This window comes from Ostrinia furnacalis, unplaced genomic scaffold, assembly GCF_004193835.3.
Source record: "Ostrinia furnacalis isolate ACB-3 unplaced genomic scaffold, ASM419383v2 OfSCF6699, whole genome shotgun sequence".
Classification (NCBI taxonomy): Eukaryota; Metazoa; Arthropoda; class Insecta; order Lepidoptera; family Crambidae; genus Ostrinia; species Ostrinia furnacalis.
Genome location: NW_021136938.1, coordinates 256,822 through 358,192, shown reverse-complemented (window position 1 = coordinate 358,192; position 101,371 = coordinate 256,822). Strand labels below are relative to the sequence as shown.

General features: G+C 43.0%; 8 protein-coding genes and 1 non-coding gene across 10 annotated transcripts; 6 read left to right on the top strand and 3 right to left on the bottom strand.

Annotated features, from left to right (window-relative positions):
* Positions 1-3,278: 3,278 nt before the first annotated feature.
* On the top strand, positions 3,279-10,225 carry LOC114362722 (O-acyltransferase like protein). The gene is made up of 8 exons (XM_028318235.1): positions 3,279-3,482; positions 4,080-4,252; positions 4,767-4,952; positions 5,542-5,721; positions 6,010-6,160; positions 7,251-7,434; positions 8,370-8,512; positions 9,966-10,225. The coding sequence occupies exons 1-8, from the start codon at positions 3,279-3,281 to the stop codon at positions 10,131-10,133; spliced, it is 1,389 nt and encodes a 462-aa protein (XP_028174036.1). The 3' UTR covers positions 10,134-10,225.
* A 2,083-nt stretch (positions 10,226-12,308) lies between these two features.
* SmD3 (small ribonucleoprotein particle protein SmD3) lies at positions 12,309-16,705 on the bottom strand. 2 transcript variants are annotated; one of them, XM_028318259.1, is made up of 2 exons: positions 16,251-16,705; positions 12,309-12,805 (listed from the first exon to the last, which is right to left on the bottom strand). In XM_028318259.1, the coding sequence occupies exons 1-2, from the start codon at positions 16,558-16,560 to the stop codon at positions 12,723-12,725; spliced, it is 393 nt and encodes a 130-aa protein (XP_028174060.1). In that variant the 5' UTR covers positions 16,561-16,705; the 3' UTR covers positions 12,309-12,722. The 2 variants fall into 2 exon arrangements, with proteins under 2 accessions (XP_028174060.1, XP_028174059.1); XM_028318258.1 differs by lacking the exon at positions 12,309-12,805 and adding an exon at positions 15,165-15,666.
* Positions 16,706-18,502: 1,797 nt separating this feature from the next.
* On the top strand, positions 18,503-26,969 carry LOC114362738 (zinc finger protein 771). The gene is made up of 7 exons (XM_028318257.1): positions 18,503-18,777; positions 18,888-19,229; positions 19,735-19,899; positions 20,686-20,939; positions 23,274-23,366; positions 25,010-25,079; positions 26,079-26,969. The coding sequence occupies exons 1-7, from the start codon at positions 18,622-18,624 to the stop codon at positions 26,196-26,198; spliced, it is 1,200 nt and encodes a 399-aa protein (XP_028174058.1). The 5' UTR covers positions 18,503-18,621; the 3' UTR covers positions 26,199-26,969.
* A 1,208-nt stretch (positions 26,970-28,177) lies between these two features.
* Positions 28,178-33,145, bottom strand: LOC114362721 (alpha-ketoglutarate-dependent dioxygenase alkB homolog 7, mitochondrial-like; the record flags this gene model as incomplete). Its single annotated transcript, XM_028318234.1, has 4 exons — positions 28,178-28,468; positions 31,049-31,173; positions 31,794-31,967; positions 32,948-33,145. Coding segments are annotated over 4 exons (654 nt in total), but the record flags the coding sequence as incomplete, so codon positions are not given.
* TRNAC-GCA (transfer RNA cysteine (anticodon GCA)) lies at positions 30,344-30,415 on the top strand. The gene has a single exon. It is a non-coding gene; the product is annotated as a tRNA-Cys (tRNA).
* Positions 33,146-34,210: 1,065 nt separating the features above from the next.
* Positions 34,211-51,907, top strand: Tkz (tyrosine kinase-like protein). Its single transcript, XM_028318233.1, has 11 exons — positions 34,211-34,358; positions 34,646-34,822; positions 39,474-39,766; positions 41,883-42,090; positions 42,914-43,193; positions 43,390-43,547; positions 44,007-44,197; positions 45,651-45,773; positions 46,619-46,728; positions 47,978-48,229; positions 51,466-51,907. Exons 1-11 carry the CDS (start codon positions 34,211-34,213, stop codon positions 51,887-51,889), a joined length of 2,364 nt encoding a protein of 787 aa, XP_028174034.1. The 3' UTR covers positions 51,890-51,907.
* A 48-nt stretch (positions 51,908-51,955) lies between these two features.
* On the top strand, positions 51,956-57,327 carry LOC114362731 (uncharacterized). Its single transcript, XM_028318251.1, has 4 exons — positions 51,956-55,853; positions 56,115-56,246; positions 56,331-56,486; positions 56,859-57,327. The coding sequence occupies exons 1-4, from the start codon at positions 55,461-55,463 to the stop codon at positions 57,162-57,164; spliced, it is 987 nt and encodes a 328-aa protein (XP_028174052.1). The 5' UTR covers positions 51,956-55,460; the 3' UTR covers positions 57,165-57,327.
* Positions 57,328-58,812: 1,485 nt separating this feature from the next.
* LOC114362718 (brain acid soluble protein 1 homolog) lies at positions 58,813-62,454 on the bottom strand. Its single transcript, XM_028318232.1, has 6 exons — positions 62,445-62,454; positions 61,503-61,635; positions 60,856-60,952; positions 60,013-60,090; positions 59,629-59,856; positions 58,813-59,076 (listed from the first exon to the last, which is right to left on the bottom strand). The coding sequence occupies exons 1-6, from the start codon at positions 62,452-62,454 to the stop codon at positions 58,867-58,869; spliced, it is 756 nt and encodes a 251-aa protein (XP_028174033.1). The 3' UTR covers positions 58,813-58,866.
* A 16,144-nt stretch (positions 62,455-78,598) lies between these two features.
* Dgk (diacyl glycerol kinase 1) lies at positions 78,599-99,848 on the top strand. Its single transcript, XM_028318231.1, has 22 exons — positions 78,599-78,616; positions 80,537-80,610; positions 81,444-81,555; positions 81,916-82,030; positions 82,474-82,641; positions 84,717-84,839; positions 85,546-85,670; positions 86,032-86,108; positions 86,600-86,760; positions 88,126-88,239; positions 88,745-88,836; positions 90,309-90,449; positions 90,956-91,208; positions 92,273-92,359; positions 95,451-95,541; positions 96,010-96,112; positions 96,545-96,631; positions 97,204-97,359; positions 97,753-97,897; positions 98,448-98,516; positions 99,120-99,232; positions 99,679-99,848. The coding sequence occupies exons 1-22, from the start codon at positions 78,599-78,601 to the stop codon at positions 99,769-99,771; spliced, it is 2,517 nt and encodes an 838-aa protein (XP_028174032.1). The 3' UTR covers positions 99,772-99,848.
* The last annotated feature ends 1,523 nt before the right edge of the window (positions 99,849-101,371 follow it).

The following is a 101,371-nucleotide window of genomic DNA, read 5'->3' as shown; positions in this document are numbered from 1 at the left end:
GACTGGGTAATTTCAAAACTGTAAGCTAGGTAAGTAAGTCGACCGCTTCACTCGTCAAGTATTAAATTAAGTAATTATTATTGCACTAATTCCGCGTAATTTTAGATCACAGGTTAGACGCTAGTTGCCCAATCCATTGTCCAAGACGTTCACTGTTTCAAAACGCAGCGAAGGTGCATACAAGGAGATAGCCGCATAGTTTTCATAGTGATTGTTACATGCCCCGGTTTTACCTGGATGAGGCTATCACACTAATTTTATAAAGGAGAAAGTTTGTGAGTTTGTATGTTTGTTACTTCTTCACTTCATGAGTTAGCTGACTAACTAATCCAGGGATTAACACGGGTTACCTACACCATATCGAATTACAAATGATCGAAAATCAAAATATCGAACACGTTTTATCGAACGATCAAAATATCGAACGATCAAAATATCGAACGATCAAAATATCGAATGCTCAAAATATCGAACGTTCAGAATATCGAATTTACAAATGATCGAACGATCAAAATATCGAATGATTAAAATATCGAAAAATCAATATAGAGGTTTTAATTAAATGTCATACGATTAATGTAAATAAAACAGAAATTCTTAAACACATTTTTTTTATTTCTCACTTTTGGGTACCATAGTGTCCATAGTCAACAAGGAACCCTTACCTCCATCTTTCTACTATACTATGCAACGTAAGATTTTACTGCGGGTAACACCGTTTGGCACAGCTAGTGCTAGATAAAGGCCCGGTTTCTGAATTGAGACTTTCAGCTTGAGCGTGCTCATTCTTTACTTAACAACTATGAATTTTGAAAATTTCAAACTTGAGTAGAAACTGAGCATGCTCAAACTATAAATATCAATTCAGAATCCGGGACAAACACGAATATTAATCTCTTGTAAGAAATTGGGGTTAGCGTTAGACAGATGCCATTCAAAAGGCCGTGAATTTTAAGATAAGACGAAGAGCAGCAGTGCGTGACGGTTCTAATAACGTTAACTGATCGTTAATAAGATGGTATCTTGATGGGCCTTTTAAATTAACTAAATTAAGTTATCACGCTCGTTATAAGTATTTTATAACGTTAATAATTTAGACATTTGTAAGTTACGAAGTTGCTTCAATGGTAATGATGTCCTATCATTTAGTATCACTGAGCTGATGCAAAAATAAATTTCATCAAACAAGAAAAGGGCCTCAGTTACTGAAATGGAAAGTTTAACTTGAGAAACACAATATTATATTGTAACTGTCATTTTTCTTGTAAATATTTTAATTGCGGATATACAAGCCGTGGCAGCCTTTAATTAAGACAACACTTAGTTCTAAGCAGTTTTAGTTATAGTAATTCCATATGTACGAGTATGCCGTGTTTGTCTTGTTGGTTGTCCTAATAAATAAAATAAAATCTATATAAATAAAAATGAATTGATGTTCGTTAGTCTGAATAAAACTCGAGAACGGCTGGGCCGGTTGAGCTGATTTTGGTTTTAAAATGTTTGTCGTGGTCCAGGGTAGGTCTAAAAGCAAATACTAATATAATATTGTTTTTTTGTGACAGACAAAATACAACGCGGGCGATAGATAAAAAATAAAATGAAGTCTGTCACAACAAAAGGGTTTAAAGGAATCGAGTAGAAAATAAACTTTGCAGTTACGTCAACTTATTTGGTATAACCACGTGACCCGACACGTGCGGTCTATGAAACCCGAGGTTTTATTGATTTAGCTTGCATAACAGCGACCGCATCTCGTGAGGAAAGGCTTTGGAGAAGCGAGAAACTGGTTACCTACTGTACAACAGCTTGTCCGGCTATCACTAAGTATATCTATTACTAGCTTTTGCCCGCGGCTTCACCCGCGTGAAATCAGTCAATTTGTCACAGACCGTCATAAATTATAGCCTATAATGTTATTCTGGGTTATAAATAATAATACTGTAAAGTTTCATCAAAATCCGTTCAGAAGTTTTGCGTGAAAAAGTAACAAACATGTCAAAATCTAGATCCATACAAACTTTCGCATTAATAATAGTATAGACTAAGAGCTGGCGAACGCCAGACCTGCTACGTCATTTTATAAAAGCTGAAAGTTTGTCAGCGTATGCTCCCAATACATATAGGATATAATTTTGGTGAATTATGAAGTTTGGGTCATGGTGGCTTTGGGAGCTACCCTATAAAAACTGTCTGGCAAGGAGTTGGAACAAGGAAAACTGTCTGGCTGTTGGGGAAAATACTTCTAATTATTGCCCATCAAATATGAGCAGACTGAACTGACCACGCATCCTTGTCAATATAGTCATCAATATAGTCTATAATATCAGATGCGGACTGCCAGCCCACTTACACTGAACACTCCGCAATATCAAAATCTATTAATACTTGTAGACATACCTTATAGTTAAGAAGCTTATTGCTAAAGGCTGCATAGCATAAAATGAGCTATGAATGGAATCTAGGATAAAAGCGACCAAGGCCTTAAACTGTTGATGGATGACGATCCTTCTTGCAACCATTAGTCATTTGTATACCATTAGGCATCTTTAGTAACGCTTGTTACAAACGTGTTGCACTGGACATAGAACATTTATCATTAATCCTGCAACGAATGTCGCGGACGTTATGTTTGAAAGCTTTAGGAGCTTTGAAATATACTCGTATTTCTTTGTGTTGTATGCAAATTAAGTACATTACCTACCTTAAAAGTTTGCAAGTCGTAACAGCTTTTTATACTAGCTGTGCTTTGTGAAAGGTCATTATTAATTTAGAAACATCTGTCAACTTTGGTCCCTTTTCTTATGTTTTCTAGTCAATGATGTTCTTGTATGTTTTTGGGGACTGCATGGCACTCCATCCATACCATAGACACTATAATAGTTTTATAATTTTAATGTTTAGTTAATTTAATTTTAGTTTGACAAATAATTATCTATTTTAATGTTATTTTAAGTTTTTGCAACGCCTTCACTGGGCGTCACATGTACAATATTATGTTCATGTCAACCCTTACCCATGTGACATGCAATCAATAATTTGAATTTGAATACCACTCCAAGTCCAAACTAATTGAACTTAATTGAAGTTTGTTTATAAGTGTAATATGCGGTATCTCTCAAAAGAGTTCGTATTAAGTTTCTCCTTTCCGTGTCGTCCTTTATTACATAGTCCTGTCCCCCACGTTCATCTTACGAAGTACGTAAGACTTACGTATTTCTTCGTAATGTAGCTCTTTGTATAGCATTGCATCATCTACCAAATACAGTGATATAACAGCTATGTTTTCCCAAGGTATGAGCTGGGCGCTGTCGTGGTCTTTACGCGGGAGCTGGCGGGCACTGTGCGCAGCGCCGCCGTCAACCGGCGTGGACCTGCAAGCGCTGGACGGTCTGAGAGTCCTCGGGTTGCTCTGCTTCGTCATCGAGCACGTGTGCTGGCTGAATACGCTGACCTACATCGTAAATACGCGGCACGTGGAGAAGGTGAGGCGAGCTTGTATCTTGAAAGCGCCGTATGGCTAGTCGATGCTGCTGTCCACAAAGCGTGGAGCTACCGTCAGCAAGGGTGGACTTGCAAGCGCTTGATGGGCTGCGCGTGCTCGGGCTGCTGTGCTTCGTCATCAAGCACGTGTGCTGGCTGAATACGCTGACCTACATCGTCAACACGCACCACGTGAAGCAGGTGAGGCGAGCTTACCCTTTATTTTCTTTTAAAAACACTTTTCTTATCCCCGTCATGTTTAGACTCCTCTTCCGTCCATAAAACTGTCAACTGGCGTCGATTTAGTTGCTATGGTCGGGTTAGAAACGTCGTGCCTGCATAGCTTGGTAATTAAGCACTTTGTGTAACAGGCACACGTCTACATGCAGGGATAACAGGCATATCACTGCGTATAATATGTCTCGAGAAATGTGCAGGTCCACAACAATATTCCAGGCCACCAGAAGCGAGGTTTACTGCAGGTTTTCTTTGAGAGCTACCATAGGTAACTGTATCTACCCAATAGTCTGGTACGCGAACCCCAAAATTGAATGATCGTAGTGTATTTATAACGCCCATCTCAATTTTATTGTTTCCAGATGCGTTCGGAAACAGACGTGATGCTGGTGTCGAACAGCACGCTGATGGTGCAGGCGTTCTTCCTGATGTCGGCCTTCCTGCTGGCCAACAAGCTGCTGCAGCAGCGCCGCCGCCAGCAGCGCCTGGCCGTCTGCTCCACCATCCTCGACACCATGCTCAACAGGATCGTCAGGTCAGTAGCACCATTAGGGAGAAATGTAGCGCGATATTTAACGAAAATTGCAATGTCCTTGCAGGGCATATTATGTTTACCTTACATATTTTATAAGACCTTACTGTACATACATACATATGTGATGCAATAAATAAATGAATATGAATATTGAGAATCATCATCTTCTATCGCGACCCATCTTTTCGTCACGATATTCGTCTACTTAATGTTCGTGTTAAGGTTCGGCAAAACCAACGCGATCAGCCGGCGTGCAGCGATGACGATCAATGCTAAATGCAGTCTGATATCTGATGAGTCTTTACAAAGTTCCGCAAGTATAATGTGTTCAAATTCTTGATTGGTATGTAGATCCTTTTCAGGGCAATTTTATACGCCCCAGACTAACTAACCCTACCACCACTTCAGAACAACACAATGGGCTGGTGGTGTGTTATAGTCACTTCAGTCGACAGTGTAAGAGTGTGACATTGTTCTAGCGTCCATAATAGTCCGTAATTGCGTTTGATTGCAGGATGAGCCCGACGTACTTCATGGTGGTGTGGTTCGCGTCGAGCTGGTGGGTGCGCGGCGGCGCCGGCCCGCTGTGGGCGCCGCTGGTGGCAGGCGAGGCCGCCGTGTGCCGCCGCAAGTGGTGGACGCACCTGCTGTACCTCAACAACCTGCTGCTGGCCGACGACAAGTGCCTCATCCAGACGTGGTGAGTCTTCATAGCGGCGTGGTCGCGGCCCGCTTGGGCGCCGCTGGTGGCCGGCGAGGCCGCCGTGTGCCGCCGCAAGTGGTGGACGCACCTGCTGTACCTCAACAACCTGCTGCTGGCCGACGACAAGTGCCTCATACAGACGTGGTGAGCCATTATCATTAGCTCATAATTATAGTCTCTATTGCAGGAAGGAATGGTGACATTCACCAATTCACCAGAGACAAATAGAAAATTTAGAATACACTCCCTACGCTGGCCAGATCTTCATATTCTTCATTTCTTCTGGGAAACGGTGCAGATGCGATTTATGATGAAAACCTCTTTCCATCTCTTTCTCCTCTTTCCGTCTGGATGAGATTGACATCGATGAGGGATCGATGTTAGTCGGAAGTACGAGGAGGACTCAGATAATTTTGTGAACATTGTATGATCAATTGTAATGTGACACTGTAACTCCCGGATATTACAAAACACCACCGATTTATCACTAACAGCAGCTAAAGAAAAGTCCCAATCCCGATCTTTTCTAATCCATTGGTTCTTTGTACAATATGCCTACTGTAAGCCATGTCACCTTCCTCGGCAGGTACCTGGCCGCAGACATGCAGCTGTACCTATGCGCGCTGCTGCTGACGCTAGCGCTGTGGCGGCTGCGGCGCGCGGCGCTGCTGGTGCTGGGCGCCTTGCTGGTGGCGGTGGTACTGGCTGCGGGCGCCGCCGCCTACGCCTGGCATCTCGTGCCCACCTTCGTGCTGCACAGGCCTGAGTGAGTTCCATCCACCAATATTGCTTGATGCCAGACAGTGTCCTCCTGATAGTTGAATATCACCACCAATCGTCAATATGAATTTTTTTTTAGTTTTGGTCTCACGGAAGATTGACCTCGTGGCCAAATCTTAGGACACAAGGAACCTAATTCCTCGTAATCTAAGTATTTGACGAGTTGTCCATTCATCGTCTGCGATAGCTTTCTTAGCGTTTTGAATGAGATACATCAGTAGCCCGGTGAAAGATCGTCACGGATATTTTCATGAGCATTTTTTTCATGTTGCAGGGCCGTACGCGCTCTCTACAGCGGGGACTTGTCCTTCAACCTGCTCTACCAGTCGCCGCTGGGCAACGCGCCCGGCGCGCTGGTGGGGCTGCTGCTGGCGCACCTGCACCACGCGCTGCTGGACGCCAACGTGCGCCTCAGTGACTACAGGGTACGGCAGTATGTCTTAGTCTGTGCGCGCTCGCTACAGCGGGGACCTGCCTTCAACCTGCTGCACCAGTCGCCGCGGTAACGTGCGACTACAGGGTACGGCAGTATGGCTTGCTCGGTGCGCGCTCGCTACAGCGGGGACCTGCCTTCAACCTGCTGCACCAGTCGCCGCGGTAACGTGCGGCTGAGCGACTACAGGGTACGGCAGTATGGCTTGCTCGGTGCGCGCTCGCTACAGCGGGGACCTGCCTTCAATCTGCTGCACCAGTCGCCGCGGCAGCGTGCGACTACAGGGTACGGCAGTATGTCTTGCTCGGTGCCGTCTCGCTACAGCGGGGACCTGCCTTCAACCTGCTGCACCAGTCGCCGCTGTCGCAATATACAGAGGATGGAAGCGATTTTGGAGTGCAGCAAGTGCGGATCCACTACAGAGGGCACGGTGGGCAATGGGCATGCCGTAAACCTTATCATATCGGCCATAGGACGTCCACTGCTGAACATCGGCCTCCTTCAATGATTTCTATAATGATCGGTGGGTAGCGGCCTGTATCGAGTGCCTTCCTGCTGCCTATGAAGTCGCTACGCTGCGCTTGCCGGTACGTGGCCTCCACTCCAGAAACTTGCTGCTCCATCGGCGGTCAGTTCTGCGTATTATGCGCCCAGCCCATTGCCACTTCAGTTTCATATTAGACTTATGACATGGTCTATTGGGATTGTCAAGCTGATGTATGTTCACCGCTTGGTGTATGTCTATATGCAACTATAACGTCACGCTCTGGTCTATTGGGATTGTCAAGCTGATGTATGTCCACCGCTTGGTGTATGTCTATATGCAACTATAACGTCACGCTCTGGTCTATTGGGATTGTCAAGCTGATGTATGTCCACCGCTTGGTGTATGTCTATTATATGCAACTATAACGTCACGCTCTCAACGCGTCATGTCTCAACTAATCAATTTGTCCCCGAGCACGCAGGAGGACTTAATGAATGCTGCAGACAACGCCACTCTTTTGTGGCGGAGTTTTGGGCTGACACTGTATAGGTTTTGTTGTCGACCCGATAAGAAGAAGAATTTGTCCCCTGTGCAGTGGTTCCGCTGGGCGGCGTGGTGGGCGCCGTGGCTGGCGCTGTGGTGGGTGGCGCTGTCGCCCAAGCTGCTGGGCGCCGGGCCGCCCGCGCGCGCCGCCGCCGCCGCGTTAGCTGCGGGCGAGCGCGCCGTCTTTGCGATCTTCGTGGCCACCGCGCTTTTGGGCGCCATGCATGGTGTCAAATGTAAGTCCCGACCATGGTAGATATACTGCCCATTTTCAACCGACTTCAAAAAAAGGAGGAGGTTCTCAATTCGACCCGTATGTTTTTTTTTTTTTTCTATGTTTGTTACGCGATAACTCCGCCAATTATGAACCNTAATAACCGATTAAAAACCGAAAACCGGTTTTTTTTCTTGGAAACCGAAAAAAAAATCGGTTTTCGATAAACTTTCGGTTTTGCATACCCTAGTCACGCTCTCAATGCGTCATGTCTCAACGAATCAATGTGTCCCCGAGCACGCAGGAGGACTTAATGAATGCTGCTGACAACGCCACTCTTTTGTAGCGGAGTTTTGGGCTGACACTGTATAGGTTTTGTTGTCGACACGATAAGAAGAAGAATTTGTCCCCTGTGCAGTGGTTCCGCTGGGCGGCGTGGTGGGCGCCGTGGCTGGCGCTGTGGTGGGTGGCACTGTCGCCCAAGCTGCTGGGCGCCGGGCCGCCCGCGCGCGCCGCCGCCGCCGCGTTAGCTGCGGGCGAGCGAGCCGTCTTTGCTATCTTCGTGGCTACTGCGCTCTTGGGCGCCATGCATGGTGTCAAATGTAAGTCACGACCACGAGCATCTGCTCTATAGATATCTTTCTACCTTTTCTGCTTGATCCATTGTCTAATATTAGAAGCGTATATCGCGCGCTGGGACAAGATAATACCATGTTCAACGCATTTACGGATGGTGAAATCAACAAAACCGAGGCAGTGAAGCACCTTAATTTGTCTATTTTAAAAATTTCAAGACACGACGAAGTTGATCGCTGTTGATGATATTATTACATCGCATTGTAGTCCAGTGTGCAAACCATAGTACCTTCCGATCATCGAGGTTTTTAATACTTTTCATGTCGAGTTATAAGCAGTCATGAGACCGATAACAAACTGTTTTGCCTTTTCTGTCTAAAGCTCCGGTGCGCACGGTGCTGTCGTGGCGCGGCTGGGCGGTGCTGGCGCGGCTGTCGTTCGGCGCGCTGCTGCTGCACATGATCATCAACAAGTCGCTGCTGGCCGCGCAACTGGCGCCCACGCACCTCGACCGCACCACCGCGGTGAGTGCACCCACCGGCCTGGGGTATACAGAGGGATGCAGTCCTGTTGTGTTGTCCCCGCTGGGGGAGCCAACAGGATTTCGAAATCCTTCTTAAATGTTTTAAAAATAAATGGCTTTTAAATAATGTTTGCCAGGGGGGACAACAGTCCCCAAATCATTGAATAAAAATCCAGTCCCTAGCCAGGGGGGACAACAGGACTGCACCTTATAGGGGGTGGACAAAATGTCTCCTAACCGTGAGAGGTAGCGTTCAATCTGTGCCGCTGAAATGTTGCTGTCGTTCTTATCTTGCTCCGCGAGAGTGCATACATCTAATACGCGCTTACGCACCTCGACTGCACCACCGTGGTGAGTGCACCCACCGGCCCAGGGTATACAGGGGACGAAATGTCCCCTAACCGTGAGGAGTATTGCTCAATCTATGTTCCGTTGAAACGTTGCTCTTCTTCGTCGCTACACTCTTGCCTGAGTGGTCGTGGTCGTCACACCCGCTCCGGTGGCAAGCCTCACAATTCGTCGCCATTCCTCCTACACTGCAGCCTTTCTTGTGCACTTGTGGAGTGGACCATTGAGTGCGGTTTTGACCTGGTCAGTCCAGCGCATGGGAGGCCTGCCGCGCGCTCTTGTGCCCTCTACCTTCTCCTGCACAACAAGTCGTTCAACAGAAACGTTGCTCACTTGTTCTCATCTTGCCACGCGAGAGAGCATTATCCAATACGCGCCCACACACCTCGACCGCACCACCGTGGTGGTGAGTGCATCCATCGGCCCAGGGTACACAGGGGACCAAATGTCCCCCAACCGTGAGGGAGGAGTAGCGCTCAATTTATGTGCCGCTGAAATGTTGCTCAGTTGTTCTCATCTTGCCACGTGAGAGAGCATACACCTAGTATGCGCCCATGCACCTCGACCGCACCACTCCGTGGTGAGTGCACCCACCTCGGTCGAATATGCAAGGAGCAAAATGTCTAACAACCGTGAGCTGTAACGCTCAATATATGTGACGCTCAAACGTTGGTCAGTTGCTCTCATCTTGCCACGCAAGACGCGAGCGAGCATACGTCTAATATTGTTTTTCGGTCATTTCAAGTTAGCGCCAAGGTCAATTCCTGAAAGCACACAATCCTTTTGTGCCAGATGAAACCAAAGTAGGCTCTGTAGATTCAAACAAGAAAGGCAGCGGAAAAGCGAACAATTTATTCAGCGGTCCATTCCACATATCCCAGAGAAGACCGTCCCTAACCAGCCCTTCTTAAATAGTGTAGTCAGAGTCCATGTTCATTCACCCTGTAGAACCGAAATGAACAGAAATATCTCCGCTAGCACGAGACAGTTTGCCGTCCAGCACTAGCTGTATGAATTTTTTTGTAACTTGGCAACTGATTGCAGATACTGCAATGGTTCATCTCTGCTGTAGATGAAGTATTGTAACTTTTCAACTCTGATGGCAGATCCTGCAATGGTTCGGCGTGGCCGCAGCGTCTTACATGGCGGCACTGCCCCTGGCGCTGCTGGTGGAGATCCCTGTGCAGCGCCTGTACAAGGAGCTCCGCGCTCCCCGCACCCCGCCAGAACCCGAGCGCGTGCCCAAGCCGGAGAAGACCAGAGTCGCGAGCTGAACACGCCCTAGCCTACTGAACTTGATTGGTGATATTATAGCTCAAACTAAAGTTAGTGTATGAGCGGAAAAATGGGGGGTTAGCTATAAATTATGTAAGGCCTCAGCCTCGAACTTAGCGGGCAGCGGGGCGGGAGCGGCGGCGGCGCGGGAGCGGCAGGATCTTATGCGTAAAATCAAATAGACTGGTTCTCGAAAACAGCGGCGCGGCAGCGGGCAACGAGCGGGCAGCGGCGAGGGAGCGGGCAACGAGCGGGCAGAGCGCACTCCTTCTTTTGCCCACAATAAATCGAGCGATAGGAATAAATTTGAATCGAAATAAAATTGTCGCCGTTGTTCAGACATTTCGTTTGCGAATAAAAACAAATATCTCGACAACACAACCCAGAACACAAACTTCGCCGCTAAAGCGCCGCGCGAGCTGCCCGCTTGTTTCGAGAACGGGTCTGCGTTGCCCGCCCCGCTCCAGCGCCGCCGCCGCTCCCGCCCCGCTGCCCGCTAAGCTCGAGGCTGAGGCCTAATGTACGAAGCGCGCCTCCGGGTTAGGTGGCTTCGAACTTCGTAGCGCTGGCTTAAAAGGTATATCTAAATAAGTAGGTATGCGTTATTTGAATCTCTCTTTAAAATTTTAAAGACTTGCTAGGAATGCTAAAATCCTGAGCACCCAATGGCAGTAACTTGTGGTGTTACAGGCAGTATATGTACTTGTAGATACTTTAACTTACGTATTTTATTTTATATCTAAATAGTCTTTGCTTTAATAATTTAGGTGAAGGATGGTGATAGTAGTGTCATTGAATGTTGTTGAAGAATTTCCTAATGTATATTACATACATACATTGATATGAAATTACTTTTTAAACTTGGCCTAAGTATGTTTCTCCTAAATAATTTATTACAAGTTTACTTATCTTTTCAAAATTCTTATAATGACAGATTGACAAAACCATAATTTGATTTTGTAACATTTAGCTGAAACTAAATGTTGTGCAAAATTATAGACTAGTATTATATTATCTGTGCTGAAACGAAGTAGAAGTTACAGGCAGTCTAACTTGAAATATTACAATTTTGAAATATCAATGTTTAAGAAAACTGTTTTTAGATTTTGGTAATCAATGACTACCTACTACGATGCAGAATCTAATTAATTTTTAATTTAGAGTTTCTGGGTTTGTTTCCCAGTTACATTAGTTTTAAGATTCGACAGTTACAAAATAGGTGAATTACTATAGTTTGTAGATTTAAAATCGTTGATTGAGATAAAGCTTTAAAATCACAAGTGTAAAAAGAGTTTCGTAAGAAAAATAAACATTGGTTGTTATGTATTAGTGTATAGACTGTGTTGTAAATAGATAAAATCCTTGCCACTATTCTGTGTAAAATAACAACTAAGTTAGGTATATCGCACATGAAAAGAGAAATTTTGAGCAAGATATTAATCAAACGGATATTTAACCCAATAGATGTAGAACTGTACTAAACTAGGTTATTAAATACATAGCAACTATGTATTGTGATGTGATAGTTTACTTACAAGTATAGCGGTGTAAGGCATTGGGATTGTGTGCCGGATTGAAATACATTTTATAAAAAAATTATTTGTGTTTCATTATGTTACTTGAGTACCTAAGTTATAGTAACAAACTTCAGTTACAGTTACTGCAGTAATTTCTGTACGAGTTCTTTTTATTATAGTCGAGTAGGAATGTAAAAATGGAATGCAAATTAATTCTGACTGACATACAACTAAATGAGTAAAATGACTTACCCATATGATCTTGTATCTTCTCTCTAATGGTAGAGGTGCACGCACTTCCAATCTCTTTCCACAAACGCTTGCCCTTCGTCTCACACCGTCCTCCTGCCATAGGAAGTAAGCTATATTTTACAGGATTAAGTAACTGTGATAGTTAAACCTGAATACTTGGGATTTTTGGGGAGATTAGTAATCTAATGCAGGGGTCTCCAAACTTTTGAAGTCTTGGGGCCATAATAATTTTTTCGGTATATTGCAAGGGCCATAACAATTTTAATTTTTCTGTCCACCTATGAAAACACAGGCAAGTCTTAAGCTGTCGCGGGCCGGATTGATGGCAGTGGCGGGCCGGATATGGCCCGCGGGCCATAGTTTGGAGACCCCTGATCTAATGCATTAGCAAATAAAATCCAATAATGGTCTTCACCTGACTTTTATTTAGTCTGCACACACATTCATTATCACAAGATCCTTAGTTTAATGCTAGTGAATAGTTAAAACTGTACACATTAGAGACACAGTCAGTTTTGTCTATGCATTCAAATACAAACTAAACCTATTCCACAACAACACCCTTGCACACACACTAGTAATAATACGAATTTTATTGTACATTATCCCTCATTATCTGACTTCATTTGATACCCTCTGACAATGATAACTTATATTATAACAGTACAAAAACTATGCTCGGGCTTGAAGGTAGAATAAAATAAATGTTTCATTTCCTTAAACGTTGGATACAGAAGAGTTTTGGCCGTATGCATGTTTGAATACATGGTAAGGTAGTTATTGAGTGGGAGGATACTTAAAGCTATGGACGGCCGCGGGCTAGCGCCGCGAGGGGCCCGAGCCGCCCTGCCAGCCGCCGCGGTGCCCGCCGCCGCGTCCGCCCGCGCGGCCTCGGCCTGCCGCTGAAACAAATACAAATTCAAGTAAGTTTTGATCTAGTACGGATTATTTGGTGGTGACTTAATGCTGGAGCATGAATACTAAGGAATAGGAAAACATGTAGCCTCAGACTATTCCCAGTGCTCACTGTTTATCAACCATTTAGGATACATAAAACACTATTATGCAGAGGGTAGGCGAAGTGAGTCTCTCAGTGTAATTATTCTTTGATAAAAAACTACAACAAATCACTTTTATTTCAAGAGGTTCGAGTCCTAAATAACACAAAAGTTTGAACACAATCACTTTGTTAGTGGTTTGGGGTTAGATGTTTTGTTTTGTAAACACACAAATACAAATAACTGATGATAAATGAAGANCAACCCTACATTAATGCACGTCAAAACAAAATATTTACTTTAGGGCTGCGCTTAGTAGTTTTTTTTTAAATCGAAATTAAATGATGCGATTTGGGTATTTTGGTGAAATTACTAAAAAAATTAATTTAAAAGTAGCCGCCTGGCATGGAACGTGTTATGTGGGCTGAAAATATAGGAAATGACCCATTCTATCCGCCAAATCATTTTGGCACACGATGCGCCAAACACCCTGTATATTATTTGTGATTGTTACTTGTTGTGTATGCCTAATCCCAACTAATATTATAATAAATGCGAAAGTAACTCTGTCTGTCTGTCTGTTACGCTTTCCCGCTTAAACCTCGCAACCGATTTTGATGAAATTTGGCATAGAGATAGTTTGAGTCCCGGGAAAGAACATAGGATAGTTTTTATCCCGGTTTTTGAAACAGGGACGCGCGCGATAAAGTTTTTCTGTGACAGACAAAATTCCACGCGGGCGAAGCCGCGGGCGGAAAGCTAGTAATAAATAAATACTAAAAGCCTGATCACCCACTGGCAGTAACTTGTGGTGTTACAGGCAGTAGATACTTTAACTTACGTATTTTATATCTAAATAGTCTTTGCTTTAATAATTTAGGTGAAGGATGGTGATAGTAGTGTCATTGAATGTTGTTGAAGAATTTCCTAATGTATATTACATACATTGATATGAAATTACTTTTAAAACTTGGCCTAAGTATGTTTCTCCTAAATAATTTATTACAAGTTTACTTATCTTTTCAAAATTCTTATAATGACAGATTGACAAAACCATAATTTGATTTTGTAACATTTAGCTGAAACTAAATGTTGTGCAAAATTCTAGTCTGAAACGAAGTAGAAATTGCAGGCAGTTCATCTTGAAATATTACAATTTTGAAATATCAATGTTTACGAAAACTGTTTTTAGATTTTGGTTAATCAATGACTACTACAGTGATGCAGAATGTAATTAATTTTTAATTTAGAGTTTCTGGGTTTATTTCCCAAGTTACATTAGTTAAAATTCGACAGTTACAAAATAGGTGAATAGTTTGTAGATATAAAATTATTGATTGAGATAAAGCTTTAAAATCACAAGTGTAAAAAGAGTTTCGTAAGAAAAATAAACATTGGTTGTTATGTATTAGAGTATAAGACTGTGTTGTAAATAGATAAAATCCTTGCCACTATTCTGTGTAAAATAACAACTAAGTTAGGTATATCGCACATGAAAAGAGAAATTTTGAGCAAGATTTTAATCAAACGGATATTTAACCCAGTAGCTTAACTATGTTATTAAATACATAGCAACTATGTATTGTGATGTGATAGTTTACTTACAAGTATAGCGGTGTAAGGCATTGGGATTGTGTGCCGGATTGAAATATATTTTGTAAAAAAATATTTGTGTTTCATTATGTTGCTTGGGTAAGTTAAAGTAACAAACTTCAGTTACAGTTACTATAGTAATTTCTGCACGAGTTTTTTTTTATTGTAGTCCGAGTAGGAATGAAACTGGCCACACTGAGGTTCTTTTGTAAAACTTTCCAATAATAAATTAATTCTGACTGACATACTAACTAAATGAGTAAAATGACTTACCCATATGATCTTGTATCTTCTTTCTAATGGCAGGTGTCCCTTCCAATCTCTTTCCATAAACGCTTGCCCTTCGTCTCACACCGTCCTCCTGCCATAGGAAGTAAGCTATACTTTACAGGATTAAGTAACTGTGATAGTTAAACCTGAATACTTGGGATTTTTGGGGAGATTAGTAATCTAATGCAGGGGTCTCCAAACTTTGAAGTCTTGGGGCCAGTAATTTTTTGGGTATATTGCAAGGGCCATAACAATTTTAATTTTTCTGTCCACCTATGAAAACACAGGCTTAGTCTTAAGCTGTCGCGGGCAGGATTGATGGCAGTGGCGGGCCGTATATGGCCCACGGGCCATAGTTTGGAGACCCCTGATCTTATGCATTAGCAAATAAAATCCAATAAAGGTCTTCACCTGACTTTTATTTAGTCTGCACACACATTCATTATCACAAGATCCTTAGTTTAATGCTAGTGAATAGTTAAAACTGTACACATTAGAGACAGTCAGTTTTGTCTATGCATTCAAATACAAACTAAACCTATTCCACAACAACACCCTTGCACACACACTATTAATAATACGAATTTTATTGTACATTATCCCGCATTTTTTTACTTCATTCGATACCCCCTCTGACAATGATAACTTATATTATAAAAACAGTACAAATACTATGCTCGGGCTTGAAGGTAGAATAAAATAAATGTTTCATTTCCTTAAACGTTGGATACAGAGGAGTTTTGGCCGTATGCATGTTTGAATACATGGTAAGGTAGTTATTGAGTGGGAGGATACTTAAAAGCTATGCAGGGCCGCGGGCTAGCGCCGCGAGGGGCCCGAGCCGCCCTGCCAGCCGCCGCGGTGCCCGCCGCCGCGTCCGCCCGCTCGGCCTCGGCCTGCCGCTGAAACCAATACAAATTCAAGTAAGTTTTGATCTAAAGCCTGTTCCGTGAGCACGTAGAATTTTGTCCAATGACCCCAAGCTACCCATCCTTATCGCTCGCGCGTAATTATATTGCTGTCGCGACTGTGCGACGGGCGCCCGCAGTGAGTGTGCGAGCGCGACGGTCATTGGACAAAATTCTACGTGCTCACGGACCAGGCTTTAGTACGGATTATTTGGTGGTGACTTAATGTTGAAGTATGAATTGACTATACAAAGGAAAAGGAAAACATGTAGCCCAGACCTATTCTCAGTGCTCACTGTTTATCAACCAAAACCTCTATTTAGGATACATAAAACACTATTTTGAAGAGGGTAGGCGAAGTGAGTTTCTCAGTGTAATTATTCTTTGATAAAAAATTACAGCAAATCACTTTTATTTAAAGAGGTGAGTCCTAAATAACACAAAAGTTTGAACACAATCACTTTGTTAGTGGTTTGGGGTTGGGTGTTTTGTTTTGTAAACACACAAATACAAATAACTGGTGATAGATGAAGGAAGTAGTGGATTTGGCAGAAAGTCAAGATATGCTTTAAGATTACCTTGAGCTCGTAATATAGCACTTTTACCGCGTCCTGCGGTTGGTTTGTTCCCTTGCCGTTTGAACATAGGCGCGTTCTTTAGCATGTCCGGTAGTATCAGGAACCTTATTTTGGAGCCCCGAATGTAAACATTCTCAAGCTGAGCGACACGTCCATCGCGATAGGTCACTGTGACCCCCGTCATTTGGCAATTCATATTATCCTCGGCTTCGATTAGTTTTCCCCGGTAAACTTCACCGGTGTTCGTTTCGCAAGTCACCAAATGGCCTTCGGCCTCATGAAGTACTTTAATAGGCACACCGATAGACATGGTGGATTGCGTAGAAATAAAATCTGTCTAGAAATTATCAGAATAAACTAAAAAACTTGGGATGTTTTCGGATTTCGTAGCTTGGGAAAATAAATCACAACAACAATGGCCGATTTGTCAACTTTTGTTGACAGTTGACACTACTTTGACAGTGACGTAAAAAAAATATTTTGCTTTGGACCGACACTATTTGGCCCATTCCCCCTATTTAACGCTATGATTTAATGCGATAACCCATCGATGACCCGAAGATTATTAGTTCCCGACCGCTTGATTGAGTGTATGTAACCAAGTATTTACGTATGCTGCAGTTTTGAACTGATGAAATAAGAGTGCGGTAATGCGAAGAAGCAACTTGATGCAACAATTATAAACTGATTGAATAAAATGCAGTTTAAATGCACCTTTAAAACTAGAACCTCTTCCGGGTTGAGTTGAGGAGGACAGGTAAAAACAATTCTAAACCAAGTTATAAAAGCTCAAGATGAAAAGTTTCGTTTCCCCCAACCCCAACTGTTTATGGTCCCCAACTGTGGCGAATTGGCAAAGCACAAACCAAACAAGCCCGAAGACATTTTTAAAAAACTAAAAGACATCATGCATCAATGACGTTTTTGACAGATGATCGAATTCCACCACAGATATAGATGACCCACGCTGAACTGTCCCACCCATGAAGCTACAGATAAAAATGGAGGGCAAAGTTGGGAACAAAACTTGAGTCAAATACCTACTTATATCTATCTCGCTCTCTGTGGCCCTACCTCTCTTTTTAGTGTGAACTGTAGTATTGCTATCTTCTTATTTAAATCTCCTTGTAAATTCTTCGAAATAGCCAATTCACTAACAAATAAGAAGTTAAATAAATAAATAATTAATATTTGAAACTTAGATTACCTAGTTAAATAAAAAATCACAAAATTGTCGGCCATTTAGGCTTAATGTGTTGGCGAATCAGGGAATTACAATCCCAATTTCTGAGGTATCGGTAATGTGGCAACATCGGCCGAATCCGGCCCATCATGGCGGTTGTTTACTATGCAGTTGATTTCGTTTGAGATTTTTCAAGGGACCTTATCATTGTTTTGTCTGAAGAAATGGTGCAAAATTGTATAGTGCGTGGTTGCGGTAGTTCGTGTTGTCCTGGAAGTGATATAAAATTCCACGCGTAAGTGTTTATTTCGTGATTTCTGACAGTGGATCATTGTTAACATATTTCTTTGTATTTTCACAGTAATTACTTCCTAAAACGTTTTACCAGTATTTAAACTTATTATTAAATGTTACATATGTCAAGAAAAAGAAGATTTTACATTGAGTTTCATTGACTTTGAGCAAATTTAAAATTTTTGTTTCTATAAGACATTTTGAAGTAGTATGACCATATTGAGGATATATCTGGGACTTTCTGTGGGACCTTACTTATCTAATTTTGCATAATGTTTTCTACGGCCGTTTACTGTAATCAATCCATATCCAAATCCGTCTGTCAACTGCCAAATTAAAATCTGTTTTCTATCAAATATCCACAGTTTTCGATGCCTTTACACTTTCTTAATGTTGTAATTCATCTTAAAACAAAAACATCGAAAACCTTTTTTCATAATCATATTAAGTGCACTTTATCAAGACACACTGTTTAAACGTAAATCAGTCTTTGTCGTCCTGAGAAAAATAAATAAAAGGTTACCCTACTTAGAAAGAGAGAGCCTGCCCACAGAAAGCGAGATAGTGATACATAGGTTGTGCTTCAAGTAGGTATTCTAAGTCTGGCCTCCATTTTTATCTTTAGCTTCATGGTCCCACCAAACTCAATGACAGGGGGGCGCTACCATCGTTCAACTATATGGTTTCCAACATGGCAAAAATCTAAACCAGCGATCCGGTATTGACGGTGGCGCCCCACTGTCAATGTCATCGACAGGACAGTCCAGTATTTTGGAACTATATGGATTAGAGAATTCCACCGAAGCTTGTTGTTCCTTTCTCAGAACATTTCATTATCGCTTTCTTCAGGGTATAATATTCTAAACTATTCTGCGTAATTAAGTTACTTTCATTATGGCGGCATCAGTAATGAAGGTTGAGATGGAAATAGAGGCGTGTTGCATTTGCGGCGGCGGCGGCGAGCTGATGAGCCCGGAGGAGCACGACGCCAGCACCACGGTGATGCTCGCGCCGCTGCGGACGATGCTCATGCACCTCAACAACAATAAGGTTTGTGTTCCCCTCGTCGATAGCGGTTTTAATCATCATTGTTTTGTTTTACAAACTAGGTTATGTGTGGTATTTTGTGCTAGCATCACTGGATAAACAACTTATTTCAGGTGGTCCCCGACGGCCGATTGTGCGCAGACTGCATCAGGCGAACCATAGATTCATATGAGTTCAGTACTACATTGTCAACAAAATCGGTGCCTCCTCTCAGCGAGAAGATCCGCGCTCTTCGTCGCAGATTACACGAGTTGACTCAGAAGATTGACGTATTCATCGTCGTCGGAGGTCCCGGAGTCAACGCCGGGGGCACGTATAGCGAGGAGGACATCATCATGGTGGAAAAGGATGCATTGGCAGCAGCATCGGCGGCCGATGATGAGGATTTGGAGAGGGCAAGAAACGCTCGAGGTGACACCGTTTATCAATGCTCCGTGTGCCCTCATTCATTCCACGTGAGTTGCTTCGGTACAATGGTTTTTTTTTATGTCATTTTCATACAAGAGATATTATGCTGTAGAAAATTGATCTTTTTGTTTGAAGAATTTGATTTGCTTTTTATTCTCTAAATTTCAAACAGATCATCAGGATGAATTCTGGAAATTTAATCATCTGAGTATACAATGTATGTTGAATAAATTAGCCCAAACTGCTGGGTGTCTGTCTACTATGCACGCCCCTTGGAGAGACATTGAACTTTCACTGTTATTATAGTTACGGTTACATTATTTTTAGTCGGTGTCTTCTCCAAGGGATGCGCAATAAGCAAGGGCGTCCGCGGAAGACCAGCTTCGTGACTTGCCCTTTTGAGCATGTCAATGCTGAGCGGGTGCCTTTTGGCACAGTTTGTACCTCTTTGTTTAATAGCCTACATTGTGTTTTTTGTTGTTTTTTTACTGACAATAAACCTATTCTATTCTACTATCAAAACATAAGTTCCAATCATGCACTTGCCTCTAGCGCGTGTCGGAGTACCGCGCGCACTGCGCGTCGCACCCGGCGGACGCGCTGCACTCGTGCTGGACGTGCGGCGCGCAGTTCGCGGCGCGCGACGCGCTGCGCGACCACGCGCGCGACCACGCCCACGCCGCGCTCGTCTGCCACCTCTGTAACACCACCTTCCAGGTACAAGATCTGTGTTAACTCACCTATTATGTCAGTAATTTGTTTAATCTGCGGTGTTTCCGGACGGATACGACCTGCAAGCTTTCAAGAAGAGAGCGTATCTTCACCTTAAAGGCCGGCAACGCACCTGTAACGCCTCTGGGTTTGCGGGTGTCTATGGGCGACGGTAATCACTTACCATCAGGTTATCCGTCTGCTTGTTTGCCTTCTGTCACATAAAAAAAAATACAGGTTACTGACATATTAATATATCACTAAGTTACTGAATGGTGTTGAGGATTCAACACAATATTCTAGCGGTGGTCAGGGATCAGTACCAACGTTCCTCAGATCTCGAATCGGCAATCCATCACTGTTGTGCTGTTGCTGTTTATTACAATACCTTTGTCAATCTCTGGAAACTGAATAAATTAACCGATTAGGTATTACATGGATCTTACAACTGTTTATGGCAGAATAACTAAGTTGTAAAACTAGATTTTTTATAAGTTATGGGATTGAAGCTATAGAGGCACATTGATAGACTGGCGTTGTAGCCTGTACACACGGCCACACTGTTAACCATCCACTTCCGTTTTTGCTCTCGCTCTCATCAAATGCGATAGAACGAGACGATATTTCAGGCAATAGATAGTTAACACTGTTGCCGATGGTGCATGACCTGACATGCCTCAGAGCCTCCTATTCCTTATTGTTTTTCCTGGGTGTCACTGTTTCTTCTTCCTTCATGTTTCTCGTGCCGCTATGTATTTTATGTACCTATTTAACTAACTTGCGTCCCCACAGAGCCAAGTGGAGCTGCGCCGTCACGAGGGCGGGTGCGCGGGCGCGTGCCCCGCGTGCGGCGAGTGGGCGGGCGCGCGCACAGCGCTGGCCGCGCACGCGCTGGCGAGACACGCGCGCTCGTCGCCCGCGCTGTGCGCCGCCTGCTTCCAGACGCTGCCCGGGCCCGCCGCGCTCGCCGCCCACATGCTGCGCCACAGGCAGGCCAAGCAGTACGTGTGTGGATACGACGGGTGCATCCTGCGGTTTGGCACCAGGTAAGCAGTGTCTAGGAGAGTTGTATCCGCCTCTACAACCGATGANACCGATGTGAACAACGCCTCAACGTGAACACGACCGCTCTGCCAAGAGCGTAACGAATCAGAAGAAGAAGCGGTGTCTGTTGCAATCTTCTTGTAGGACTATGAATTTACATGAGGCATGCTCAAGCTGTGGGTCACTTTCACCACTATCAAACCTGCTGGGTTAGGATGTGCGCCGTAACATACTCTTATCGACGTCAAAACATACAGGCAAATTAGATAAAATAGCGTAATAATAACCGCTTATCGCGGCGCGCATCCTAGGTCTACTGATCTGCCTAGCTAGGTTGCGTGATGCGTAAGCTTTTATCGCTTTTTTTACACGATAAGCCCATACGTTAGTCATCGATGAGATTTTATCACAGCGCGTAATCTTAGCTCGGTTGATGTCTTTCAAAACACCTCTTAAATAACGTTATCCCAGACAAAACCTGTGGGAACCTATAAGTCGTTTGTTTGTTGCCTAACTTGTCATTATTATACACTGTAAAACTAATAAATAAAAGTGACCATATGTGGATGTTCCACAATCATGATGGTTATTTTGTTCCTGGTGTAACACTTTTTTTTCTTGGCGAGATTAAATTCTTACCGATTTCCACAAACAAACATTCCAACTGACCGTAAGGTCACATATTATAAAGTGTTCAGTATTTCCTTTGTCACTTGATTGTGTCGTTGTTAGTGATCATTTTCTTTATTTTACGTTCTTGCATGTACATTAGGGTGGAGCGAAAATTTTTTTTTCAGATATCTGTAATGTAATAGTCAAAATTTTGTGCCTTTAGGGCTTAAATGAAGTCATGCAAAATATTAATCAATTCGGTTTAGAGTAACTGCCTCCGCATCGACACTGAATTTATAAAAAAAGTTGGTTTTAGACCTCACTTAGGCGCCACATATCTGTGCAATATTTAAATAAAAATACTATTTTTTTATCACAAATCGTTTACTGATATGCTATATTTTCAATGTAAAATACACAAAAAAGCCAGGCTTTGGGTTTATAATTTTAATAAGGGCGTAAGAGAGCGCGAGAAGAGAATTTTTCTGGCCCTTTTCGCGATTCGCGTCTTTGTCAGATAGTCTACTGGAAAAGCTCTGGAAACATGTGAGAAACTGCCTATCTATAAATTTGAACAAATTGAAGGACAAATGTGATCAGAAATGGCCAAATATCTGAGTACTGATCAGCAGAACTTGCATAAAATTGCTTCGGCGGTAATTAGGCGTATTCTCACAAAATCTCGCAATAATTTCTCCTGGTGAATTGTAACATGCCCGTTAGATCACACGAGCGTACCGAATACTACGTTTGTATTGTAGAAACTTAAAATCTAATAGAAATTTTGATACCTCTGGCTACTATTGTGGTTAAAGTCTATGCTTCTTCCTGGTTTTTGATTAAGACAAAACCATCATGCAAAGATGGCACCCGTCATCTGTTTAAAATTATTATGGCCTCGAGAGGCCTGCCAGATACCCTATGAAAGATTAAAGAACTAGTTACCCGGAGAAAAAGCTATTACGAGTATCCTGATAGCAGTCTTCTTACGATGTCAGAGAGCTGGCCGCTCGTCGCATACTAAAGTCATACAGTACGAGTCACGCTTCAATACCTAGAATTTTTTAAGTACTAGTGATACACTTTAATGCTATTTTATATATTTATTTAATTTACTTAACAAAACAGCCGCTTTTGAGATATTTATTTGACTAAGAAATTCGGCACATTGTCAAATCTGGTGGTGAGAGCAACCCTTTGTTTTAAGGCTTCTCTACCTCACTCAAGCTGTTGAGGGACCTGTGAAGATTACGATCAAAGATTCTATTTCTCACTGCATCCAGAAACTCACTAATAAGGTGCAATAAAAGTCAAGCTGGAATCGCGAAACGTGATGCCTAAATTTTGATCAAAAAAGGATTTTTAAGCATAATAATTAAAGTAATTTATCTAATTGTTGTATGTATTTCTTGTTATATTACCTTAGTAAATATCTAATCTATAAATTATCTGTCATTTAATACCTTCTTACTAATAAATAGAGCGTAATATTTCACCTTAGACGACTTTCAACTTTAAATAAAATTTTAAAATTTTGAAGTCACTGCGGAGGCAGAAGATATTCATTAAATGGGATAAAAAATTACAGTTATTTATACTTTCATATAAGGCACAAATCCCCCCCTATTAGAACTTCGAAACTAAAAAAAAATTTTTTCCCATACAACCGTGCTCCACCCTAATGTACATGTACAAAATTGTTAAAGTTCTTGTTCTGCCTGCAGGGCCAACCTGATGTCGCACATCCGCAAGTGCCACGCGGGCGCGGCCGAGGCGCCCGAGCCTGCCTCCACCACCTGCTCCGTCTGCCAGCGCACGTGCGTACATCCTACATGACAAGTTTATTCATCATCATCATCATCTCAGCCATAGGACGTCCACTGCTGAACACAGGCCTCCCCCAATGCTTTCCACGAAGACCGATCCTGCGCCGCTGCCATCCAGGCACCTCCCGCGACCTTCACCAGATCGTCGCTCCACCTAGTGGGAGGCCTGCCCACGCTACGTCTTCCGGCTCGTGGTCGCCACTCAAGAACTTTCCTGCCCCAGCGGCCATCAGCTCTACGAGCTATGTGCTCCGCCCACTGCCACTTTATTTTAGCGATTCTGCGAGCTATGTCAGTCACTCTGGTTCACTTACGGATCTCCTCGTTTCTGATTCGATCACGCAGGGAAACTCCGAGCATAGCACGCTCCCTTGCCCTTTGGGTGACCTTGAGCCTTCTTATGAGGCCCATAGTAAGCGACCCTCTACATGACAACTTTATTCATCATCATCATCATCTCAGCCATAGGACGTCCACTGCTGAACAAAGGCCTCCCCCAAGGATTTCCACGAGGACCGTTCCTGCGCCGCTCGCATCCAGGCACCTCCCGCGACCTTCACCAGATCGTCGCTCCACCTAGTGGGAGGCCTGCCCACGCTACGTCTTCCGGCTCGTGGTCGCCACTCAAGAACTTTCCTGCCCCAGCGGCCATCAGCTCTTCGAGCTTTGTGCCCCGCCCACTGCCACTTTATTTTAGCGATTCTGCGGGCTATGTCAGTCACTCTGGTTCTCCTACGGATCTCCTCGTTTCTGATTCGATCACGCAGGGAAACTCCGAGCATAGCACGCTCCATCGTCCTTTGGGTGACCTTGAGCCTTCTTATGAGGCCCATAGTAAGCGACCCTCTACATGCCAAATTTAATCATCATCATCATCATCATTTCAGCCGTAGGACGTCCACTGCCGAACATAGGCCTCCCCCAATGCTTTCCATGTTGATCGATTGGTAGCGGCCTGCGTCCAGCGCTTCCCTGCTACCTTTAGGGCTATATTTCACCGGGACACCATGGCGGCGCAACAAGTCGCCGGCTACCAACAAAATGTATACAGCTCTATAGACAGTTACTCACCTGGTGTCCGTTTGGTTGCGCAAAGCTGTATACATTTTGTTGGTAGCGGCGACTGGTTGCGCCGCCATGGTGTCCCGGTGAAATATAGCCCTTACGATATCGTCGGTCCATCTTGTTGGTGGACGTCCCACGCTGCGTTTTCCGGTATGCGGTCTCCATTCCAGAACCTTGCTGCCCCATCAGCCGTCAGTTCTGCGTACTATGTGGACTCATCTATAAGGACTTGCCATTGCCTAGAGAGAGTCAGAGAGGAAATAAAAAGCCACATACTCCACCGACACAGGCGTGGATTATTGTAGTTTCCTACAGCCGCTGGTTTCAGTTGGGAGCTCAATTCTCGAGATTGTTGACAAGTATGTCTACCTCGGACAAACGATCCAGCTAGGTAGGTCCAATTTCGAGAAGGAAGAAAGAATTAGGGGAGGCCTATGTTCAGCAGTGGACGTCCTATGGCTGAAATGATGATGATGATGACAGCCGCTGGGACCACGGATATTAGGGAGAAAAAAACTTAACTATTTGTTGTCGACGATTATTTTTGACCTTTGTTCTTCATTTGCTAGGTTCGGATCGGTAGCGGCCATGAAGAGGCACGCGAGGGTGCACCGCGTCCGCAACGAGGTGGCGTCACAGGTGCGTGTCTTCAACTTCTCTTATAACATCATGACTTTATTTAACCGCCTCTGTGGTCTAGTTGTAAGACCACCTGCTTCAGACGCAGAGGTCCCGGGTTCGATTCCCAGTGGGGACAGATTTTTCTGTTCGGTTTGGTTGGTGGTAGGGCTTGTTCTAAGTCCGCTTGGCTAGCTACCACCATCTTACCTAAGTCTCTCGCCATAACAACAATGTTAACACCATTGTTGTGTTCCGACAGAGGTAAGATAGCCAGTTCTTGAGGATTCTGGGTGAAGCTCGCTTCCACCTCCGGCCTGATCGTCACTTACCATCAGGTGAGTCATAGGCCAAGAGCTTCCTCGTTGTGAATAAAAAAAAAAGACAGCCATCGTTTTCGAAGTTAACCAATTGATTTTGATTTATTCATACCTGTGGAACTACTCCACATACATCGCATGCTTGGACCAAGATCTTTTGCCACGTGTACCTTCGGACTTCTTAATCGGGTACTCTTGTCAAATTGGTCGTGGTTCTGACGAGGTACACGGTGGGGTGTTCGATGTCATCTCCGAGGGTAGCTCTCCTGGTGATTTTATTTCTGACGGTTAGAGGCGTCGCGAGTACACTGGACCATGCATGGTGGACTCACACTCGTTTTCACCATCAATTCCTAATTTTTAAGTGACCCCTATTAGAACAAAATTCCTGTTAAGTGTTACCATAGGGGTCACTTAAAAATTAGGGGTTAATGGTGAAAACGGGCATCAGTATCCTTTGTTATGGCGTCTATCCAGCGGGTAGACGATTGACCTTACCTTCCTTCGCTAAAGTCCAGTCGCTGAGCACGTAGAATTTCGTCCAACGACCCCAAGCTACCGCGACTGTGCGACGGGCGGCCGCAGTTAGTGTGCGAGTGCGACAGCAATACAAATTACGCGCGAGCGATAAGGATCGACTTGCTCGACGACCGGACTTTAACCTTAAGACTAACTTCAAAATTGTATGCTTTCCTTCCAGGAGGAGGGCACGGAGAACGAGGGCTCTGTGGAGGGAATGGAGCTGGTGCCGGCGATGGACGGAGACGTGGAGTACCTCGAGGTGGAGACCCTTGAAGACGTCGACTACCACGCCGACTAGTGCCACTGCTGGTACCAGTGGCGTAACTATACCATCCGTGGCAAATTCTGTGTTCCTTGGCGCATCTAGCACTTATTTTCCAGGGGGACCCCTGAACCGATTAGGATCTTGAGCCGGGGACTCCTCGGGGCCTGTGGCATTTTTCCAGCTCTGCCAGCCTATTGTTACGCCACTGACTGGTACTTTAAAAAGCCTGTGCCACCTGAAGACGTTTGGTAGCTCTACTGCCAGAAGACCCTTCTTTCCCACTGGGCACAGGGCTCTGCAATCGAGAGGCTTTAGATGAAAAGGGCCCCTTGATCCTTAGTTTCCAGGGTCCCCAGAAGTTTAAAGACCGGCAGAGCTAAACATTTAGCATGAAGAACATATTTTAGCAACCAACAGAAATAATTGAATGGACCAGACCAGAAATATTGGTGACGAAGAACATATAAATACATAGTGGTTATTTATGAAGTCTCCCGAAGACCACAGCATATTGATTGAAATTTTTTAGACAGACTTCATTTACAATAACTATTTTAGTTGAAATGAAATGTGAATGTTTAAAATCTTAAATAACTAATTAAATTATAAAGAGTGATGAAGTGATGTGATGACGTAAAGTGGAGTGCCCTGTACAGGAAGTTGTATGTTAAAATGAAATAGATGATGAATGAAGAAAAGACTTTAAAGTAATTTAATGTAAGTGGGAGACAAGTGTGGCCAAACATTATAATTATATTAGTTTAGTTGTATTGCAAATATATTTGCATAAAATTGTATTAAAGATTTCCAATAAGCATAAAACATTTGTTGTTATTTTGTCTCAAATAAAACTACATGATGGTCAAATTCAACAATTTAATATAAATAAATTCTATATTTACAAAATCACTAAATTAAATCTATTTAGATACAAAAATACTGACTTCTGTATCACATAATCTTGGTAGAGAAATCAAGAAATAATACATCTAACTAAAGGAACAACAACAACATATAAATTCTATAGGCATTGACACTTGACTTGGTGTAGGATATTCCAACGTGTCTTTAGCCCAAGTCAAGACACGTAACTATGGGAGTTTTCGTGTCCGCTGCATTCAGGCCAAGTTTCAATGACTTGACGCTAATCGGCTGTTGCTGCTTTATCGCCCACTCCTCTATTTTATTTCAAAATAGGTACGATACATTTTGCCTGTATTATATGACTTTGACAATGACTGGTACTTGCGGAAATCATAAATATTCGCAGGAAAAAGTAATCGTGTAAAGTCCGTTTACACCATTAATCCCTAAATTTTGACCCCTTTGAAAACAAAATTCCTGTTATGTGTTACCATTACCACAGGTCACTTGATTAAAATTAGGGATTGATGGTGAAAACTGCTTGTTCCCAACGAGTCACACCCAAACGAGTAACCCTGTTACTCGTTGGGAAAAAAAAATCCCATCCAGTCACACCGTTGCTTGATGGGACATCTCTTTAAAAGGTTTTGTCCCACCGAGTAACGGTTACTCGTTTGGGTGTGACTCGTTGAGAGCAAGCGGTGAAAACGGGCATAAGGCTGGTTTTAGTCACGCTGACGCACGCTGACCGTCAGCGCTGACATCCGAAATGTATGAAGCGTCGGCGCCGAGCGATCAGCGTCACTTAGGAACGTTCCCTTCAATTACATACATATTGATCCGTCTGCGCCGACGATCAGCGAGCGGTCAGCGCGATTCTAAGGCTTGATTTCCTCCTACGCTGACGTCGGTCGCGTACATCGGTCGAGCGTACGAATAAATAAACACATCTATGAAGCACCGCACTGCAACGCCGTCGTCAGCGGCAGATGATTACATAGAACTAAAGCCTGGTCCGTGAGCACGTAGAATTTTGTCCAATGACCCCTAGCTACCCATCCTTATCGCTCGCGCGTAATTATGTTGCTGTCGCGCTCGCACACTCACTGCGGGCGCGCGTCGCACAGTCGCGACAGCAATATAATTACGCGCGAGCGATAAGGATGGGTAGCTTGGGATCATTGGACAAAATTCTACGTGCTCACGGACCAGGCTTTAGTGTGTATTCGTGCGCGCCAGGAAATCAAGCCACCCGCCTAAGTAACATGAAGTAGGCGTACGTTTAACTGTCGGCGGGCGGCGGTGCCGGCGGGCCGGCGGGCGGCGGGCGGCTGCGCGTGATGACGGCCACGCGGCGGCGGCGCGGCAGGCGCTCGCCGCGCCACACGCTCTCCTCGCCGCCCAGCACCGCGTGGGTAAAGTCGTAGCGCGCGCAGCCCCTGGAACAATGAGTAGAGATGGGTAGTGGGTAAAAACCCATTTCACCCGGTTGGGTTAAAACTGGGTGATTTGGGTAAAAACCGGTTTTTACCCATTATCACCCATTCTGGTGGGTGAAAACAAAAATAGCGTTTTTTTAAAGTGAGAAGTGGTATTTGTTGCTAGTGTTACGTAATGCAATCTGGGGGGAGAGGAGGTCTTGAAAAACGTTACAATGCGTTACAGTGGCGGAAGGGGTTTGATTTCAAGTTTTTAAGCACAAGTACTTTGTAGTTGGTGTTGTTATTTGTAACTTTATACCGTAATGTCATCAAAGAGAGAGTTTAGCATCTTTGGCATTCCCCCCCCTCCATGTCCTTACCATGATCACAAATTATTGTGTTCCTACTAAATTTCTTCTAAATCGGTTCAACGATTCATGAAATAACACCATTTTATAAAATAATTGGTCACATCATCATAACGTGATCAATTTTACGATTTGGCCACGATATAAATGCATATTAGTGTTAAATTTGACTTATTACTTATTAATCAATAAACTTAAATGAGAAAAATCCAATAAAAATAAAGAAAAGATACCAATTGAAATAATTATAAAATTATTTGTTTTCACCCGGTGTAAACACCCACGGGTGGAATGAAACGGGTTTTTATTGGGTTTTTACCCTCGGGTGGAAACCCATCTCTAACAATGAGGGCTATCGTTTTAGCGCTCACCAGTTAGCGCCACTGTAGAGTAAGGTCCTGTCACTTGCTAGTAGCGAAGACAGTGGCACCAACTGGTGAGCGCTAAAGTGGTAGGAGGACTATCGCATTTGCACTCATCAAGATGGCGCGACTGTAGAGTAAGGTCCTGTCAATCGCCAGGGGTGCCAACTGTTAAGTATAAAAACGATAGCCCTCATTAAAGAAAGAACGTGTACCAAACGCCTACCAAAATGGTCCACAAATGTGCAAGTATTTTAAGCTGTATACTGTATTAATTTAATGTTATGTCGGGCCTCTTCATGGCGAGAGTGAATAGGCACTTATAGGGCAGATATGTACCATCCTAGACTGCATCCCACTTAACATCAGGTGCGATTGTGGTCAAATACCTGCCTTGTTGTGCATAAAAAAAAATTCTTTCTTTCAAAATCGTTCGTTTCAGCCAAATGACGTCCACTGCTGGACAAGGGCCTCCCCCAAGGTTTTCCACAATGAACGGTCCTGCGCTGCCCGCATTCAGGCTCTTCCCGCGACCTTTACCAGACCGTCGGTTCACCTAGTCTTCCAGCCCATGGTCGCCACTCAAGAACTTTTCTGCCCCAAAGGCCATCGTCTCTACGAGCTATGTGCCCCGCCCACTGTCACTTGATTTTAGCAATTCTGCGAGCTATGTCCAACTAAATATGAGCTACCAAATAATAACAGCAATAAAAAACATTCTTTGAACCTTAACTTGGAATTTCAAAAGGAGATTCAATCTTGCATAGTTTTTTCATGCAGAAAAAGGCAGGTATTTGACCGCAATCGCACCTACTGTTCGCATTATAAAAGAGTTATCGAATCGTTATTTCACACAAAAACTACTGAACGGATTTTGATGAAACTTTATAGTATTATTGTTTATAACCCAGATTAACATATAGGCTATAATTTATGACGATCTGTGACAAACTAAATTTCACGCGGGTGAAGCCGCGGGCAAAAGCTAGTCTAAAATAATTTACACATGTAAAATAATCGTATATTGATTACTATGTATCTTTTATGGAAAATTATAATAATTTTCCAATTAATGTTCGCGCGAAGCCAGGATGAGTCACTCGTTAGTTTATCGTGACTAATCGCACGAGAATCTGGCGAACAATTTCACCGGCCACGGATAAGGGGATATAGCTCAGTGGTAGAGCATTCGACTGCAGATCGAGAGGTCCCCGGTTCAAACCCGGGTGTCCCCTGATAAAACTCTTTTTGTAATTTTTTATTTTTTTATGAAGTACCATACTACGTACTTCAGCTGCTTGGCTATCATCTTTTTTTTTTGTGGTCACAGCAATATCAACATAATCTTTTTATGGTTTAGACGACGATTTATGTACTGTGAATAAGTACATGATATGGGTAATGATAGTACGCAGAACTGACGGCCAATAGGGCAGCAAGGTTTTGGAATGGAGGCCGCGTACCGGGAAACGCAGCGTGGGACGTCCACCCACAAGGTAGACCGACAACATCATAAAGGTAGCAGGGAAGCGCTGGACGCAGGCCGCCATACCAATCGATTATTGATCAACATGGAAAGCATGGGAGGCATGTTCTGTTCAGCAGTGGACGTCCTATGGCTGAAATGATGATGATGAAGGGTAATGAGTAAAGCCCGGTCTGTGAGCACGTAGATTTATGTCCAATGACCCCAAGCTACCCACCCTTTTTGCTCGCGCGTAATTATATTGCTGTCGCGACTGTGCGACGGGCGCCCGCAGTAAGTGTGCGAGCGCGACAGCAACATAATTACGCGCGTGCGATAAGGATGGGTAGCTTGGGGTCATTGGACAAAATTCTACGTGCTCGCAGAGCAGACTATAGTATACCTCATGACGTAGAGGCAGCGGCGCGCGATGAGCGCGTCGAGCGCGAGGTGGTCGCGCGCCGCGTGCCGCAGCCGCATGACGGCGTCCGACGCCAGGCACAGCCCTGCGATCACGCCGCCGCAGAACTACGAGCAACGGTATAAGAATCATTCACTAACACCAACTGTATTGACTTCATCACCCAGCCCACGCCAAATAAAGCAAATTGTCTCCCAATGTTTAGAGAGCCGCTAGCAGTAACTAGGGTGCTGCGAGTGGTGTCCAGGCATAGAGCACAGAAAAGATTGACTGACTGAAGACCAGGGTGCAAATCTAAAAGCTAACACCATGAGTAAAAATGAATTAATAATATTTAAGTGATCTATCTTAAAAATTAGGGATTGATGGTGAAAGCGGGCATAATTATAGCAGTGTCGATGGATGTCGCACATTTTTAGGGACACCTGTAGCAGGATCAGTCCATAGTGGTCAGTTAATAGAGGGTTTTCACCAAAGCGGAGCAGAGCGGAGAGGTGTTTTGAATAACTAATCAGATTTAATTATTTCCAATTCTCTCAATTACGCGCCGCGCTGTCAAATTCTATAGAATTTGACGGCCCGACTTCTCCACTCTACTCCGCTTCGCTCCGCCTTGGTGGAAATTAATTAGGCCAGGCCAGGCCAGGCCTTAATTGTGCCAGTACAGCAAGAAGACATTCACTGACGGGATGGGGCGATATTGCTAGTTGCCTGAGAGAAATCTGACCCGGACGGCGTCGACGTGCGGGCGGATGAAGCCGGCGGCGGCGAGGTCCAGCACGTGCGCGTGCGGCAGCGGCTCCTCACCGGGCCCGAAGGCTAATTGTCGCACGCGCGCCAGCACCAGCGAGTTGGGCTCGCTCCACGTGCTGCGCTCCGTCTCGCGGTACCCTTGTATTGCCTGAAACGATATAATATTAATAAAAATTATGTTAATGAAAATGACGTCCGTTTGGTATAGTGGTTCGGAAAATACTAATATTCCAGAGGTTGCGGGTTCGATTCCCGTACAGTACAAACATGTGTGCATGAACATATTTGTTTGTATTGGACTGGGTGTTTTCTATGTATAATATGTATGTATTTACATATGTTTATATCCGTTGTCTAGTACCCATAGTACAAGCTTTGCTTAGTTTGGGACTAATAGCGTAGTGTAAAATGTCCAATGATATTTTTTATTATTATTTATTAAATAATTTACATGGTTATAAGGCTAAAAAGAAACCACGTGAGTTAAGAGGACAGCTTGGCATACACAGCTGCTTTTTAATGATAAAAAGACACTCAACAAATCTGATTATAGTCTGATAACTGATTGCAGAAAATATTGTGTGATCAGTCAGAAGACTATGAACAGATTTGTTCTGTGATTAGGCGATGAGAGCAGAATCCCCACTGGGACTCCCCCTCTATGGTTAATTTTGGATCTTCATGTCCAGAATGTGCTGTTGTTTGTCATCATATTATTATAGTTTCCCTAGTAAGTTGGACAGTTGTTAGTGGTTTTATTTAATTAATTATTCTTCAAATATCTCTGCTCAATATTAGATCTACTCGCTCTGAATCTGGATGTACTTGCATCCAATAAATATTTTTTTCTTTTTACCTTTCAAACATAATAAAAAATTGAGAGAAAGTTTAAGTTATAATAAATTGAACTTTATGATTTTATTTTCCTGTAAGTTATTAAAAATTAGAAACTTATTATAAAATTTTTGAAATAACTAATTTGGAACAAAACTAAAAACAAAAACCAATTTTGTTAATTTGATTATTATTTCGAGCTTATACCTAAACTGTTATGAAAACTTTTTAATACAAACGACTCAGTCATTTCCTAGGTATCTAATCAATAAATAAATTAAAAAAACAACGTACATTGTCCCAGTGATCGAACTCATATCTCATGCGTTTCAACGCGGGCTCCAGCTCGGCCAGCAGCGCGGCCTCCTCGGCTTCCGACACGAAGTCGGGCAGCACCTGCATGTCGCGAAGCACCGCCGCGCGAAGCTCGGGCTCCTCGTCAGCCTTCCATGACGGCAGTATCTCTATCAGGCTCGGATCTCCTGCAAGTATTTTTTATCTTAACACTTTTCTAACGGGCGACGCAGTGGACATCCTTGGGGGAGGCTTTTGTCCAGCAGTGGACGTCAACGAACGAACTTTTCTGACAGCTACTGTTGTGATACGTAGTTAACCGCCTCTGTGGTCTAGTGGTTAGACCACCTGCTTCAGACGCAGAGGTCCCGGGTTCGATTCCCAGTGGGGGCAGATTTTTCTGTTCGGTTTGGTTGGTGGTAGGGCTTGTTCTAAGTCCGCCTGGCTAGCTACCACCATCTTACCTAAGTCTGTCGCCATAACAACAATGTTAACAGCATTGTTGTGTTCCGGCAGTTAGAGGTAAGATAGCCAGTTCCTCCGTGGTTGAGGATTCCGGGTGAAGCCCGCTTCCCCCTTCGGCCTGTTCTCCCCTCCCAAAGGGGGAGAAAAAGGCAAAAAGCTTCCCTTTGTGGAAAAAAAAAAAAAAAAAAAAAAAAANTTTTGCTCGCGAGTGTATTTTTCCCTTTTTTTATTGATCCACCTGTATAGCGTCCACTAATTCCTTTAGTCTATCGAAAGCAACGCACTTAACTTCGTGTACACTGCGGAGAGCTTTTTGCGTCAAAGGGTACCTAAATGACATTGCGAGACACGAAATAATACAATGAAAAGTTCAACGGGAGCTTTTAAAAACCCACAGGCAAATATTGTCAAAGACTTTATAATCATAAACGAACTATGCGCGATTTCTAGTGTGGTGTCAAACAGACGTTAGATAGGCCGGCACGCGCTCCGGAAGTCCACAACGAGGATGTTTCCTGTTTTCGAATTCCTTGCTTAAAACATTTTTGTGATGTTTGCTAACAAGGCATTGGATTATCTGTTTGATTTTATTATGAATAATGTAGGCCGGCCGTAACATCGGGTCTAGAGCAAAGATAGATCCGTAAACTAAGTCAAGGCCGAGCCGATGTTGACAGGCGGTCGGTGGGCCAGACCCTGGGCCTAGTACTGGGGGTTGCTGGTTGCGACCATTAGCAATTTAAATTAATATCCCAATATTCCTCCAAGTCAGCTTAAAATAAGAAAGAGGGATCAATAATGCAGCGCGGCCGGCGGCGACGAGCGGCATGGCTTATTCAGCAGCGCGACGCCCCGGCCGCGGCGCCGCTATGCTCCATACTTAATGTTTTGTTTGCGCATATTATCGGCCCGCTTATTCCCGGAGGCCCTGCGCCTCATTCTGGATGTAAATTACATTAGCTCCGTAATACTATTACGGCTGTTACATATTTTATTTCGGTAAAGCGCACGCTCGGCCGCACCAAGCGGGTCCGCCTCTCGCGGGCGCTGGCGACTCTTGCAGCGACAACCTTTCAATTTTCGGTGGACTCTGGCTCGGTGAAAAAATTCAACTGCGTGAATATAGCCCATGTTATGTCAATCACGAAATTTCACCAAATGACTTTGTAGAAAAGAGTTTTTATGTAAGTGTTAAACACGACTTACTACTAACTGCGAACCGTGACCATGTAGCTAACTCCCTTTCGCAACCGGGCCCCCAGATCCTGCCGGGCAACACGAACACGTACCTGGAGAAGAAGAACCGCCTGGAGCCGGCCATCTGGGCGTCGCGCCTGCGCCTGCTGCCCTACAGCTCGCACCGCCGCACCGTCTGCATGCGCGCCGAGCTCTACGGCTGCCCCTGGAGCGGTGAGTCCCAGCCCGCTCACTTGCAGCTTCCCTTCCATGATTGTCATGGACGTCATGCTTGCTTGGACGAATAAATATTCCAAGTCGTCATGATGTGGTTTCTGCTACAGTTCAAATAATACTAAAAGCAAATAACAAAGAGGTCACATACCATCGGAGTATAAAGGTTTGTTTCTTTTTTATTCGTAACTTCATCCACTACATTCGCTTTGTAAAAAACATGCAATGTTTCTAACGAGTTGCATAAAACGTTTCGCGACATCAAACATTCAACATCAAACTTTTAGCTTTCCGCTGGCAAAGTTACGAGGAAATAAAAGTTTGCCCGAGCCATCCACAAACGCATAGCGTCAACAAGTGTCCATAGCAAAAAACGTTTTACCTTTCAGTCGCATATGTCAAAGTAAATGCAACGAGCTCCGTGTTTGCTCTGAAGTGATATAAAGTACGGCGGACAGTTGTGTGTGCGTACTCGACGAGCGCAATTAGATTAGACCGCAATGTCATTATCAAATTGTGATAAATGCAAGGCCGATCACGCGTGAATCACGCCGGCTTCCGAGAACCGCTGCAGCCGGCGAGTTGTCTTGCCTGGCTCGCCCGACAACGCATCCTCAATTGATACACTCATCATGCTACCTATTAGCGGTCGGTCATGACTAGTGATTTGACCCTTTCATGCCAAGCAATAAATAAAAGCTGGTCAGGTAGTTGTGCCACTCTTTCATTTCGACTTCAAAAGTACAAGTTGTTATTATTCTTTTCATTTAACTAACAGCCACGAATGACAAAGTTCGTAACATATTATTATTTAGAATTTCTGAATACAACAACCACCTTTAAGGTAGGTATCCAACTGTCACGTACTTCCAGATCGAGCCGGGAGCAGCTCCAACTGTTGGGAGTGAGCGCGAGAGCAAACAATTAGTGTGTATTTGTATAATGGCCATTATCGCCGCCGAGGTCTGCCGGGATTCGAACCCGGCGGGGAATGTTGTTGAGCGCATTACATGTAGGGCGCGAGGGCCCGCCAGCTTCAGGGGGGTATCATAATATAATATGTCCATTAGCTTTTCTTGCTGCTCCTGACGATGCAATGCGGGAACGTCTTGGTCGACACTCACACAGATATGTAGGTTGTGCAAAAACGCATACAAGATTACTGGTGCACAGATTATGGGTGCTTATAATAATATGTGTATGGAGCTTTCTTTAAAATTTTAAATATAAATACTGCGGTGTGAGAACTGTCCTAATCAATATTTTTGCAACGAAATAGGTAACAAGACTTGCAACCGCCTAACCCCAACACTAGGACAGTGGGCCTCGGGCTCGACCTAGTGAATCCGTGAATTGTTTGCCGCGGGGGTAGTGACACAATGTTGAACAAATACAGTTCATTCAGACTATTCAGACAATAATTCTGTTATCACAATTGATACCAAGTATGAATCTATCCTATGTGCGACTGTGCATGTGGTAACATTATTCAAGATTTATATTAGTTTCGAAACAAGTAGTATCATCAGAATACGCGCGTATGCGTTTATTCCAGCGATGCCTCGGCAAACTTTAAAAATGAATGTATATTTTTGCCGCCTCGCGCTTCGCGGCGCACCGAGTGGCGTGCCGCCGCATGCATTAGCTGCACCGGCTCCGCTCGCGAGCCGCTTCCCCGAACCGTTATCGCCGCCCGCCGCCGCCGCCGCCGCCGCCGCACACTGCGCGCCCGCCCAGACCTCACAGACCTCTTCCAACATGTGTGACCGATAAGAATTTACTGTGCAAGTTTTAACAATCGTAATCGATACACTTTTCAAATACCTGCTTTTTGATTATGAAAAAACTTGGAGCAATTAATATCTCCAATATTTTTAAGTTTATATCAATTGCACAGTAAAACATCCAAAGTATCCAAACGCATTGCCTGCATTTGAGCATGATATTATGGTTCTTAAACATTTATTACCTACTGCGGAAGATAGGCCCAACATTAGCAGCCCAGTGTGCGGCGCGCGCGGGCGGCAAATTGCCGCGGCTAATCACACGTCTGCGTTCTTTAAACGCTCTGATTTATTCGCCGGCCGTCACGTGACCGCGGGCGACGCCGGTTCCATGTCATGACAAATTCCTAGCGATTAAGCTACACGAATTGTGCCGTTTTTAAACCGATGTTTTGACTGATACCGAAACATATAATACATGAAAATTGCCGGCGGTATACATTTTTTCTATTTTTTTTTAGGAGCCCATATTTCTCAGAAAGCACAACATTAAAATAAAATTGCCATTTATTTATATTGCGTAAATGGAATATAAAATTCGAGATATTGCAAAATTCATCCATCGTGTGAGAACGTATGAGTCACACGCAGTCACCATTTCATAGAGCTATTTTGGCAATCTGTCATAAGCGGTTACTTTATCCAACACTCGTCAAGTGTATGTGCACGAGCACGACTAAGGCCGGGCCCGACGCGGCAGCCGCCCGCGAGGGTTGGCTGTTCGTCTAGACGGTTTAAAAATTCACCAGCGCGGCTTTGTGCCTCGCGAACGGAAGAAACAGTCTCCGACAGCCTCGCGCTAATGAAGCCGCGACTCGCAGAGCTCCACGAGGGGCTGCCGAGGGCCCGACGAGAGCCCGCGAGTGGCCGCATTGTGCCCGCGGCTCCGTCTGTGCCGCGGCGCTCGCTGCCTCCGGCGGTCGCTGATTGCAGTGGGCTAATCAATGGCCAGCCTCGCGGTCTGTGCGCTAATGCCATTCGAGATGGTAATTGCTAACTTGAATTGCCTAGTTTGAGCCCCAAACTACCGCGATTAGTCGATTCTAGAATCCGTTATTATTACAACTTTAATTAAAAATGTAGACGCACTCCAGATAACCCCGTGATATTGATTTGAGGCATTCATTATGACCGTGAAGTTTCAACTTCACCTGGCGGCAGGCGCAACGGCCGCGGCGAGGTGCGTCACCGGCGATCGAATGTTGCCGCGAGTGGCCGCTGCATGCCCGCAGGTGGCGCGGTATAAATAGAACGCATTGTTCGCCGCACGCACCAGCACCGTGCTCCAAACATTGAGCTGAATCCATAACCATTTAGAATGCTATTATAATATAACCACATATTTAGCTAAAGTTGGTTAAAAAAAAATAAGTTTTGTACTTAAAAGGCCCGTTAAATCCTCGTGGTTGTGTTACGAGTGGGTTAATCACAATATTCACAATAGTCCAGCGGAGATCGAAGCGAACACGCGTTTCTCGTATCGACCCCGACACCATTGGGCTATTGTTTAGACTCTCAGGTCTTCTATGATCTCAGCTTAGGTTTTTCAGTCCTAGTTTAATTAAAAAAACCTGTTCTACTACTGATATCAAAGTTATACGAGTTTAAGCATTGTACATTTCGTTCGAGATTTCACCCAAGTTTAAATTCGGCCGCATCACTAGTCCGACCGCGGCTGAGCGATTGTGGCGTCTCCTACTTGCGCAGTGCGCACACGCCGGCTGCATAGCAAGTGACCCTTTCCAGGAGTTGTAGCCGTGCAATTCGCTGCAAATGAAATGTAGTCACATGATTCATACCTACATCTATAGGTTTTACCATTTTTCATACTTGTTACGCTTGATAGGCCGCCGCGACCCGCACGCCGGGTCAGCTAGTATTACATAATTAAATAAAAATTGAATTCATGCAACAGTTGAAGTAGTGGATATTCTGTGAATCTTTCTTGAGAGTTCAGAACTCATCGTTCGTGTTGTGACTAACGATCATAACTCTGCGCTTGTTTACTTTCTTGATCCGCGCAATGAGCGCGCGTTAATGGGCTGCCGCGGAACAAAGGCGGCGTTGTAAAATATGAACGCGACGCGGGCCCGCGCCGGCCCGGCCTGCCCTGCATTGTACACAATACGTTATTAATGAAAAGCGTTCCACTCCAATACAACATTTCGCTTTCGATTGAAACCAAGTAAATTTTATTTATTTTAGCGCTGATTGCTCAGCGAAATTATTTCAGTCGCTTTTGGCTATTGGTTGGGTGTGCCCTCGTACAGAATCTTTGCCATAGAATTACCCAGTTTGAATTTTGGCAGAAGATGTAAAATTATTCAGTTTTACATCTTCTACCAAAATTCAAAGGCACAACTTCTAAAGATACGCAATAGTTTTCCCTGAAGTATAAAACATTTTACCAATACTTTTATACAGAAACCAAAAAGTAAAAGTATTATTAAGTAATCTGGCACTGTTAGGTAACCTGTGCTGAAAAAATAATAAATGTTTTTAAAAGATCTATAAGTATTATGTTTTGTAATTTAAGCTTGCATTTCTTAAAATGTAGAACTTGTGCCCCGTCTACAAACCACTTTAAAGCTACAACAGTGAAACATTTTTGACGTGCTTTTCTCCGCACTTAAGATGTGTCACATTCCAGGAGGGATGAAGCCAGCACTTTAATTTGTATTCCATTATTTCTTTTTATCTTGTTGTTACAAGCTTTTATTTGTTTCACACCTGTCCGGTGTCAGGCAATGAAATCTTGCAAGTCAAATTAATGTTTGAGTCCATTGAATTCGACTTACTTAGATGTTGCAAAATAATTGTGAAGTTTCATGCAAACTGTGTAACGTGACGATGCTTTTGTCCCGCAGCCGGCATCGTGTCGTACTCGATGCCTAAGGGCAACAAGCGCAGCAACGGCGTGGAGCTGACGGACACGACGTACGACGGGCAGTGGGGCGCCGAGCTGCGCGGCGGGCTGGGCCAGCTGGTGGACGGCGTGTTCGGCGGCGACGACATCCGCGAGGCCGCGCGCCCGTCCGCCTGGGTCGGCTGGCGCAACGACTCGCGCGCGCCGCCCGCCGTCACCTTCGAGTTCGACCGCGTGCGCGAGTTCAGCGCCGTGCACATCTACTGCAACAACCGCTTCATGCGCGACGTGCAGGTCGGTCACTACTCACTAACCACTGTCCACTGTCTCTGCGGCTGGCGAATGTATTATGCATGCTTGTACCTGTAAGAAGCCCACCGAATGCTAGCGACACTGTATCAAAACATTTGACTGGCAAAACCATGCGCACAAGCATACAAATGCAGATAGCGAATGTTTTCATTTCTTACAGTACTGCTCGGCTTATGTTTTATTTTTTATATCTCGATGTCGTATTATGTTATATTATGTTTGTACGTACGCATTAGTTTTTCATAAATCTAAGTTAACCTTACCTGCATGCGATGCACTTACCTACTTACCTACCTCTAATTCCCAACACCAAAATTATATGTAGACTTTGATAATGAAATAATAAATTTGACGTATCACTGATGCTAAGAATGTACTCTAACGAAGAGTCCTCGAGGAAGGGTTACCAAATTCCATGGGAAAATAAAAAGATTCGGAAAATACTTCGTAGATCCCAAATTAAGGGCAAGAAACTAATATTAATATCACACAACTCTGTATATTTTCCAATTTCTATTCTATTAAGGGGATCGCTGTCAGGTAGCTCTCAAATTTCTATATAACCTAAGTGGTTTGAAATTGGCTACAAGATAATTTAATATCGCAAACGTCATCGACTATAACAGGGCTCCCGATCGAGGCGCATTCACTTGCCGGTGAATCCGAAAATAAATACCTGGATCCCACTTAGACGATTGGCGCATCATATTCTATTCTCAAAGCTAGTTCTCCTCAGTGCCGGCTGACCCATTTAAAAGTGGCTTTGTTGTATAAAGTATCAAGACCCAGTTTCTAATTTTAACTGGCACATGTTAATGTCAAGTTGGCCGCAACCGAGACCTAAAATACCTCCTGCGGCGCCGGAGGCTTATTAAATATTCAACATTATTGGGTTCACTTCGATTTCGCCATCTTTGCCTAGCAGTGTTTCTGCAAACAAGGCGGCACTCCGTCGTTGTTATAGTACGGCACGTGCCGCGCTGAGTAACCCGCAGGTGCGGGTTACTTACGCCAGCTTATGTTCATTGAAATTATTACCATCACAATACATTATAGTGGCCATATTTTGCTGTTAATGTATGATTGTCGTTTTTATGGAGAACTGGAGAGTAAAATATGTAACTTTAAATCAAGCTTCATCACATCATTCAATTTATCAATAAATATGACAGCAAAAACATCAAGGGATACTTTTGGTGGCAGAATATATTATTGGTTTAAAAAGATGCAGAGTTAATTAAACTTCATGATGAATTGCGGCTGGCTAGCGAGTTTATTGCGTCATGTCGCTTTACCCGCGAATGACTGGTGTGTGCTGTTTTGTTACAATTTATTTGTTGATTTTAACTAGCGTAGATTTGCCTATTGCTAGGTAAATATTGTCTGGAGAATAGCCTTTACTTGTGTACACCTTGTTTTGTTTTGACAAGTCGTTTTGTATGCAGGCAGCTACCAACCGGTCAATCTGGATATCATCGGAGAATGCCTATGTGCAGCGGTGGACGTCCTGTGGCTGAAATGATGATGATAATGATGATGATAATAATAAGTCGTTTTATAATACACTAGCGGTCGCCCGCGACTTCGTACGCGTGGATCCCGTTTTACCCCCTTAGGGGTGAAGTTTCGTAAAATCCTTTCTTAGCGAATGCCTACGTTATAATATCTACCTGCATGCCAAACAGCCCGATCCGTCCAGTGGTTTGGGGTGTGCGTTGATACACTATGTCAGTCAGTCAGTCACATTTGTCACACCTGCGGTCAGGTCAATGTGACCGCAGCCCGCATGTATGATTACTTTGATATGTGGCATGTCCCCAGTCTCGCTGCGTGAATGAGCCAGTGTTTAGTCTGGTCTGCGAGCACGTACAATTTTGTCCAATGACCCCAAGCTACCCATCCGTATCGCTCGCGCGTAATTATGTTGCTGTCGCTCTCGCACACTCACTGCGGGCGCCCGTCGCACAGTCGCGACAGCAATATAATTACGCGCGAGAAATAAGGATGGGTAGCTTGGAGTCATTGGACAAAATTGTACGTGCACACAGTCCGGGCTTTAGTTTCCATGGGATGGAGCGATGATGTGTGGCGTGCGCAGGTGTTCTCGGAGGCGGTGGTGTCGTTCTCGGTGGGCGGCGCGCGCTTCCAGGAGGAGGCGGTGCGGTTCGCGCCCGAGCCCGACCTCATCTTCGAGGCGTCGCGCAACGTGTCCATCAAGCTGCACCACCGCATCGCCAAGTGGGTGCGCATCGAGCTGCACTTCGCCGCGCGCTGGATCCTCATCAGCGAGGTCGTCTTCGACAGCGGTGAGTGCGAGCGACCGCGACCCGTGCTTCCGACCAGAACACTCCAGGTTTTTAGTGGGTTCGAGCCCCACATGATAAGCGGGCAATCGTCATGGAAATCGTGACTAGAAATTTTATTAACATCGATAGTTTGATGTTATGAGTACAAATATCAAGATGAGTGGACTTCACAGTAATTTTATTATATTACAATATCTAATGCCTCCAAGTTCATACACTTGGCACAATGAAACTCTCACTTTTGTGACTTTTTTAANCAGTTATTATCTTGTTACGAGAACAACATGTTTCATCGACATAGCGATATGCAAACATTTAGTCGTCATGCAGTATTATTATTAAATTATTAATAGTCATTATTAATATTACATGATCTACCTCCAATAGAATTCAAATGTCAAAAATATTTATTACAATGCAATTACAATATCAATTAAAACAATTAGGTAATTCAGGTAATTAAAATTTCAGATGTCACAAAGATTAATGTGTTTCATTTTATTATAGGAATTTTCGTAGTTTTTTTAATATCCGGTATCCGGCCGGATAGTGAGCTACTATCCGGTATCCGGCCGGATAGTAAATTTAGGCCGGATATCCGGCCTACCGGATAGTTGCCGGATATCCGTTTCATCTCTAGTGTGAAGTGGGGATGCATACGTTTGAAAGTGCTTGTCGCGGGTGGTGCGATTTATTTGCTGTCGAGTGTATTTTGGAAGATGAAGTGACTTCGTAAACTACAAGTCGCGCGCACGTAAGCTCTCTACTCTCTAGCTTCTCAAACAGAATGGAACTAAACAAACGCATGTGTGTGTGATTGCAGACGTGGCGCAAGGCAACTACTCCATGGAGGTGGGCAAGGCGGCGGGCGCGCCAGCGGCTCCGGCGCCGGCCGCGGAGGCGCCGGTGTCGACGGCGCGCGCGCAGGACCCGCTGTACCTGGCGCTGGTGGTGGGCGTGCTGACGGCGCTGGCGGTGCTGCTGGGCGTGGCCGTGCTGCTGCTGGTGCACCGCCACCGCCACCGCAAGTGCTTCGCCTCGCCGCTGGCCAAGGCCGCCGCCGCGCCCGCCGCGCACGCCGCGCAGCCCATGGCCTTGGACGGGTGAGTCTCAGTCTCTGAGCACCGGTGACACTATGCACTGAGGTGCCAATATAGCGCAGTTGTGCAGTTCTGTTGTCCTCCCTGGAAAGCATGATTAAACTGCCGATTAAGGCGGGACAACAGGTCTGCACCACCAATATGACCACCGATCTACTTGCTCATTACACTGCTACAATAAACCCATTTGTTCCGGCAGCTACTCGGTGTGCTCGCCGCCGGACTCGAAGCTGCACATGGAGTGCGCCATGGAGATGAAGGCGGACGAGTACCAGGAGCCCTACCAGCCGCTCAAGTGCGCGCCCTACTGCGGCTACAGCTCCGTGCTGCTGGAGATGCACCCGCTCGCGCCCTCCGGTACCCCGCCCCCCCTAGCGAGTGCCAGGAGCCCCCCCAGCCGCTCCGGTACCCCGCCCCCCCTAGCGAGTGCCAGGAGCCCACCTGATTCCCAGAGAAATGACTTCAATGCTCAAATACAAATTCTTTATTAGTAATTAGTATACGAATCCTTTCAGGGCATTTATACGAATCCTCGAAATATTGCCCTACCTCCATTTCGCGACAACATATTGGCTGGCGCTGAGAAAATTTGTGGGAAGAAAAACATCAATCCCCTATTGCCAATAGATATTATTATAAGAGTAAGGGAGATATCATATAAGGGTGAGCTAGGCAGGTTAAGTCCCTTCCCTTCAATATAAATTATTTATCCTTTTGTAATAAAGACTTAATAATCTGCGAGTTTATGAATCTAAATCATAAGTATGTAGTTGTAAGTGTACGTATAATAACCTGTGTGTGTGTTTGTGTGCGCAGACAGCTCCAACTACGAGTACGCGGTGCCGGAGCTGAGCTCGGCGCCGCTGCTGGGCCGGCGCCGCGGCGACTCGGGCTCCGAGCGCGGCGCCGCCGAGACGCTGCGCCTGGCACGCCGCTCGCCCACGCTCAGCGCGCGCGACGCACGGGTCAGTGCCGGGACTAGTGTAGCTAGCATCATACAGCTGGGCGCCGCTGCCGGGCCGGCGCCGCGGCGACTCGGGCTCCGAGCGCGGCGCCGCCGAGACGCTGCGCCTGGCACGCCGCTCGCCCACGCTCAGCGCGCGCGACGCACGGGTCAGTGCCGGGACTAGTGTAGCTAGCATCATACAGCTGGGCGCCGCTGCCGGGCCGGCGCCGCGGCGACTCGGGCTCCGAGCGCGGCGCCGCCGAGACGCTGCGCCTGGCACGCCGCTCGCCCACGCTCAGCGCGCGCGACGCACGGGTCAGTGCCGGGACTAGTGTAGCTAGCATCATACAGCTGGGCGCCGCTGCCGGGCCGGCGCCGCGGCGACTCGGGCTCCGAGCGCGGCGCCGCCGAGACGCTGCGCCTGGCACGCCGCTCGCCCACGCTCAGCGCGCGCGACGCACGGGTCAGTGCCGGGACTAGTGTAGCTAGCATCATACAGCTGGGCGCCGCTGCCGGGCCGGCGCCGCGGCGACTCGGGCTCCGAGCGCGGCGCCGCCGAGACGCTGCGCCTGGCACGCCGCTCGCCCACGCTCAGCGCGCGCGACGCACGGGTCAGTGCCGGGACTAGTGTAGCTAGCATCATACAGCNCCTCCTCCCACAGGCGCACCTCGTGCTTGTGAGTCCGAGCGCTTGCCTTGGAGACGGAGCGTGTTCTCACCTGAACTCCAGGTTGTCCCGGGCGACTTCAAACTTGCTCTCGTAGTAGCGCTCCTTGAAGCCTCCTCCCACAGGCGCACCTCGTGCTTGTGAGTCCGAGCGCTTGCCTTGGAGACGGAGCGTGTTCTCACCTGAACTCCAGGTTGTCCCGGGCGACTTCAAACTTGCTCTCGTAGTAGCGCTCCTTGAAGCCCTCCTCCCACAGGCGCACCTCGTCGTGCTTGTCGTCGTCGTCCGAGTCCATGCCTGCCTCCGCCGCCGAGCGCTTGCGTCCGCGCTTGTGGGAATCCTCTTGCTGAGAATTGCATTACACATAGAAAGATATTTAAGGATTTGCCTCACGTAGTCCAGTCATTATAGTAAGTTCACCTCGGAATTCCNCGATCCGATCAGTGAACGCCACAACCGTGCTAGGAGTGGTAATCGACAGCGGTCTCCTGTTTACGATGCATGCGCAAGGGATCGTAGATCGCGCGGCCAAATGCTTCGGGAAGATGTCGCGCGTGTCGGCGTCTTCCTGGGGCATTCGATATCATGGCCTACGTATCTTGTACCAGGGCACTTTCGTTGCAACCCTTACGTATGCATCGGCTTGCTGGCACGAGCGCCTTCGGGTGCAATCCGTATGCGGCACCCNTGTCCATTGCGATACACGTGCCTATAACTATCAATCAATCGACATAAAAGCTTGTTTACAATCATTCAAACTATCTGAAATTGTTGAAAAGACATTAGCATTGTTGATGTATCCTTAATGGTGGTACAACAGGAGGAGGAGTGCATGGTGCGCCTGGAGTCGCCGAGCCCGCGCGCGGCGGCGTCGGAGCTGGCGCGGCGGCTGGCGGGCGCGGCCGTGCCCGAGGTGCCGCGTCACCGCCTGCGCATGATCTCCAAGCTGGCCGAGGGCGCCTTCGGCACGGTCAGTTCAGTACACTTCTTTGTTGTCTTGTTTTTGTTTTTTATTACTAACACTAGATTAAGATTATCATGTTACTAACACCTATAGATCTATGTCTGAAATAAACGTTTTATTATTATTATTAATTGTACGCTTTGGAGCTCACGGGTCAAAAGTGGCCCGGTCCTTTATAAGGCTTGCGTGGGGATACAGATCTAACACGTAGAGGCCGTTTTAAGCGCAAAATAATCGACAAAAGTGAAAGTGGTGCACATGCTGGATCTAGTCTCTGACTACATCATGAGATGTACCATCCCCAGCCTGTGCACAGGAGCTATTGCAGTTATTGGAGAATGGACTAGGGTTATGGATGAAGGATGGAGGGACTGGTTACTGGGCTATGGATGGAGACTACGGGTCATTATTATTAGCACTGCAAGGACTTTTTTTAATCCATAATGAGGAAGCTCTTGGCCTCTATTTCACCTGATGGTAAGTGACGATCAGACCGAAGATGGAAGCGAGCTTCACCCGGAATACTCAACCACGGAGGAACTGGCTATCTTACCTCTTAATTGCCAGAACACAACAATGCTGTTAACATTGTTGTTATGGCGACAGACTTAGGTAAGATGGTGGTAGCTAGCCAGGCGGACTTAGAACAAGCCCTACTACCAACCAAACCGAACAGAAAAATCTGCCCCCACTGGGAATCGAACCCGGGACCTTTGCGTCTGAAGCAGGTGGCCTTACCGTTAAATTAAAGAATTTCTTGGTCAATCGTAAAGTGGTAAAGACATGAGTTATTTGCTCAGTCGAACGGTAAGAATATGGATTGATTAAAGTGTGGTGATTGTTGTCCTCAGGTGTACGTGGCGGAGGCGGACGGCGTGCCGGACTACGACGGCGCCGTGACGCCCGAGGCGCGCCTCGTCGCCGTCAAGTTCCTGTGCCCCGACGCCAACGAGCGCGAGAGGTGAGACTTGTTCTTGATTGCCTCTTTGGGGGTTGTCTGACTTACATTAAATACATTTATTAATGTACTAGCGGCCGCCCGCGACTTCGTACGCGTGGATCCCGTTTTACCCCCTTATTCGTAAAATCCTTTCTTAGCGGGTGCCTATGCATCATAACATCTACCTGCATGCCAACTTTCAGCCCGATCCGTCCAGTGGTTTGAGCTGTGCGTTGATAGATCACTATGTCAGTCAGTCAGTTACCTTTGAGTTATATTATGTTTAGATTATTTAAAGTTATGCTTGCGACTTCGTACACATGAAAACAGTTTGAATAATATTTTACGTTTATGCAACATTTTTCTTTACTGCTCCGCTTCGATTGGCCGTAGGGTGATTTTATATAGTCTAAAACTTTCCTCGGTAAATGACTTTATTGACAATTTTATTGTCATGAATCCTTTGACTAAGAACAAATTGTTTTTTACTATACAGGGTGGAAACGTTAAGTGACCTCACTTGATTAGAAACTATACAAGATATCTAAAAACTGATTACTGATTCTGAAGGTGCATCACAAGCTCTTTCAAACGGTACCAATAATATGTTACAGAATGAACTGGATCATCTATCTGAAAATTCAATGTTTTCAGCCTCCATACTAAATGTATGTCAGCCAAACAATAATAGAAGTTTTTTTTTAATTAAATAATAAACATTTAAAATAGTCTCGTAAATTACATTCTTATTTAAAATTATTCTTGGAAAACATTGGTTTTAGGCTTTACTTGCTATAATATTATCAAGACATGAGTGCCATGAGTGTGGCAGTATTAAATGTATGGAAGCTGGAAACTGAATTTTTGGATAGGTTTAGTTTATTTTGTAACGTATTATTGGTACTATTGGATAGAGCTCGTGAAGCACTTTCAGGATCAGTAACCAGTTTTTGAATATCTTGTATAGTTTTTAATATTATGTGGTTTTACTAAATGTATGAAAGCTGAAAACATTGAATTTTCGGATAGATCCAGTTTATAATGTAACCTATTATTGGTGCCGTTTGAAAGAGCTTGTGAAGCACTTTCGGAATCAGTAATAAGTTTTTCGATATCTTGTATAGTTTAGAAATAATCGAATGAGATCAGTTAACGTTTACACCCTCTGTATAGTTGAGAAATAATCGAGTGAGATCACTTATGGTTTCCACCCTGTATTAGCATATAAGTTGTAGTTGGGACAGTGTGGAATGAATCGTGTGCGTTGCAGACAAGAGTTCGAGCGCGACGTGCGCATCCTGGCGGCGCTGGCGTGCCCGCAGCTGGCGCGCGTGGTGGGCGTGTGCCGCGCGGCGCCGCTGGCCGTGGTGCTGGAGTACCTGCAGCACGAGCTGGGCGCCTTCCTGCGCGCCGCCGCGCCGCCGCCGCCGCCCGCCGCGCTGCTGCTGGTGGCGCAGCAAGTGGCCGCCGGCATGCGCTACCTGCAGGCGCTCGGCTTCGTGCACCGCGACCTCGCCGCACGGTCAGTCAATTTGCATGCGCTGGGTCGAACCAGATTATGTGACTTCCAGGTTCTTACGGGGCACGGCTGCTTTAACAAGCGGTTGTGCAATATGGGGTTGAGGGACAACCCGCCACCACCCATGGCCATGCCAACCTTGCGGTTATACTGGCCGAATCGCGGGATGTGTGCGCGGAATTGCGTCTGCCGTAGCAGGTTGCACTCTACCGCGCGCAACGCTTGACTCCCTACAAATTCTTTCATCTATTTCCTTGTCCCTATATATGCGACGGTCCTCCTCGAGCTCACCGCAATCGCAGCTCGCACTGTCCCTCAACCCCATGTTGAGGGACAGTGCGAGCTGCGAGTGCGGTGAGCTCGAGGAGGACCGTCACCACATACTGTGGGATTGTCCCCTATATAGGGACACACGCGAGGAGCTGCTGCAGGGAGTCGTGCTGGAGACGCACGGCCCCGCTTGGTACCCCGATCTCGTTGCGTCAGAGGCGAACTTCAAACGGCACAAGGCGTTCGCGTACAAGTGGCATGCGAGGAGGACAGCACCGAACAGTCCGGCGCCATAGGGTGCCCGTCGTTCGTGATAGTCGCAGCCCCAGAACGGGGAGAGTAGCGCATAGGGACAAGGATATAGATCAAAGAATTTGTAGGGAGTCAAGCGTTGCGCGCGGCAGAGTGCAACCTGCTACGGCAGACGCAGTTCCGCGCGCATCTCCCGCGATTCGGCCAATTATAACCGCAAGGTTGGCATGGCCATGGGTGGTGGTGGGTTGTTCATTGTTTTTCTAATATCATCAGGTCATTGGTTAGTTACTTTACAGACCGGCGTGTGGGCCTCTATGTAGGAGCTCAAACGTCGTAGATGCGCATTACCATGGGATGTCCTCAGGGATCAGTTTTGGGCCCAACGCTCTGGAACCTCCTGCTCAACGACCTCCTGCTGCTGCCGTGTCCTGAGGGGGTGCACGTAATAGCGTACGCAGACGATGTCACGATCGCAATCGAGGCTACGTCGCGTTCTGAGATCGAGCGCAAGGCCGCGTCCGTTTTGGAAGCTATGTCCGATTGGGGGACCCGCAACAATCTTGGTTTCTCCCCTGGAAAGTCTCTCACTATGACGTATAAGGGTGAGATTCAAGCGGTCTCCCGTAATTAAACTCGGCGGCGTCTCCATTGCGAAAGTCACACGGGCGACAGTGCTTGGTGTGACCCTCGACGAGGCTAGGTCCTATGTGCCGCATGCGAGATTGATTGGTTTACGAGCTGCCAATGGTTTTGACAAGGTTTCGTCATGGGGCATGAGATACCCCGCCCTAAGTGTGCTGTACGCAGGCATTTATGTGGCCACATTGACATACGCTGCGGCCGTATGCGACGCTCGTCGATTTTTGTGATGAGAAAGGTGTTGAGCACTCAGCGACCGGCGCTCATTTTACTCACGAAGGCTTACAGGTCGTGCAGCACGGCAGCGTTACCTGTGCTTGCCGGCGTGTTGTCTCTCGTGCAGGACGACTTGCGGAGGAGGGAATCCAACTGGCCCCCAGGGAGCGCCGGGAATTGAAGCGCACCATTAGAAGGGATGCCGTGGCCCTTTGGCAGGAGCGGTGGGATGCCAGCAGCGACGGACGTGAGCTGTACCAGTTCTTTCCCATCGTGGCGGTGAGGCGCTCACTCGGCTGGGTTGAACCTGATTACGTGATTTCCCAATGGACAGTTTGACACCATTCTCCAATAATTCGAAATCACAACTTTTCTAAAAATACACTTTATTCTGGTCTTAATAACTTAATTAATTTTAAATTACCTGTAAATTACGATTTTTGATCGCATTGTAATTGAGAAAAGTAGTTTATTTGAGTTGACAAAATAGTGACGTCACTTGCTTGTAGTGCCATACAAAATCTATGGGAGATTTTCGTTTTAACAGTTTTAAAAAGTACGTCAATTGATTGGTGGTGTCAACATGTCTATTGTTAACTGGGCACGGGTGCTTCAGGCGGCGCCTACACAGGATGACGCTGTGCGAGTCTGCACTATGCCCATGCGGCCAGGGAGTCGAAGAGAGCCGCGAACACGCACTTTGGGAATATAACCTCTGTGACGAAGCTCGACAGAAGAATGATGCTGGATGCGATACGGAGAGCCGAGCAAGGACCTGTTTATCACCAGAACCTCGCGAGTAGTCGCAGTAACTGGATCGCGCTGCGCGAGTTCGCGCACTCCTGGCACACAATCAGGCGAAGTTATGAGAAGAAGTGATGACATTTATCAACGATAGCAGCCCGCGAAGTACCGTATTTGTAGTGTCAAGCCCCAGAAGGGGGAGAATTGACTATGAGAAGGGACATGGATCAGATAAATTTGTAGGGAGTCAAGCAAAGCGCCCGGGGAAAAGAGCCCAGAGCACCCCCGCGCTCCCCCGAGATTCTGTTCGTACGCCGTGAGACAGGAAGAACCATGGGTGGTGGTGGGTTAGTTCTTTCTTAAACTAGTTTATCCGTTGGCAGCGGAACAAGGCCCAAGCTACCGGTGGTCAGGGTCGCAGGCTGAGGAACCTCCAGACAATGCGTGCCGTGCTGAGAACACATTTAGAGACAATAACTGAAAAGAACATTTTTTTATCCACAACGAGGAAGCTCTTGTAACGTAACGTAAACTTAGGGGATTGCAAACATTAGTTAGTCCTAAGAAAGTCAAAAACATGTAACGGATTCTCTGACTTACCACTTTAGTGGAGCGATTACAGAAAATAATGGCCTATTAAGTACCATGTTTTTTGTGTCATTATGAAAGTTCAGAAAACTGCGCAGTTTTTAAAATTATTTTGGACCTATGGAAGTTCTTTTTTTTTTCAAACTTTTAAGTTGAAAATTTTAGAATGTTCTGCTAAAAGCATATTTTTTATGTGTCTTGCAAAAATTTTGTATTTTGCATTAAAGATAGGAAGGTGATTATTTTTTTCAAACATCTGCAATTAATAGGGAATCTGAAAAGAAATCTGAGAAAAGTCAACCCAAAAAAAAGAAAAAATTTAAAGCCTACTAGGGCATACAATTTGAAAAAATCACAAAATTAACGATAACTTTTAAACTATGAAAAATCGTAGAACATACATAGGGGTGAAATCGATAGGTCTAGTCCTCACCTTTCACCTGCCTTCGGCTTGACATCTTACAAGAAACACCCTGTATGTAATTGATTTCCTGAATATATTAGTAATGAATAATGTACGATTGCAGAAACATCCTGATCGGCAAGGGCTACCAGGTGAAGATCAGCGACTTCGGCACCGATAACGAGGCGTACGCGGGCGACTACTACAAGGTGGCGGGGCGCATCCCGCTGCCGCTGCGCTGGGCCGCCTGGGAGGTGGCGCTGGCCGGCCGCCATTCCGCCAGCAGCGACGCCTGGGCCTTCGCCGTCACGCTGTACGAGGTGTACACGCTGTGCCGCGTGCGGCCCTACGCGCACCTGGCCGACGCCGGCGTGCTGGACAACCTGGCGCACCTGCAGGCCGACGACGGGCTGTTCGAGAGCCTGCCGCGCCCGCCCGCCTGCCCGCGCGAGCTCTACGACGCCATGCGGGCGTGCTGGCGCCGCGACGCCGCGCGCCGGCCGTCCTTCGCCGAGCTGCACGAGCTGCTGCGCCGCCTGGCCGCGTGACGCGCGCCCCGCACGACCCGCGCGCGCTCCGCCTGCTGCGGCCCCGCCCCGCGCGCGCCGCCCCCGCCCCGCGCCCGCAGCGCGCTCGCCGCCGTGTGCGACCGCTGTCGCCCGTCGCACCACCCCCACCAACACCCGCGACCGGCCCGCAGATAAGCGACGAACACTGTTGCCCGTGTAACACGATATCTTAACCGTTAAACCGCAGTCACGTGATTAAGTTTAGAACATATACCGCATAGAATAATTTTCTTGTATTCACGACTAAGTATTGGTGTCTATAATAATTGAAAAATCACTGGCAAATTGATAAGCGAGTCCCTTGTATTTGTTATTCGATCACTCCAGGAACAGTGTGTAGTCCTTATGAAACTGCGTTACGGACGTCGCCGGAATAATCACATTGTAAACGTACTCGAAATACCTCGGTTCCGTCGCCCTGAGCGGCTGGGCCGAACAATAAAAGTACTTAGTCATATGGGTATTGCAACACAAAAGCAATGTTAAACACTATCAACATATGATTGACCTTAATTTAGGATGTATATTCTTGAAAAAATGAAGTTTGAGTTATTTAAATTATTTATGTAAGAGGCTATGTCGTAGAGCAGGCTCGGCACGCACAAAGACACATTGGCCCGCAGAGGCTCGTGAACTCGGCGCGCTCGTGGTCGGTCTTCGCCCCGACATAAGTAACCAATTGTACGCCTAGTGTAACCTCTCTATTGTAAGTGTAAGTGTGGCTGTGCACCCGCAACCTTCATGTCTTCCGCTCCTACAAGTTAATTACTCACCGCCGCTGAACAATTCATCTGATACGGGTTGAAGATCGACGCCTCGCAATGCGGGCAATGTGTGTACGACATAACGGAGGGCTCCACGAGCAACCTGCTGAGACAAATTTTTCAGAAAATACTTAGAATAAAACCAAAAGAATCGATTAAACGGTTTCCATATTTCACAGGCTACTAAGATTTGTATAAGGTAGAAAAATGTTCCGTATCGCGTGAGGTCGCCCTCGGAGCCCCCCGCCCGCGTCCCGCGTCACCCACAGTTGATCGGATTAAGTTTTTGAATCTTGGCTTTTTGTTCATCTGTGATATTTTATTTCTGATTTTACATTCGTGAGTTACGTTTATGATTCGAAACGTCACAAAAAGACTGACTTTTTATACACAATTTTACACAATTCAGTTTGATATTTTTTAGAGTAGGTAATTGTGGAATGCGCGCGACGACAGCCGCGAGCGGCGCCCGCGCAGCGCCGGTAGCAGGCGCCTCCTGACGCGTGTAAATGTACGAACTACGAACGAAGCCGGATACCTCGTTTTCCCCTAAAATTAGAACCATTTTTACATCATAAATATACTCAAAAAATACTACTAAGTCATATAATGTTCAACGTTTTACGTTCGATACATAATTTCTTGGTTAGTATCTCTGAAGTAACACAATTTATATAAGTGTATAGCATATATATTTTGATCGGCATTTTCATTCAATGCATTCTGTAAATCCAAACTAAATAGAGATTGTACGAATTATACATGCTCGTATAATTATGAACTTTGTTGTGTTTATCAAAATGGTTTCTGAATCAACTAAACATTTTATGGATTTTTCAATAATAATTTCCCACCGATAATAGGTAATTCTCGTTAGTAAAAATTGGTTTCACGAACGAACAGGATACGTCGTTCCAGGCTTCATCAAGGGCACATTTACACTCTGTACTAAAGCTGTAAACCATAAACTAATAGATAGTCAATCATGTATTTTGTGTAATTTACAAGTTACCGCCTGCGTGAGCGCCCTCTGGCGAACTTACCGATCTTAATAGTCATTTATTTTCATAAACACATTTCATGAGTCTAATAAATTAAGGATTTATGAGTAAGTTGTTAGGGATAGTTGCGTCTGGATCGAATAAATTCTATTAGAAGTATATCGTAGTTGAGAAGTTATCTATTTTCCGCAGCGAGAGTGCGCACCGCGCCCCGGCGCCGGTACTTAACGCTGCCTCGGCGATCTGTTGCTGCAGCTGTCTGTCTCGTTCTGTCGTGCTCTTTAGAGATAGGCTATGTATTTCTGACCAAATTGAAAACTTGTATTTTGTAGCTTTATCTTAATTAACGTGTAGTTAATCGAAAATTTGTTATGTGTGCGCGTTGACGGAGCAACACTCTTCATGCGTAGACTGGCCGCTTCTTCGGCACGACTGCTGCTTTCCATGACCCGTAGAGCTACTTCTGTCCCAATCGGTGATTAGCGTACCCTCTACCTCGACGCGCCGCGACGACCGCGCGTCGGGCGGCGCGCTCGTGCGACGCCTCAGCACCGCACCGTTTCACTCCCCACAAAAGATTGAAATTCGACTGAGTTATGAATAAACATATCATACTAGAGCCCACTCTCGAGAGCAATGTGATTCCGATGATGCTGAGGCGTCGGACGAGTGACCCCTATTGTTTCAACGAATTAGTTCTTACTGTTTACAAAGCTTATATTTTGTAGGGCCCGCGGCGGAGTGCGCCCACGCGACAATACAGAACCAATGTATAGATATGTTTATGGCGGCGCCCCTCCGTCGCGGCCGTATTGACTCTTGAAGATTTATACTGTTATGTGTTGACGAATATATTTTTATCGCCGGGAGCGACGCGCGCCCGGGACAGTCGCGCACCAGGCCCAGGGCGCGCGCCGCCGCCGCTGTATTTATTTGTTCTGTAGGATACGTCTGGATGAAAGCTTGTAGCGTAGGCTCCGGTCGGGCGGAGCCGGTAATGTAAGCACAGTAGGTGTAAGCGCGCGTTTAGTTGCAAGAGGGCGCGCGCCCGCCGCCGCCGCCGGCCCGCCGCCCGCCGGCCCGCCGCCGCCGGCCCGCCGCCGGAGCGCAGCGGCCGCGCCCTGAGGAACCAATGTCCTAGGCTAATCGAATATACAGAGGTCTAATTACTTGTAAGTAGGCGAACCTGCGGGCTCCCCTTAGTGATAATATTAGGCACTAACGTAATGTACAATAAAACACCCTCTCTGCCTTAGTGATGCTATTCTTACCCTTAATGCTACGACGAAATCACTCTAGAAGGAAATTTATGATTGTAAATATGAATTCTTACGGCTGATGTATCATATATTGAGCACTATGGAAAACTTAAATTCCTAACAATGGTCCAAACTTCACTCGCTTTTTTATTTGTACTATACGATTATACAATTTCTATATAGAATTATAGATAAAGAATAATAATTAGTCTAGAGTTAAAACCTTATGCTTTAATTTTATTTTAATAGATGTAAATCATGTATTTGTCGAAATGCTTAATTTTCATAATCAAAGTTCTACGGAAAGGTCGATACCAAATGCAGTATTTTTATTTTGTACTCTACATCTTTGTACCCGAATAAAAGCAATAATCTATACGAACGAGTTTTATTTGCGTCCGCGTCCCTCGCAGCTGCGGCGCGCAAAACGACGACAGCGCTCTTTGTGCGCGTGTTTGTAAACAGGCTTATCGCTTCCTGCGCCGCCGATATAGGGCGCGCGCGCCGCGGCCCGGCATCAGTCGCCATGCGGACCGCGCTGCTGTGCTGCCTGCTGGGCCTGGGCGCCGCCGTCAAGGTGAAGGTGGTCATGCACTCCGAGCAGGACGAGTCGCGCGCCGACGACGACGAGCGCGCCGCGCCCACGCTGCTGCCCTTCCTCAAGGCGCGCGACGACGACGCCGCGCCCGCGCCCGCCGCCGCCGCCGCCCCCGCCGCCGCCGCCGCCGACCGCCCGCGCGCGCTGCACCCCAACGAGATGATCTTCCCGCTCATCTACCGCCAGAGCCACATCAACAGCATGTTCAAGTTCGGCGAGAACTGGTACACCTGGTCCACGGAGAAGCGCACGGACGGCTCCAAGGCCACCAACTACTACATCTGCTACGACGAGCCCAAGCGCTGCGACGAAATCGGATGGGTGAGCCACATACATGCTTCTTACGCCTTAAAACTAAATTCCAGTCGCTATAGTGCAAACATGCCACGTCGAACACCCGCCATTTTGAATTTCTAACAATGTGCCAAGTAGAGGCATTTTTCCAAGTAAAATCAACAAAGCAATGCAAACAATAACTGCTTGCGATTTAACTACAATTTTCTCTCATGTGATATAAAGTAGCAGCCTAATGTCAATTGAATTGAATAAGGGTGAACGGTATCTAATATAGTGTAATTTCAGGAACGGACCGACGCGCTGCCGAAGTGCGCGTTCCAGATCGACTCGCTGCTGCCCGAGGACCGCGCCTGCATCAACCCCTTCGGCGTGGAGCCGCGCGCCGCCGGCTCCTGCGACGGCGCCGAGCAGATGAAGGTGCGTCCCGCCCCGCCGGGCTCGTCGATGCCGGTTCACACACGTGCAGGCGAATGAATAACATTGATATCCTGCTGTACACAGGTGAGCGAGATGGTGCGCGCGTGCGGGCCGCGCATCCGCTCGCTGTGGCGCTTCCTGCGCGTGGGGCGCCGGCCCGCGGGCGTGGCCAAGCCCGCCGACGTCAACTCGCTCGTCTGCGAGGACGAGGAGGAGTGCTACCTCACCGTCGAGTACAGGGTCAGTATACCGTCCGCTCTTGTTACACCGATTCATAGCTCAACGTGAATTTATTTGTCCCTTACATATTCTTAACGTCTTGCCGTCGATTTCTTTCAAGTTTCCTACTTTTAGGCCCAGAACAGACGGTGAAACGCAACTGCAACGAAACTGCAACTTTTAGTTACTTTTGAGTTGTATGTAAGTTTCTGCCATAGCGTCCGTTGAGAGACCACACATGACGCGACCAGTTTGAAACTTTCAGTTTCATTAATTAGAATCATCAGAAAGTTGCAGTTTCGTTGCAGTTGCGTTTCACCGTCTGTTCTGGGCCTTACAGTACTTAATTAATACCGTAATTGTCTCATGAGACCGAATGAATTGCTTGCGCAGATCCACCACGACCGGATCACGTTCTCGCTGCACGAGCCGACGCGGGGGCAGACGTTCAAGAGCGCGCTGAAGCGCGAGGCGGAGCCGGAGCCCGAGCCGCGCAGCCCGGCGCCGCCGCGCGCGCCCCGCAAGAAGCCGCGCGACGAGGAGCCGCCGCGCAAGAAGTTCCGCGTGCGCGCGCGCCCCAAGGCGGCGGAGGGCAAGGGCGTGCTCAAGGAGCGCAACGACTCGGGCTACGCCGGCCGCCGCGCCGTCAAAAACAAAATCAAAATCAGGGAGGACGTCTCCGAGGATATGTCGGAATAGTCGCTGCTCTCGCGACCGCTGGAGTTTCTGACATGTACGTCGCGCTTCGACTGGTGCCATTAACTCGGATGCTCTCGAGCCGGAGTGTGGAACGGCTCAATTAATAATAAGTACAAAATGATGCAATTTTTGCTGATAAAATTATAAAAATATTTTATTTACACATCTTGTTTATTTACTTAGTATTAGAAATCTGTTTGTATAAATTCAGTTCACCAGTGGACGCCCTTGAATTAATCCGTCAGTTAACTAATCAAAAAATACTCGACACGTATTTTACTTTTTCAAAATAATAAAATTTTAAAAAGATAAAGCGCGCCAGCCTTAAAAGTCCTTGACGTCAAGGAGTGCAGTACTTTGTGACGTCACGCAGAACTTCAACGCACCATAACATCGTATAGGTGAAAGATTTTGAAACATCAATATCAGAATTATAATAACCCGGCATTGATAGCAGCGTCCTCCTGCAAATGACATTTCAGTGTTTTCCAACGTGGCAAAAATTGGAACCAGCGATCCGGAATTGACGGTGGCGCCCCCTGTCAGTATCGCGGGTGGGACGATTCTAATACGATTACGAACGATACGATTCTAAATCTAAATCTAAATTCAATTTATTTTACATCTTGTTTCAACTAACATAGTTTTTAAGTGCAATTGTTACTAACAAACTGAGTCATGGTTACTTGAATAAAGAATCATTTATTATTATTATTATTATTATTATAATTGTTTGATTAACAAATATTTTTCTTTGATGTAACATTCGCTCAAATGCTCATTACAAGTAAATGCTCAAGTTTATCAGCACCTTTAGGAAACTAAACCCAACCAACTTAATGTAAACCCCTTTGCTTGTACTTGTGTCTGTCTTGTTGGTTGTCCTCAATAAAAAAAATAAACTATAAGCCATTGTACAACTAAACATAATGACTAGACAGGAAGATAAAAATAAATAACGGACGTTAGTCGTGCGTTTGCAAGTTGTGTCTCTGTTGATCATTTTTATTCCAAAGCTATTTACATAAATCAAATCTGGTCAAAGTTGTCGTGGGAATAATATGGAAGTTCGATCGTTCTGTGTTTACCCGTGTCCTTGGTGGATCGACCATTACTGGCACTTGGGATTGTTCCCTGGAATACTAAATATAGTCTATATTCAATAAAAAATTACCACTTTGTCTTTTCAACGCCAGTCTCTTGACATCAATCTATTATTATATACCACAGGGTTTTGTGTGCAAGGGTACTTTTATTGTATTATTCTTACCACCTGTATTTACCACGTGACAAGCTAATGCATAAATAAAGTAGATAATAATTATATGGAATAAACGCCAAAATAAAATCCTTCAACCGAGTGAAATGTTAGTCAGGCAAATGTAACAAACGCACACACTAACGGGCCAATCCATGTTTGATTTCAGCTTTCAACAACATTATTCGATAAACAACCACACGTTTAGGCCTGTATTATCAAAAGACGCTTGTAACTCATAACCAAACCTAGACTTTAAACCTACGGGCACAGTTACGAGTGTTGAAACTTAGATGCTAAGACGGGCCCGAGTATCAAGAAGTCGAAAATGTTAGTTAATGGAAGATCGAAAATTTGGTTTCGGTCTTCACTAGGGTAAATAAAAAACAATTTATAAGTAAAAAGTATATACGATAATATATTCCGTCGTTTCGCTTAAAAAAACTATTTATGCTTCTTAAATTTCATTTTGGGTTGCTTGCGCGATTTTTCCGCGTCGTAAAACTTCCTGTAATTTACATTCTTGTAAATTACATTTTTGAGATTGGGAGGTTCGGCGGCCATCTTGACGCTCTTGGATTTGGCGGGCGCGCGCGCGGGCGCCGGCTGCTCCAGCGTCGGCCCGGGCGGCGCCGGCGCCGCCTCCTTGCGCTCCTGCGGACGGAAGACCAACTTAACACATTGTTCACTTACTGGCACCATGACTCAATCAAATTGCAACAAAATAGTGACGTTTTTTTATTGCGCTGATTCTGCTCCACACTGATGGCTGGAGCCTATGATGGATGGTTTGTTTACACATACAATGTTGTTTACACTATTTTGTTGCAATTTCTTACAAAACTTGCGCGCAGAAAGCAAATCTAGTATGTAAAATCATCAAACTTCTAATGCTCGTAACTCAGTTCAGACTGAATTTAGAGATATACATGTCGTAGTAAGTTTGGTTTATTACACTATTTTGTAATAAAAAAATAAGGTTTGTAGACGACCGCGCGAAAAAAAAGGCCACCTTCTATACAAAATCTGGCATTGCCATTTGTCTAACCTGAAATTTGAATAAGTTGGTTAATCAAATTTTACTGATTGAATATGTCGATTTTATGAGTTAAAGATGAGTCATTGCATGGAGTATAGATGGGTTTGTAGTTAAAAAGCTAGCTGAAGATAACTGTCCCCCGCGGGCAACCGCCGCACTGGGCTCACCTTGTCGGAGATCTTGCGCTTCCTCTGCGTCTTCTTGGCGTCGTCGGCGTCAGCGGCGGCGGGCGCGGGCGCGGGAGCGGGAGCGGGCGCGGGCGCGGGAGCGGGTGGCGTGGGCGCGCGCGACGCCTGCTTGAGCTTGTCCAGCACCTCGGACTTGATCAGCTCGTTGTCTTTGCTGATGGCCGCAATTTTTGCTTCCTTTTCTTTGAATTCTTTTAACTCCTCAATCTGTGAACATAATTTCGAGTACTTTAACACACAAATTAGATGGAAAACACATTTTAAATGTGAATGCTACGATTATTGCCAAGAACGCGGGAACGAATTCATAGTATATTTACCAAAGACGCTATAAAGCAACTTAAGCGAAACACGGAGTCGTACCTGTGCCAAAGAACGATATTTCCTATATCTATCGTATGGTGGAATGAAAAGTTTTGCATCAACGTTCAAATCCGACACCTGTAACAAACATACAGCTTAAAGAAACTGAAATATTCACACGCATGTTATGGTTTCTTGTGTTGCCAATACAATATTAAATACAGGGTGTCCCAGAATGGGTGAATCAAACTGCTAGAGGAGGTAGCTCTACTAATGTACTTATCCCTAAAAAAATAAGAACGTAATAAAAAAATAAATAGTACGGATTTTTTTTAAATAAAGTGCTCTAAATTAGAAATCTATATTTTCAAAAGTTTGTTTACAGATAAATGAAGCGATCATCTACAATTATTATTAGTAAGAAAAAAGTACAAATAAACTCCAAACGCAGCAATTATAGCCAGATATTTAGGCAAAGCTGATTTATTTTCACTTTTTCAAAAAAACATTTTTTTGCGTCCTTTGCGCTTAATTTTTTTCATATTTTTTAGGGACAGTACATTAGTAGAGCTACCTCCCCTAGCAGTTTGATTCACCCATTCTGGGACACCCTGTATATCATTAGATCAGTGGTTCTTAACCTTTAAGTTACGAGTGACCATTTTACCAAATTTCTGTCTTGTCAGGGACCACTTATATTTTTTTCAAAATCCTATGAAAGGGGAGGTCGATTTCTCGCCCACTGTGCGCCGTTTGCGTTGTGTTGACTCGACTCATCACGTCACGTCACTTGTTTATTACGATGTCTTCGCGGAGCACTTGGAAAGCTTCCAGGGACCACCAGTGGTCCGCGGACCACCGGTTAAGAACCACTGCATTAGATGAAGCAACTTGGGCACTCACCACGGCGTGCACGGGGGCGAAGGCCGGGATATCGGGGGCGCAGGCCGGCGCCGCCAGCAGCTGCTCCGCGCGCTCCAGGTTGATCGGCTTCTCCTGGCTGCAACCACACGAGGCTCTGAGCGACGAGTACGTCGTATGCTTTGTGATATTTATGGCCCTTTTCACCATTAATCCCTAATTTTTAAGTGACCCCCTATGAAAACAAAATTCCTGTTATGTGTTACCGTAGGGGTCACTTAAAAATTAGGGATTGATGGTGAAAATGGGCGAAATTAGGTGGGTAAACTATTTTTTAACATAGAGTTGATGAGCACATTATTTATACCGAAACTGCTAATGCTGGTAAACAACCAAGGATAAATGCTAAGGTGCGTTTTGTGATGGACGTGTTGGTCAAGCATCAACATTCATTTAACTATACAGGGTGGAAACCTCAAGTGATTACACTCGATTATTTCTAAACTATACAAGATATCGAAAAACTGGTTACTGATCCTGAAAGTGCTTCACGAGCTCTTTCAAATGGTACCAATAAATAGGTTACAGAATAAACTGGAACTATCTGAAAATTCAATGTTTCCAGCCTCCATACATTTGTCCAATTCTTGCAAGTGAAAATCAAATAACAGTGGTGAATGTGTGGTTACCCGTGGTCGGGCAGGTGCGCGAGGTCGTGCACGAGGTGCGCGCGCGCCGGCGCCTCCGCCCCGCCCGCCCCGCGCGGCCCCGCCAGCACCTGCGGCTCCGGCGGCAACTCGCGGCACTGCAACCAGAATACTACTTACTATATCAGGAATTCAACTCCGCTACTACCATTATTAGAGGTCAACAATTTGACACCCTTCCCCAATAATTCGAAATCACAACTTTTCTAAAAAGACACTTCATTCTGGTCTTAAAAACTTAATTGATTTTAAATTATGTACCTGTAAATTACGATTTTTGGCCGCATTGTAATAAAAAAAAACTGACGTCACTTGCTTGTAATTCCATATAAAATCTTTGGAGAGTTTCGTTTTGACAGTTTTAAAAAGTACGTCAATGAAAAATCCGCAGGATGGCAATATGTAGACGCGAGGTCCAAATGCTGCATGATTGGTTATTTTTGACATGACATTGACAGATATGTCAAAATCCACCAATCACGCAGCATTTGGACCTCGCGTCTACGTATTGCCATCTGGCGGATTTTTCAATCGTGAAAACCCTCATTGATTGGTGGTGTCAACATGTCTTTTGTTATTCAGAGTTAAATTCCAGTTTATCATGGGATATTAATTACATCCTACTTGCAATTACTAATACGATACATTACAATAAATAAATGAATTTATAAATTATGTGAGGTGATTTTCACAATACCTACAGCTTCCAGCGTTCAATCTGCACTTATGTTCACAATACGAAACAAAAAAAATTAAAAAGTAAAAAAAAAAATGTACATCTATTTTTAGTTTAAGCGTTCATTTGTCTTGGTTTCAGTGAATCAAAATCTCCGCCTGTTTTATTTAACAGGCGAAAAGTATAACAAAAGTAATCAAGTAGGAACTTTAACTGCTACAGCCGTATTAGAATGTCGGATCACGTACCTAATAACATAGTACGCCACTCTTGTAGCGGAGTTTTGGGCTGACACTGTATAAGTTTGTTGTCGTCAAGAAGAAGATAACAATAGTTACAATTCGATTGTAATTTGAACTGTTTTACAAATATACAGGGTGTTGATTTCAATACTCGCCATATTTATTTAGGTGATCTATGACTTATATAAACGTATTATTCACCAAAAATAAAAAAAAATACAAACGAAAGTGAAATTTTTAGCGAATATTTTCCGTGCGACATCAACTGTACTGTGGCTCGCAATAATACAATATGTTTACACTGCGGCACCATCGAGCTACGCGGATTGCTCGCTTATCATGTCGGATAGCCTATAGAAGGTATCCACGTAAAGTAGGTAGTGTAAATAGGTATTTTTCTTTGATTAACTAAAGTTAAAGTACATTTTAAATTTTTTTCGAAGTAAATTTTTTGATCAGTATAAGCTACTTAATCAACTCTCAAAATATGGCGAGGATTGAAATCAACACCCTGTATTATGTAGTACTATCCGTTCGCTTTAAGTTTGCCGCTGGCGATATGGCGTCACACGACGGGAAACGTCTATAACTACCTATAACAATATATATTTCAAGTATTTTTTATTTATTATCTATATACAGGGTGTTTCTCGTAAGGTGTCAAGCCGAAGGCAGGTGATAGGTGAAGACTAGACCTATTGATTTCACCCCCATGTATGTTCTACGATTTTTCGTAGTTTAGAAGTTATCGTTAATTTTGTGATTTTTTCAAATTTTATGACCTAGTAGGCTTTCAATTTTTTTATCTTTTTTTTGGGTTAACTTGTGGCGGCCATCCGCCACATTCCTAACTTGGACCACCGCCTTAGATTTCGGAGCGATCCGCTCCCGCCTATGAATTGGACCAGCCCCGACCTGTCTGAACGTGACCGAATGGTTGGCGCATGCGTGCTGCGGCCGTCACAATATGTCTGCGTCACTCGCACACCCGTGAAGACGTATGCTGCCGTCTCGCTTCAACGCCGGTCACCGATCTCCGCTCACTCATCGCCGTTGAAGAGATTTGAAATATGTCGTCGTGACACTTCTTCCGCGATCGCTTTGCTCTTAAAGATTTAAATAATTTTATCGCTATTGTATCCTAATCAATCCCTTGCTATTCCTGTTGCTAAATATAATTTCCAATCCGCTAATAACATTCTTCCTTCCACCGTGTTCTTCCTACCTTTATTTCTTGACTCGAACTGCCTAACAGTAATCTTAACGATTAAGAATCGGAATAGGATTCCGAGTAAAACATATGGTGGGTTGTTGGCAAATAACCCCCATAAANATCCCCATAGGTTTCAAATTTACTAAAATGCGACGTTGCCAAACGAGCGCTACGGATGCGGGTAAGCTAAGCAATACTCAATCCTAAACGCTTTACATAGAGCTTGGTTTGCTAGGGCAAACATCTACAGTGGTGCGCCGACGCTGCTTAGACCCGAAATATGAATGAATGGGGGCGTAGCTTAATCGAGCGTGTGTGTGCAAACAATTTAGGCCCTTAAGGTGTCAAGGCGTCCGAGTCCCCGATAGTACCATCCTAGACTGCATCCCACTTAACATCAGGTGCGATTGTGGTCAAATACCTGCCTTATTATGCATAAAAAAAAACTAAGCATCATTGATATTTTTGTGGTTATATTTGGTATAGGAACCCTAAAACTCCACCGAACTTCTAATATCCAGGACATAAACAACATCCTCAATCGCCATGTCCTTCCATCCGAGCAGTTATCTGCCACATAAAATTTGAACTGACTGTGTAAAAACCGTAGTTAATGCAACTTGAACTTTGGCGGGCCATGTTAAGGTTCATTTTGCGACGGGGGTGGGCGACCTACTGATATTTGAGTGACCTAGATAAGGACCTTTAAGTAGGGATGTGGTATTCATGAGTAATCGATTGATGAATCGATGTTTTATTTATCGATACCCATTGAACACATTTGCCTTTCCTTTTCAATCAAAAGATGTCCACTGTTGGACAAAGGCCTCCCCCAAGAATTTCCACAACGAGCAGTCCTACGCCAGACGCTTCTCACAACTTTCATCAAGTCATCAGTGTACCGAGTGGGAAGCATGACTGACAGCCTATAAATACGTCTTCTAATCCATGGTCACCACTCGAGAACTTTTTTTCTGCCTCGGCTATTAGTTCTACGACATTTACCCCACCTACTGACACTTGGTTGTCAAATTTATGGATTAATGTCGGTTACTGTAGGAATCTTATCATTTCTGATTTGAAGCATAGAACGTAGCATCGCCTTTTACCACACTTTTACTCTGAAGCGTTCTTTGAATCGATTTTTTTTTTATTTGAAATAGAGCGATTTATCGAATAATGAGTCTTTTTTAATGATTGTCAAGCATAGCACACGGTATCGCCTTTTGAGTAGTCTCAAGACATATCTTGGTTAATCGATTTACTTGTTTCGATTATTTTAATCGATTGTTTATGCTTACACATCTCTACTTTATTGAAGGAAAATTGTTGGTTGAAGAAAATGAACGGAGTAGGAAATGTTGATGTCCAAAGGACTTAATATCTCAAGGAACTTGATCCTTTGCTTTTTGAACAACAAACAACCGGAGGGTCTTTTGAAGGCTTATTAGTATTATGGCAGTGTCTTGAGTGAGAGGTCTCGGATTCGGTGCGTGGGAGAGTCAATTTAGAACGATGAAATGAGCCGATTAAGACTATAGACATACTATAATAAGTATAGGTACTTTAGATATAAGTATTATACTTATCTATACTGACTGACTGACTGACTGACATAGTGATCTATCAACGCACAGCCCAAACCACTGGACGGATCGGGCTGAAATTTGGCATGCGGGTAGATGTTATGACGTAGGCATCCTATAAGAAAGGATTTTACGAAACTCCACCCCTAAGGGGGTAAAACGGGATCCACGCGTATGAAGTCGCGGGCGGCCGCTAGTATGTACAATATAAGACTTTTCTTCATGATGTAATGCTCTTACATTTTTTTCGACTAAGCACCTATCTCGGTTTCGCGCGCGGGTGCTATGTAGGTATATGTATTATACTTCTTGTTGAGAACGTTCTTGTTGCTTGTTCCACGGAGGTCGGAGACATCCCGTTTTTTGCAGGAACTGTTTTTTGTAAGATCCCTTTTAGTAGTGTATGGTTCACACGAACATCCCGTTTGCAGGGACACTGCAAAAAACCGTTCGAATTTGTAATTCGAATGACAGTGCTGCATTACTGGTTCCCGCAAAACTGGATTGCCGAACAAACCCTAATAAAACAAACCCTGAAAAATCGTCCTATTTATCTTATAATAATATCTGTCTATATTTATAAAAGCGAAAGTTCACTGACTGACTGACTCACTCACTCATCACGAAATCTCAGAAACTACAAGTGCTAGGAGTCTCAAAAAAAACGTAGGTGCTCACTAAGACGGGATTTTACAAAATTCAACTCCTAAAGGGGTAAAACGGGATCCACGCGTACGAAGTCGCGGGCGGCTGCTAGCTACCAACCGATCAACATGGAAATCATTGGGGGAGGCCTACACAGTATAATATGATTTATCTACTGTGAGGCCTATGTTCAGCAGTGGACGTCCTATGGCTGAAATGATGATGATGCTGCTAACTTTAATGTACTGTACGTCTGTTTTTCCTTCATTGCTTTAATTAGGCTTGATTACACAAACGGGAAGGATTAAATAATTTCGCAAGAGAAATTAAGGGTGAAGCTAATTTTGTACACAAAGTGTTGTAAAAGACTTGAGCTCTTTATTCTTTAGAGATTATCTCGAGGGTCATGAGTCTTTTGAGTCTTCTAATTTTAATTGTCAATTCGTCACGAAGAAGGAAGACTTGAGTTCTTCAGTCTTATATTAAAGACTATCTCGCGAGTCAGCTCCTTTGAGTCTTCTAATGTTGATTGTCAATTCGTCACGAAAAAAGCATGATAAATTCGTCACACTTTTTAATTTTGTATCAAATTATTTTGGAGTATTGTACAATAAACTCACTTGATTATGACGAATTTACTTTCAATCAATGGGTCAATGGGCGACGGTAATCACTTACCATCAGGTGATCCGTCTGCTCGTTTGCCTCACGTCACATAAAAAAGTGTATGGAATGTACAAAAGTGTGACGAATCGAAAGTCCAAGTCCGCAGCATAAAATTATTTATTTATCTTGATTTCAGCTAATGCTTTCTTTTGAAAAGACTCAGTCACGAATTTCCCTAGACATGATTCAAGTATTTTTTAAGACTCAAAGACTTGAGCGGGTCTCGGACTTCGGATCTTTAAAAACAACTTAAAATACCTCAGTTTTTATGCAGCTACAACAGGCAGGTATTTGACTGCAATTACACCTACCTAATGTTTAACCGATCTGGTGAAGGTCGTGGGAGGTGCCTGGATGCGAGCGGTGCAGGACCAGTCTTTGTGGAAATCCTTGGGGGAGGCCTTTGTCCAGCAGTGGACGTCTTTCGGCTGAAACGACGACGTTAACGACACCTAATGTTAAATGAGACGCACGCAGTCTTGGGTAGTACACTATAACTTTTTAGTGCTTAATCTGTTTGTGGTGGTACACGCCTGCCCAGTGAATGCCTATTCAATTTCACCTTCAAGAAAAAAGTCCCTTAACACTTAAGGGCTCAAGTTTTTCACAACACTATGTAAGGAGGTACACAGCATTTCTCTTTGGAACTGCTTAATAATTCACTGGATGTTAACAACATCAGATTATTAAATAATGCTTGATGGGTAAACCCTTGATAATAAACTTTTAGGGATTTATGTAACGAAAAAGATTCGAGCAAGGCAAGACTATTTGAGTTTGTAATCGGTTAGATTTAATTATGTATTTAATATTTAAGTGTCCAAAAACATATGGCCAGTATACGGTGAATTTTAAAGGGTCGTGTCTCTAGCAGTTGAAACTAAAATAAATAATAATACCAATGAAAACATCTTGCAATCTAATTGTTTTTTGTCTTGAAAAAAATAAATAATTAACTACAGATTCCTTCCTTTCAACCAAAAGACGTCTACTCTTGATCAAAGGGGAAAGAATCCCTGGGAAATTTCCTACAGAGACTGCCCGTATCCAGGTGCTTCCCTGACCTTCACCAGATCGTCGGCCCAATAAGTGGAAGTGAGCCTGCCCACAAAACTTTTCTTGAAGTTTGGCTATTCAGCTAGATGTGGGTTTTTAGGGATCTCATTTCTGAAACCTGAGCATAGCATATTTTATCGCCATTTGGGTGGTTTTATTTGTTCAAAAGAGATATAGTAGTATATGGAACCAAGTCTCAGTTCCGTATGTCATCTCTGGCATACATCGCTCAAAGAATTTATAGTCTTGACACTAAAACCATGACCACACATTATTAAATTTCTTCAAAGTCTAATTAATAGAAAACCAACACACAGATACTTTTACATTTATAATATTAGCAAAGATCTCCCAATCTCCACCGTTTCCAAAAATACCCTGGAAACAGTTGTCCCCATTAAATTCCCCTGGCAACCCTCAATAAACTCCTCGCTTGACCCCGCTGTTTACTTAAGGAAAGTACGGCGGGTAATTGAAACAGATGACCTGGTAACATTGGAAGACACTAATACTCATTTGTAGGGACTGGCACAACAAGATATACACTGGTATCTTAATGTACTTGAAATAGGGTTGATTTTAAGACAGAAATCTGGTATATCAGTGTTGTGTTGTGGCTTTATATCTTCTAAGTGAAGGTTAAATATAGAACGATCGATTTACTAGTGACTGGAGTAAAATAGGGAAAAACCTTTTTGTTTTTAGGAACTAAGCACATAAAACTATTAGAATGTTTGTAAAGGCAGAATGGATGTTTGTCACTCACGCTAGAAACAGCCAGTATTTTTTTGCTATCTGTGGCCAATGGGCCGCTGTCCAGTGTCAGGTTTACGAATGACAGATTATATTCGGGTGAAAACGTCAAATTAGCGCGCGCTTATTTTTATTAAGGCTTATTATTTTGTTTTAAATTAATTGTGAAATATAAGTGCAGATATCGAGAGATTTTTTTATGAAATTAAATCTATCACCTTTTATTTATACAGCTTTTGCCCATGGCTTCACCCGCGTGAAATTTAATTTGTCACAAATCGTTATAAATTATAGCCTATAATTATGTTATTCTGGGTTATAAACAGTAATAATACTATAAGTTAGATTTTAGACTTTCGCGTTCCATTTTAACTAAAATAGTAAGACACGGGTCTTAACGCGACTTTTATTAAGGTGAGTATAATGTAACTCATTAATAAACGTCGCGTTAAAACCCGTGTCTTACTATTTGAGTTAATACTGTAAAGTTTCATCAAAATCTGTTCAACAGTTTTTGCGTGAAAGAGTACCTACAACAAACATCCATACAAACTTTCGCGTTTATAATATTAGTAGGAAGGAAGGATAGTAGGAAGTTCATCATCATCATCATCATTTCAGCCATAGGACGTCCACTGCTGAAAATAGGCCTCCCCCAATGCTTTCCATGTTGATCGATTGGTAGCGTCCAGCGCTTCCCTGCTACCTTTACGATGTCGTCGGTCCACCTTGTGATGGACGTCCCACGCTGCGTTTTCCGGTACGCGGCCTCCACTCCAGAACCTTGCTGCCCCATCGGCCGTCAGTTCTGCGTACTATGTGCCCTGCCCGTTGCCACTTCAGCTTGCTAATCCGTCGTTAGGTTTTAGTAGGAAGTTACAATAGTTTAAACTTTTCTATTTTTTATTAAAAACATGATGGCCAAAATCCCCACTGTAACTTCTAATCGAGTTGATTAATACCACCGGCTAAACCGCTCTTACCTGAGTCCGGGTGTTTTAAATATTAAATTGAAGAATAATAAACTAAATGGAATATTCCAGAACTTTATTTCTCAAACAATAGCTCATCTGTTATTCATTAGACAAGTTTAAAGTAATCCGAAAGAAAATTTGGGCTGCACGCAAAATTAACAAGGTTTTTTATCGTAGGTATTTACTTAGTTAAATGGGTATGATTTGAATAATATTATACCTACTTAATTAGCTTTCACAGGATAACTACCAGCTTTATGTTCTAGGTTTTTACCGGTTTTGTAGTGTAAAATTGTCCCTACAGCATGACACATGCTAAGTGGTTGCCATTTTGGTTTAAAAAAAAAGATTTTGAAGTAAATAAACAATTCTTTTTTTTTTGCCTGTGGCTTCGCACGCCTGAATTTTGGTCTGTCACAGAAATACCTTATCATGTACGTACGTATCCCTTTTCAAAATCCGGGATAAAAACTATCCTTTGGTTTCCTTGAGTCCTAAACTATCTCTAGTGTGAAGTCCTTTAAACGCTGAGTTACATTCGCATTGTTTTAAGTTTATCATTGTATTGATTGCAATAATGGATAGATTGATAGATTCGCCAGCTCATTAGTTTTTTTTGTTAAAATTGGAACTAAGTACATAAAGTGCATAATGTGCTTGATGCGCTGTCGTCCTTTCAAATCTATGAAGTCATCTACCCTCATCTGAACTGTATGATAAGTAGATAAGGGGAACCCCCGGAGTTATCACGAAGAAACTTTCTCAAAGGACGAGTTTGTACATTTGCTAGCACATCAAGCTTGCAAAATCTGCAATTGATTTTGAATCTTATTCCAAGGCGATAACGTCTAAATTCCATTGGCGAATTTCGTCGTTTTGTGATAAATTTATGTCGAATAAATCATTTCCAAAGGTTTAGTTCGACCATAGATTAGCCCTCTTTTATCTATGGTTTGGCTGAGAATACAAAGGCTTTTGTTATACGCACAGTGTGTACGTACAGCATAAAATACATAATATTTATTATTATTTGTCAAGAAAAATTCACGCGCATTTGACGCGTAGGTACTTGAAAAGGAGGCTGACAATAGTGACTGAGTTTCTTGCGCTGCTTCTTCTCAGCACTGGCCCATTTATTGTCCTGAAGCAGTGGTAGGGTTAATACTGGGACGTGTAAAAGTGCTTTTTAAAAGCCTATTTGCAAAAATAAATGAGTCTTATGAGTTTATGTCTTATGTGTATTCATTTTGTGACGAATTTACTTTCATTGGAAAAAAAATTGTGACCAATTTAAAATAGGTACAGTCAGCGTCAAATAGGTACAGTCAGCTTCAAATAGTTCGTGACACCCAAAGTAGCCAAAAAGTGCGCAACACGTCTTTGTCACAATCTTCTTTGTTTTGTCAACTTTTTGTTTTGGTCACTTTGGACGTCACTATTTGACGCTGACTGTACGTACGTAGAGCTTCATAAAAAATCTATAGCTTTGAAATGCTTGTTCAATATTCAGAGTTTAATTTAGTAGAGCCGTAGGCAATACGGCTGTATGCAATATCAACGGAACCCAATGGAAAAATGCTCAGAAGGAGTCTTATTTTGTTATTGTAACACTCGGTGGACCGATGAGCTAGTGAAGTTTGTGGGAAGCGACTGGTTACGGGAATTGCAGGACCGGTAAAGACCTTGTAGTTTGCACTTTCTATCGATAATGTGACGCTCGCAGTTGTTGAGAAAAAGTCCCTAGAAGACTCAACCATTGCTTCCTACCAGTGACAATCGCACTCTTCAAAGCCCAAGGCCCGCCATACATCAGCTAAAGCAGTTAGTATCGACAGCTACAAGCTGCGACTGCATAGCAAACTACGGAAGCAGTTGTGACCGCTCGAGCGGTTCCGTGTATGTGTGTGTGTACAACGTAGTATACTGTAGTTTGCTATGCAGTCGCAGCTTGAAGCTGTCGGATACTACCTGTTTCAAGCTGTCCGTATGTGGCGGGCCTAAGGTCTTGATGCTTCTTCCAGGCAACCTTGCTCCATTCTAGATCGCATCTATTCCTCCCATATGAGGTTTTTATCAACAGCAAGCAAAAAATACTTACGAGTATGCGGCTGAATCCTTGAAATGCAACTTGGAACATGAGAGTCAAGCTGGTCTACCGACTACAAGACTATGGATATTGCGTTAATTTTTAAAATCCTCGTTCGGTAGAAGACCCAAGATGGACTGTGGTCGTGATACGTTTTAGACCCGAATAGCTGTTGAAATAGTAGTAAAAAGCTCGAAGTCTGATCATCATCATCATTTCAGCCACCGGACGTCCACTGCTGAACATCCATAAGGCCCACCTTGTGGGTGGACGTCCCACGCTGCTAAGTCTGATACCAGTGTTGAAAGTTGTAACCTTATTACACAACCAATTGGATAGATAGGAAAGAAGAAGCGAAACCTACCCAATCCATTCCCGTTGTACTGTTGGGGCCTCCTCAAATAAATAGACGAGTGTTTATCTTTCCCAGGCAAATGGAAACAGAATTAAATTCAGGGTTTAATAATAGTCGCGATTTCTCTTTATGGGCACTGTTTTTTATCTAAAACGAGTACGAAATTAGTATCTGGAGAATACAAATAAAGTGTGGGATATTAATAATTTTGCTTCTATCTACTTATTTTAGAAAGTTGTCATCAAAAACCCAAATTTTTAAAACGAATTTCTTATTGTCCTAGAAAAAAAGAGTCAGCTGTCAAAATTTTCTGTAAAATGAAATTTTTGAAAGTTTTGAAATCAAAAAATTAGTTTAAAATCTAGGTGTCATCATCGTGGGTCCTATTTGCCATATTACATATTATTATGTGAGAGTCAGGGAAAATAAGGAGGCCTATGTTCAGCAGTGGTCCTATAGCTGAGATGATGATGATGATGTAGCTTATAAAGTACGACTCGAACGTTGATGAAGGAGACCTTAAATTATTCTTTGCTTTAAGGCCGGGTAGCAGAGAAAATGGCGAAAATGAGGTTTTCATTTTTCATTTTTGAGGTAATAAACAGTAAAATTAAAGGCTAAGATTTTTATTGGGCATAGTTGAGGATATTTTCTAGGGCTATTAACGGATGGAAACACGATTTGATGAAGTTGACTCGATAGAATAAATTCCCAAAGTTACCTCTATTCGTTTTCTATTTATGGTTTTATTTTTAAAATAAGCGATTTGAGATTCTAAATCTTTTACTAAACTAAAGTTCAGAAATAACTTGAGGGCTTTTAACGGATGAAATTTTTATATTGCGTCTTATTTAGTTACTATGTTAAAAAATGTGGAAAAAATCGTCCATGACGGCTTGGACAATCACAATCAGTCGCGCGGTGGCGCTTACGGAGGACGGACGCGTGTCAGTTTTTTGGCCGTGACAGTTCGCGATTTGTCAATATTTTTGACAATGATGACTTTGATGAGTCACAGTATAATAATATCAGTGTTACTGGAGAAAGCTTAAATTTTTGATAATTACAAATTATAAATTTTGTCTACCTATTGAAATTTTTTAATTATACAATTTTTATTATACCTTTTAAACGAAGACTCTACTCATGATACATAGTACATTACTCAAATATGAGACAAAACCAATGAGTTAAAATTACATTTTAATAGTACCTACATACAATCGTCTTACACTCTTTAGAAGAGCACGCTGACACAAATAAATAATAAAAAATAATGTCTAAGGTCTGTAGCTAAAGGTCTAAGCTGTAAGATAGAAGAATCTTCTAGCCAAAAAGATGGCCGATGCAGCAGATGTCAACGGATTTAAAACTGGAGTTGATGTGACTCCTTGTAGACTTGAGTGTCTAGAGCGTCCCTTCCTCCACCATGCGTAAGAATTTTCACAAAAATACTATCTAAGGTCTGTAGCTAAAGGTCTAAGCCGTAAGATAAAAGAATCTTCTAGCCAAAAAGATGGCAGATGCAGCAGATGTCAACGGATTTAAAACTTGGAGTTCATGTGACTGCCAAAACATTTATTATTATATGTGACTCCTTCTAGACTTGAGTCTCTAGAGCGTCCCTTCCTCCACCATGCGTAAAAGTTTTCCAAAAATACTGTCTGAGGTCTGTAATAAAAGTCTAAACTGCAAGATAGAAGAATCTTTTAGCCAAAAACATGGCAGATGCAGCATATATCAACGGATTTAAGACTGGACTGGCACCACTTTGCAATGTCATCCTCTCATTGTTATCTGTAATGTACATTATTTTTAAAATGTATTTAAAAAATAAAATCGATGGGTGCCTGGAATAAAGCCGCAATAGCCATAGCAGCAGTTTTCCGATTAAGTGATTTTAGTAAACTGCGGGTCCATATACACCTTTTGAATTTTTTTCAGAATTTTATCTTTGAAACTGCCTGATTCACCAAAAGCACTATGGATATTGAATCGTTATTCCCATTCATCATTTAAAATTTGTTGACCGGAATAATCGTGCCATATACAATGTTAAAACTTTTATTTAAATCTTCTACAAGCAAACGGCTATTACTGTATCTTTCAGATCAGCGCCCGAGGCTGCAATACACTATTGCTGTTTGATTAATTGCACACTTTTTACCGGAATAAAACCACAATGGACTCTTACGGACCCGATTTTCAATATATGAAGCGGCAATATGTATTTCTACCTTTTTTAAAGTATATTCTAAGCACTATAACCTTATGCACATTAAATGTTACTCCAGAAAAAAATAACGCATCGTTTGATATACAAACCGTTTTTTGATACGCCTCGTAGTTTAGAATTATTCAAAATTGACACTAAATCTCTTCTCCTGTAAAATTGTGTTTTGTCGATGTTCGTTTTATTATTTCAATAATCTGACCTCTCAACTCAACTACACTACACAAACACCTTTGTTCGCAACTGTACTGACGAAACCTCGATATTATACCGTTCATTTAAGATGGCAAGCTTTTTGCTGCGGTAATGCACTCCAGGTAACCGTGTGTGATGCTTATTGCTCATAGTGATTTTCGATACAGAGCCCCGTACATACGTTATACATAAATTATGGAAAGAAAACACCCAGACCAATACAAACAAATATGTATGCAATTTTAGTATGATATTTTTATTTATTAATAAACAAAAAGACTGAACAAAATTGATGCGTGTACTGATTAATGTAATTAACCACATGCAAAGCTTTGTGAATTGCAACAACTATAATTTATTATCCAAGCTCTAAATAATCGCTACTACGAGTAACTGATCATAAAATGTTTTTCCAATCGCTCAAGCTCCCGAGGATCTACCGATAGGTCGGGTGACGTAATCTTGAAATTCTTTTAGCCGGCGCGGAACTTCCGGAAGGTCGGGTGACGCCACGCCTCTTTGAACCGTGTTTACTTTGGCAGTTATATTCTATATTTATTCGATTCTAAAATATATTCCCAAAATTTTTTAAAGTTGTTTTAATTTGTATCACTTGGATATGATTTGTATTAGAAAGTGCTGTGAGTGTGACGCTTGAACGGAAGGAAGTCAACCTAACCTAACCAACTGCGTATTTCTAAACAGCGTATTTCTATACTGTGTAGCCGCGAGAGCTCTTTGGCGCGCTGTCTTCGGCGAAGAATTGCGCGCGCAGATTTTGACAGCGCGAAATACCTACTTTAGCAGAAATACCAAGCCTTAAAATACCATCAAAGATGTGAAATACACGAATATTGATAACGATCTTTGTTGATTTTCCCGCGTTTATTGACAGGAGCGCGAAGATGGCGTCGCCCGTTGCTAGGCAACGCCACCCCGGCGGGCGGCCTTGAAACAGCTATTAGCGCGCGAAATTATTATTTACTAGCTCACGTTCGTTTGATTTATTTCCAAAATTATTAATTTCATTTCGTCTTGGATAGGCTCCACTATTCCTGTCGTCTCCGCGGTTAGCAGCTAATGCATTTTCTTTTCCGACGTAAAAAAACGGATGAAAGACCATTCCACCAGCTCGCACTGAGCGTTTCGATGACTCTTTTATAATGCGAACAGCTAGGAACTGGAATTCGCTTCCTGTTGCTGTCTTTCCCGAAGACTATAATCCGGGCCTTTTCAAGGCGATAGTGAATAGGGGCACTTACAGGGCAGATTTATGTACCATCCTAGACTGCATCCCACTTAACACCAGGTGCGATTGTGGTTAAATACTTGCCTATGCATAAAAAAAAAACATTCTAGAAACACTAGAGTGGCACGCACGACTAGCGTGAATATTCAATACTATAAATTAATAACCTATTAAAAACAATCTAAATCCAATACAAATCATAGTAAATTAACTTAATACCGAATTTTATATTAATTTAACTTCAAGTACCTAAATTAGGCACTCGTATTTCTGAGAAATAGGTATATTGCTCTATCTATCTACGGAAATTTAATTATTATCTGGAATTCTGAGCAATCGAATTTTCCCTTCTTTCTACTGAGAATCACGCAACAAGTGTGTCTTTCATTGTTTGTTTATTCCAAGGAGGTACTAAGACTAACTGAAACGACTGGTAGACATACAGCTAAATGGAACGTTAAATCGTCATCATCATCATCTTAGCCATAGGACGTCCACTGCCGAAAATAGGCCTCCCCCAATGCTTTCCATGTTGCCCGGTTGGTAGCGGCCTGCGTCCAGCGCTTTCCTGCTACCTTTATGATGTCGTCGGTCCACCTTGTTGTCCCACGCTGCCTTTTCCGGAACGCGGCCTCCACTCCAGAACCTTGTTGCCCCATCGGCCGTCAGTTCTGCGTACTAGGTATGTGCCCTGCCCATTGGACCACTGAATTTGCGATTGTGACAAAAAATAATAAACGGGTGTTTTTTTAGAGGTATACAACTTTTAATTGGTTACACTGTTTCTAGTGATATTTAATTTGATAGTTGGTGGTACATTTGTGGACAGTATGTTTTGCCATTTCATAATTAAATAGATTTACTTCAGAACAACGTTTGCAAATTGTGCAAAAATGTGTTTTAAAAATTATGGCTCAGTTTTAAAATACAAACGTCCATATTACGGTCGACGTAATTTTCGTAACTTTTCTTTCCTCAGATGAATGATATTAATGTGGCAGAGCTATGGTTTCAACAAGATGGTGTTATCATCCAACCAGCACGCGACACATTCAATTTATTGCGGGAAAGATCTTTGAATTTGCCTCCACAATCGGGTGATCTCACACATGGATTATTTTCTCTGGGGATATGTGAAGTCCACTACTGCGCAGATAAACTACGGAATTCAATGCCAACATTCGTCACGTTATTGCCGATGTTGGCCCCAGTTGCTCGAAAAAGAAATTGAAAATTGGACATCTCGATTACGCTACATTTGAGCCAACCGTGGCGCCCTTTGGCCCCAAATCATTTTGAAGCATAAATGGCATAAGAACATCTTTTAAACAAAACCAATACCATGTGAATCAAACATATTTTATTTCATTTTAAAGTTGTATACCTCTAAAAAACACCCTTTAAGTACATATAATAGGTACCTATTTAATAATGATTGTGTCAAAAAGACGTTTCGTCACACTTTTGCTAGATTTACAAGAAATGAAAACTTTGACCGATACCGTTTATCGTCGTAGTTTTTTGTATGGAATTTGACAGATTTTTGACGTTTGTCAAAGTAAAGTAAGATGGTGCAACCCAGCCTATGTATTGTGTGCTTTTACGACGTCGCGTCATTAAGAGTAGGCGCACACCGTTGATTTTTCGTCGGCCGATAGTTTAGTCGGGCAGTTGATCAGTATGGGCATGTTTGGCAGTGCGCACACTACGCCGATTCGATTTGGCCGATTCTTCATACAAATTAAAATCGGGCACAACAACTATCGGCCAACTAAAAATCAACGGTGTGCGCCTATTCTTACAATCACATCAATCAACCGCAAGGTGTTACGTAATAAATTTTAACCGAGTCAAAAAGGAGATTTATAAATTTTCCACTGTGTATTTTTTTAAAGAAGAAAGAACTTCAATCAATCATGATATTTTGTCGTAGTACTTTTTCGTGCTATTTTTTGAAGTCGGTTTTAAGTTTCATTGTTAAAATTGATTTTGATCTCTAAAGTATAGAAAACATTTTATAGATTACTTAGCTTTCTGCCCGCGGCTTCGCCCGCGTGGTATTTGGTCTGTCACAGAAAAACTTTATCACGCGCGTCCCTGTTTCAAAAACCGGGATAAAAACTATCCTATGTCCTTTCCCGGGACTCAAACTATCTCTATGCCAAATTTCATCAAAATCGGTTCAGTAGTTTAGGCGTGAAAGAGAGACAGACAGACAGAGTTGCTTTCGCATTTATAATATTAGTAGGTATATGTAGATTTCTATTATCATCTATGACAACAATCGAGGGACATCTTATTTCTAGAGATTAAACTCTCTGATGTTTTTTCTTAACAATTTTAGATCTAATATTGGCGAACTTTGAAAGGTTTACCGGGTTTCATTTCCTATCCCTTTGAAGGGTTTCAAGTTAACAACTCGCTCGCAAATTGAGTAAGGCTTGCACTCCACTATAGCGGAGAGGAGATGTGTTTGAAATTTTGAATTATCAGATTTACGAAGCGAACACTTCAGCTTAGCCGTACTAATTCTAGCTGTTAATCGTTATTCTTTCTTCCGAAGGACAGGCAATGCCTAATGTGGAGTGTCTAGTTAGTGTATTGTTTGATTTCTGGCAATAAATATTTTCATTTTCATTTTCACAATAAAAAATAGATTAATCTACCTCCAATGTCCAAATCTACCTCCAAGTTGAGGGGAGCGGAGATTTGGAAAAAGAAATATACCTATTTGAACATCTCCTTTCCTCTTCACCAAGCCTCTCCGCTTCGGAGAAGTGTTTTGAATAACCAATCAGATTTCATTATTTCCACCTCCTCTGTCTATAGAAAAAAATTGACTCTTCCAATGCTATACGAGAACGGACAAAGTGGAGAAATTTTAGAATAGCCAATCATATTTCCTGGTTTTCTGAATAATGAAATCTGATTGGTTATTCAAAAACTTTTCCGCCCCGCTCCGCCTTGATGAAAAGCGGAGATGTGTCATACTTTTATGGAATCGGAGATGCGAGTCAGTTTGTTCAGCCGAAAGACGTCCACTGCTGGACAAAGGCCTTCCCCAAGGTTTTCTACAAAGACCGGTCCTAGACCGCCCGCATCCAGGCACCTCCAGATTTTAGTCAGTAGTATTCACTAAATCTTCCTGCATGCAGTTGTTCAGCACGGTAAGCACGACAACATCATTGTGCTTCGTCGTCCTGGTCATCATCATCATCATCATTTCAGCTATAGGACGTCCACTGCTGAAAATAGGCCTCCCCCAAAGCTTTCCACCTTGATCGATTGGTAGCGGCCTGCGTCCAGCGTTTCCCTGCTACCTTTACGATGTCGTCGTCCTGCTATTAGTAATTAAATTAATAAAAATCTCCGCTCTCCGCTTCGGTGGAGTCCGGGCCTAATCCCGTGCTATTTTTAGTGTAGGTAGAATCAAGACTGAAGTTTATTGATTTTGAAGGTGTGTCCTCCGATACATCGATGTTTACTCTTTGAAATTTTCTACGGCGTTGATTTTGTTTGAATTTGACAAACAAAATAAGTAGGTTCTTGTGAATTTAATTGAGTGGTTCGAGTAAAAAGGTCTTCTATCGAGGGTTTGGCGCCCGTATTCAAAAACGATACTTGTTTAAGTGAAGCAGCAAATCGAACACACAGCGTTGAATAGAGCTCTGTGGTTGGGTCATGTGTCTCCCTGTGCGTCCATCCGCACTGTGAGACCTCATAGTAATGTTTGTGAAAACGCGCGTGAATCACACTGAAAGCATACATGCATAGCTAGGCTGTAAGGGTCAAAGATTTAAAAAATGTCTTATTTTTATGGACTAACAGTGCTTACAAATCGTCAAATATTTCAGGAAAAAAAAAAACTTTGTTTTGATTTTATGGAGCCTTTAAATGTCTCATACTCTTTTTGCCCTACCAGCGCTTCGAGACCAACATTTGGCAAGTGCTGAGAAGAAGCGCCGCAACAAACATTCACAAATTTTACTATGAGGTCTCACAGTGCTCGTAGACGCACAGGGTCCCAAAAACCTATTCATAGACAATACTCGAGTGGCGGAGTGACACACGAACCAATGACAGAGCTTTATTTATCGCTGTGCGTTCGAATTCGCATAGCATTGCTGCTTCACGATGCTTGCTTACGCCCGTATTCACAAACGATGACGCGCTCCGCCCCGGGTGCCAAGCATCAGGGGGTGACACAAGTCGCGCAGATTAGTACTCCCTGGCACATCTGCATGGCAAATCTGCGGTCTATGTCATGATACGGGGGGGTGGGGGGTGCGATTGTCTTTCAATCTGTAGGAAACCCCAAAAATCCATGCGAAACCAGGTCGAAGCACCTTGTACCCTGCGCACCTGGTACCGCACCCCACGCTAGCTTCGTGCAGCCAGTGTTGCCTCGCATTCGTAAGAAACGCACATGTCGACAGGGCGTCAAGAGAAACAAACAAAATCAAAACTGCAAATTGATTATAATTTAATTTGCTACACGATTTATTGGTAATTTAAATAATGTTTTTCGTGACAAACATTTGAAGTTGTAACTAAATATTATTAAATAATGTTTTCTTTAAGTATAGCTTATTAAAGTATTTATGCACGTATGTCTTATTTGTAAAATATTTAGACTAAATTATTAAAACATCTTTGTTTGTTACTTTTTTAAATTTTTATTAAAACTTAATTTAAACTATCGATATTCGTATTTCACATCCCTAGTATACCCACCAGACTTCCCTACTGCAGTGCGGCACAGGGTGCATAAGCCTTGTATTTTGAATATAGCTATAATTTTAATACTAAACAAGTTATTCACAAACGCCTTCAGGTGTATGTCAATAAATGCATTATTATTAATATTCAAAGAAAAAAAACACAATATCTATTAACATGAAGCCAAAAATAAAATTAATATATCTTAAATATTACAAGGTCTTTAAGCCTTGTGCCGCCACAATGTAAGTTTTAATACCAGGTTTACTGACCTTGTACCGAAGGAATGGAAAGTATTAGAAAGTTACTGCCGCAGCGAAGGTGTTAATGAGTTTTACTATTGTTTAAAAGACTATTTTTTGTTTCAGGACATCGACTATGAAGGCTTCCGGTGGTTTCTGGACACCTTCCTCGAGGTGTCCACTCCTGATGAGCTCACCAGGTCAGTATCAATCAAAATCACTATGTAGTTTTACATACAGGGTGTCCCACAATGGGTAAATCAAACTGCTACCCCTAGCTACCTCCCCAGGTAGTTCTACTAATGAAGTTTACTATTTAGTAGAGCTACCTCCCCTAGCAGTTTGATTCACCCATTCTGGGACATCCTGTATAAACTATGTTGGGTTTCTGGGGTAATTTATTTCCTTTTTACAACAGCTGCCCTTTCCTACTTACCTCTTCAAAAACTTACTAAACTATTTCGAAAACCCAACTTTAGAAAACAACACAATATCTACAACTTTCAAATCATATTCAGAATATTCTGTATTTTTGATTGATCAAACGCTTGCGCGTTTTAAATGTGTACAGCGCCATCTATAGGCAACATTGTGTAATACAGTGCATATTACAAAATGTTCAAACATATACAACGCCATCTATTGGCGAGTTGTGTAATTAACTTCTTTGTCATCTGCTTCCCAATGCTTCCAGACACCTATTCCTGTCGTTCGTGCGTCGCAATCCGCGCGGTTCAAACATATTCAACGCCATCTATTGGCGAGTTATGTAATTAACTTCTTTGTCATTTGCTCCCTACTGCTTCCAGACACCTATTCCTGTCATTAGTGCGTCGCGATCCGCGGGGTTCAAACATATACAACGCCATCTATTGGCAGTTGTGTAATTAACTTCTTTGCTAACTGCTCCCCAATGCTTCCAGACACCTATTCCTGTCGTTCATGAGGCGCAATCCGCGCGATCAAAACATATACAACGCCATCTATTGGCAACATTGTGTAATACATTGTAACTGCTCCCCAATGCTTCCAGACACCTATTCCTTTCGTTCGTGCGCCGCGACCGGCGCCCGGCGCTGCGTGAGATGGCGGCGGCGAGCTCGGCCGCCGCGTGCGCCGCTGTCACGGCCCATGCTGACCATCAGGTAAGACTATGTGTATTCCAGTTGCTAGTGCACTGCATTGAGACCTCTTGATAAAGCCACATCACTTGACTAGTAGCGTATGTATGTACTATCGGCCACAGTGTTAACTATCCATTTCCTTAAAGTTGGCGGATTTACCAGTAGGCTGAGTAGGCTGAAGTCAGGGCGGTAGACTTAACTCATAAGTTTTTAGGTGGTAAGCTAAGGTGGAAAACCTTGGGGGAGGCCTTTGTCCAGCAGTGGACGATATTTGGCTGACACGGACGAACGAACGAAGATAAGGTGAGGCTGAGGTGTAACTGTACTTTGCTGCCAGTGAATGCGGATTCTTATCCATGTTATTGTTATCATCCTTTCCAGGGCAAGCTGAGCCTGGCCTCCAAGATCCACGGCCTGGCGGAGAGGCTGCAGCAGCTGGGCAAGAGCTCTGGGGATTCCGTCGATGGCAGCGACAAAGGATCTAGGAGTAGAACTGGTAAACAATAACAGCTTTATTTCATTCAATAGTCCTAACCTCACTTACCTAGGTCCGTATTACAAAACAACGCTCAAAATTAGATTCAATCTCACGCCCGTATTCACAAAAGATGCTTTTTAAGTGAAGCAGCAAATTGAACGCACAGCTCTGTGATTGGTTCGTGCGTCCACGCGCACTGGGAGACCGTAATAGCTGACCGTAAGAGTACCTATAGTAATGTTTGTGAATACGGGCGTCTTTAATACTCCGCAATAATCTTTAATTCTCCGCAATCAAAGTAAACTGTTTACATTATGACGTTGCTGCTGTCATCATTGCTTACATGAGCGAGCAATGTGTTCCGTTTTTGGGCATATTGCTGCGACACCTGCCCCGCCCCCTTGTCACATCTTCCTTTAGTTTCTGTGATCTGTGGGTTTGACCTTGAATTTCTTCAACAGGCAGCGTCCACCCGATGTTCACCGTGACCACCCACCCTTCGTACTCCTCGCACGAGCTGTGCCTGGAGCGGCGCCACGAGACCAGTCCCAGCCACAGCCAGATGTCCAGGAACTCCAGTCGGAAGAGCAGCAACTCGCTGCGCGTCAATCAGTCCACCAAGATCGAAGGTCAGTGAGCAAAGAGGACAATGTATTGTCATTTTAGCCAATTTCAATCCGATTCTGAAAGATTCGAATCAGAAATGAGGAGATCTGTAGGAGGATTAAAGTAACATAGCCCGCAGAATTGCCAAACATAAGTTGCAAATGGACAGGGCACATAGCTCGTGGTCAGCGTTGCCAGTTTTTTTTTTTCGCCAAGTCGGGACTTTGGTACTTTTTGAGTGAAAATAGCGGGATTCTTCCGTCAAAAGCGGGACATAGTAAAAAAAACGTAAATAATCAAAGGTTTTCAAATATTTATCCTTTTATTTGACTTAAAATTACGTTTACGTGACAACAGATAGCAAAAGTAGCCATAGAAAATGTATTTTAACAAAAAAATAATATTTTAAATCAGATTTACTCTATCGTTAAATTCGTCTTTAGAATAAAAAAAGAAAAAGAAACAAAAATCGAAATAAAAAAATTATTCTTTAGAATAATATGGCGTTTCAAACAATAGCCTGGTGAAGTGAGTGTCTCTCTCCGAAAAGCGGGACAGTGCCTGTCCCGCGCGGGACATTTAAATTTGATTTAAAAATCGGGACGTCCCGCCAAAATCGGGACGTCTGGCAACGCTGCTCGTGGTACTGATGGCCGTTGGGGCAGAAGACTTTTCGAGTGCCGACCAAGAGGAGAATCCGTAAGGACCTACATTGAGTCCACAGAGGGAGGCCTTGGGGGATGCCTTTGTTTAGCAGACTAGCAGTGATCGTCTTTTAAAACTGAAGATTCTCTCAAAGACCGCCAATAGCACGAATCGACAATCTGGTGAGTCTCGGGAAGTATCTATATGCTGGTCACGTAAGACCGGTCGTTGCAAAAATCCTTGGGAGACCCCTTAGTTCAGAATCCAAATAGTACGAACATCTTTCATTAAAATACACTGGTAAGTATGGATCAAAGACCTTGCTCTTCTAATGAGGGTCGCCTCATCCTCGCACGAGCTGTGCCTGGAGCGGCGCCATGAGACCTGTCCCAGCCACAGCCAGATGTCCAGGAACTCCAGTCGGAAGAGCAGCAACTCGCTGCGCGTCAACCAGTCCAATAAGATCGAAAGTCAGTTGTCAAGAAGACATGGCAAGGGTACAATGTTTGTCAATGTCATTTCAGCAAATGGCTGTCCGCAATATTCGAATAAGGAGCATCAAATGGTACAGATGACCGAAACTGAACTGTCCCACCAAACTCAAGGAGACGCCACCATATCGTTCAACTATACATAATAGTTTCCAACATGGCAAAAATCAGAACCAGTGATCCGGTATTGACGGTGGCGCCCCGCTGTCAATGTCACGGATAGCCTATCCGGGATAGGACAGTTCAGTATAAGTATTGGGTCTTAATTTTTCATCAAATACACACTGGTAAGAATCCTCTTCAGGTTATTTAGTCTACTACAGGGGGATCTTCTCTAATTTACCAGAGGCAAATGGAGAATTCACTTCTTTTCCAATCGGCAAAGCTGGAAGTCATTGGAGGAGCAGTGAACGTTTGTAGCCGTAATGATAAATGGGGTATATGGCCTAAACTTCTTACGATGGTCAAACGACTTGAGGAGGCACGATGTTTGCTTTTGCATTCTCATTTGAACCAATTGCAGTCTACTTTTGGACATAATAAACTCATAAAAACGGGACTATTACCTCTCTTTCCCACTACTGCAAATACTGTGTAGCCAGGATCTACAGCTTGACCGCCAAGAAAAACCCAACCAGTGAAGATCAAGTTTGTCCCGGGGGAAAGTTAAACAGTCATTGGACCCGCAACGAAATTAATCAGAAGAACAAACTCCGTTGTATAAACTCATAAGGAGTGCCATGGAGAACGAAGTTTTTAAACTTACGGTTTCCATTTCAACTAAAATAGAGAAGCTATGCTGCAGCCGTGGTCATAAGCAGAATGGCGACTCGCGGCGTCCATCTTCTTCATCTTATGAAGAAAGCTGACAATCATCATTATCATCATAGGATCATTTAGTTACCCCATTATTTCATAGTTTGTTATTTTCGAGTGAATTTTTTTTTATCATTTTTTTCCAGACTTCAAGCACCTCATGCGTCGTCCGTCCACTATAGAAGTCCACACCGCGCGGGTATCCCTTAAGGATATCGTCTGCTACCTGTCCTTGCTGGAAGCTGGCAGGCCTGAAGACAAACTGGAATGTAAGTATCATCATCATCAGGTCATTTAGTCTCCATTGTAGGAGCATGATCTGAGGGCTAAGTGTGAGTTTACATCAAACGTCCACACTAGTGAGCGCTTAAAAAATTTACATTAAATGTATCACGGATTGTACAGCACCCCTAGCGGAAACTTTGAAGAACTATTCATATATTTTTTTAACGCGCTCACTAGTGAGCACGTTTGATGTAAACCTGGCCTACAATCTGGAATTACTTAGGGCCCTTTCCCACGGCATCAATCCAGTTTTGCGGGATTCAGTAAAGCAGGATCTCGCAAAACTGAACTGTCGTGTGTATAAACAAGTTGAAATTCGAATTCCAAATTCGAACGGATCGGTTTTTTGCAGGATATTGCAAACAGGGTGTTCTTGTAAATTTTAATATTAAAATTATTTAAAATACATATTAAAGGGGATTCTGCAAAAAACAGTTCCGGCATAAAACGGGATGTCTGCATGAGAATAAGCCCTTAGACGAGTTGTTCCCGTTGTACCCTGGAATTAGACGAGTTGCACCCGTTGTACCCTGGAATTAGACGAGTTGCACCCGTTGTACCCTGGAATTAGACGAGTTGCACCCGTTGTACCCTGGAATTAGACAAGTTGCACCCGTTGTACCCTGGAATTCCGCACTACTGTACCCAACTCCTTTCAATGTGAGCTAACTCAATGTATTTCACTGCCAGTCATGTTCCGTCTGTATGACACCGACGGGAACGGAGTCTTGGACACCAACGAAATGGACTGCATCGTCAACCAGATGATGACCGTCGCCGAGTACCTGGGCTGGGAGACTTCGGAATTGAGGCCTGTGAGTTTATCTTTTATCTACTTTGGCATTCACTATTTACCATTTAATAGAATGATAATAGTATATCATCTATAATATTATTATAACCATCATTGGCATTAAGCTGCGCTGTTGAACAGTAATAACGTCACCTGAACATTTCTAACGGCATGTACATCAGTAGGCTTAGGATGGAAGGATTACAAGAAGGACACTGACGTCTAAAATCATCGATTAAGAATTTATCACGGCGCGCATCCTAGACTGGCAGGGCTTCTTGTAATATTTCTCGCAGTATAAAGTGCTACTTTGGATCATACATGTATCATAGTCTGTCTGATGTGCTTATAAAAGGATTTAATTATATTGATGTAATTTTTAGATTCTGCAAGACATGATGGTGGAGATTGATTACGATGCTGATGGCACCGTCTCACTGGATGAATGGAAAAGAGGAGGGTGAGTTTGATTCTTTGATACTTACCGTTTATTAGTAAGTGGGCCCTTTTCACGGCTCTTAAACACATTCCAAATATTATTTACCCTGCCCTATTCTACCTTAGAAGTAACCACATGACCCGTACTCGTATGTACACAGGATGTCATTTTTATATCTGGTCAAACAGAAAGGTTGCTTCTTCTACTCAAATGCAACAACTCTCCTCAAAGGACCGAAATTCAAATATTTAAAAAAAATTAAGCTTTCCGTACAAATTGTCATCAGCAGTACTCTCATTTATTATGAAGACCAAATTTTTTTAAAGAATTTGATATTAGTACTGTAGGATAAGTAGTTTGTATTTGAGTAGTGCAATCCGGTAGCGTGTCAAGCCAAGTTGAAGTAACGGATCTGGGGGACAATTCCATGTGTAATATTACACGAGCCAAAACACAAACGTGTCAAATATGGCTCATAAAAATTACACCCTATATTGTTTGTTTTCTTCCAGAATGACCACAATCCCACTGCTGGTCCTATTGGGCTTGGATACGAATGTGAAAGAGGACGGGGAACATGCGTGGCGATTGAAGCATTTCAGCCGGCCGGCGTACTGCAATCTGTGTCTTAACATGCTGGTCGGGCTCGGCAAGAAAGGACTCTGTTGTATATGTGAGTAGAGCTCATTTTGATTTGCACCTTTAGAATCTATGGGTTCTGTCTTTATTTTGCTAAGGCTTAGTAGATGTAATAAGATTGAACTGTCGATCACAAACTTGCTTGACAAAATGCACTGTATTTAATATGTGGCTATGCTAGTGTATGTTCATGTTCCCTAACTAGACTGCATCTCACTTAACAGTGCGATTGCGGTTAAATACCTGTCTTGTTATGCATAAAAAAAAAATTCGAACTCTTCGATGTTCTTCTGTTTAATTTCGTTGCGGGTCCTATGAAAGTTTAATTTTCCACCGGGACAAACTTGGCCTTCACTGGTTGGGTTTTTATTGGCGGTTAAGCTGTAGATTAATATTGCTGTGGCTACGGTATCCTTCCGTTTGGCCAAATTACTTTTCGCCAAATTTCACTTCGCAAACAACTTATCGCCAAAGTTTCATTTCCCAAATGAACTTTTAGCAACTGTTCTTTTCGCAACTATTTCATTTCGTCAAATTATCATTTGGTAAAATTTTACTTGGCAAATGTTTATATAGCAAATGTTTTATTTTGCCAAATATTATATCCCAAATAATTTGTTTGGTCAAATTGACACTTCACATAACTACCCACCGTTACCCACAAATCAAAGCATAAGGCACATGATCATGGTTTTCACAAGAATTTTATGTAACACAAAGAGATTTCAGAAAATGGTATGGTTGCAAAAAGTAGGTATTGCAGAAAATAGTAGGTTAGGTTAAAGAACAGTGACCCTTAATGCGCGAAGGCGAGCGAAGCGTGCCGCGGCAGCGGCCGCCGAGTGCTAGAATCACCTCTATTGTGAATGAATCATTTGGAAATTTCGATAAAGAGAATGAAATAAGAAAATTAATTAAGAACAAATTTTATATTAACTACCCACTAAATAAAATAATAACCACAAGCTAATTTGTATGCATTCTATGCACCAATCAAATTATTTTGTAAATAGTTTATCGTGAAATATTTTTGCCAAATGAAACATTTGGCAATACATACTTTGCCAAACAATAATTTGCTAAACAATGATATGCCGAAAACGACATTTGCGAATTAAAAGTTTGCAATAAGTTGCTTTGCCAAATGAGAATTTGCCAAATAAAAATTTGCGAAACGTTGTTTGCGATGTGATAATTTGGGAAACGTTTTTTGGCCAAACATTAGTAATCCCTGTGGCTACACATGAGTTGCAGCGGTGTAGTGGGAACGGAAGGTGGGAATAGTCCAGTAGATAAAACCTGATAGTTTCACTCCGGTTAAAATGTAATAAAGTGGAAAAAAACATATCCTAAACTCGATTTCTAGTCCAGATTTTTCTAGAAAATATTTGTTTTCCAGTCTGCAAGTTCACAGTGCACGAGCGCTGCGTGCAACGCGCGCCGGCGTCGTGCATCGCGACATATTCCAAGTCGAAGCGCGCGTCTGCTGCGCTAGCGCATCATTGGGTCGAAGGTAGGTGTAGAATATCTTTCAAATTATAGCCACAGACTTTAAACTACTTGTCAAGTATCAAATAACTAAGAAAGACTTCTGTTTTATCTCATCTTATTTAGTCTCACTCATTACGTCTCATTTCCTCTCATCTGGTTTCGTCTTTTTTTAACGTCGGGAAATGCTTTGCGCGTACCAAGTAGTCGATGGGGACGGCCTGTGGGTTATTTGGGACACTCCGTCTGATTACTAAAGGCGGGGCCTACCCACTACTAAAATCCGATGATTTCCACCGGAGTCCAATGAAATGGTGCCGCGAGTTATTGTCCTAGCTCGGACATTCGTCCGAAGCCTGAGCTTTGAGGGAACCTCCAATCCCCTCCAGTTGTTTTTATAGAGGTTTTCATGTTATCTCGTCTCATATCACAATCATCACATCTCGTCCCACCTCGCCTCAGCTCGACTCATCATCATCTCAACTTATATCGATTCCGGTATTTAAAAATAAGAAAATATATTTTTTCAGGTAACTGCCACGGAAAATGCGCGCGGTGTCGAAAAAAGATAAAAGGGTACAACGGCATCACAGGCCTACACTGTCGGTGGTGTCACATCACTGTAAGTTTCACTTATAACTTGTGCTAAGACCAAAAAATAACCGTTGAAAGTTCATACTAGATGAAATACCTAACAGTAAAAATGACCAAAAACAGCAATAAAAGTCAAGAGTACTTTAACCTAAGAGTACTCCTTTTAGTAAAAAAAAGTAGTAAAAAAATTATTAATCATGGTTATCCAGAAGAAAGATTTTCAGTGAGTAAAATTCGCTGAACACAATTTTTCAATTTTTAGAGTCCCCGCAGACTGTGGAATTTTTGTCGACCGATAATAGTTAGTTCTAATTTGTATACTATTGGCAGATACCAAATCGATATAATGTGTGTATTATATTTTTTCATACTGATTAAAAGCCTTACCACACTATCGGCAACAAAAAGTCTGTATAATAAACTGCGGGGTGTAACTGTTTTTAGTATCGGTTTTTTTTTATCCACAACGAGGAAGCTCTTGGCCTATATCTCACCTGATGGTAAGTGATGATCAGGCCGAAGGTGGAAGCTAGCTTTACCCGGAATCCTCAACCACGGAGGAACTGGCTTTCTTACCTCTAACTGATCGAACACAACAATTCTGCTAACATTGTTGTTATGGCGACAGACTTAGGTAAGATGGTGGTAACTAGCGAGGCGGACTTAGAATAAGCCCTACCATCAACCAAACTGAACAGAAAAATCTGCCCCCACTGGGAATTGAATCCGGGACCTCTGCGTCTGAAGCAGATGGTCATACCACTAGACCACAGAGGCGGTTTTCAACCGACTTCAAAAAAAGGAGGAGGTTCTCAATTCGACCCGTATGTTTTTTTTAGTTGTTTATAAAAACTCATAAAACTCATTTATTTCTGTAAATAGGCTTAAAAAAAGCACTTTTACACGTCCCAGTATTAACCCTACCACNTAAAACTCATTAAAACTCATTTATTTCTGTAAATAGGCTTAAAAAAAGCACTTTTACACGTCCCAGTATTAACCCTACCACTGCTTCAGGACAATAAATGGGCCAGTGCTGAGAAGAAGCAGCGCAAGAAACTCAGTCACTATTGTCAGCCTCTTTTTCAAAGGTTTACATGCTTTAAAATGTACAAAGTTATAAATATTTATGCGAGCTAGGCAGTAAAGTATCCCAAACATTTTTATCTTTTAAATAATCATCGACTTTATAGTAGCCCTTTTTCATTAAGGTACTTTTAATATGTGCTTTGAATTTATGAATGGGTAGTTCTACAACAGTTTGTGGTAATTTATTAAAGAATTTAATACATTTTCCCATAAATGAATTACCAATCTTATGCAATCTGAAATTTGGAACGGCAAGTTTATTTTTGTTTCTTGTATTAAAGTTATGCAAATCGCTCTTTTTCGTGAATTGCTCTATATTTTTGCGGACATATAAAAGGTTTTCATAAATGAACTGTGAAGCTACTGTCAGTATGTTAATTTACTGTCAGTATGTTAATATGTTATTTACAGCTGCACAACCGCTGCGTGGGTTCAGCGGGCGGCACGTGCCAGCTAGGGCGGCACGCGCGCCACATCCTGCCGCCCACCGCCATCCGCCCACTAGTGTTGGACCGCCAGCGATCGCTACCGCATCACGCGCCGCACACGCAGGTACAAATAGCACGTGCGGGTACAGTAGCATACGTGGGTACAGTAGCAAATCACCCATATACACAGGTACACTCTGCAAACTCGGGTACATTATAAATAAATAACTCGAAAAAATGTAACTGCCTAAGGCGGGAAACCAACCCACGACCTTAACGGACCTTTCGCTTAACGGACGAGCTACTTAGGCTAGCTCTTCCATCTGAGCTACTTAGACACTGAATGAACCAGTCCATTTACAAGTGTAATACTTACGCTGTTACGGCCCAACAACAACGCGGTGGTTGGAAGTACCATCATACATCCAACAAATATTTGACTGTCAGTTATGATAAACCAGCTCATTCAATAGTCATTAAAATTTCTTAGCGTTTAGAGTCGCTCAAACTAAATTATAAATAACTGAAAAAATCGAACTGCCTAAGGCGGAATACACCCCACCTCTCGACACGCTCATTTATGAATCAAAAAGCTGTAATACCATAAATGAATCAACTATCTCTTTCCAGAAATCAATCCCCACCTCAATATCGCTGCCTATCTCCATCTCAGCACCTCCAGAAGAGAAGAAAGAAGAGAAAAAAGAACACCGAGCCCCGCCCATTTCGTTCCAAATCACGCCGCCAGATGGCAGCTGTCCTTTACTGGTTTTCATCAACCCCAAGTCAGGGGGACGGCAAGGGTCCAGGGTACTAAGGAAGCTGCAGTACATTCTGAACCCTAGGCAGGTCCATGACATCGCTAAAGGAGGCCCTATGCAGGGTAAGTTGCCAACATAGATTCATCATCATTTCAGCCACAGGTAGTGTTGCCGAATCTGAAAAAGCCTTATCTATCGATTGGCCTATTGATAGTATCGATACTGTGATACTATCGATACTATCGATAGCTCAAAACGAGGCAATACTATTGAATATGTGCAATACTATCGATACTATCGATAGTATTGTTGCTCGTGAAGAATAAACTATCGATAGTATCGATAGTATTGTCGCTTTTGAATAAAAAGCTACCCAAATATTGTAAAAGATACTATTGTAAAACAATCGATAGTCTAGCTAGAACAATCGATTGTATCGATACTATCGATAGTTTATTCTTCATGAGCAACAATACTATCGATAGTATCGATAGTATTGCACATATTCAATAGTATTGCCTCGTTTTGAGCTATCGATAGTATCGACAGTAGTATCGATACTATCGATAGTCGTCTATCGATCGGCAACACTAGCCACAGGACGTCCACTGCTGAACATAGGCCTCCCCCTCCCTCTTGCAACATAGATACGAGTACGCGAAGATTATAGTTTTATTGTACCTATGTATTATGCCTGAAAGAACAAAATGCTAAGGTCTAGTTAACAATTTTATGGGACAAGGCTATTCTTGTTCAATAGAGTTCTACGGGACTATACCAATCTTTCGTTCGTATAATCCTACGGGACTATTCCCACCTGTCATTTCCACCGCTGCAACTCCTGTGTAGCCAGGATCTACAGCTAGCTAGCCGCAGCTTGACCGCCAATAACCCAACCAGTAAAGTTTGTCCCGAGGGGAAGTCAAAGTCAAAATTTCTTTATTTGCATAGACTATTATATAGTGCTTACGAATCGTCAAATATTTTGCTCTTAAGGAGCCTCTACATGTCTCATAATCTTTTTATTATTTCAGTTAAACTGTTTCTTTTGAAGTTAAACTGTGATTCGACCCGCAATGAAATTAATCAGAAGAACGAAGGAGTTCGAAGTTAGGGTTCGACTTCCTTCCAGGCAAAGCGGATGATCTTATTACCTAAAGTTTTAAGTCGAAAACCTTGGTTGCAGGTCTCCAGATGTTCAAAGACGTGAAAAGCTACCGCGTTATTTGCTGCGGTGGTGATGGCACCGTCGGTTGGGTGCTAGAGACTATGGGTGAGTTTCATCATCATCATCATCATTTCAGCCACAGGACGTCCACTGCTGAACATAAGCCTCCCCCAATGACTTCCACATCGCACGGTTGGTAGCGGCCTGCATCCAGCGCCTTCCTGCTACTATCAGGTCGTCGGGTGATTTTACTCCTTCTTTCCAAGAAAAAATATTGTGTTACCACCAATATGGTGCGAGGTTCTGGTAAAGAAGATCAATCCCACTCTTATTTTGGATGTCGTAAGAGGCGAGTAAAAAGACTAAGGGATAAAACGTGAACATCAGGCCTCCCCAACCCGTCTGGCCAGCGTGGGGAGTGTAGGCCAAATCCTCCATTTGCCTCTGGTAAAGTAGAGGGTCATACTCCTGCAGTGGAGACTGAATTACCTGAAGATTATGGTGTCACTCCCAACCAGGGGGATCATCACCATTCCTGATGGTTATTAAAATTTTTCTGACGTTAAGAGTCGCGTCTCGATCTTATCTAAAAAGTAAGTAAAAAAAAGTAAAAGTATTTTATTTGCCAGCAAAAAATTTACAGTCTGTTTATCTAGCGGCTGCTGCACTAAGCTGTGCTTGTGTCGCGGCAGCCTTAAGGCCGGGTAACAGAGAAAATGGCGAAAATGAGGTTTTCATTTTTCATTTTTGAGGTACTAAACAGTAAAATAAAAGGCTAAGATTTTTTTTGGGCATAGTTGAGGATATTTTCTAGGGCTATTAACGGATGGAAACACGATTTGATGAAGTTGACTCGATAGAATAAATTCCCAAAGTTGCCTCTATTCGTTTTCTAATAATGGTTTTATTTTTAAAATAAGCGATTTGAGATTCTGAATCTTTTACTAAACTAAAGTTCAGAAATAACTTGAGGGCTTTTAACGGATGAAATTTTTATATTGCGTCTTATTTAGTTACTATGTTAAAAAATGTGGAAAAAGTTTCAAATTACCTATCTATAATCTAATATTATAAAGAGGTAAAGTTTGTGTGTTTGTATATTTGTTAATAAATTGTAAGGGGTAATCTCGGGATCTACTGAACTGATTTTAAAAAATCTTTCACCAATAGAAAGCCACATTATATCTGAGTGTAATAAGTTATATAAAAACCAAAAACTTCCACGCGGGCGAAGCGGCGGGCGGAAAGCTAGTTTATTTATAATTATGTAAGAGCATAATTATTAAAGTCGAAGTCAAACATTCTTTATTTGTGTGGACCTATATTAACGAGAGATTACAAGAGATTACAAGGCGTCAAATATTTCAAGAAAAAAATTAAAAACTATTATAAAGCTAAATTTTGCTCTCATGGAGCCTTTACCTACTCTGACAAACTAAGACTTAGAGAAGACACTAATAATAAAACTATTTAACTGTCCTGCAATGAAAAGCTTGATCGGGTACAACACCTCAAGTTATTTCAGAACTTGATATTTATTGTTAGTCAAACATAACTACGCTATTATAACTTCAAAATATGATTTACTAAAAAAATTTCAAAATCCTTTGGTAAAGTTCTATACAACTTGGTGTGGTACAATTTAGCCGACTAGGTGATAGTGCTTTTAAAAAATCGGTAAAAAATATAGCTCATAAATACGGAAAAATGTTTCAAATAATTGTAATCCACACTAATTTACGCTTCTAAATAATATACTAGAAACACCCTGTGGTTAAATTTAACAAAATTACAAACTAAACATGTATTGTCAAAAGTTACTTGAAAACAATGAAAAAATACTTTTCAAAATAAAACACACGTGTTTGTTGTCACGGCAAAAAACACATGGCCGATATTAATTTATTTTAGTTGTGTATCGCTGAGTGTTGCAATTACAGACATTCAATAAATACTTTACGAAATATGAGGGTGGTACAATTTACCCGGCGGTACAATATACCGAACTCTCCCCTATTTTATATTTATTCGATTCTAGAATATATTCCCAAAAAGTCTGAAAGGTGTTTTAATTTGTATCACTTGGATATGATTTCTATTAGAAAGTGTTGTGAGTGTGACGCTTGAAGGGAAGGAAGTCAACCTAACCTAACCAACTGCGTATTTCTATACTGTGTAGCTGGAAATTGTGGCGGGAGCTCTTTGACGCGCTGTTTTCGGCGAAGAATTGCGCGCGCAGATTTTGACAGCGCGAAATACCTACTTTAGAAGAAATACCAAGCCTTAAGTAACACAGGTTAACAATGTTGATAAAATATAGTGAGGACACACGATACATGGCAATTAACAGTTATTAAAGAATATTTTTAACTTAGACTAAACAAAACTAAACAAAAAGTAACTGAGGTAGTGTGTGTAATGTGTGTGTGTGTGTCTCTCAATATATCTACATCTACCTTAGGCAGTTCGATTTTTTCAAGTTATTTTAACAATCATTCTTGATATTTTGAGGATCCATTGGAAGACATAAAGGACGAAGCACACTTATCAATCCGCAAACGGATCATTAGCTAACTCAAGGCGGTCAGTATTCTTTGTATAATCCGTACTGCAACGCACACTTATCCGCACCGTAACGTAAACGCCTCGTCTCCCAGCGAAAGGCGATAAGTACGGTGTTAATCTGTGTTTGGGTTGATAAGTGTGCTATGGCCTTAACTTTCGCACATTTTGAAAAGTGTAGTGTAGTCTCGAATAGAAGTACAAAATTCTCAAAACCACCTTTGTGGTCTAGTGGTAAGATCACCTGCTTCAGACGCAGAGGTCCCGGGTTCGATTCCCAGTGGGGGCAGATTTTTCTGTCCGTTTTGTGTGGTGGTAGGGCTTGTTCTAAGTCCGCCTGGCTAGCTACCAATCGCCATAAAAACAATGTTAACAGCATTATTGTGTTTCGGCAGTTAGAGGTAAGATTGCCAGTTCCTCCGTGGTTGAGGATTCCGGGTGAAGCTCGCTTCTACCTTCGGCCTGATCGTCACTTACCATCAGTTGAGATACAGGCCAAGAGCTTCTTCGTTGTGGATAACAAAAACATATTGGTTGCTCTTAGGAGCCAACTTTTGACGAAATGCACCCAAAGTATAGCCGTGGCATTAACTACCGAGTCGAGTATTGAAATTTGGACTCTTTTTCGTTACAGATAAGGTTCAGATGGAAACGCAGCCTGCAGTGGGGGTGATCCCCTTAGGTACGGGGAACGATTTGGCGCGATGTCTGCGGTGGGGTGGGGGGTAAGTTAACTTAATTACCAAAAAAAATTAAAGGATCCAGTCTTATTTTTACAAAAAAAATCTTACATTACAAAATAATATCTTATTTACAATCTTATTTTTACAAAACATGTAACCAGTAATGCGCAAAACTGGACTTCCGTGTGAACACGGTGTGCGTTTGGAAGTCTAAATTCGAACGGATCGGTTATTAGCACATGTGCCATCTCGTTTTTTGCACGGACTGTTTTTTGTAGGATTCCGTTTAGCAGTAGGTATACGTGTTATAATAAACGTTTATACATGACACCCGTGGGAACAAGCCTATCGAAAGCCGTCAACGGGATCCTGCATAAAAAAAATCTTGCAAAAAACGGAATGTCTCCTTTGGAAAGAGCCCTTAGATTTTCATTCAAAATTTTAGAAATGTATTACGTCATCATAAAAGTATAATGATAAAGCTCTTACATAATTTGTTGTTACATTTAGGTATGAAGGAGAGTCGATCCACAAGATATTAGACAAGATCGCTCACGCAAGCACCGTCATGATGGACCGATGGCAGATTGACGTGGAAAATACTGCGATGGAGGTAAAAGATCTTTCACCTAAATATAAAATGATAATGATATTAAAATTCATTCATAGTGTAAAGTCTGAATTCTGTTATTTTTGTTTCTTTTTCATATATATTTTTTAATTGACAATAAAATTATGATACTTAACTAGTCTAATACTTTACTTTTCTTTTTTGGACTATTTTACTATATTAAGTTCCACCTGATCAGTGATCAGTTACATAACGTACAACTGAACAGCAAAAATGACAACTGATCACTGATCAGTAACTGAAATCTGCAGTGATCAGTTAGGTACTCCAAATTGTGTAAAATTACTATGTTTGAACCAAATAAACAATTTTTCTTTCTTTCTTTTTCTTGTGTTTAGTTTCTTTTCATCGTTTTAAAACGTGGACTTTCGTTTATTAGTATTCGTTTGTTCAATCCAAATATTTTCTTTTCAGTGCGATCTACCACAGCTGCCACAGTCCGTCTCTCACCCGACCACGGTTCCGTACAACATTATTAATAACTACTTTTCTATAGGAGTGGTAAGTCTTTTTAATTTTATCTATAATTTCTATAAAATTTAATACTAATTCAATATTATAAGCGGTGGTCATAGCACACTTATAAACTCGGAAAGGCATTAAAACCGTACAGCCTTTCTCCGCGAGGCGAGGCGTTTACGTTACGGTGCGGATAAGTGTGCGTTGCTGTACGGAGTTTCATACAAATAATACTGACCGCCTCGAGTTGATACGGTTACGATCCGTTTCCGGGTTCTATAGGTGTGCTTCGTCCTTCAATCGCCGTTGTAAAGTGGTTTCTGAGTTTCTAGTACTTACTTGTATTATAGCAGTATCATGGAGTATAATATAATATAGTATACATGGAGTATTATAGTAAACATGGGGACAGGCCCCCTCTGCGTGAAACGACGATCTGGTGAAGGTCGCGGGAGATGATTGAATGCGGGTGACGCAAGACCGGTCGTTGTGGAAATCCTTGGGGGAGGCCTTTGTCCAGCAGTGGACGTCTTATGGCTAAAATTATGATAGGTTTGTTGTCGACACGACAAAAAGAAAATTATGATGATGATGATTTTATTTATTCTGTTTAGGACGCGGCAATATGCGTGAAGTTCCACACCGAGCGGGAACGGAATCCGGACAAGTTCAGCTCCCGCATGAAGAACAAGCTGTGGTACTTCGAGTATGCTACGTCAGAGCAGTTTGCTGCTAGCTGCAAGAACTTGCACGAGCACATTGATATTGAGGTGAGTTTGTAGCTGATTCTTCTGAAGGTCCTTTCCCACCGCAATCCAGTTTTGCGGGATGCTGCATTAATCCTTCAAGGCCAACGGCTTTTTACGGTACATGTGAACAAAATCCTGCAAAATGACCTCGTGGGAGAGAGCCCTTACAGAAACTAGTCAAGGTTATGTTTGAGAAGTCATTTTCGTCGAGATATTGGTAAAGATGCACAAAAATTAAGTATGGGAGTTCTGTGTGCTATCAGTTCAATTTATTCGACTAACTGTGCTTTAATAAAACTGTTAACCATGCAGGAAAAAGATGTAAGGATCTAAAAGAGGATACAAAACCCTCAATTAGATTCACACTTCGCCTGTATTTATTTCAGTTTGAATAAACAAAATTATTCTTTTCAGTGTGACGGCTCATCGCTGGAACTCAACAAAGGGCCGGCTCTGCAAGGGGTGGCACTTCTGAATATACCATACGCGCACGGGGGGTCCAATCTATGGGGGGCCAGCGGGGCCCATCGGCGGGGGCGCTTCCCTAACGCACAGCAAGGTAACATACGGGACTATTCCCACCTCTCGCTCCCACCGCTGCAACTCCTGTGTAGCCAGGATCTACAGCTTGACCGCCAATAATAACCAGTGAAGGTCAAGTTTGTCCCGGGGGAAAGTTAAACTGTCATTGGACCCGCAACGAAATTAATTAGAAGAACATAGGAGGAGGAGTTCGAAGTGACGGTTCGACTTCCCTCCGGTGCAAAGTGGATGACAGATGACAACATCATCAACCTTTATGTCAGGCAGCAATGTTTTTATCCACAACGGAGAAGTTCTAAGCCTGCATCTCACCTGATGGAAAATGTGTTATTCTAATGTTTTTGTAATGATCAGGTCGAAGATGGAAGCGACTTTCACTTTAGTTAACTTACCTCTAACTGTCGAAACGTAACAATAATATTGTTATGGCGACAGATATTGGTAAGATAGGGATTCCTAGTCTAGACCACAGAGGCAATTCAACAAATAATAAATCCAGTCTATCAGTAAATAATAACTAGTAAGCCTCTTTATAGGAGCGTCATTGACGAATTTATGTTTTTCAGATATTGGGGACAAGCTGATCGAAGTCATAGGTCTAGAGAACTGTCTACACATGGGACAAGTGCGGACAGGTAAGTGCGACTGTTCCGTACAATTAACCAACTGACGCGTGATCAGTATAATCAGATTAGTAATGATCGTACGTGATATTACAACAACTGTTCGGTACGATTGATCAACTGATGCGTGATCAGTATGATCTGGTCAGTAATGATCAGACGTGATATTACAACAACTGTTCCGTACAATTTTATCTGACGCGTGATCAGTATAATCAGATCAGTAGGTAATTTGATCAACTGACGCGTGATCAGTATAATCAGTAATGATCATACGTGACATTACAACAACTGTTCCGTAAAATTATGTGTCTTATATGGTAACTCTATGTGTGTTATAAAATGCTGTTTGTTTACCTAACAATAAAATTAATAAATTGATCAGTTGACGCGTGATCTGTATAATCAGATCAGTACCTAATGATCATACGTGACATTACAACAATAACTGTTCAGTACAATTGATCAGCTGACGCGTGATCAGTAGGTATTAGGTAGGTGCCTATTGTTAGTTATTCGAGAAATTTAATAAAAGCCCCAAAATGCCTTAAATACAGGGTGATTTTGTAATCAGTATCAGTCAATACATAGGTTTTTCTTTTACTTATAATTTAGGTCTACGTGCATCGGGTCGGCGACTGGCCCAGTGTAGTTCTATCACCATCACTACCAAGAGGACATTCCCCATGCAAATCGACGGGGAGCCGTGGATGCAGCCGCCGAGCAAGGTTAGTATTACTTTTTAAGAACCAAAGTGGTTTCAAACTAAGATCGGTAGCGATAAAATTTTAATATTTAGTCTGTCAGACAGATATAAAAAAAATATTGAACACGTATTTTTTCTTTCTTTTTTTTTTAATTGAAATGTCGTTTATCGTTACTATTTTGTACAAAAATTCGAACGGGCAAAAATTGTTTAACTTATTGTTTAACTTGTTTAATCCCGTGTTTGAACACGGGAGTTTGGAAATTAGATTTCTAGAATCCTTTATTTAAAGCTGTATCTTTGTCAAATAGGGTAACACCGCCTGTTCGCGTCCTCTCGTTTTTAAAAACAGTTTTCAAAAAAGTCATTCGTTGTTAAGAAGTTTTAAATACGCTTGAATAGAGTGGTGGACGTGAACAGGCGACCTTATAATCTAGGTGTTTAGTGATTTTTTCCATTCTTCTACAGATAACGATAACCCACAAAAACCAAGTACCAATGCTGATGGGACCAGCCCCAGAGAAAGGCAGGGGATTTTTCAAGCTCTTCACACACTGCTAACCGTCTCTTTTACACCGCGAAAATTTACAAAATACTCTGAGATTTTTATCTACCCTCGGATACAAATTATACTAATACTAATTATGTATAACGGGCGTCTGTTGTTAGTCGTTGTTGTAGGTACTTAAGTATCGTAAAAGTAAGTGATGCAGATGAATTGCTTTACAATAGCAAAACTAAAAGGTCGAAGCACACTTATCAACCCGGAAACGGGTCGTAACCGTATCAACTCGAGGCGGTCAGTATACTCTGCAACTTCGTACTGCAACGCACACTTATCCGCACCGTAAAGTAAACGCCTCGCCGTAAATAATATATTTTGATGGTCTAAAAAAAGAGGATTATTAAAGATCTTGAAACATATTTGGGGCTAAGCCCAGTAACTGCACTTTCTCATAAGATATTCAATTTAGAAAGAAATGTTCACTTTCTTAAGCCTTTAACGGGCATAAAAAGTCCAAATTTTTCATTGTTTTTGGACCTTCAGGCAATGGAATAAAGTTCAAAATATGGTGGGAACTATATTACCACTGCCGTATAAAGGGACTCCTGATCAGCTGAGAATAAATATCTACATATTAATAATGGAGATCACCAGTCCATTAAATTACTATTGATCCATATAAAAAGTAAGTAAAAAAAAATGAAAAGTAAAAACTAGTTTTGTATAAAAACCCTGTTACGCTATTCGACACTGCCTGTCGTTGTAATGTAACAATAATATTATCTAGGAATTGATGAATATTCTATGAAAAAATCTGCAACCGAACCTGATTTTGAGATTGAGAATCTCTCAAACGAATATAACTTTTTATAATAAAACTGTCAAACGTTGCGTCTACCCAATATCTGAAAATCATAATATTTTTAAACGTTTAGATATAAAATATAATATATTTAAAATGTGTATCATAACATAAATGTTCCTTAACGTGTAAGTATTTTATTTATTTATTTCATTAATAACATTTTAGATATGTACAAATATTTGCCATTTTAGATCGTGCTTTTGCGACATTAGTGATTCTACAACGTGTCCCAAAATTCAAGGATAAGCCGGCGCCGCAGGGTGGACATAGTCATGACTGCTTTAGGAAAAATAAGAAAAAAAATCTATCTCAATTATTTTTTAAGTTACACAATAAATTATGAAATTCGTCGAAAATTGACACCCCTTATGATATTTTACATTACCACGACTACAATTTTTCAAATACTTCAGTTTTTTTGTTTGTATCGGCAACTTAAGTAGTGCTGCTGTCCACCCCAATTCTTAAAACCCTCAGAATCCTTGCAGTTTTTACACAAAAGTTAATCAAAATATGATATTTCCTTAAAATTTTGAACGATTTTTACTTACACTCCACTTTGACTCGTCGTTTTGTAAAAAAACAGTATGAACACTACTGCGGCAAGTTTTTTATAAAGTTGACGCAACTATCCAAGATTCCGAAATGGTATAATACTCTAAGAAAACTAGTCGCAAAAAAGATATGCGTACCATTTTTACAAGCACTTCGCTTGTTAGTTAGTATGGGATAAATCTTGCAACTGAATTTAAAACCAGTTCTCCTTAACCAATTGAGCTGAAATTTGGTAT

Excerpts from the sequence above, each read along its gene's own strand:
- LOC114362738 (XM_028318257.1), top strand. The coding sequence starts at position 18,622 with ATGGCGGCATCAGTAATGAAGGTTGAGATGGAAATAGAGGCGTGTTGC. Across the intron at positions 18,778-18,887 it reads TGCACCTCAACAACAATAAG|GTGGTCCCCGACGGCCGATT; the intron begins GTTTGTGTTCCC and ends AACTTATTTCAG. Across the intron at positions 19,230-19,734 it reads TGTGCCCTCATTCATTCCAC|CGCGTGTCGGAGTACCGCGC; the intron begins GTGAGTTGCTTC and ends ACTTGCCTCTAG.
- SmD3 (XM_028318259.1), bottom strand. The coding sequence starts at position 16,560 with ATGTCTATCGGTGTGCCTATTAAAGTACTTCATGAGGCCGAAGGCCAT. Across the intron at positions 12,806-16,250 it reads TGCTATATTACGAGCTCAAG|CGGCAGGCCGAGGCCGCGCG; the intron begins GTAATCTTAAAG and ends TATTTGTTTCAG.
- LOC114362722 (XM_028318235.1), top strand. The coding sequence starts at position 3,279 with ATGTTTTCCCAAGGTATGAGCTGGGCGCTGTCGTGGTCTTTACGCGGG. Across the intron at positions 4,953-5,541 it reads AAGTGCCTCATCCAGACGTG|GTACCTGGCCGCAGACATGC; the intron begins GTGAGTCTTCAT and ends CTTCCTCGGCAG. Across the intron at positions 7,435-8,369 it reads CGCCATGCATGGTGTCAAAT|CTCCGGTGCGCACGGTGCTG; the intron begins GTAAGTCCCGAC and ends TTCTGTCTAAAG.
- LOC114362718 (XM_028318232.1), bottom strand. Across the intron at positions 60,091-60,855 it reads TCGCCCCCGTGCACGCCGTG|GTGTCGGATTTGAACGTTGA; the intron begins GTGAGTGCCCAA and ends TGTTTGTTACAG. Across the intron at positions 59,077-59,628 it reads AGCGCAAGATCTCCGACAAG|GAGCGCAAGGAGGCGGCGCC; the intron begins GTGAGCCCAGTG and ends TTCCGTCCGCAG.
- LOC114362731 (XM_028318251.1), top strand. The coding sequence starts at position 55,461 with ATGCGGACCGCGCTGCTGTGCTGCCTGCTGGGCCTGGGCGCCGCCGTC. Across the intron at positions 56,247-56,330 it reads ACGGCGCCGAGCAGATGAAG|GTGAGCGAGATGGTGCGCGC; the intron begins GTGCGTCCCGCC and ends TGCTGTACACAG. Across the intron at positions 56,487-56,858 it reads ACCTCACCGTCGAGTACAGG|ATCCACCACGACCGGATCAC; the intron begins GTCAGTATACCG and ends TTGCTTGCGCAG.
- Dgk (XM_028318231.1), top strand. Across the intron at positions 86,761-88,125 it reads GAAAGGACTCTGTTGTATAT|TCTGCAAGTTCACAGTGCAC; the intron begins GTGAGTAGAGCT and ends TTTGTTTTCCAG. Across the intron at positions 97,898-98,447 it reads CTTCCCTAACGCACAGCAAG|ATATTGGGGACAAGCTGATC; the intron begins GTAACATACGGG and ends TATGTTTTTCAG.
- Tkz (XM_028318233.1), top strand. The coding sequence starts at position 34,211 with ATGCAGCGCGGCCGGCGGCGACGAGCGGCATGGCTTATTCAGCAGCGC. Across the intron at positions 34,359-34,645 it reads CCCTGCGCCTCATTCTGGAT|CTAACTCCCTTTCGCAACCG; the intron begins GTAAATTACATT and ends GTGACCATGTAG. Across the intron at positions 43,548-44,006 it reads GCACCCGCTCGCGCCCTCCG|ACAGCTCCAACTACGAGTAC; the intron begins GTACCCCGCCCC and ends TTGTGTGCGCAG.